This window comes from Schistocerca nitens, chromosome 1 (assembly GCF_023898315.1).
Source record: "Schistocerca nitens isolate TAMUIC-IGC-003100 chromosome 1, iqSchNite1.1, whole genome shotgun sequence".
In the NCBI taxonomy this organism is placed as follows: Eukaryota; Metazoa; Arthropoda; class Insecta; order Orthoptera; family Acrididae; genus Schistocerca; species Schistocerca nitens.
Genome location: NC_064614.1, coordinates 590,826,102 through 590,970,280, shown reverse-complemented (window position 1 = coordinate 590,970,280; position 144,179 = coordinate 590,826,102). Strand labels below are relative to the sequence as shown.

Below are 144,179 nucleotides of genomic sequence, written 5' to 3'. Positions count from 1 at the left end.
GAAAGTTTCGCGTTGTGTGGTATTGTGGATCTTGGTCTCTGATCGGTGAGCAGCTGCGCACCTAGTGTGAACTCTTAACTGTTCGTGTAAATAACGAGGTGGAGTATGGACTTGTTTTCGCGATGAGATTGTGAATGATCAAACTGTGTCAAAAGGATATGCGCTTGAGTGTAACAGTAACTCTAAATACAACCATTTTAGCTATTAGTTTGCTTTCTGAATAAATATTATTCTAACCAAATCGCAACTGTGTGGTGTACATCATTTATGGGTCAATAATTTAGTTGCGAATATTATTATTACCGTTATTATATGTTATATTAACTTTGTATTTCGCAAATTTGCCATCAGCCAGATAATTTAACCGAAGGGTCACAAGTGTCTAATGTAAGGCTTGTAATGCGACATTTGCGTTTCAACCCCTAGGCGAGTTTGAGCCAAGACATTTAGACAAAGAGGAACCTCATGTGAGCCTGAACATCTTTGGGATGTTAGCTCGCAATTGCGGGCTCGTCGGGATAGGAATTTCTAAAGTGTTAGTCGAGGGATAAGAATCTTGCAGAGTGTTGGAACAGGATTGGATTTTGGAAAGTGTTAGTTGCGGAATATGAACTCTGGAAAGTTTTAGATCTGGATTTGAATTCTGCAAAGTGTTGCAAAAGTATTATCTGAACTTCGGTAGGCAGGACCTCTCGCAAACGTTAAATGTGAGATCGGTTCAGGACTGAGTATTATGTGTCCTTAATAGTTGTGAAATTACAATTGTAATCCTCACAGTTAACGACATTCTGTGATCTAGGTCCCATGTCTGTGGCAGGTTAGACAGTTTGCGTGGGGGCTTTGAGCTACGAATTTTGCAACAGTTGTGTGCACCGAGTGTTTAGCAGTGGTTTGGAGTGATAAAAAAGTAACAGGGAAGAAGAGGCGACATCGAAAGCACGTGGTTCCTGCCAGCAGCGGCATCTTCAACGGCGATTCATCGCGCAGCGGCTGTTGCAGTACCACTGCAGAGGCTACGAGATCTTCAGCGTCGGCTTCAACTGAAACATCGGCAGCGATACCATGGCAGAAGGATCCAGCACGACGAAGATAAGTACCTGCGCTGATAGCGAGATTATGTATGATTCTGTAGTTCAATCGCCAATAATAGACGTCGCTAATATTAAGCAGTCGACCAGTAAGTGTGGGTCAAAAAATACTAGCGAGCCGCTTAGCCTGAAGTTGTAGCGAGAGAGCGTTTTATAAGGGGAATGTCTGACGAGGCGAAGATAAAATTCGTGAAAAGACATTTAGAAGGTCCGTCGCAATCGTTGGCAAATACACACAGTGATACGTTCATTACCTACGAAATATTTGAAGACAGTTTCCTGAAGAAGTTCTAGAGTGAAGCGAAGCAAACATGACTCCAAAATGAGTTTCTGAATGGGCCAACATTTAAATACGGGAACGGGTCGATGCGAGAATTTTGTAAACGTGAACTTGCGAGATCAATGCATGTGAAACGTCCATTGGGGGTGCTTACTGAAATTACGACGTTGAAAAGGCGGTTACCGGAAAATTTGCAATGGGATCTAGTGTACAGTCCTAGCACCTCAGTATACAAATATTTGGACTTTGTAGAAAAATCAGAACGGGCGTTGAAATTTAAACCGCAAAGCAAGCAGACAAATAGTTTTCAGAGTGGAGATCATGACTACAGTCCGAGTAATTACTATGAAAGACATCCGGGAAGATATCAACAGAACGCAAACAACAGCTTTGATAAGAGAAACGGTAACAGGAACACATTCAATGATAAATTTTAAAGGGGTAATGGGAACGGATACTTTCGTGACAGGGATCGACACCAAGAACGTAGATTTAAGGGACCGGCACCTGGCGAAATGAACCAGCGTAATGGAAGATCGAGAAACTAAGTCTTGCCGCATCTCAGGTCCGGAGATGGCAAAATAAACTGGTGATGAATAGGACGTGAGTAAACAGAAATGTGACAGGTGTCAATAAATCCGTGGAAAGGCGCCAGAATATTGAAATGAAATTAGTAAAAGATGAGAATGAAATAGGTAAATTTTAAAATCAGATCGTACGTAAAAGGCGTAATCCGAAGATAATGAAAGATAACGATAATGGCGATAACGACGATTTAGGGCTAAATGATCTGTTTTATGAATGTGAGACGAAAGAGTGTTAGAATGTTAATAAAATGAAAGACACTGTGTGCCAAAAGGAGGCTGAGCTGGAGCTGAATTTGGGGGAGTTAGATGGTATAGAAAATTCTAAAGACGTACTAACCAGCAGTAACGATTATAGTGATGAAGGTATGATGTTGCAGGTGATATTGTTACAGCGAAAGTTGTTAAGGAGGTTAATAAGGGCGGCGTAGTGTTAGTCTCTTTAGTTGTTGATGAATTTGTGTGTGTATTGGCGAATATTGGTGAATTTTTTTGAAGGAAAGTAGTAATGGTGTTTTATGTGCTGAAGTTACGAAAGTTGAAGCTGCTGGTATTGATACTTCAGAGGAAGGAATCTGTGCATATCTTTCTACTAATTAAAGGTAACCCCTAAAGTCTAGATGGATCTGTGGGTCTTGAATATTTGTTTGAGAATGAATATGAATCTGTTGTGTGATCTGAAATTAATGTGGCACAGGAGCATGTAGGAGAGGAAAAGGAATTATGCTCAGGTTTAAATAAAAACGCTGCAGAATTTAATGGTACTGTTGATACTATAATTGCACGACGCTGTAGCTACAATTTATGTGATGTAACGGCAGAGGATGGTGAAACTATGAACGGTTCTTGTATTGGTGATTTGTCGACAGAGGTAAGTGAGGGTTTATGTAGCGAGTTGTATGATGTATCAGTGGATGTTGAAAGTGCTGTTTATGAAGGTATTTGTAATGACATGGAAGTAAAAAATAATGATTTATTTCATGATAATGATGTTTTAGCTACTAATGTCCATAATTGTAAGGGAGAATACAGTGAGTTTGATTCTAATACAGAAAGTGAGAGAATGTTATCTTAAGGAGGAATGTGATTTTAAACTCATTGGTGATGGTACTGTAGAGCATTACGATCGTTGTTGCCTCATTTGTGGACTCGAGACAAGTTGAAGATAGCGAGAGGTCTAGAAGGGAGAAAAAATGAAATTGGGGCGAAATAAGCATTTAATGAATTATTTTGGGATGAGTACAATATTGAGGGGTGGATCGAACAGGATATGTGTACTCAAGAGATGGAAGAGAAGGGGAAAGTAGGTTAAGAAATAAGTGTATCTGTGTTTAGATTATAAAATTATCTGGAGTGGTAATTTGCAATGCTTTATTTTAGGATTTATTGTTGTTTTGTCACATAAGCCTTTTTTTTCAGGATTTATTGTTGTTTTGTTTCATAAGCCTTTTTTTTTTGCACGAGGTCTGTGCGATTATAAAGAGATAGTTTAGACACACATTTGGGAGCGAGGAGGTTGGAGAACTCAGTTGTTTGGTGTACAGTATCAGGTCAAAAATCAGTGCACAGTATGCATATAAATTAGGTTTTTGGGGGTATATAATGGATTTATTTTTGTGTATGTATGTGTTAGAATTAAGTTTTGGATGCTTTCATGTTTGTTGTTATTTCCAAATTATAGGTTATGGTCACACCAATCTGGATACGTGGAGGTTGGAGAAATTTGGAAAATGAAAATTAATAATGCTTACCTAGGAAGACAGATGTATGTTTACCTACTTATCTGAGAATATTTTGGGGGAATAATTTATTGTTGTATGGAGTATCGATTATGTATGCACATTCAATGCACGGAATTGATCGAGGTGTCAGATTTGTTGATATTTGTTGTTACTTTAGAGTCAAAGCAAGTTATTTAAATTAAAATAAAATATTAATTTGCCGATGTAGACGATTGGGAATCAGTCACAAGTTGCATGTCTCTAATGGGACTTGAAAAATGTGACAGAATAAGTGAAGAACTTATGAGTGTCTTGTGAAGGCTGTAAATCAATTGTTTACCGTGTAGTTTAGATCTGTTTGTATCAATTCCACTGGGGGAAGCGTTCAGTACAGATCCTGGGTGGTTTCGGAAAGTGTTTGCTTTCTGGTTTCTACACCCGATTCGAATTTCAACGGATTTTTTCCCGAAAAACGTTGGCGATGGAATACAGAGCCATACAGAATTTCGGCGTGGTACTCAGCTCCGAATCTGTGGACGCCATTGGAGACATTGTTGCGACGAAAACGTTCTGTGAAAGTGAGTGAAGTGGCACTGATATTTCTGCAGCATTTCAACACACAGTCGATTTGGTAAATGTATAGTTTTATTTGGCATTTAATTAATATGCCGCAATTCGTAATATATGTTAGATATCAGTTTCTATAAATTGAAAGCATGCTGCATCAAAACCACCACAAATAATTACACTATTGATCTGGCGCTTAGGACATTTTTGTTATTGTTTTATGAATTTGTGTCTTGTAAATTTGGGTGCTACTTCATAACATATATAGCATGCCAACATATTGTGAATTGGAGGTGTGTGATTTAATGAGAATTTTGCTCTCATTTAAATACATGGCCAAAAGAGTCAGCCTTCAGGAACTGTGAAACAAACCCTGTCGTCCAGGAGCATATGCCACAAAGAGGGCAGATTCGCCATGAGATGGGGAAATTCACAGGCATCTATTGTCCTGAATGAGACCAAGGTGCTGTAGTGTATGAGCGAGACAGATGAGACTCTACATCATAGAGAAACCCCATAGAAGCCACCTGTGGCCAAGGAGACGTAGCAGTGTTAAATATGGCGGACCTAAGATACGCCATACAGGGAAACATATATGAAAATTATTTAATTCTGTAGTAATACAGGGAATGAAGCCACAGTCATTTTAATCTACCATCCGTCATAAATGTTCATGGTAATCCCAATAAAAATTGAATATTGTTAATATTTATAACATAAAGTGAAATTAATAAGTTTTGTAACAAAGATTTGAATGTTGAAATTTGAACGCTTTGGTCGACCTTAACGATCGACATTTCATATTGAAGCTCACCATTAAAATGACAAATGTTGTAAATATCAACTCCGTAACTTTATTTGTTTAACAGATCTAGTGAATTTAAATTATCAGAAATTTCAGCTAAGCATCAGATCATCATTTCCTCCACACAAAAGACGTTGAACGACAACAGCCAGACACCTTATTGAATCATTAGGTAATAGAATATTTCTTGTAAATTTTAATGCATAATAGTTACTTTTGTTCTTTATTTATTTATATGAAAGCAAATTGCTACAAGGCTACTGTCCTTGATAATCAAAGTTAAGAAGGAAATTATATTGGTTTTTTGTAGGAGAATTTAACATTTATTGTATAATGCATATTATTTTTAATTTATTTAGAACGTGAAAGTCGTCAAACTTTGATTATTTAAATATGTTAAAATGTATAATAATTTAGAATAAGCTGTAACCAATCAGATGGATGGCTTCAGGAAAGGGAGCTACCTCAGTCAGTTGAGCGACAATGTTCGGCACGCAGGGGATGCGGCCACAGAGGACAGAGGAGCAGTGCTGTTCTAGACACCAAAGCGTACAGTGCTGATGCAGACGCGAAAGCGGACAGTTCTGGTCTAGACACCAAAGGGACAGTTCGTATTGAGACGCAAAAGTGGACAGTCAGTCTTTAGGTAGCTAGGAAGTGAAACGACTTAGAAAATTTCGTGTTGTGTGGTATTGTGGATCTTGCTCTCTGATCGGTGAGCAGCTGCACACCTGGTGTGAACTCTGACTGTTCGTGTAAATAACAAGGAGAGTATTGGGCTTGTGTTTGCGATGAGATTGTGAATGATCCAACTGTGTTGGATGGATATGCGCTCAAGTGTAAGAGTAACTCAAAATACGACTACTTTCGCTATTTGTTTGCTTTCTGAATAAACATTATTCTATTCATATCTCAACTGCATGGCCTACATCATTTATGGGTCGATAATTTAGTTCCCAACTTTATTATGACTGCTATTATAAGTTATATTAACTTTGTATTTCGCAAACTTGCCATCAGTCAGACAATTTAACCAAAGGGTCACAAGTGTCTAATTTAGGGCATGTAATGTGACTCATGCGGTTAAACCCCTAGGCGACTTGAGCCAAGACAGTTCGACAAAGAGGAACCACATGTGAGCCTGATGTTAGCTTGCAGCTGGAATTACTGCCAATCACTAACTTCTATAAACTGTCTCATAACTGATTATAAAATATTACAGCACATGTTAAAAAATAAAGCACAACATATAAGCTTATAAAATTCTGACTTTTTGATGTAAAAACAACAACAACAATAGTAATAATACTCTATTCAATATTCATTGCATATACAATTGTTGATGTGCAATGCAATATAACAAATTTATGAGTACATCATAGATTACCACATTATAAGACTAGAAATAAATGGTTAATTCATATTTATAGCTTTTTTCCAAAAAACTTCTTATTCAGCAGGTAACTTTATACTGTTCTCATGTGTAGAGTGCGTTTTGCAAAAGGAATTTTTAAGGCACACTAAGGCTTCACTGAGGGAACAATCATAACTATACTGGGCACTGCTTTGGCTAATTTGCATCCTGCATAGAGTGCAGTTCTGTGGTTTTTGATGTAACATTTTCCTTAATTTTTAGTGTTGTGCTTGTAGCACATCATTTCTAAAATGAGTGCAAAAGACAGCTGCCTTTCTTTGAAAAGCTATAATTTAAGTATTAAAAATATTCGCCTGATAAGGTACATGTACCAAGTAAGGCCCAGATCCTAATAAGGCCCACCTTCTTTTTCTAGCATAGAAAGTTTTAAAACAGCACTATATGTCTTTGGTAGTGACAGCTTGTGACATCTAGTGGCCAAGGCAACACGTATTTCCGCTCCCACTCTCGTGTCAGCCATTTTACTTTCACTTGTGCTACGTCCTTCAACAAAGGAGGGCTGCTTCCTATTTTCATGGTACGTTTCATCTAATGCAATCGTTTCAGTTATGAAGCATTTTTACTAGTAAATATGTATTTATGAACAGAAAATTGTGCTGTATTGAGATAGTGGCATTATCTTCCTAATAATTAGTTCCTTTTTAAACAATAAACGCACATGCGCTTTAAACTGGTTGTTCCTAATTAGGCCCATCGATAGCGCTCCAAACAAGGCCCGGGTGAGCCTTATTAGGCACCCTGTTTCATAGAGCTGAGCACAGCGACAATGCGTATTTAATTTTAGTGTATCCTAGGAAACCTCATGTAATATATAATTACCATCTCTAAATTATATCTAAATTATTTTATACATTTTTATGAGCTATTAAATTGTCATTGCAAGAAACGTCAAAAGAAAACAGTTTAAATTCCTTCTTGGTAATCTTTGTGACAGGGCCTTCTGCATTTAGGTCAACAATTTTTAGTAGCTATAATTGAAGTATGGTACTTTAAAAAATATATATAATCAGAGTTTTACAGCCCTAACTCAGGGCAGGCCAGTGTGCCCGAGCGGTTCTAGGCGCTACAGTCTGGAACTGCGCGACTGCCACGGTCGCAGGTTCGAATTCTGCCGCAGGCATGGATGTGTGTGATGTCCTTAGGTTAGTCAGGTTTAAGTAGTTCTAAGTTCTAGAGGACTGAAGACCTCAGAAATTAAGTCCCGTAGTGCTCAGAGCCATTTGAACCATTTTTGAACCTAATTCAGGAATGTCAGGATTACTGGAAATGTTTGTTTTTAGACGAAGCCACAGGAAAAATAGCAACATGGGATGCAGATAATTTAAAACGAGTTATGGAAGCTGTTGCTGAAGGTATGCCTGTCAGAGCAGCTTCAAAAAAATACAGGATTCCTCGACGTACGTTACGGAACCACATAAGTTCTGGACTAACAACCGAAAGTTTGGGACGAAAACCTTCTTTGGACGAAGCTCAGGAAAGAGAACTGGGCCAAAGAATTTTTCGACTCGCTGAAGTTGGGTATCGAATTACAGCAATAGTGCTCGAAAATGTATGTATGTATATTGTGAAAAGAATAGTGTTTAGAATCCTTTTAATGAGACGAAGAGAATGGATAGATGCAAGTGGCTCAAGCTCTTCCTACAAAGACATGCAGACTTTGCAAGATGGAAGGCACAACACTTGAATTCAGGAAGAGCTGTAGAGCTAAACAGGATTTTTGTATATGATCGTTTTCAGAAACTGAAAACGGTCTTGTCCGAATTAGAGTTATTCGACAAACCCCCCTTATCTACAATATAGTCGAAAAGGGATGTCGCCTCTCACTCCACGAGTCTCCTGAAGTTTTAGTGAACAAACATGAGAAACGCTTGCACTTTGTTGTCATTGTCTCATGTGGGAATGCAGTTGGACGCCTTATTCCTCCAATGATACTTTTCAAAGGGAAGCGATGCAAGTCAGAATGGGAAGACAGACTATTTGCCACCTGGGATAGTGGTAGAAATGACAGATAAGGGCTCAATGAATACTGTGACATTCATCAAATGGATACATCATTTTGCCAAATACAAGCCTGCAAAAGGTGTTATTTTGATATTTGACGGAGCATCGTGACATTTCGACCCTGAAATTGGCGACATTGCTAAAGAGCACAATATCAGACTTTACTGCTTGCCCAGCAGCACAACATATGAGCTGTAACCTATGTATAAATCCATATTCAAGCTGTTTGGGTCTTACTGGAATGATGAATTTCAGCTGTACTGGTCTACACATGAGAGGAAAGAAAATAGAGCAGTTAATAGACGTGTGTTTGGAAAAATCTTCAGCAAGGTGTCGCCAAAAGCAGCATCCCTAGTAAACGTCATGTCTGGGTTCCATGCAACAGGGATTTATCCTTTTGACCCAGAAGCTATTCCAAACACTACATTTGCTCCCTCTAGTCTATCACAGCGTCCTGACCCAGAAGAGGACATGATAATTGCCCCTGAAAGAGGGAAACTGCCAGAGACTCAATCAGTCCCAAATGCTTCCTGAAAAAGGAGATGCCAGTCCATTGACTCCAGTTCATCAAAAAGCGAAGCATGTTCAGTAAAGGATAGCTCAAGTTCCTTCAGTCTTGAAGATAGTAAAACTACTGAAGATCTCGATTGTTCTTTCACGGAAGTTTTGCAGACCCCCAAGCTGAAGAAAAATTTGTGAATTGAGCTGTTTTCTCTTTCATTTTATGTTCACGATGTTCATGAATAAATTGTTAAAATTCACGTGTAACTCAGTTTCTAAATCATAAGGTCTCTTCTATTTGTTATTTAAAAATTAAAGAATATAAGCCAGGTTGACTGATAAGCTTTGATGATTCTTCATTTCCTCTTACCCTCGAGGATTCCTTTGGGTAAAAATTTCCAAAATCTTCTACATCATCATGCTTTCTAACTGCACAGTCGCTATCTTTATATTCCAATATTTCTGCAATATATTTACCTTTAAACCATTGATTTTTTTATCCATTAAAATGTATGCATACTTACTGTTATATGTAAGTTTGTTGTCGATAAGGTCTATGATTGACTCCATTTAAGTAGAATAAAATACATTAGATAAAGTATTTTAAGCAAATTCTATAGCAGGCTCAGTCAAAATTTCATAATAAAAATTTTTCCTCTTCTCATTGATTTTGTCAACAATGTCATTGGGTTGGTCACATAAGTTCTCAACAAAATAAAGTAGACTGTTGAAGTTCATATTTTATTTACTCTGTTTATACCAAAATAAGTATTAAGTGTATGTTCTATTAATTAATGAACTCTACATCCGTATTTTCTGTCATAAAATATTTTATCCTTTTAAGGCCTTCCAGTGTTACAGCCAGGTAATCCTCCTAAAATATGATTTTTAGACAATACACCACCAACTTTAAAATAATCTTTCTTGGCACACTGCTTAGATGTACCAATATAAATAATTTGTTCTTTCTTCATCTCTACTACATCATCTACTATGTCTTTTAAATATAGGCATACCTTTTCCTTTTCTTGTAGTACTTGATTTAATTGTTGATTTTCTTTACTTTTGATTTTATACTATCTTGCAGTTTACATTCACTGTATTTTCTGATAGGTTTTAAAACTTCTTTTGTTACTCATTTTCCAAATGGTCTGGCTTCTTCTTTTTTATGATAAAATTAAAGAATAGAAAACAGATTCATTTATAAAATAGTATTTTTCATTACCCTTTAAACATGTGAGGCAGATGGGTTTCATATTTTCATAAATAATCTTATTATCTTCATCAATATTTTTTCACATCACTTGATTTATATCTTAATGTTCTAATATTTCAGCAGCATATTCAGCTTAAACCAAGGATTGTTCTCTTTAACAATTATCATAAACACTTGTTTATTATTACATGGAAGCAAGTTGTTATTCTCAGAAATATTCATCATACATACATCTGTAATACAAGCAAATGTACTTCAAGTTGGATCCATTTATTCTATTTTAAATTTTATTAATTAAATTTGAATATTAACTTCAATAGTTCAGATTCATTGATAGATATAGTTCTTTTTACAGCAACCTCAGAACCAGGTCTGGAAATTATCTCATAGTTTATTTAAATAATCTAGTTTTGTAATTTCCTTAAAAGTGTGTCTAATCCTGCTTATAGATCTGAATTTCTTTTTCATGAAATGTATATTCTAATAAAAATCATAAATGAAATAAAAAGCACATAGTTAAAAAGCTAGTGAAGGCATAAAAATAAAAATTTAAATAGTTTATCTTACAGGTGTCTAGTGTGCTGCAACATGAAAGGGAATTCATTTATTTATGAAAATTTTTATTAGATGTGGTGAAAAATGAAGCTACTGCACAAGTTATTTTTAAACTGTCGGAGCTGTCACTCCCATAACATTAACTAAACTATCTAAAAATTGTTTCAATAAGTGGAAACAATTAATTCCAAGAACTGTAGAAGTCAATTGATAACTTTCACTCACAAAAATATATGAAGGATAAAAATAAGAAATCATGTAAGAAGTGTATTACTGTATATAAAATAGTAAACGAATTCTGTATAACATGTTTGTTTGTGTGGTCATCCTCTGCAGCAAGCACAGAAATATTTGTTCCGTAAACAAAACTACATTTTCTTGCAACAACTGTATAGACATCATACTGGATAACAAGGAGAAAAGCTGTCATCTTTGACAATGGTGGCTATCTGAAGGCTAGAGTTGCATTGGACGAAGTAGAGTCAGTGTTGCTAGGTTCTGAAGAAGAGGACTTGATGGATGAAGGTGGTAGCAATAACAATGAAGTCATGGAACCTATTAATTGTATTGATTTTCCACAAACTGTACAAGCTGACGACTGTTTTATAAATAGCAATGTTGTGCAGGGATGCAGTTGCTCAAAGGTAGAGAGTAGTTTCGCTGATGTGCAGCAAACAAGAAAAGAGGATGTCGTCAAGTGCTTGCATTTAAAATTGCTGGACTGGAAGGAGAAGGCAGCTGAGAAGGTAGAGACTGATGACCCCAAGAATCTAAGTGTGAATATACTTGCAACTGAACAAAAGTACTTTAGCTGGCGACAGATTAAAAAGGATTTATTAGAAGACTTTTATGAGGAACCTGTTCAAACTAGAATAACTCACCCTATTATAAAAACTGGCATCTCAGAAATAACACGGTGTTGTCTTGTTGATAGTGGCAGTGAAGCAAGTGCCTTGTCCCAAGTGGTCTTTGATGCTATTCCTAATGGGAATGAACTAGATGATATGAGAGGAAGTGATTTAAGAGTAATAGATGTTACTATAAAAGTTTCTAGACCAGTACAGCACAAGGCTTTGATACCAGTTGGTATAGATAATGTAACAATTGATCAAATTTCTGATAAACAGAGGGGCATTAGTAATAAAGAATGGGAACTGCCTAGTATAGGAATGAGGAAAATAGATATTTGCAGGAGGATACTGAAATCGGCAAGAAGGTGCAACTACAGAGGACAACTATATCCTAAAAGAGTTAGAGGCTAAGGTATGGCAAACAAATCAAATTTCTGATTAAAGGGCTTTGACCAGAAAAAGAAGGCATGATGCAGAAGCTTCCGCCACTAGTTTTAGCATTGATGAACTAGTGTTAGTCAAAACTAACAAAATTTCAGTAGAAACAAAGAAGTTTATGCATATTTATCAAGGACGATTCAAGATAACAAGTATGCCTCATGCAAACACATATATTTTAGAATACCCAAAAAGTAAGAAAGAACTAGGTCCAAGAAATATTGTAGCGCTAAAGAAAGTAAAAAAAGACAGCAACAGATTCTGTAGGGAGTCTGCCACTCTTTGGTGGGTACATGGTTTGGTGTACTGCATGGTCCCAGTTGGAAGGAACTGTAGTTCCTTTCAAGTTTCATTCTCTTCTTCTGTCCTGTCTATACTAGTTTCTGAAGGGTGTCTATTTTTTTTGCAGATATACAGTTTGGCGAACTGTGCAGTCCCAACTAAAACTTTATTTCCCTTCCAAGTTTCATTCCCTTCCTCTGTCCTATCGTGGTAAATAAGGAGTATATAGCTCTATGTTGTACATAAGCTATTAGTTGCAATGTCTTGCTAGTGAATAAGAATAATTCTCGAAAATGGCTATACCCAAGTAATGACTAACAAAAGAATTTGAGAGGTAGTTTGCAACAGTAACTTCTAAATATTAAAATAATAGTGCATAACTTTGAAGCACTAATAACAGAAAAATCATGGCTAAGGTAAATAAATAAAAATTAAGATCCATAAAAAGGGTTAATAACTATGGAATATGGAACACTTTTTATTGAGACAAGTTATTGAAGCTGGAATTGCCGAAAATCTGAAAAAAACTCTGCATAAATTAATAATTTTTAGTTGGGGATAACGTTGTCTGAGGATAAGAATGGGTAATAATATGGTGCCACTAAAGGCAGGTAAAGGCATTTTGATATTAATTAAAGGAGATGTGTGGAAGTGGAGTGAGCACCACACCAAAAGTATAGGTAAATAATGGGGTCAGTAGGCTGATGGAGATAAAACAGAGAAAAATGGATAAGTAAAGCAACATCTAAAGTAATAAAATAAAACGCAAACTACCCCAAAATGTGTCAATTTCAGAACATAAATTGAACTTTAGTGCATAATAGCTATGGTTTAGATACAAAAAAGAGAATGGCAAGGATTGTGATTCAGGCTTAATAATAAAGTAAAATGTCACAATTGTATAATGTAATGTATTGCCAATAATCGTTCTGAAAAGGTGAATAACAGTTTTCCAAATAATAAATTGAAAGGAAAGAGAAAAGAAATTATTTCTGGTAACTTCTCAATTATTTTAATAATAGAAGGAAAATATAGAATGTGTTTTGTCCTGCCTTAGATGTAAGTTGAGAACAGAAGCTTATGTAATGTTAACTCTTTCTCAGGGACACGAGGGCTTCATGAAAGGCAGCCTACAAGCTGAAGTGGAAAAGGAAGTGAGTAGGACACAAGTGACAGTGAATCAACCATTTTCCATTTTGTTATATTAGAAAATACGATAGAATAACTTCCCATCCTGTGCCAGTTTTATAGAAAATGGTTCATAGGACACTCACAATGATGCCTACAATTGTGATTAAATAAGTTAGTATTGAAAGTGAAAATTTTTGCATCTTTGTCTTATGGATAAGGACTGACAAATTTTCTTACTGCTGTAATAATCAAAAATTTTATTTCGTGTTTCTCTGTAATGTATGTACATGATTTGTAAAAGTCCATTATGTCATGGTCTTCTATGAATATTGTTAATTTAGTGAGTGTAGTATTAAGGAAGTTTGCTAAAAACACTTTCATTTAAAAGAGGTCAGCCATAGTAACATCACCGGTTTCTAATATTTCATTTTGTTCGAAAATCAATTTTTTCACACAAATATATAGTGGCTGATGTGGCGAAACAAGCGCTGTATCGTTTGAGAGATACATAGGCAAGAGAGTGTGCCAGAACTTACTCCAGCTCACTGTTACTAGCACCACGTTATCATAATGTGCATCTGTGAGGCATACAAAGTTTTGTGCCATAATCTGAAATTAAAAATTAAAGTAGCTTTTCTTAACTTTGTTAATATATGTTTTGGTATATTGAAGTTCAAATTGTTAGATGTCAGAGTGATCAGATGAATGTATTTCGCTAATTACATGTTCTTGAGCGAAAAACAAGTGGCACTAAATAATAAAGGTAGAAAGCCAGAAATTGTTCAGAATGTGCAAATGTATGTCACAATCAACTGCTACAAGTTTTAACTTGATTAAAAGAATAATTTGGTCAAAATCTGTGTTTTTGAAAAACATTGAAGGCACTAAATATTAGATTGTTATGAAGCATCAGTTTGATATAAAAAATTTAATTATGTGACCCCATTAACTACGCCTAATAGTTTTCGAGTAATTTACCGAAAACTAAATTTGGAACCAAAAATTTCCTAATTTGTAATATATTAGGTATCACTTATATTAATGATAGAAAGTTCTGATTGCAGCACTAGATTAAACCCATCAAATAATAAAGCTATAACAAGCTTCACAACAAGGTCTCTTACGAATGTAATCAGAGGTAATGTTCTTCTATCAGTTTCATTCTAAAAATTGTAGACGGTAAAGTTAAAGTGTAGTCGAACTGAAACTTTTTCTGCAATTAAAGACAACTTAATTCATACTGAAATTACGAAGATTGTAAATTGATTCATAACAGAGTTGTTAAATAATAGATGTCAGAGAAAGCAGTCATTTAGATGTTGCTACTTGAGCATATAGCAGATGATGGCAGGTGTTCTGTTCGGCCGTCTGCTGTGCCCTTATTTAAATATGGTCTGAGAGGCAGTGACACTTCACACCCATCAATCAGCTTGCGCCAGTCAAATGCCGGCTTATGTGCTGCCTCAGATGATGTCACAGCCAGTCTGCTTCTAAATGCAGTTTACAATTAGGAAGCGAACTCCTGAGGACTGTACACCATCCAGGATCGCCAAGATTTCGCGGAAATAACTGTTTATGTTCTGCCTTTAATTTAAATAAAACTGTGTGGCAAGTGGTGATATTATTTTCCACTTTTGTGCCGTGCAAGTCAGGTCGAAAGACTATTAAATGGGAACTTACTGTAGAGGTCACCTCTGAAGTGCTGTTAGTGCTGTTTATGATAGGAACATTATTATTATTATTACCAGGAATATTTGAACAGCCCATAGTGCTGCTTATGACAGAGACACAATTATTAGTATTATTATTATCAGGAATATTACTACGTTTTGTGTGTGACTTTTTCAATATAATTGAATTAGTCAGAACTCTAAACTAATACTTATAATCAGAGTTACTGATCCCGGTGACAATATAGAGAGTTGAAAGATTTCTTTCAGTGAGCACAAGAAGAATGTGGACTTGCAGGCTGGAAACTATGGTCAGCATGATCTCCATCACTTCCAGGTTGATCACGAAAATAGTTTTCAGACTCTCATAAAATTTCTCATATTATTCCATCTGCAGCCCCACACAATCACTAAAGAAGAAGATATGAAAATAATTAGAATATACAGAAAACCAAAGCAGAAAAGAAAACCCTTTTGAATGATCAAGTACACATGCCGAACAGCTCATTGCTTACACTAACAGATAAAATAATAGAATAACACTCCAAAAGATGGACATAATAATAATAATAATAATAATAGTAATACTGCCCAACACCTTTTCACTCACTTGTTCATGAATCCCTCGACAGAACATTTAAACCATAACTCAACTCACCAGATCGCCAAAGATTTCAACCAGCCTCTAGCAGCTATTGCATTCAATTTCAACACTACAACTCAAACCACCAGCCGCCCCCCCACACACAAACACACACACACAAGCATGTAACAAACATATACACACCCTTCTGCTCTCTCTCTCTCTCTCTCTCTTCAACATATACTTTGTGAGGTTTCCAACATGTATACAAACCAAACAGGAGGAAACGCATAATGTACTCAGAGTATTTACATTTTTAAAAGCACAGTTTTCGAATAAACAGCTATAACAAGTGGCAAAAGAGTAATAGTGCGCCACAAACAAGGAGAAACATGATGAACAGTGTGAAACGAAAAGTTCGGAATATAAAATTGTGCTTTTATTTCGAAAATGAAGTGGTGGTGTGACCTCCAGACCAATTGAGGGGATACATAGATGTCAATAAACTGTAAGTACTTATTTAGATAAAAAAACGCAACGTGAACTGTTTGATAATCTAAAAAACAAAACTGTATCGCTCTAGATCCCACTGAAGATGACTTAGAGTAAGAAAATGGCGAAACGAGTCTAGTTTGGTTGTTAGGAAATTAAAGATTTTAGTTGTCTGCACTTAAATACTACATTCAGGGGCAAGCTCTCAAGAACATAAACATCTGTCAACAAGAAACAGACAAGAAAAATTATTTGTAAGCTGTGGAAAAGAAATAATTGAAAAAGTCTCAAAACACTTACTGACAAACAAACATAAAAATAGCTGCAAATGAAATTTAAATATGGCCTACATTTTGCTTTTTTATGAAACTCTAATTTATCAAAAACCCTATAAAATTTTGCCTAGACAAATGGAGCAAACTTTGAGGCAATTCACAGTTGCTCAACTTCATCATTATTGTAGAAGGTTTAATTTCACGGTGTATAGACGATTTAAAAATGGTGTGCATAATTTCATTATTTCACATTATTTACCATCCCCTACAAGACGTTTCAATGATATGAAACAGTAGAGCTTAAAAATGTAACTAAAAATAATGTTATTAAAGGCCACAGCAAATTAAAGAAATCTGAATTAATTAATTCAGTTGTGTTGCCAGGATTTCCATTTCATCCAAAACTATTACAAAAGACTAGATCAGGGCCAAAACGTGCACCTACTAAAAATTATTTTTACAGAATTGATGATGATGTCTTGGAAAAACTCGACCCCCAAGACAAGAAAATCAGTGAAGCTAGATCAAATTTATCAATTCAGTTGTAAATTAGTTGAAAAAAAGCGAGGACAAACACCTAAAAAGGATTTATTTAGTATGAAAATAAATAAAACCAAAATTTAGTGATAAATTTAAAGCTTGGTCCACTGACCATAAAATTATTTTTAACAATGCTAGTATTACTAAACTTGATACCATTATTGACGAAAGAGATTATATAATGAAAGCACTTAATTCCATAGTACAAGTAACTAAGAAGAGAACTAATTTTAGAAAAGGAGTTAAGTTGAATATAATATCTGTAAATCCAAAAATGTTTTATCTGATTCCAATTGGCTATAAGGATCAGACAATACTAAAAAGATGTAGACGTTTTGAGCAATAAAACCAGAAATATATTAACATCTTATCAGTTCACTGCTATAGCAGATATCACACTTAATATTCATATATTAGCGCTAGCTAGAGCTAGTGATGGAAGTAAAAAATAAAAAAATTAGCTGGTGATAAAAAGACGAAAATGTGTATCAAAGGAATTAATAATAATGGCGATCTATGTTGTCCTAGAGCAACAATAGTGGTGTTAACATAGTAAACAAATAATATCTTCGGTAGCGAGCTAACTAAAAATGACACTAAGAAGATTAAAGAAGGAGATAAATACAAATTACAGGAGGAGTTAACCAACATATTATGTAACGAATCAGAAGAAAGCAACGAAGAAGGTTTTAATTTAAATGATATTAAAAATGTTGAGCATCTACTAGATATCCAAATAAATGTTGTATGAGCTAAACCTTTTCAATTCAGTTACCTAGTGTGTCCCTGAGAAAGCAATAAAAATATGTCTGTATAAAAATCGCACCATTTTGATGTAATTAACAGTGTGTCAGCTGTCTTAGCATCATGATATTATTATATTATATGTAATGAACCACTTAACAACAAGAACAAGTGCAACTGTAAAACAAAGAAAAAAATCTGTATACTATGCAATGATGCAGAACACAATACTGAAGTAAACAAGATAAGCTGCTAAATTACAATAAATACTATTATAATGAAGTATGACTAAGAAACCATCAAGCAGTTAGTGATACAGTTTATAAATGTAGAAAATTTAAGTGCATTTGTTTAAGAACCAAAGAACATTTATGTAGTTTTGAACTATGTAGACAGAGTAAACAAATAGTAAAAATTGAAATTCATAAAAGTTGCATGCAATAAAAATTGCAAAATGTTGGTATTTGTGACAGAAAATTTGGTGACGATTTTATAGTCAAACGTTGTCAAAATTGTAGGAAAGATGGTTGTTCTGTAAATGGGAATACTATAAAATAGTTACAGGAAAACAATTTAAATGTTGTGAAATGGGAATACCAAAGAGAATTCCTTGAACATGTACAAAAAATACATCTGGTTTGAAGCTCAACCAGTAACTGGTATACGTATTCCAAAACTAATAATAGTTGACAATTTTAATGGTGACACTGTTTTTAAATTTTAGACAAATTACAAGTATTGTAGGTGGATGATCTCTGAAAAGGCATTAGAATTATACATTTATAGCACATTATGCTAAGAACTTGACTCACAATTCATTCTAAGGTGTTGTTTTGAAAACACAATAATAGCACATACTACCTACACAGGTACTAAATTGATGTTAGTGGAGAGAAAGCGTTTAGGACTAAAAGTTATGGATAGCAGCAACTTAGTAACTTACCAGAAATATTTGATTTGAAAAAACTGAATTAAAGTTGCTTTCCACATTTTCTTCAAAATGCGAGAAAATGAAAATTAGGTAGGACTAATTCCTCATATCAAATACAACTGTGTTGGTACTATGAAATCGAAAGTTAGAGAACCATTTCTCAAATGGCATATTCAAAAAGTTAAAGAAATATATGTATTCATTAAAAAGAGAAATGAATGAGTACAGTAATTCTGATATGGATATATTGAGAAGACGTTGTTTAGAACTAAAAAAACAATTCCTAGAAACAGTTAATACAGATCCATTCTGTTATTTAACAACTGCTGAACTTTGTGTGGCTATATACAGATCTAAATATTTGCCTCAAGGAAGAATTGCTGTATTTCATAAAGAATAGACAGTAAATTATAGTAAAGAATCCATAGCCTGGTTAAGTAGTTCGAACAATAATAATATTCAATGGGCTCTTAATGGTGGTGAAGTAAATATACCTGGGGCTACGATAGATGACTTCAGTAAAGAAACCAATACTGTCCATCAATACCATTGCAATTTTTAGCATGGTTATAAAAAATTATTGAAAGTAATATGACTGACAATAAAAAATTCATTATATAATCGAATCACAAGAAGTATAGAAATACAAAATGCAGCATATAATTTAATGGAGATATGGAAATGTGATTGGCTTAACTCAGTAGACTATAAAAAACTTAAGAAATCGAAAGGGTTACCTGAAGTTGTCAAGCTCTTGAATCAAAGAGATTCATTTTGTTATATTCAAAGAAATATGATAAAATTGGGAGCTAAAGCAAGAGATATTAAGACAAGAATAAGATTTGACAATGTGCGTAGCCTTTATCTGTCTGTACAACATTGTGATTATTACTGTGAGTGACACAAAGCAAAAATATATAATCCAAGATATAACTCTAAAAAAATTATATAGATTTACAAAATATGAGGTGTTCACACATAAAGGATTGTATCATCTGGTTTTACAGGTATGAGTGTAGACCGATAAAGATGAGAAACTATTGTTTCCTTTGTGTGTCAAATGTACAGAAGAAAAAATAAATAAGTGGAATCACAATGATGAGGAAAGAGGTTTTATTGGCACCTGGGTAACTGATGAAGTAAAGAAAGATGTGAAAAAGAATATAAAATTTTGTATGTCTATGAAGTATGGAATTTTAGAAATAAAAGGATCAAGTTGTTTAAAAATTATGTAAAAATATTTATGAAAATAAAATCAGAAACTAGTCTTCGCAATTTTGAAAACAATGAAACATATATCAAAAATATGAATAAAAATTAGATGTTGAGTTAGATCCTGATAAGATAAAAGAAAATCCAGAAAAACGAGCAGTTGCAAAGATATGTCTGAATTCAATATGAGGAAAATTTGGACAGTGGCGAAATATAAGCCAAACTGAGTATGACAGAGTTTCAACAGCTGATGAGACACTACTGGACGATCACTTTGATAATACAGATACGAATTTTATTAATGAGGATATTATACAGATGATGTACAATTTCAAGGATTATTCTGATGGGAATGAACAGCAAAACTTTATTTTTATAGTGTCATTCATCACATCAAATGCAAGCCTTAGGTTGTATGATAGCTTAGATAAGGCAGAAAAAATGTATATGTTTTGATATGGACAGTGTAGTACAAACTGATGATGGTGAAGTCGATGTAGAAAAAGGTTGTATGTTATGTGAATAGACAGATGATTTAGGAGATAGTAAATGCATTAAAAATTTGACTTCGACTGGACCTGAAAGTCGTTATTATGAGAAGAGTGTGAAGAGCACAGTGATGAAGCTAAAAGGCTTCACTTTAAATCCAAAAATATTCAAACATTTAGTGGTGAATTTGTGATAAGATTCACTGACAGTGAAGTGAAAGAAAAAATAAAATTAGAGTATATTCTGCTAACCAGAGATCTTGATGCTAAAAATCTAATCAACAAGCTAGTTAAGTAAGAATTCTAATTTCAGTATGAAAAAAGAATAGTTCTAGAAAATTTTGATACAATCCATTATGCTCATTAAAATTAATTTAATAAATAAAAATTAGATAAGTTTTTTATTTCTTGTAATGTCAAAATAAAATTTATATGATATTCACTATAACTACAGAATAAATTTATTAGTTGTCTTTAGTGTATTCTCTGTTTTCTATATCTCTAGATTTAGATTTTTTGGTTATTAAGTGAGAAAATTTTAAAAATAATATAAAAACTTTAATAGATTTTTTAAATATTTTTGGTAAATTATTATTCCCTTAGTATATTAACACCAGTTCTATAATCATAGATAGTTTAAAATATTCTTTCATATTTAACTTGTTTCTCCCTTGGTTTATTATTTCTCTCAAATAAATGTCAAATTCAAATTTGTCCCACACATATTTAGAAGGTAAATAATTTTTAAACATAATAAAATTTTCATCTATATAAATGAAGGACCTACTTAAGAACCTCAATAATGCAAACAGTTCTAATATGTTTGAAATGATTAGTGAACAGGAAGAAAATGAATGCTATTACATTACAGGACATAAATATTTGAAAACTAGATAGCGTGAAAAAATTTGTATCTTGATAGCAAATTTAAAATTATTTTGCCAAACAGATACTTGAAAATAATTAGTGGTTGCGTTTTTCATTTTTTTGAAGATGCTAGTATTAAATTGAGATATGAGGGGATGAAGCAACTTAAAAATAATGATAATGAATTTCTGTGTCTGGAATTCACTACGTGAATTATTTGAGCTTTTCATAGAAATCTAATCTAGAATTTATGGTTTAATTGAAATTGGTCACTGTTTGATTCATGTTTTTTGTGTTATTAATTACCCATTTACAATATTTTTTGTTCAATACTTGTTGATTTTTATGCAGAGAATATTGCTTGTCCATTAATTTATGTCCTAGTGCACTGAACGAGCCCACTGCTAGTAGCATCCAGTTTATGACAAACCACTCATATGGAAAAACCTTTTAAAGAGCAAAAATACTCAGAGTGGTCATGAGTTTAAGGAATCCACATACCGTATTGAAATCTCTTGTACTCTTGTTGCCTAAGGATTGGGATTGCTTGAATGACTTATGTGATGGAGTTAGTTGCCTCAAATTCTAATGAATGTGGTAGTGTATTTGATGTAATAAAATTGAATTTACCAGGAGTAAGCACTGTCTCATATGTAATGAGACATTTCCTAACATTTGAAATATCATAGTGTTGATTTACCTGTGGACTGATTACTTTGAGGAACAGTGTTCTCTTGTGGTATCCATTTTTTACACTCAAACGACTGCACTGCAGAGAGATTAGAGGACCTGCAAGACAGCTACATTATGTAGTCTGGATACAAATCAGGCATTTTGCAATTCAGGTCATTTGGATACTTTTGTGTATGATATTACATATTTTTTTTATAATGTGGCTTACATTTAGGACGCTATGTTTAGAGGCTACAGACAGTTCTGGCACTTTTTGCTCTTTTGTATGCACGTGAAATTTTGTTTCAATACATCACAGCTCTAGGAACTGAACACTTAATCTGATATTATGTTTTAGTTGGTCTTGTCAGCTGTACAACAGTTTAATGTTATTACAACCTGTCGAATGTTATTGGCAACTGCTGAATGTTTGTTTTATATCTGTTTGTCTGTGTATGTGAGTGTCTGAGTGTTTGTGTGTGTGTGTGTGTGTGTGTGTGTGTGTGTAATTGTATTTGTTTTGTTTTTGTATGATTAAGTGATAATATTTTTCTGTTTCATATTTTTTAATAATAGTGTGTGTGTGTGTGTGTGTGTGTGTGAACTGCTGTTGGTATAATTAGGTGTGGTGCTTTCCCCCCCCCCTCATGCCTGTGTGCATTTATGTCTGTCAGAGAGAGAGAGAGAGAGATAACAGAGAGAGAGGGTTCTAGTGGAAGTCCCCATATCCAACCATACCAAAACTAACAACAGCTCTCTCTCTCTCTCTCTCTCTCTCTCTCTCTCTCTCTCTCACACACACACACACACACACACACACACACACACACACACACACGTGCGTGCACACACACACAGCTATTGAAAAAATAAATAGAATAAATTTAATAAAAATATTTTATCACTTCATCATACCAAATCAAACAAGTCCCATTACACACACACAACACCATTATTTAAAACATAAATAAATAAATGGAATAAATTTAATAAGTAAATATTACCAACTAATCACAAAAACAAAATAAATACCATTGTACACACACGCACACACACAATCACAGGCACAGACAAACATACCATGACAACATACTTAATAGTTCCCAGTAACATTCGACAGCTGATAATAACATTCAACTATTGGCATCACCAACCAGAATTTAACATCAAAACTAGTGTTCAATACCTAGTGCTGTAAACTCTGTAAATAGAGTTACAAATAGAAGAAGCAGTACAGCGATAGCAAAGAAACAAAAATACTACTTATAAATCAACATCCATAAAATATATGAGTAGAACTTTAAATTACTACGGAATCAAAGAAAAGTAAAAAGTGCCACAATTGTTTGTTTGATACCTATGTATACAACATCCTAAATGTAAACTGCAGTATAATGAAAAATATGTACTATTACAGGCGACTAAAGGTGCCTTGCAAATAATGGCGAAACGTGTATGGCATAAACATTATGTTTCATTCAGTTGGAATTAGACAGCACACAAAAAAATTATGAACATATTAAACGCAACTGAGGATGGTAGGAGTACAACAGTTGAAGCATAATAAAAAATTATGTGGTATTGAGTCATGTTTTGTGACTGTAATTTCAGACTTAATGTTTGACAGATACATTGTTGTAGGTAACCAGTTTCAAGCAATAGACATGGATGTAGCCACTGTTCTAAAGTTGTGCAGTTCCTTCGTTGGATTCTTGGAGAAATCAAAATGGGATATGAAGTTTTCAAGAATCTAGGTCATAAAAACTTCAGTCTCTCAATAATAGTGCTAAAATTCAACCAAATGATGTTCAGGATAGGAAATTCAGTAAAAAACCTTTGATAAATATGTTTCATACATTGAGAAACTATTGAATCAGATGAGATGCAGATGTCCTTTCTTTTGATTTTGGATAAATTGATTGAAGAACTGATCAAGATAGTTTCTTCTTACAAAGAATTCTATGATTCATTTATATTCTTGTCAGACCTGAAGAAGCTAAGTACGCTTGAAGTACATAAGCGTCATCCAGACCTCAGCATTTGTACTTGAATGTTTACATTTCATAAGCTACATCTCTAATATAAGGAACAGAAATGTGTCATACTCCCTTCTAGAACTGTGCAAGGTGCAGAAAGATATTAACAAAGAGAATGTTTACCCAGATCTAAACGTAGCTCTTCAGATATATGTACTTCAGTGCCGGTGCAAGCCTTATGGCCATCGTGTGCGAGTTACAAAATTGCCGCCTGCCTGCCCCACCCCATTTTTTTAAAAAAAGTTTGTTTAATATTAAAATCCGTCCATGTATTTGTGGAAACTTTACTGGAAAAGTTAGTCATATGATTTTTATAAAGCTAGTTCTTAAATGTAATTTTAATAAGCCATGGAAATTTACAGTTACCAGAAATAAATATATTTTACAGTTGTGTTCTGATAATGTATTCTGTGGAAAACAAAATACAATTACAACACAATTTAAACTTTACACATTAATTTGCATTGAAATGGTTCAAATAGCTCTGAGCACTATGGGAATTTAACATCTGAGGTCATCAGTCCCCTACAACTTAGAAATACTCAAACCTAACTAACCTAAGGACATCACACACATCCATGCCAAGGGATGATTCGAACCTGCGGCCGCAGCAGCCGCGCGGTACCAGACTGAAGCGACTAGAACCGCTCGTCCACAGCGGCCGGTGCAATTTGCATACAAGAATAATGTGTACATAATAGTTATTTTGCATTGAAAAAAATAAAAAACAACACAGTCAAGCACTTAGCATGTAAACATTAAAAAAAAGTAAACAAATCGAACCTTCCTGGCTTCACTTGTGCAAACTCTTTCTCTCAATCCACGTTATGTAAGTCCTCTGCAAGCTCGTGCTGAATAGATGTTGTTGCAAGCTCACTTAAACGATTTTGGCCCATCATTGATCTGAGATACGCTTTTATTAATATTAGTTTTGAGATACTTCTCTCTCACTCGGATCTGTCACTTGGAGTATTAGAAGACTTTTCGAACAAGGTTAACAGCATGGCAAAAAATATGTCTTCCTATGTACTTCAAAGTCTCTGTTGGACCTATTCCAGGTTTCACCAACGCTGAAAGCACTTTATATTCATCCCTCAACTCCAAGGCATCAACGTCGCTTAACTCGTCATGCAAGAGGTTTTTTCTTGCGAAGCTTCCACTTCTCATCCTGTCTGTCAGGAGATGTATTCTCCAGCTTGCAGATGTACAGAAAATCAAAATGATCGCAATGAGACTTCAGCTGAGGGAATCTCTCACACAAAGATGTGATGATTATGTCTAAAAGATAATAGCACAACTCAATCTAGTAACGTTTCGTTGGATCCACTATTGTCTTGCCTATTCCTTCGTAGGTAAAGTGTCTTGGTTTCTTACTTTGTCGCCGAGACACATTTATCTGCAGTAACGTTAGGTCTGCTGGCTCTAATCCTGAGGTCAGTCCTTTGGAATCTGTCAAGAAAGATACAAACTTTTCATCTGTTATGCAGTTCTCAAAATATGATTCGTACTTTCAAGCATTTCCAAGGTCTCAAAAGCATTTTGTGACTGCTTTGGAGAGTCTTACTGACTATACTAATGTCAAGCAGTATCTCGTGCCAGATTAACAGAGATGCAAATTTTTATTGCATTCGCAAGTGCTGTGACTTTGTGAGCTGTCATACTATCGAATTCCTCTCATATGTTAACAAGCACGTCATAAACTCCTCCAATTTTAAACATCAGGAGGGTAAATTCATCGATGTGGCTTTCCCACCTTGTGTCGCTTAGCGGAATCGGCTCAGGTTAGGCAGATACTTCTTCTTGAATCCCAACGCCGAACGAAGGAAGAGAAGAAATCGTACAAGATCTTCACTGTCGAAAACATGGGAACAGCATATTGGAGATTCATAGCAGAATCGTTTACAACAAGATTCAATGACGCCGACTGTTCGCGAATCTTTCTGTCCTTCGGGAAAAACGTACACTTTTTGGGCAAATTCAGGTGCTCGATAGAGTTTCCATACTTTCGAGACAAAAGGCAAGGTGCCACCAGTCGCTTATACCATTCTTTGCAAATTTGGCTGTAGGTAACTAAGAACGTTCGCAACAATGTCGGAAGACAGCATCCTCGCTCTTTGCGTACATCAACCAATATCTATCTGCTTTTTGTAGAGTCTTTAGAGAATTGCTGTAATGAACAGGGTTCAATCGCAGGTTGTCCGCGTTTTATGACATGCTTCTACTTCTGAAATGCGCTTAGGAGAATCTTACATGAGAAAATTCATTTGAACACAGACGTTAATAATTTTTGCCAATCATCCATGATCTGAATCAATTGTCATCAAGTTTTGGCTCGCCTTCAATCCAATCTGTATTGGTGACTACCGCAGCTGATGTCCTTCCAGTATTTTCCGAATCGGGCCGCCTAATTTCAGTTCAGCCTGATGTATGGCTCTCGGAAGCTTCTCTCATAAACCAGGTCTTCATTCGAGTGGAAGCATCTTGTAGATGGCTCACCATCAGCATTGCTGCTGTCTTCAGTGGTCACAGGGATGTTCTTGTCAGCTTTGTGATGGTATCCTGAAGATAAAGATGTAGTTTCAGTACTTTGACTAGTTCCTTTGGTCTGTGGCTCGCCATCCATCTTCCCACCCTTGAATCTGCTGGGTCGTTCTCGCTTTGCCTTGAAATATCGTTGATGTGTGTACCTTTGTTTCTTATCGTCTTCTTCATTAAGCACCCATCTTTTCCTATACACACTGCTAGATAGTCTTTTTTTCCTGTTGGACATGCCTGTATCTGGTCTGTAAAGAAAAATTACTTGAAACTACCTGTTGTGTTTTCACTTAGTTTTCCTCATCTCTTCTTTGCCCATTCCCTAAACTTAAAAATTAAAGAAAAGTGGGAAGGAAATAAAGCAATGATTTCGGCATTGATCTCATGGAGCTGAGGAATCCTTTTCTTGTCCTGCAATTCCTTGAGATTGTATTGCATTTCATTGAACCTGCAGAATTTTCTTTCCAAATTACTAATTAGGCCTTCTGAATTTTATGTAGATTGGGTTTCTGGCAGTTTTCAGAAATCATTTTTCTGAATGAAAAATCCTTGAACTGATACATCAATAAATCACATAGGACTTCATATTGTGAATTATAGATGATGTAACAAGTCGAAATTTACACAAGGAGTGAGCTGAAGTACAGTCAACTAAATAAATAACTTGTTGCTACAACAATTTAAATTTAAAGTTCTGCTCAAATGGCTAGGCTGTTCACTCTGATTTAAATATTTCGGTTCAAAAAATACAAATGGCTAGACTGTTCATTCTGATTTTTAAATATTTTGGTTCAAAAATACACACAGACACTAAAAGATCTATGTTTTTCAATCAAATACCTTAAAATAAATATTAACACTAACAAGTTATATTCTTGGTTGATTTGAGATAATTGAACCTATGGAATAATTTAATGTTGTAAAGTTTTTAAAGGTAATTCCACAGATATGGCCGGATCATTCAGCATCGTTCATAGCATTTTTTTATCATAATCTATACAAATAAAGATCAAATGTTGCATGTATCAAAAAGTTGCCTGAGAACAGCTTGACCAGTTTGGTTGATTTTTTATTCTTGTGATCGTTATTGTCACGACAAGATTTGTATGAAACAAAATTTTCGGAAAATCCAATGGGTAAATCAGTAAATAACATCAGTTGCTGCATGTAGGAAATATTATCAGTTCAGAACAGCTCAAAATATTTGGTTGAGTTTTGTGTTTGTAATTGTTAGGACGAGATTTGTATGAAAGAAAATTTTTGAAAAATCCACTGGAAAAGTCGAAAATTAAAATCAATTTTGAAAGATCATCACTTGAGAACCGTTCAGCCAATACCGTTGACTTTCTGTTGTTTTCACAGTTGTGGATGGTAGCGGCATTTTTGTATGAAGAAAAGTGAAAAATTTTTTGCACTCACTTTGACAGGTCTACTGTCATGTGTTTTCATATAAAAAAGAATCATATAATCTGCTGATGACATATGCCACCCAGGGATACTAGATGTACTGCTAATGGTATCAGTGTCGTCCTCCAACAGATACTGTCATGGAACAGCTATCAGAGCGCCACCTGTGTCTACTCTTTAGTAGGGAATGCTCACAGCCAGAAAGCTCATTGTAGTGCAAAAGTGTGAAGTAAGAGGCAAACATGGCACAGAGACACTCTCATGCTTCCTGCAGCCAACTGAGTGAGTTTGAAAGAGGTCACATTGTGGTCTTCTGAGGAGCAGTATGGTTGTTTTGGAGATCTGATAATAAAGTTGGACATGCTGCATCAGTTATGCAACGATCTTGGTATCAGTGGTCACATTCTCACACACATAGACTAGGATCTGGAAGTCCATACAGCACAGACACCTGCCGGGACTGTCGTATTGTAAGTGCAGCAGTGGCCAGTCGTGTACCCACCACACTACAAATAACAATGCTTGTCATCCCAGAAGTGTCAACACGAACAGTTGCAACCCTCTAGTCCATCTTCCACCCACACCACATCACCATGCACAGTTCGACTGACACCGCTGAAAGATCACTTGGCAAAACGAATGGCACTCTTGGTCTTCAATAATAAAAGTAGATTCTATCTGCATGCAATTGATGGTAATCTGTGGATGTGACATAGACTGGTGAGCAATCCTCTAGTCCATCTGCCACCCACACCACAAAGTCGCCATGCACAGCTCGATTGGCACCGCAGGAGGACCACTTGGCAAAACGAATGGCACTCTGTGGTTTTCAGTGATAAAAGTAGATTCTATCTGCATGCAATTGATGGTCATCTGTGGGTGCGACATAGACTGGTGAGTACTGTTTTGTAGAGTGCATTCGTCCATGACACACAGGCCACACCACAGACCTTATAGTCTGGGATGCGATACGCTACCATGCTTGTCCATCTTTGGTGTTTCTCGAGGGGGCGGGAGTGGGGGAGGGACGCTACCTAGTGTTTGGTATGTGCAGAATGTCACTAGACAAATTATTTTGTCATTCTCGCACCAGCAAGGTGATGTGTTATGGCAACACGTTTACGCTCGCCCAACCCTGTTCTTGAAACTCAACGTGCTCTGCAAGACATGCAGACTGGCCAGAATGATCTCCGGACTCGTCACCAATCAAGCATGTGTGGGATATGATGGGGCGAGAAGTGACTCGTGCGACTCGTCAACCAATGATTGTTACAGAACTATGTGAACAGGTCGAGCAGGCATGGCAAAACTTACCCGAGAACAGCATTCATCATCTGTCGATTGACTGGATGACAGAGTCAGTGACTGCATTGCTGCCCGTGGAAGCTACACAATGTACTAATATGGATATTTCAGCATGGGTCGATACCTGATTTCTCAGAACCACTTGTGCTATTGATCTATAAATATAATCATTTCATGTAAGCCAAATGTACTGTTGTAGTAATAAATCTTAAGCGAACTGGAAACCTCTAACAGTGTGTACTAATTTTTTTCTGGCAGTGTATGAAGGGAAAACCTTGTTACCGAAAATATCGAAAGTTCTTGACCAATTTACTACAACTTTTTACATGACACTCTAGTGAAAGTTTGGACTGACACAGGCTTTTGTAACACACTTAATAAACACTTCTATATGTAATATATAAAGGGCAAGTGTAGTTACCACAAATCTCGAAAAGTCCTTAACCCATTTAATTCAGATTTTTACACAATTCTCTAACATTCAGATGTTCATAGGCATATGGGGTGTACATTTTTGTAACATATGTGATATATACCACAAATCTCAAAAAGCCCTTGACCGACTGCAAGAGGCATTGAAGTGTATACAAAGCGTAACTTACATTAAAATGAGAAGTGAGAAGAAAACTACTCCCAAAAAAATATGTGAGACAAAAAAACCTACATAAAAGCGTAAGGTGGTGGTATTTTGCACCTTACAACGTTCAATTTACACCCCCGTGTGAAGCGATTAATTGGGAAATTAATGATTCATGATTAATTAGGAAATTACACTCTTTATATGATGCTCTAATGAATATTCAGACAGACACAGATTATATGTCTTTATAATATATTATGTATATAAATATGTAAGTGATATATTAAGGGGAAATTTTGTTATCAAAAAGCTCAAAAAGATCCTGACGGATTTACTTCAAATTTTTACACAATATTTTACTGAACATTCAGACGGAAATGAACATAGAGGAGGTCAGAAGAGGGGGAGAAGGTTATGCACAGAGTGATTTGGGGGAGGGGAGGATGATATGTATGGAGCTACTGAACATTCAGATGGAAATGGACATACAGAGGGGAGAGGAGATAGACAAAGAGAGGTGGGGACAGAAATTTTGTACAGTGAGGGATGAGAGGATGGGCACAGACAGAGGGTAAATTGAATATAGGATGTATGTGCAACTCCCATACATATTTAGCAAATGCAAAGCATTGCTGGGTTCAGTAGTAATTTCTATAAATCTTTGAACTTATGTGTTTCTCAAGAAAATACTGTAGGAGGAATAACCGTTTGAAGTCATCACCCCAACAATCTATTTTCTTGATTGACTGTACATTAAATAAAATTTGATCTTTGCAAACCAATATATTTAATATAATAATGTTAAAATCAACTTAAATCCCTCTCTCTAGTTGCACTTTTGTCTGCCTGTTATAAAATAAATAAATAAAAATAAAATATTAATTATTGTATATGTACAATAGTGATTGGTTGTAATTAATATTTGCTTATCTGGAATGTGGACGTTTAATTATTTGGTATCACACACTTGACAATGGCTTTTTCGTAAATGCAATGTTATTCGTAGTTGACCGTGAAATAAGACTCAAATAATCGGGCTTTGTATTTAAATCGTTTCCAAAGACTGCTACGGTAGGTGCGTACTCAAAATGTCAATATTAGAATAATTTGCCAGCCATGTCAATACGTCGTACAGAGGTGACTGTCTACTAAACATAAAAAAGTTTACACAGTTAGTTAAATCAGATATATTCAACGAATAAGCCTACAGTTAAATAATTCAACTTACTTTCATAAATATAGAATCTTTACAGGGTCGAGTGCCTAGAGAGATTTCAACTCGCACTGTTCTTATATAACATCAAAAATGGCAGTGTGCCAGTTAATAAAATATACGTGCTTCCCGCACCAGCTATTCTACCAGACCTAATTCTTAATGAAACATAAAAGTGTCATAATTGTATTTTGTTTTATCAGCGGCATAGCGCTGCAGTTCTGTGCCATAGGCTTTATTTATTTGTCAGAGATTAATTAGTTAATTAAGATTTCGCGTTTCCGAGGAAACTCACGCATGGCATGCAAATGTGCCTTTATATTGCCCCCTGAATTGCGAGGCGAATGGACACACCTGCAGGCGAGCGATTCACCTAAAGGCACAAGAAAATCTAATTTATCTACAACTATTTACATGACATACATTATACAGTATATTATATACAAAATTTGCATGACGCGCATGCGCCGTAAAAGTTCTTATGTTGGCAAAATAAGAGTGAGCGCATGTGCAGAAGCGTCTATGTGACTCCGGCACTGCCGTTATATCGTAAATTTAGATCACGCGGCACAGTATTGCAGTTCATATTGTTCATGTGCGCGCGCTTTCTTAGTCGTTGCACAAAGAAAATATTCCACCAAGATTACGTATGAAGAGTACATTCTATGACAGGTAACTTAATTTTAAAATTACAATATTTGTTATAATACAATATAACTTTAGATTATTGAATGTTCTTAGTTACATAGTATTGCATTGAAATGCTTCAAAGAAAAACGTCGTTTGTTTCAGATTCGTTGAACTATACACATCGTGTCGTTATTACACTTTATATTCATCTGCTGCACAGTAATGTTTCACAGGTTAGTGTCGTCGTGATAAAGTTTTTTGATCACAGTAACATCGCTGTATAACAACATAATTGATACATAAGCATGCCCATTTACTATTTCCATTATAGTCGTTGTGTTGCAGTTCGTTGTGACAAAAAGCATTGTTTATTACAGATCGGACGTGACCCGTTGAGTAATTGGTGCATATGCAGTTCGTTTTCGATATTCCATGGAAGCTTGGTTGCAGAACCTCGGATGGCACATAGCTGGCGTCGATCCTAGGATAGTCCATGTAAGCGTGTCCATCACATTTCGAGAACATTCCATTTTCTGAAGTTCCAACAAAAATTCTTCCACTCGACGTGTTGTTTTCTGGACAGGCACGTTGTGACCATTTAATTCAGTTAACATCTTGAAGTTGGATACTGTAGTAATGTCACTAGACGATGCACCAATTATGCACTTCACATTTTCAGTTTTTTTTTTTTGTTAAATATAGCTCACCTAAATGTTCGTAGTTATTTATCAAAGAAATCGTTCATCGCGTTTACAAAGGTACGATGCATGATGAATATAATAACAGTTTCTTTCACATACGTTTCTGCGTAGTTGCAGACTTAGTAATGTACGTTAATGTCCGTGAACAGTGGTTCACTATCCAATTTGTTTTTAAAAGTTTTTCACATTTTGGCAATCGTTATCGTTCAAATTTTCACATAGTAACAGTTACATTATACATCATTTCGAAAAAACATAAGTAATCATGCATATACACGTCACATATTTTCTTAGCATAAACATAATACAGTTACACATAAACATGTTTACATCATCATTACATAGCTATAAATTATTACATTATGTCACATTTTATTACATGAATTGTAGATATTTACATTCTCTTTTACGGTTTTACTGGGTTTTTATCGATGTTTTTTGTGATGTCATCTGAAATTAGGATAGGTTAGACACAACATTCATTACATCCGTAGGCAAGACTAGGCGTTTTCACTACTCAGTAAATATTCAAAATAATAAGAGACGGAAAACTGTTAGATTCCTCATATTTTGTGCGTGTGTGTATAGTGTCTGTGTGGCCTTGGCTACTGGTAGATGCTTTTCATGCTGAGAGATGTGCGTCTAATCTATTTCTCGAAATAAAAGATCACTTTACAGATGACATCTGTCGGTTCGTCAGGTGTCATACCAAGTCAGTGGTACCTACAGTCACATATGTTCCGTGAAAAATTAATATATCATTCACTGCTACGTAATCATAAATTTTACCTTAATATTCAATCTTCTCGGTAGTGCCGCGACGTTGAAAGAAAAGTTCTTCTGTCTCCAACTGCGTCACTGGTACAGCTGAAACGAAAATTTCTATACTACTTATCATCTATGTTGTAGCAAATAGAGTTTTGCGAGTTGCTTAGCAATGTTTTTATCGATATGACTTTGACATTATTTAGTATGAAATACTCTAAGATTTCGGTGTGCATATAGCCCAATAATTTTGTTCGTTCTAGGATGTTGTAACAGATATGCACCAGGATGCAGTATGTTAACAATAATATAAGTTCCTTCATATAGCAGACGCCACTTAGCATTGCATCGCTTGAGTGCTATAGATTTATGATGAGTACGAAGTAGTACAAGCATTCCTGCCTTGAATTTTTGTTTTCTTTTTATTATGTTTGTGTGATGTTTGTTTCGTATCTGTACGTGATGTGTCAGTGTAGTCAATACTTCTCTTACTTTCTGTTCAGGTGTGATTTCCTTGTCTGACAACTTAGGTAATGGTTCTATGATTTTGCAGTCTAACATTTGTTTTAGTTCTTGCCACACAGCAGGTCGTTGAGATGACAGTACGTTATATGTCTTGTGGTAGAAGATCTTGTGAGGCTTAACTTCAATCTTGTAGACATATGTGTTGATAACACCTAATCGTTTGGTAAAAACTTGTAAATATTTGTATAACGCTTCCTGTAGTTTCATATGTTCATGTACACTGAGAGCTGTAGCTTCATTTATCTTATGATCAATCAATGTTTTCAAGTCCATTAGCTCTGTGTCAGATGAGTGTGTGTGCATGTCTTGAACATCAATGTCAAGTACCAACTGAACCTTGTACCCTGTACAGTGTTTGTCATGCTTTAGAGTTCTCCTGTCCAAATCAATAATAATTACACTGCCTTTATCATTTAAAATACATTTTCCCTTGGAGAAGTCTATAATACAGTCCTTCTCGCTCATAATATCTAATCCTAATATGCAATTTGTCACAAGGTTTTGTACAACCAGGAATGGCCATTGTACAGTTCCATTACCTATTTTAATGTTTACAAAAACTTGCTTCTTAACCCTACATGACTTATTACCTAGAGCAGTAGTTATTTTACAGTTTTGGGCAAGAAACTCAGGCACAGGCTCCAATTCACATATCTTTTTATAGAAATTAAAAGACAAAACGCTCACAGCTGCACCTGTATCTAAGATAATAGTAGTTGGAATCCCACCTACTACACCAGTAGTAGAGGCTAAAACAATTTCATTTGTGTTTGAACGACATTGTGTACTGTCTTGCAAAAGTTCATCTGATATATTCTCATTGTGGTTGTATCTTATGAATAAAATAGGTAGTTTTTGTTTACAATTATTAGGCATATCAATATTTTGTTGTTCAATGGTGGTGTCAAATAACTGATTAACATTAAAGTCGCCCCCCCCCTAAGAATTCTTCAGCCACAACCTGGGGTATAGAAGTGACTGTTTCTAGTTTGTTGGATTAGCATTTGTATTAGGAACTAACACAGATTGAGGTTGTGTATCAGGTGTCACTTTTATTATATTCACATTCGGATATTGCCTGTTGTGATCTCCAAACTTTTGCGGTTGTTGTTGCTGTTGTGCATTATGACTTACCGGTCGGTCGTAAGGTATGCTCCAATTTTGTCCTGGTGGCTGCTGTGGTATAGCAGTGTTTGGATGAAAGTATTGATCGCTACGAGTCCAGCCTTGATGCTGCCTTGGCTCGTAGTTATTATTGTTTCTATTTCTGTCTGTGTTTTTATTGTTATATTTGTATCTGTTGTTACCGTTGTCTTTGTAGTTATTACCGCGGTGCCTTTTGTATGGATTGCCGCATGAAGTGTTATTACTGTTGTAACTGTTGGTTGTATTGGAATACACGTGTTGATTTTGATTTCCGTATTGAGACAGCATGTGAGTTGGCTGTTTTTGCTGTACCGTGTATCCAACTGTCAGCGCGCCAGAATTGAGATGGCAGGCCTGCATGTTTTGCATACCACTAATATAAATATTGTGGCTGCTGTTTCGCCGCGCGAAGCGCTGATCTTCTAGTAACATGTCAACCGAATCTAAAGCTGTTAAATAATAATCTGGATCGTCATCCGGAATATGTAAGAGTTTTTCTTTAATGTTGAAAGGCAATTTGGCCTTCAACGCACGGAGTATATCACGTGTTGCGACTGGCCGTCCAAAAAATGTCCCATGTTCAAGTATTTTTCAAAATATCTGTGTAAGTTACCATTTTTACTGTTCAAAGTTTCAGGTTCTAAAATTTGCCTTCTGAGTCGCTCCTGAACGGATTGCGACCAGAATTTGTTCAGAAAGGCACGTTCAAACTCACTGTACGTGGTACATACGTCAGCTTGACTGTACACCCAGACAGCTGCATCGCCTTGGATGTCACCGACAATACATGAAATCTTTTTTCGGTCACTCCAAGTGCGTGGAAATGCGTTACTAAAAGATTTAAGAAAAATCACCGGATGAATGGTTCGTTTTTCTGGGATAAAAGTCTGAAATTGCCTGTGTTTTATTAAGCTTTCTTCTTCCTTTGCATTATGATATGGATTTGTTCCACTGTAATTACTGAAATGTTCAGATGGCGAGTAATTACGATAATGTTGCTGTGGTTTATCATGATAATAGCTTGTGTTTGTGTTTGCAAGTCGTGGTATGTGTTGTTGTCGTGGTGTGTTTTGTTCTTGTGTGTTTGCCGTGTGCGGTATGTGTGCGCCATACTCGTATATATATATTGGTTTCTAAACTGTACATTTTGACTATTTTCGTTGCATTCAGACTGTGGTTGATCCGTAAATTGTTTCATTGGTGCAGTGACAGACTGTACTGCGTCACTAATCAGCTGTTTGTTATTAGTGATGTATTCCGCTACGGAGTCGTGCACAATTGTTGGTAAATTTTCACATATGCATCTATCAAAATGTTTGTCTTTGTTCTCTACCCAATCATGAAATTCTTTATTAATATTTGTAAAATGAGCTGTGGCATCAGATTGTAATCTGTCAGTCAGGTGTTGTTCAACATCGTCAAATTTATTCTGCACGTCAGTAATTCGTTTTTCAAGGTTGTCATGTACTGAAGGATATGTTTGAATTTGTCCAGTAAGAGCTTCACACGTGACATTAAGAATTTTTACTTGTGTCTGTAAAAGTGCTACGTCATTTGTAGTCTTTTCTTGTATTGTATTAAGCTTGGAAAATTTCGTACTGAGTTCAGTCATGTTTGGTCAGTGTGGCGTCTATAAGTTCCACACGTTTAGATAAAGTGTCGTTGCATGTCTTGATTGACATGAGATCAGATTTATTTTCGTCATTTTGTGTCTTTAACTGTTCATTTTGTGTCTTTAAGGTTGCCATATTTTCTGCGTTTTGTTTCATAAGCATTTGTAATATGTTGGCAATGTTTACTGTTTGCAAGGTCTCTGCCCCCGCCGCATCATTAGACGTGACGTCATGTATTAACATAGGCTCTGACTGAGACTTTGAAATTTTTGTGGTGGACGGCCTATTGTCAAAATTTCCGTTAACACTTGCGTCAATATTTGATGAATCGTCACTACCGGTTGCTGTCGTAAAGTCATTTTCTAACATTTGTCTCGCGTCCGAGTCGGATTGTGTCTGAATAGTATGTCTTTGCTGTTACATCTTTGCGTATTGTTTTCTAGTTATGACCATGCCATATGTAAGATATGCTTTAAGAAAATAAAGTTTGACACTGGTTTTAAAATAAAATGCAGTTGAACATGAATCGCTCCTAGCAACAATGGCTGTTTGTTAATTTAAAAATGTAAACTGAATATCACATTATATTCTTAATGGCTGCTGGCCATGTTACAACATATCGTACAGAAGTCGGAAATATTGTACACTCGTGTATTGGTATTGTTGCAGAAGTTATTCTTTAAGGAAAAGTACTGAGAATGAAATTTATCACTGAAAACTGCTATGTACGAAAGAAATACTACAGAATCTACTGAAAAGCTAATGCACTGAATTATGCGTCTGGTCAAGCCTGCCAATGCAAAGGTGCTGCATCTTACTTATTTTGCTGGAAGCTTCGTTGCGCTTCCCGCAAAATTTTAGAATTGGAAAATATCTTCAGATTTTTGTTATTTCTCGTATATTCAAGTCCAGGCCCAGAAAGTTGATTTTTCACATGAAACAAAGAGAACAATGTAACAAATGACAAAATAACAAGTCCGAAACGCAATCGCCAATATAAAATAAATAAATAAAAAATAAAATAAAACATTAATTATTGTATATGTATGATAGTGATTGGTTGTAATTAATATTTGCTTATCTGGAACATGGGCGTTTAATTATTTGGTATCAGACGCTTGACAATGGCTTTTTCGTAAATGCAATGTTATTCGTAGTTGACCGTGAAATAAGACTCAAATAATCGGACTTCGTATTTAAATCATTTCCAAAGACTGCTGCGGTAGGTGGGGACTCAAAATGTCAATGTTAGAATAATTTGCCAGCCATGTCAATACGTCGTACAGAGGTGACTGTCTACTAAACATAAAAAAGTTTACACAGTTAGTTAAATCAGATATATTCAACGAATAAGCCTACAGTTAAATAATTCAACTTACTTTCATAAATATAGAATCTTTACAGGGTCGAGTGCCTAGTGAGATTGCAACTCGCAGTGTTCTTATATAACATCAAAAATGGAGGTGTGCCAGTTAATAAAATATACGTGCTTCCCGCACCAGCTATTCTACCAGACCTACTTCTTCTTAATGAAACATAAGAGTGTCATAATTGTATTTTGTTTCATCAGCGGCACAGCGCTGCAGTTCTGTGCCATAGGCTTTATTTATTTCTCATATATTAATTATTTAATTAAGATTTCGCGTTTCCGAGGAAACTCACGCACGGCATGCAAATGTACAGGGAGGTGGGGACAGAAATTTTGTACAGTGAGGGATGAGAGGATGGGCACAGACAGAGGGTAAATTGAATATAGGATGTATGTGCAACTCCCATACATATTTAGCAAATGCAAAGCATTGCTGGGTTCAGTAGTAATTTCTATAAATCTTTGAACTTGTGTGTTTCTCAACAAAATACTGTAGGAGGAATAACCGTTTGAAGTCATCACCCCAACAACCTATTTTCTTGATTGACTGTACATTAAATAAAATTTGATTTTTGCAAACCAATATATTTAATATTATAATGTTAAAATCAACTTAAATCTCTCTCTCTAGTTGCACTTTTGCCTGCCTGTGCAACATAGTCTTTGCCTACCTATTCCTAAGATACAACAGTGAAGTAAGAATTACAGAAAAGTGCAGCCCACTGAGATGGTCTGGCTTCATGCGTCAATAAGGCTTAATTTCATAAATTTTCATCACTTTCTTCTGAGCTCCCTGTTACAGACATAGCGTGTAGTAAAGACTAATGGTTCATAGTAGTATCTATGGAGATAAGAAGAGGCAAGCAAGTGGGATGATGTTCTTTTAATTTTTCATAAATTTTTGCTTTATAATTCTGAAATTAAGAACATAATATAAGGTAAATAGAAAAATATTAATGACTTTCACCAAGGTCACTCATTAGAAAGAATCACCATTGGACATATGTCAACCTTTTCATTCATTAGCTCTTTTGTGTCTGATTATTCAATAAAGGATAAAAAACACTATTCATCACAGATACAGTTAACTTTTCTTCCCGGTTGTTTTTATGCTAGCTATTTGGACAATGCATTTTTATTTGTGGCCCTGTCAATTTTTCAAGTATTAGTTCATAAGGAAACAAATTTTCTATTCTGCAGCCTTGGAGGGGAAAAAGTATAACTTATGTACTAATTCTACTGTGCATGAAAAACGCATACATTTACATTAATGTAAATTATGTAATCACAAGTTACAACAATTGTGATGCACCTATTTTTCTACAGTTAGGAAAAGTAATGAAAGTGTGTCTGATCAGTTTTGACTCTCTCGTCCAACTGCCAAAACGAATTCTATATTTTTCAGTCATAAGCAGTGCAAAATGACTACAATAAATCTTCTAAAAATAAAGATAACAATTGACCAAAATAACTATCATACTCAGCGACCACATAAATATAACAATGGCTACTCTCAAAACAAAACAGGAAAGTAATGAGTAATCACAAAATTCCCCTCCCTTCTCTCCCTTGCCTTGTCCAAAAAGGGGTTGGAAACCTGCAACAGACTAGCTGCCCTGCAGTTGTGCCACCCTGTGCAGCTGCATGTTTCACACGTGCCTTTTGCCAACCCTGACTTTAGCATTCCCACTTCCAACTCCTCAATAAAAGGTCATTTTCTGCTGTAAGATGCATAAACAACTATTAAAGATTGCCACAAAAAAGGGTCATCTTAGTTATCTTTGTGTCCTTGCCACTGAATCAGACTTGACAGTGAAACTGGACTATGAAGAAAACAGGAACTTGTTTGAAAATAACACAAAAAGAGAACAACATATTATTATTTAAATAAACAGTTATTTGCCTCTGATACCTGCATAAATGTAATACGTTTGTATTGTTTCTATTTAGCCTTAATAAAAGCACAGTGACAGTGTTTGCAATTATATTTATTGTATGACACTTTATTAAATTTTCTATTTGTAATTTTTATGAAAGGATGTTTTCAGGTTTACAACTCTTAGTTAAATATTACACAAGACAAAAACATTCTCACATGCTACACAACCTTTAATAGGTGTCGGTATTTCAAATCTTGGAGGGAGAGGAGCAGCAGAAATTTTTTTAGCCAGAGGTGTCAGGAGTCCTAAACACAGGCCAACCTCTGAGTCTCTGTAGAGTGTCATAAAATTCACTGTCTATTTTATTACCCTTTTTTCGTTATGGCCCACTGTCTTCCACTACTTTCTCTCTGTGTACTTCTTCTGATACAATATGAGGCACAAATATGACATTGCTTAATCCTCCACCACTTTTAGAGCTCATGCATCTTCCATCCTCTCCTCGTGTGTGTGAATCAGTTTCTTAAAGACAGTAGTATTACCTAACTTAAGGCACTTCCAAGAACAACTGACGAAGAAATTGGGGATGGAAGTCTGGTTCCAGATAGTTGGCTTTAAGCAACAAAACGTGACTGGTCTTTGTTGACTCTAAAAAGAGAAGTTCAACAGTTTCTTGCCAAACACCATTTTTTAATGTTTTACCCTGTCGATATCTAAGAACCCAGCACATATGGGATCTTTACTCCTCTGTCAACAGAAGTGTACTATCATCCAGTTACTCCATCGCCACAAAAATCACTTCCAATAAACAATAAATAGTTTCTGCATGAAAAACGAATTCTGTGACAAAGCGAGTGCACTCTCTTTATCACACTGTAGTTAGCACCAAAGCGGAGAGGCCTCCTATCATGATTCACTCTAAAACCGACAACCAGAAGATTACATGTGAACACCTGTGAATGCCAGCCACACGCGACCGGAAACCATATGCCTAGCATTTACACCAGAGAGAATTTTCGTTCGCTGTTTTCCGTTTACTTGAGTTTGCTTCGGTGGAAAGAAGGTTAACATGTACTCTGCACTACTTATATGTTGGTGCTCTGTGCCACAAAGCGTCAGATATCAAGTCACCGAACACCGAGGTTTTTTTTCGTCTCCTATCTCGCGCAGCATGCACCATACCACTTAGTGCTCCAGCTCTTACGCGTGGCTAAAATTCAGAAGCTGCAATCGGCATTTAGCATTTGGCTGGTGTTCGCGTCACGTCGCTCACTGTATGGCGAGATCTTTGTCCTGGCCGCCGAATTTACGAAACCATTGTTAACGATTCGACCATAGCTAAATATCTGTGACAAGCAAGAATATAAATGACGCCGGCCGCGGTGGCCGAGCGGTTCTAGGCGCTACAGTCTGGAACCGCACGACCGCTACAGTCGCAGGTTCGAATCCTCCCTCGGGCATGGACGTTTGTGATGTCCTTTGGTAAATTAGTTTTAAGTAGGTCTAAGTTCTAGGGGACTGATGACCTCAGAAGTTAAGTCCCATAGTGTTCAGAGCCATTTGAACCATATAAATGACATTTCCGCTAATTTCATTCACAGCAATTCAAGGTGTGCTCTTAGTTTCCTGCCTAACCACGCTTTCAGAAATTGCGAAATATTCGGAAAAGACAACAAAGTGTTCGTCACAAGCTAAAATATAAATTTCATCACTGCTCGTTTCACTCCCAGCAACAAACCTGCATTCTTAGGTTCCTTGCCTGACCACACCCTTGGATATCGCGACATATTCGGAGAAACGGCGAAATATGTGTGGCAATCGAGAATACAAACATCATTGCTGGTCATTTCACTTGCAGGAGTTTCATCATTCGTTTTTCACTCAGACTGAAGTCACAAAATAGAAGAAACTCTTTCCTGAGGGAGCACACCCTTATATGTAAATAGTATTGAATATTGCAGAACATGCTTCTATTTACATGGCTAAGAAAGAAGCAGCAGCTGTAAAAAACGCGAAGATGAAAACAAAATTAGCTTGTACCACAGCGCAAACCTACTTCCTTCGACTCCATAATCACACAACTCCAACCACAAAACCACTGATCACATACAAATCCATGCATAAGTATCGCTTATCTTAGTATCTGCTAAAGGCTTTTTTGTCGTTAATTGATATTTAACTGCAACAAAGCGCACCAGAAGTGGCGCTTCTGAAATTCTTCAGTGTTCTATCGCCTTCAAAAGACATACTATCATAACAAGCAAGTTATAACACAAAAACAACAAAATTTGATGAAATCCAACACAGATTCCTCAGAGTAGCGAGCAAGGGACATCGTGTGACCAGATCCGAATGTCTATTGTAGCTTCCGTTCACACACGCATCCAATGTGATCCACGGCTTGTGGCTTACTGTGGTGGCATCGTGAGCTACCATTCACACAGGATGTTACAAATTCTACGTAGTTGCACTGCTTTCAATAAGGTGTCAATTGAAATCATATCAGCGGGTAAAAATGTTATAGTGCAAGTGATGGCCTTAGAGCTGTGACAAGAGTTAAATACAAGGAAGACGAAACTCACAGACTGGATCCGAAAATATATTTAGCATAGCCATAAATCAGAGGAAACAAACACACTTATAAAAGACATAGCACTCAGAGACGAAAATGCTGTCTGCAATGGCAAACTAATTTATAGCTGGCATGTAATTATCGTCTGTGCACATGCCGCTCTTCCAAGATTTTACAACCATCTTGTATTCGTTGATATTGGCATTTCGAATAACTAATTTTCAGTCTAATAGCTGCCACATCTCACTCTGGAGGTATTTCCTGCATATGCTCCACAATTTATACAATGCTTGGTCTCACATTCACGAACTTTATGCGACTCGCTGTTTTGGTTTACCTGATTTATTTATTCCTTCGTGGGATATGTTATTGGTTTGCACACACACACACACACACACACACACACACTGCTGCAGAAAATCGAATATAGGCTGTTGTTCTCGTAGCTCTAAAAGCTGCGAAAATGTACCTGCCGACTACTGTTTTCACTCTTTTTTCAGAAATAAAATAAAAACACATTCAAATCGAACGGAGTAGAGCAGCCTTTACTGCACGTTAACTGCGACAGACTGCTCGTGTTTCTAAGTACTGCCGCAAGGTATCAGTGAGTGGCGGAAGTGGCGCTACGAAGTACAACCAAGCTACGCTTTTTGTGGCGTAACAAAAGTTGCGTCTCTTAAGGTGCGCCACTAAAAACTGGGAGTTCACACATGCAACTGCAGTATATCGCTAACTGTGGCGACACTTTCGTTGCTCGAGAGATCGAGCCTGTGGACTGAATGTGGAGCCATAATTGAATTCAGGGGATAGCCACCACAGAGATTCTATGTCTCCAGCGATGTGTTTACTGAAACAAATTCCGAGCGAGCGTATTGTGCTTGGAGTTGCACGTTGTTGATCCGTAAGAAATAATGTTAACGGTAGGCATTGTACGGGTTCAGGTTGTTTTAAATAAATACGCTGTGAAGCCTTTCTGGAAAATCTGAAAAGATTGAAAGTGTCTTAATTAAAAGCTATTGTTGCTTTCCGTAGCGGTGAAAAGGTGCACGAAATTTCTATAATTAAGTTGATTTATGACAATAAACAATACGTTTTTTGTTGGTTTCAGTAGTAAGGTATTTCATGCATGCATGAGGTCTGGATGTTGTATACATCCGTTAACATGGTACAAAATAAACCGTTATTGCGTTGCTTACTGGTTTCAGCAACAAGGTATTTTATGCATGCATTAGGTCTGGATGTTTTATACATCCGGTAGCTGCTTGAGAAAGCTTTTACTGACAGTAATTTTAAGCATTTTTGACAGGTTCTCGTAACTAGAAATTTAGCGGCGATTGTCTGTGGAAATAGTCAACCTGCAACGAAGTTTTGGCATTTGACTTGCAGTTTTACTAATATCGTGGAGAAACGTAATTTTACAGGCAGACGGGGTAAGGCTTTGTTTTCTTTCATTATCATACCCATTCAGTCGTGTATATTGTAGATTATTGGATGTATCTTTGTGATACGTGCTTCTAAGAGAAGTTGCATCAACGTCAGTTATGTGATACAGTAACAAAACCATTATGGTACGTCATGTTACTTGTTGCATTGAAACCTTGCTGGGAATTGTAAATATGGTTGCCTCATCCATATTAAGACTTGTCAGTAAGGATAGACTCATGAGCTTTCTGTAGACAGCAAGTCTCAGAAGCTAAAATAGAAACTAATCAATGCCGGCTTTGGTATCTCAATACCAAATAGGGTAACAGTTACTTAGTGGACCTTTTCCCCACATTTTTCGTAATTTATGTATCTTACATGCATCAAAATAGTTACCCGTTATCTGTTATACGTTTTCTGAATTCACCATGCGGAGAGTTTTTATGTTGAAAAGTGCTTATAAATTTAGCGTCAGTGTAAACATTATGCTGTGTAACAGCTTAACACAACCATAATTTGGCGCTTGCATTCGTTGGCTTCGCCAGCTCACAAACAAATTATCGCCGTATAACATAACATAGAGGCTTTGGGCTATCCTACAGGTAACTGTCACGATACCTATAAGATCTAATGACGGAGGGGATGGGTGGGGTCATTGCTTTCACACACAATCCCTTCAACCCACTAAACTGGAAGTAGTTTTCTTCATTAGATCTTGTACGAGATGAAATGGTCTCCATAGACTGTTGTAGTATGGGGATTAGGAAATAGCTTAATGCTCCAGTCATATAATTCTTTCCTAGTGTTGCAATTCAGTGATATTTTGCTGACTATCTGGTAGCTGTAAACCAAGTTGCTTCAATGTTATAAAAAAGTTTTCATTTATGCCTCATACTGGCTAACCTATGTTGCCAAACACTTTGCAGAAACACATTAAATGACAAAAGTCTCTGTTGGTGGGGTAAGTCGTGTAGCTAAAGAAGGTGCAAGAAACCTAACACCGGAGATGTCTTACCAGGCCGATGTCACTGCTCACAATAAGATTTATGTTCAAACTTATGGCTCACAATTAATAGGCACTCTAATTTTAATGTATATTTCTTAGAAATGGATGTCTGTCTCTTTTTTTAAGAAGTTTTCTATATTGTTCTACTAAGGCACATGATGAATACTTTAGTGTGCATTACGATAATTCAGTGGATTAAGCACTGAATTTTTTTGTTTAAGTGAGATCTTAAACTGTAGAATTGAATCATAATTCTTATGTATATATACAAAATAAATCAGTTAATTCGGTTTGAAATGTGAAAAGCAAATAAGTTTGGTAGTGAGCAAGTCATGACAGCCTTTTTTTTTTCTTGCTGATGGAGCTGTCTAAGCACAACTCACAACCTGTTGTACAACTTCTGTCAGTACTTCTGTCCTAGTTTCCAAACTTGGCAGAAGTTCTCCTGCATGCCTTGTTGGAGTACTACTTGAGTTAGTCAATGGAAATGATACTTGTAACATATATTAAATTTTATGCAATATTGTAACATATATGAAATTTTATGCAATATTTTTTTAACAGTTTTATGACTGAATGTAATTTCTCAAACAAACTTAACTTTGAGTAACCACTAATAAGTGATGACAACTTGCCCTTTGCAGTCATCAGCACTATTGAAACAAAATTTGCTGCCTCAAGCAACAATTATCAGATTCGGAATTTCATCTGGAAATCTCAGAAAATTTTTTGATAGGCTTGAGTCATTGCCTTTTTCTAATACAATCAGTTAGAGTGCTAGAATATCACATTTAGAGGCCAAATGGAGTCATCTTCATATTTGTTTCCCCTCCATCCAACATCTGATTGGGTTGGGTTGGGGTATCAAGGGTACTTCACCACTTTACTCTGTCTTTCCACTATTCTTTTTCCACAATTTGGTTCCATAGCAGGTTTATCCTCCTTAAACTCATCTTTATTGTATCAATCCATCTTGTTCTCAGTCTTACTCTTAGCCTCTTGTCCTCAATCTTGAACTCAGTCATTCTTCTTGGTATTCTTCCCTCTCCCATCCTCTTCACTTGACCAAACCATTTTAATCTATTTTTTTTTTCAATTTTCTGAGTCCACTTCTCCAGTCCAATTTCCTTCCTAATATCTTCATTTGTCTCTCCTTGTCTTCCCTAGTACACTTCTCAGAAACTTAATTTCACTGGATTGTATCCTACCCTCCCGTCTTCTAGTCATAGTCAAAGTCCCTGAACTGTAAATTAGTATGGGTGTGAAGAAAGTCCTGTATAGCACCAGCTTGCACCTCATTGGTACTTCAATTCCCCACACCATGCCCCTCACACACTGGTAAAATGTAATAAACTGTTATTTTCTTTTGCTAATTTCTGTCTCCAAACGAGCACTACCCATTAATACATGTCCCAAATATTTAAAGTTGTCCACTATTTCAATATCCTGTCCCTTAATATGAATTTGTCCCTTGCCCTCTCTATCCACTCTGGTTGCCACCATGGTCTTGCCTTTCTCCACACTAAATTTCATTCCATATTTCACGATCTTATCATTTAGGATGTCTATTTGTTTTTGTACCTCCTTACTGCTTGTTCCCCACACCACAGTATCATCAGCAAATAGTAACAGCTTCATCCCCCTTCCTCTATGGGCTTCTTTTCTCTCTTTGACTATTTCATCCATCACCATTATAAATAGTAGTGGTGATATCACACTTCCTTGTCTTAGTCCCGTAACATTCTTAAACCATCAGTTCTTCCAACTGGTGTCTCCACACAACTAGAGCTTTTTTCATACAGTGCCTGGATGACTTCAAGTGTTTGCTTTCCAACTCCCTTTCTCTTGAATGTTGCCCATACCTTTTCCCTGGGAACACTGTCGTAAGCTTTCACTAGGTCAAGAAATGTCATCACCAGATCTTTCCCTTACTCCCAATGTCGTTCCATCAACTGTCTCATACCAAAGATTGGGTCCACTGTTGATCTACCATGATGAAAGCCATACTGCTCCTCTTCTAACTGCTCTTCCACTGTTTCTCTCACTCTTCTTTCCGGTATCCTCTCCATTAATTTTGCTACTCGGGGTATGAGTATGATCCCTTGATAGTTATCACATACTTTCCTGTCACCCTTCTTGAAAACTGGGATTATTATTCCCTTTCCCCATTCTTCAGGTACACTTTTATGGGTCCAAATGCATCTTAGTAGTCTATATAGCCAATGTAGCCCAACTGGTCCAGCTGCCTTTATCATCTTCACAGCAATTTCATCCATCCCAGGTGCCTTTCCTGTTTTCATTTTCCTCAGAGCTAGTTCCACTTCTAACATCATTATATCCTCCTCTTCTTCCAGACCCCTGCCCTCCTGCCATACTTCTATTTCCTTTCCATTGTCGTTCTTCACATTTAGTAGTTTATCAAAGTACTCTTTCCATCTTTTCCTTATCTCCTCTGGTTGCATTAATAGCTCTCTGCTTTCCCCTTTCACTAGCTTTGTGTATGTTTTTTTCCTTCCTCATACTTTTTGTAATTCCATATATCATCCTTTTACCGCTAGTAACATCTTTTTCCAACTCTTGTGTGAATTTCTCTCAGTTTTTCTCTTTTCTTCTGCTACCATTTTCTCACACTTATTTTTACTATCCTGGTATTTCCTTTTACTTTCAGGTGTTCGGTCTCTGTTCCATTCATGCCGGGCTTTCTTCTTTTCTTTTACTGGCTCCTTCACCCTCTCATTCCACCATGGTGTCTCCTTTTCCATTACCCTTCCAGACAATCTGCCACAAGTCTTCTCAGCAGAGCTTACAAATACTTCTTTGAACTTACCCCATTCCTCTTCCACATTGCCATACTTGGTGTTAGGGATTTTACACTTGAGTAACTCCTTAAACTTTTCTTGTACCATGCCATCCTTTAGTTTCCTCACTTTTATTTTCCTTTCTCTTTCTTTCTTTATGTCTTTCAATTTATCGAATCTCATCTTTGCCACCACCACTCGATGGTCTCCATCTAAAGCCTCTCCTGGGAGTGCAGTTACATCCATCAACTGTCTCCGATTTTTCTTTTCTACCAGAAAGTAATCAGTGACCATCTTCGTCCATCTATCACCCCATCCATATCTCGTAATTTTTGCAATGTCAAAAGAAGGATTCAAGAGGAAAGAGAAGTTACTTTGTGGACCACTAAACAAAGATCTTAGGAAAAGACTTGCCAAATGTTACACCTGGAGCGTTGCACTATATGGTGCGAAGACCTGGACATTGAGGAAGGAAGATGAAAGAAGATCGGAGGCACTAGAGATGTGGATATGGAGAAGAATGGAAAAAGTGAAATGGGAAGACTGAGTAAGGAATGAAGAAGTATTAAGAAGAGTTGCAGATGAAAGAAACATGCTGAAAGTAATCAGAAAGAGAAAACAGAACTGGATTGGACGTTGTTTGAGGAGGGACTGTTTATTGAAGGAAGGAATAGAATGAATGGTGGAGGGAAAAAGGGGAAGAGGAAAAAGAAGATATCAGATGCTGGACAATATTAAAGGAGACAAATATTCAGAAATGAAAAGACTGGCTATGGATAGACAAAAGTGGAAGAGGCTTAACCCATGACAAGACCTGCCATAAGGCATAATACCATACTACTACTACTACTACTACTACTACTTTTACAGAACCATGTGTTGCCCACAATCAGTTTTTTCCTCCCATATCCATATGGGGCAATTATCTCCTCCTTCCGTAGCCTTTCTTTGCCTGCCTGCACATTTACGTCCCCCATTACTATTGCTTCCACATCTGTAATTATACTCTCTAATGCCTCCAGAAAATCCTCTGTTTTCTTCTTTATTTCCTGTTTGTGGTGCATATACTTGGATGAAGTCCTTCACTACATTCCTTGCCCTGAGCTGAATCCTTGTCGCCCTATCACTTGTGTATTCCACTGCTTCCACATATTCCTCTAGGTTTGGTTTTACTGTGATACGTACTCCAGTTTTGGGTTCTTGTCCACCACTCCAGTAGTGTGTGTAGCCTTTCCTCATTTTCCTCCCTTCCATCTAACTTCACTATGTCTCATCAGTTCTTTGTTCTCCTTTACCATGAAGTCTATCAACTCTTCCGCCTTCCCAGTAAGGGTCATCACATTAATGATACTCGCCCACTTCTCACAGTTCCCCCAGCACCCCAAGAACTGTGCATCACCTGCAGGGAATGCACTAACCTTTTCTGAGGCTGGTTTTGAAGTACCATTTCAAATATAGGCTATTATTACAATGTGATCGCCACTCCCAAAGGCATTTTAGAGCTGCTGCCAACATATGTTTAGGCTGCTCCTAACATGGAGAACAGACGCCATTTGTAGCCACACCTCGGGAGTACAGACACTACGGGAAGTAAGATACGAAGACAGTTCTTCCGCTTTTCCACCGTTGGGACTTGGAAAATCCTCTTCCGCTTTCCATCCGTTGTCTGTTTTCACCTGTTACCCTGGTGAGGGGCCCCTTACAGGGTACTACCATCTGGAGCCAGATGGACATAAGTTTTTTGACGAGGTTGTTACTCCTCCCCCACCTCCTTCCCCACCACTTGCAAGGTGAGACTCCGGGCTTGGGACCGGCACTGGCAGAGTTTTATAGACCAAAGGGAGTAACATTACAAATAGTACAGTAATACAAAATATTAATTTTTGTAGGTTTTAAAGAGGCTATTATCTCCCCCACCCCCTCCCCCATTTCCCCTCCCACCTCAATGAACCTCAATGAACAGTAGCATCAACCAACATGTAACAGCTATTCTGGTGCTGCGAACATCTGAAAGCACTCAGAACAACAGCCATTATTTTTCCAGAGGGCATGTAGTTTTACTGTGTGATTAAATGATGATGATATCCTCTTGAGTAAAATGAGGCCTGGTAGGGACAACTCAGGAACATGTTGTCATCGGTAAAAACAAAACTGGCAGTCTACGAATTGGAGTCACAAATGTCAGATCCCTTTATTGAGCAGATAGGTTAGAAAATTTAAAAAGGGAAATTGATAGGGGAAAGTTAGATATAATGGGGACTAGCGAAGTTCAGTGGCAGGATGAACAGGGCTTCTGGTCAGTTGAATACAGAGTTATAAATACCAAATAAAATAGGGATAATGGAGGTGTAGGTCTAATAATGAATAAGAAAATAGGAATGCAGGTAAACTACCATGAATAGCATAATGAATGTATTGTCATAGACATGAAGCCAATGCCCACCACAGTAGCACAAGTTTATATGCCAATTAGATCTGCAGACGGTGAAGAGATAGAAAGAACTTATGATGAGATAAAAGTAATTGTTCAAATAGTTAAGGGATAGGCAAATAAAATTGTGATGGAGAACTGGAATTCAGTAGTAGGAAGAGAATGAAAAATAGTAGAATTAGGTACAGGGGGAAAGGAATGAAAGAGGAAGGTGCCATCTAGAATTTTACACAGAGCATAATTTAATTATGAAAAAAGGTTGATTATTGGAGGAGACCTGGAGACACTAGAAGGTTTCTGATTGATTATATTATGATAAGACAGAGATTTTGGAAGCAGATTTTAAACTGTATGACATTTCCAGGGGCAGATTTGGATTCTGGCCTCAATTTATTGGTTATGAACTGTAAATTAAAATTGAAAAAATTGCAAAAAAGTGGGAAATTAAGAAGTTGAGACCTGGATAAGTTGCAAGAACTAGATGTGGTTGAGAGTTGCAGAGGGAGCAGTAGGCAACGATTGACTGAAAAGGGGAAAGGAATCCAGAAAATGACAAATGAGTAGCTTTGAGAGATGAAACCGTGAAGCCAGCAGAGGATCTAGTAAGTAAAAAGAGAAGACCTAGTGGAAATCCTTGGGTATCACAGGGGATACTGAATTTAATTGATGAAAGGAGAATATATATATATATATATATATATATATATATATATATATATATATATATATATATATATATATATATATATATATATATATACAGTAAATGAAGCTGATAAGAGGGAATACAAACATCTAAAAAATGAGGCTGACAGGAAGTGCAAAATGGCTACATGGAAATGTAAGGATATAGCAGCATATATAACTAGAGGAAAGGTAAATACCCCACCTATTGAAAAGCTGAATAGACATTTAAAGAAAAGAAAAAGCAGATGTGTGAATATCAAGAGCCGAGATGGAAAACCACTACTAAGCAAAGAAGGGAAAGGTGGAAGGAGGGGCTGAACAAGGGAAATAAAGGCAGTTTTATAGAAAGGCAAGAGGACTTAAATCATGAGATAGGAGATTTGATATTGCGAGAAGAATTTGACAGAGCACTAAAAGACCCAAATCAAAACAAGGCTCCTGTAGCAGACAACTTTCCCTCAGAACTACTGAAGTTCTTGGGAGAACAGCCATAACAAAACTATTTCACTTGGTTTGCGAGATGTATGAGACAGGCTTCAAGAAGAATGTAATAATTCCAATTCCAAAGAAATCTGGTGCTGACAGGTGTAAATATTACTGAACTATCAGTTTAATAAGTCATGACTGCAAAATAACAACATTAATTATTTACAGAAGACTGAGAGGACTGGCATGAGCCAATCACGGGAAAGATCAGTTCGTGTTCCCGAAAAGTTCAAAAACACTTGAGGCAATACTAACCCTATGGCTTACCGTAGAAGATAGGTTAATTAAAGGCAAACCTACGTTAATGTCTTTCGTAAACTTGTAGCAAGCTTTTGACATTGTCAAATGGAATATCCTATGTGAAATTCTGAAGGTAGCAGGGGTTTAGTACTGGAAGCGAAAGGCTATTTATTGAAGCCAGAATGCAGTTACAAGAGTGAAAGTATGTGAAAGGGAATGGGATAGGTTTGTAGTCTACGCCCAATGTTATTCAACATTCAACAACCAGTAAAGGAAACCAAAGAAAAATTTGGGAAAGGAATTGAAGTGCAGGGAGAAGAAATGAAAACTTTGAGGTTCACCGATGCCATTGTTATTCTGTTAGAGACAGCAAAAGGCTTGGAACAGTTGAATGGAATGGACAGGGTATGGAAAGGAAGATGTAAGACGGACATTAACTAAACAGGTATAATGGAATGTTGTCAGAGTAAAGAAGGCACTGCTGAGGGAATTGATCAGGAAAGGAGAAGTAGATGAGTTTTGTTATTTGTGTAGCAAATAACTGATGGCCAAAGTGTTGAGGGTATAAAATGTAGGCTGGCAGTGGCAGAAAAAGAGTTTTCATCTGAAGAGGAATAATTACTTAATATGAAATGTAGATTTAAGTGATAGGAAGTCTTTTCTGAAGGTATTGGTCTTGAGTGTAGCCTTTTATTGAAGTTAAACATGAACAATAAACACTTCAGACAAGAAGAGAGTAGAGGCTTTCGAAATATGGTGCTACAGAAGAATGCTGAAGATTAGGCAGGTAGATAACATAACCAATGAGAAGGTACTAAATAGAATTGAGGAGAAAAGAAATTGTGGCATAACTTGATTAAAAGAATGAATTTGTTGATGGACACATTCTGACACATCAGGAGGTGACCAACTTGGATGAAGACCACGACAACATTTATGTCTCCCGATCAAAGCAGCTGTGCAAAGTGTCATCATTTTTCTAAAAGTGACATAGCAAAGTTTGAAGACTATGGAAAAAAAGTCTTCTGATGGAGGTAGCATTACAAGGACAATTTAATCAGTAAATCAAAATAGTCTTATAGCAGTTGATATATGTAAAGCTTGATCGTATAAAATTGTCTGTATATGCTTGGAGTGAAGATGATGCATGCAAGAAATACATAGCACATAAACTATGTTGACTAACAAGGGGACCGCACCTATTTGTCGTCCATGATTTCGTCTAAATTTATTGTATGTACTGCTTCCCTTGTTTTATGATTAATATGACCTCAGCATATGTAAATCATCAACTGTAAAAGAAGAACAGTTTCTAATTTTATTTAAGAACTTCTTGTGTCCACCTTACAATCCCTTCGTAATATATTTGCAGTCCCGACTTTTCCTTTGCCTTTCCTTTTTATGCCTTTTATGGAAATATTTATAAATACAATATATTGAGCATTATTTTGGTTAATTAGCAGTGTAAGTAATGTATATATATATATATATATATATATATATATATATATATATATATATATATATATATATATAAACAGAGGGAAACATTCCACGTGGAAAAAATATATCTAAAAAGAAAGAAAGTGATGAGACTTACCAAACAAAAGCGCTGGCAGGTCGATAGACACACAAACAAACACAAAATTCTAGCTTTCGCAACAAACGGTTGCTTCGTCAGGAAAGAGGGAAGGAGAGGGAAAGATGAAAGGAAGTGGGTTTTAAGGGAGAGGGTAAGGAGTCATTCCAATCCCGGGAGCGGAAAGACTTACCTTAGGGGGAAAAAAGGACGGGTATACACTCGCGCACACACACACATATATATATATATATATATATATATATATATATATATAAACACACACTTCTGTCACTTTCATTTCTGGCCATGCCTTGCATATACTGTAAATTTGAACAAAATCGATGACAACGAGTAGCCGTGATGCTCTTGTAAGCATGGCAGTCTATAAAGAAAACCATAAAGCATCCACATTTCATAAAATTAATGATGAGTCTAAACTATGTGTTTTCTTTTTGATGAAAAACTTTTTTGAGATGAGGAAAGCAGACATCCACATACAATTTGTCAGAGAATATTCTCTCTTATTTCAGCAGACCTAGCTGTAATGTGAATCTAAAAGACTGTTATCTATAAAGTCTATTAAATCACATTCCAGAATCTCTCATGACTTAAGTAAAAAGACAGTGGTCAAATTTTCACTCATACAAACAATGGAATACTGAAAACTACAAAGAGAGCATGTGCACATGTTGGAGGACTTTTGTAAGATTTTTATTCATCATTCCTAAACTTGAAAGTCATACATAAATGTAAGATCACAGAAACAAAGCATTCTACTTTCAGGAATGGCAGGTGCTGCAAAAATTGTAAATCTCGACCATGTTGATACGTGGGATCAGTACTTTAAGAAGAACAGAGACCGACTGAAAGATCATTGTAAGTATTTGTGCAAGATCGTCATTAAATTTCACAGTTCTTCTATTTATAATAGGCTTGATCATTGAACTTGGTATTTGAACAATATTAAATAGTCATTGCACCCTCCAGTTATGCGTACCTGCAAGAATGGAACAGGAAATCTGCCTTGATTAAGAGGGTGCAGTGGACAGTAATAAGCAGAAAGTGGCATAAACATCAGCATCCAGAATTAGAAACCCCCCTTCTGTTCTTTACTGTTATGCATCCCTTAAACAGAAATCCTGAATTCTGTCCTACCTAATCTGAGACTAGTTTCTTCCTATCCTTCTACTCTTTTGTCATGCATCAATTAATGAGGAATCCTGGATACTATTCCTACTTAATACGAGACCAGTTTCTTCTTATCCTTCCACTCTTTTGCCGTAGGATGAAACCTCTTGTTCTGGATGCTAGTTGTATGTGACTGCTCATGTCAGGTGCTGCATGGTAAGTAGAGTTTTTCATCCTTCTCCATCTTTATTTTGATTTATTGTCAGACAGTCTTTTAGTGAGGCATCCTACAAATAGAAATGACCTTCCTGCTGGAAATCAATGCAAAGGAAGTAGCTGTGGTTTCTTTGCTCCAACTGCTGTTGTAGCTCATGAAATGTAACAAGAAATCTGATTGCAGTTTATGTTAAAACTTCCTAACATATTTTGTAATCACTTGTCAGCAGATGTTAACCTTTGTACTACAACTATGACATAATGGGTCGTATTTTATGATAGGATGCAGTCATTTATATGAGTTACAGTTTAAAATTCACTAAACAAAAATCATATAAAGCTTTGTGGTGTGATGACTGGAAGAGGCTTTGCTCTTCAGAAACTGAAATAGCCAGATACATCATACAAAATAAAACCATAATAATAGAAAAGTCTTCAGTTTGTCAGAAGTGTTATGTGGTATGCATTTTCTTTCTTCCATCCTTTGAACTAACATGTTGAGCCTATTACAGGGTGTCTCAGCTTAACTGGGGCTCCAAACCATGGTAAAACTTCACATTTTTGGTGTGAACAGTATCACTAATAGAAGTGATAAAATATAGGAAAAAAGCCTGTGACTGGCTGAGAATTGAACCTTGAACCTTTGTATTTTTAGTTTTAATCATACAACCAGAGCCACACAGGTATAATGCAATAATTTGCTCAGAAAAGTTTTACATAACCCTCATGGCTTGATAGTTTTATTGTTGTAGTAGTTGTTTTTGTTGTTGGAAACTTTAAAAACTTTGTTCTCAATACTCTTTTTGGCCATAGGAAGTCACTGTGGACAATTTTTGTGTGATGGAAGTAAAAGTAAGCCTGCATTCTCGGGTAAGGTCAGCAGAGCATGTTGTGGCTCCAGTCATGAATGGGACAAATATGGCTCTTCTATGCTGTTCAGCCTGCCAACAGTTTTCAGAGCATAAATCAAGCTTAGACCGTGTGCACCGCTATTGCTTTATGTTCCCACCACAATGACATCATTGGAACATTCAGTAGCTATTGTGAGGTCAGAACATATGAGCCTATCAGCACTATAGTGGCCTAACCCACTGCACACTGGTTTGTGGGAATCGCCATTGGAAGATATTGTCGTTTGCAGAATTGATGTGTGAGGTAGTGATTGCGGCATATAGTAATGATTGTCGTATACATAACGTGGTATGGTGTCCGGTGATCGGCTATACATGGAGTTAACAGTAATAGTGTTTTTAGACGGTTTATTGTGTGGGTTAGGCCACTATTGTTTTGGCACACTTGGCCATAATACACGAAATATGTGGGATTGGCTGTTATTGTTTTACACGCTGTAGTTGCCACACAGCTGTGCAGAGGTCTTCAAGTTATGGTAATAGCTATGGTACAATGAGGGTATGAATTGCAGCAAGTTCATTAAATCGGTCTTTTTCAACGTGCTAATAGCGCATCCATTGGGATATAGTACGCCCAGAGTCTCAATTTATCTCAACCCTCGTTTAGTAAAACTGACATCGGCAAACGGGACATCTGGCTCATTGGAGTACTTCCAAAACATGATATGTGGAGAGGATGCTTTATACTGAAGCCACTGAGTATGGAACCATTGCATCCTGGTTATTTTGTGTCGACACTTTACGGTTACATATGTTTCTCTCTAAACATACTGTGGACATGAAATCGTTTCTTGTCATGGGTATAGTGGTGAAGGATTGTTGTTTACGTGCAGTGTTAATGACATTCATCCAGTCAGAGGGTGTGTATATGTTTGGGTGAAATTTCCTGTTCTTTGTGATGATACAGAAGTCCTGGTCACATGGTAGGTATGAATGCCCACTGACCAGGAATTTGTGATGGATTACTTCCGGTGTGAAGTCTGCATGCAGCACTATGAATTGACACAGTAAGGCCATTTTTATATTCTGATATTGCCCGCCACATTGATCCGAGTACATAATCAGTCACTTTGTTTGAACGTTATGTTTAGTGTAATGCATGAGACACAATCCAATTTCTTGCGGTCCTCGGTATGCTTCACCCTCACTCCATACATGGTGCTCTCTTGGTACATAGGTCATGTATACCCAGGCAGTATGTCCACAGTTGTCACTTGTAGTAACAGATACCTGTTGTAAGTACCAGTGTCGGTAAAGTCCTCATCAAATCAAAGGCAATCACGGTCATATCATTGTCCTGATGCCCTCTTCTGCTGCATCGTGATGCATTCCCATCAGCGCACTCTTGGCCTTTCATTGATGTAACTCTCTTTCATGTTCCCATTTACCCTTCCCTTCTGTGGTGTCGGCTGCAGCATGTTTGATGTTATAGAGATCACATTTATGGCAGAAATCACTTACAGGGGGATGAAAGGACAAGATTAAATCTTGTATTAAGTATCTAACCAAACATGTAGTACAAGACCGGATCATCATGCTCGACTTTATATAAATGGTATAACTTCCCCATGCTCAGGTCTGGCGACAAATACTTCCGATCCACTGTTTCATTCATTCATGCATAATGGCTCCGATATGCTGGAAACCGTTTTATGAAGTTCTCTACCTCAACTGTCTTTACTATTGATGTTTTGTTTTTAGCAGGTCATGCACCTCACTTATTGATAGGTGGGGTCTGGTACTGCACTGTGTGTGAAAGAACCCTTGTAATCTTACTATCTGGTATCTGTAAAATGGTGTTAAAGAATGTTTTACACACCTTCACATCTACTCTTCGCTCTGGAAATGGTATAGGTGTGTTGTTACTTGTCTCGACTCTGTAGTACCAGAGAAACACACGCGTGCTGTAGGGACTACCTTCATCATAACAAAAATGTGTGCTGACTGCAACTCGAAACTACCTAATGCATAGAACAAGTCAAATATATGTTGCTGGTGTTCAGGTGAAAAATGTCGACCACATTCCTTCTGACACGCGCATGCTCAGAGGGTGGGACATTTCTTTGGCACATTTCCCTTCACGTTAATGTATTCTTCCCCTTTCGGTCGCTTTTCTTTTTAAGTGTTCTGTGCCCACAGGTGTGCATTCTGGACCAGTTTTCTTCCTCGTTGCGGTGCAATTACAATACCAGTACTACGATCCCTCTCTGATACGTCTGTGGTTGACGTAGTGGGTGTGGTATCCTTTGATGTACCAGGTAGATTGGGCTCTGCTATCATGACATGTAACTCATCTGCTGTACCACTTGCACACTGGCTGAATTGGCCAGGTGCACATTCCACGTCTGAGGCATTGGTACTAGTGTCCGATCCAAATAGGTCTGAAATGGAAATATTCCTTATCTGCACCGGTGTTCGAATCCTGCCTTGGGCATGGATGTGTGTGATGTCCTTAGGTTAGTTAGGTTTAAGTAGTTCTAAGTTCTAGGGGACTGATGACCTTAGAAGTTAAGTCCCATAGTGCTCAGAGCCATTTGAACCATTTTTTTTTGCACCGGTGTTCATATCTGATCATATGAGTCCAACAAGGGAACATAAAACCATAATTACCTCGTAGTGCAGCTTCGACATCTTCACCAGGGCTACTGCACATGTCGTTCTGTAGTACACACACACTAATGACCATTCAGTGATGTGTCGACCACAATATTGTGAGTCTGTACTGCAGCTGTGTCCTCCGCCGGCCGTCACAAGCTGTATGACGTATGGTACACTGTCCCACCAGCCTACTTGCTATGCGTTGTTGTTGTTGTTGTTGTTGTCTTCAGTCCTGAGACTGGCTTGATGCGGCTCTCCATGCTACTCTATCCTGTGCAAGCTTCTTCATCTCCCAGTACTTACTGCAACCTACATCCTTTTGAATCTGCTTAGTGTATTCATCTCTTGGTCTCCCTCTACGATTTTTACCCTCCACACTGCCCTCCAATGCTAAATTTGTGATCCCCTGATGCCTCAGAACATGTCCTACCAACCGGTCCCTTCTTCTTGTCAAGTTGTGCCACAAACTCCTCTTCTCTCCAATTCTATTCAATACCTCCACATTAGTTATGTGATCTACCCATCTAATCTTCAGCATTCTTCTGTAGCACCACATTTCTAAAGCTTCTATTCTCTACCTGTCCAAACTATTTATCGTCCACGTTTCACTTCCATACATGGCTACACTCCATACAAATACTTTCAGAAACGACTTCCTGACACTAAAATCTACACTCGATGTTAACAAATTTCTCTTCTTCAGAAACTCTTTCCTTGCCATTGCCAGTCTACATTTTATATCTCCTCTACTTCGACCATCATCAGTTATTTTGCTCCCCAAATAGCAAAACTCCTTTATTACTTTAAGTGTGTCATTCCCTAATCTAATTCCCTCAGCATCACCCGACTTAATTCGACTACATTCCATTATCTTCGTTTTGCTTTTGTTCATGTTCATCTTATATCCTCCTTTCAAGACACTGTCCATTCCGTTCAACTGCTCTTCCAAGTCCTTTGCTGTCTCTGACAGAATTAAAATGTCATCGGCAAATCTCAAAGTTTTTATTTCTTCACCATGGGTTTTAATACCTACACCAAATTTATCTTTTGTTTCCTTTACTGCTTGCTCAATATACAGATTGAATAACATTGGGGAGAGGCTACAACCCTGTCTTACTCCCTTCCCAACTACTGCTTCCCTGTCATACCTCTCGACTCTTATAACTGCCATCTGGTTTCTGTACAAATTGTAAATAGCCTTTCGCTCCCTGTATTTTACCCCTGCCACCTTCAGAATTTGAAAGAGTATTCCAGTCAACATTGTCAAAAGCTTTCTCTAAGTCTACAAATGCTAGAAACGTAGGTTTGCCTTTCCTTAGTCTTTCTTCTAAGATAAGTCGTAAGGTCAGTATTGCCTCACGTGTTCCAACATTTCTACGGAATCCAAACTGATCTTCCCCGAGGTCGGCTTCTACCAGTTTTTCCATTCGTCTGTAAAGAATTCGAGTTAATAATTTGCAGCTGTGACTTATTAAACTGATAGTTCAGTAATTTTCACATCGCTATGCGTACATAGCGCAATAGTGGCCTATGTGCCATAGGCCACTATTGCGCCCCATTTCGTATGTTACTGCACGGTGCATAAACATCTGACACTACCACATTGTCCATGGTGTCCAAATACATGTCCTACGATTGTAGGATGTAATGGTAGGGCGTAAAGTGATGTACTGTGTGAATATCTCATTTTTTCCAAAAAATGTGTGTTAGGCCACTATTGCGCTGATAGCCTCATATAAGATCTTCCTCAAGTGACCACTCATGATCTAAACCACCAGCTGGTAAATCCATGGCTCATAAGCATCCTAAGGATAATGTAACAGAACTGCACACTACCTTTTTGGGTGAAATTAAGAAGGCTGTGTTGACCCAGACACTACAAAGCCATCTCCATATGATCAATATGGTCTCAAGGTACCCATTATGAACAACAGTGTAAACTACCTAGCACCATGGAACATGCAATAAGTGTGCTAGGAAGTGCCTGTTATGGAACTTTGATAAATGGCATTTGGTTTTCTTCGGATGTGCAAATCTCATGCCTACAGTCCCTAGAGTTCAGCAGACAGGTGGGTCGCTCATGTTTCAGGCTGCTGTTTGCATTCAGACATCTCTTATTGGTATCAAGGGTATTTGGAATACTCTGAAGTATTATGATAAGATTCTCGAACATGTTGTCTGGCCTCACAGTCAGCATTTTGGCAATGGGTTTGTCTTTCAAGACAAAAAGCATAATCACACTGCGGCCACATAATGAATGCCTTCCTACAGACGCCGGCCGCGGTGGTCTAGCGGTTCTAGGCGCTCAGTCCGGAGCTGCGCGACTGCTACGGTCGCAGGTTTGAATCCTGCCTCGGGCATGGATGTGTGTGATGTCCTTAGGTTAGTTAGGTTTAAGTAGTTCTAAGTTCTAGGGGACTGATGACCATAGATGTTAAGTCCCATAGTGCTCAGAGCCATTTGAACCTTCCTACAGGAGGCAGTAAGGAACAGGATGGATGACATACAGTCATCTGCTGACATGAACTCAATTGAATATGTTTTGGACCAGTTGAAACGTGCAATACTTCATTGCATGACCTATCTCACATGCTAGTTGACTTTGAAGGCCATAGTTGTCGAGTGGGTCAGAGAGCAGCAACTTCTCTATCATCTGCATAACATGTTTAGACGTATTTAAGGATGTGGCGGTGCGCAGGTGGGAACAACAAGCTGTTGAATGTTGTGAAGCATCTTGTTAAACAAATTCATCTAAGTAGACAGTAATGTGGGCCTTAGAAACTGAACTGCTTCTAACGATTTTTAATTAGGGACAATAAATTGTGGAATTTTACAGTCTAAAACAAGTTCAGTGGAGTGGAGAAAAGTTAAATAAGATAAAATAGGATATTGTAGGTGAAGCAGAAAAAAATATAATTGAAATTAGATAGCTGATTTCATTTCAGAGGTAAAGAGCAGCTAAGACTTCTTGTGTAGGCTTTATTGTGAATAGGGAAGTTAAGTACAGCATTACAGTTGTTGTTGGAATCTGAGACTTCAAAAGATATTCAATGGAAATCATGATGTACTCGTATTCTGATTATGAGGAAGTATAAAGAATGATATGAAGAAACTGTACCGGAAGTGTCATAAAAAAACTTTCAACTGGCAGTGGTCAAAACTATCCAAGATACTGGCTAAAAATAGATACAGATTGGAAAGATATTCCACCTTATGCAAAACACTGTTTGTTTCTTTTTTGTAAGGCAGAATTGCTCTTCAATTTTTCCTAGCAAGCTCAAAAACAAAGAGTATTAACATCTTAAAACATAATTAATAGATACAAAGCTATAAAGAAGCACTCACCATGCAGGAAATCAGAAATTGAGATCTTGAGAAGCCTTAAGGATAAGAAGATATATAACATATTCAATGAAACAACAAACTCAGCATCTTAGACAAGGATTACACAGATGAAGTTGTACTTATTGAAGACATATGCAAACAGTACAGTATATCGGAATGTCAGTCAGAACAGGGCAGTTAGTGGAACAGAAGATGAGAGATTCAAATATGCAAAAAGAGGAACATGGTATAATTTCCTGAAATGAACAAAAATATTCAGGTAAGTCTTTCACGGTGTCTGAAAATGTACAATAGAAACAATGACAGAAACAAGTATAAACATTAAGAACTGATGAAAATAAAAACAAACTGATGCTGGGTAGACATCACATTTTTTGCTCCTAGATGGAAGGTAACTAATAGCAGATAAGAGATTTCTCTGAAACACAGGTACTTAATAATAAATACTTTTGCATTCCAGATTACAGCTATAAAGCCGTTCGAGGTAAGATTATGTGGGAAAACTCGTTGTAGCTAATTCTTCTTCAGTAAATATAGTTGAAGGCAAAGTGATAGAAAAAGAACTTACAAAAATATTTATAGAATATCTGAGCAGAAAGATGATGCACTGGACGAAATAACACTCATCAGTAAAGTGTTACTCCCGAAGGAAGCTGGGGTGGTACTACGACACACGAATATTAGATCACTTCAATACAACACGAAGAAGATGAAAGACTTTGAAACAATCTATGTCCAAAGGAATGTCATGAGTATTTATTAGTCACAGAACATCAAATATTATATCACTTCAATGCAACATGAAGAAGATGAAAAACTTTGTAACACTCTGTGTCCACAGGAATGTCATGAACATTTATTAGTCACAGAACATTAATGTGTTGCTTGATAACAGAACAAGAAGAAACTTCTCTTTTGTTACAGAATACAGTTGACAGTAAACATTTATGCAGAGTTCTAATACTATATCACATTTTTGGCTTGGTAGAGAGATGATGCTGTCATCTTTGGTAATGGTTGCAGACTGGGCTGAGCATTAGTGTTCTCATACATAAGTATGCCTGCTGAGGCAGTTGTGTATGAAAACTCTTTGGGGGGTGTGTACTCAAATTGCACTCATTTCTTGCTGTGTCTGGCAGCGACTATGCTTACTTATTGTTTCATTGTGAGGTACCAATCGTGCCTTGGCACCTCATTCTTTGGACTGCTCTAATTGTACTACACGATAAGCAGACAAGGCATTAAAAAAAAGAGAGAGAGAGATTTACCATCCTCCCCTCTATAATCAAAAAATATTCTCTAAAATTTCCACCAACTGCATAGAAAAGATGATGAATTTTGTGTGTGTGTGTGTGTGTGTGTGTGTGTGTGTGTGTGTGTGAAGTTTCTATTAGACTTCTATGAATAGTGGGAAATTCAGAATTGGGCAAGGAGATTCCATATTATCAAATAAATTCTTAGCAGCCATTGAGAAACTTTTTGGACCAACAAACTGATAAAACAAAAGGATATTAATGAAACGTGTGGTTCACATTTGTGTTTCTTTCAACATTATACAGTTTGCCTCTAGTGTAGATTAACTTCAACAACTAGTGGAAGAATTTAAAAGAGTGAATTTGACAGAAGACCTGGAAATCAAGTTAAATAAGATTAAAATTTTGTCTGATCAACACACGAAAATGTAAATGGTGCAGATAAACAGTCTCGTAGAACCAGTTTATTTAAAGCATCTGAAGACAATATCAGGATGGACAGTGAAGGAAATAGCATTTCAAAGAGAACAGTCTTTTTGAAATAATTTGTAATGGTTGCTGTACTAGCCAACCAATGTAGTGGAAAAGATTTTACATAAAGAAATAGAAGAGTAAAAATGGTCTGGAGTGTAAACTAAACAGGATTTTCAGAACTATGCTTCCAGTTTTGTCTCTTGGCAATCAGACATCGACTTTTAATCTGTAATGTGAAATCCATTCAAAAACCGGTTGCCCAACAAACAATGAAGAGATGCATTTTAGGAATTATTAGGGGAAACAGGAAAGCAAATAAGTGAGCCAGTGAATGGACAGGGGTGGACAATGTGATTATGAACATAATAAAAGTGATATGGAAGTAGAGAGAACATTTAGCCAGGCAAGTGGATGAGGTGTAAGGTGGTAATGGAAGTACTCTGGTATGTCCCAATAGATGAGTGATGCCCTAATGGAAAAGGGTAGGTAACGAGAGGAAACATGCAAGAGTAGAATGAGTAAGTATTTCTGAAGATTTTAATGCATGACATTTATTAAGAACTGGATGTCAAATGCCTGGTCATTCACAATGAAGACTTGTGAGATAAATATATATTATCTTGATCAGAATTGACATATGCAAATTATGATTTTATTCATGTACTGTAGACGTAAAACTAACTGAGTTTTATGCCAGAGCTTGACAGAACATGACAGTAATATTAGGAAGGAAAAACTTTCCTTGTGCTTTTTACGACATTATTAGGTGAAAACAAAATGTCAAGCTGAAAATGAAATGTCACAAACACAGATAAGACGTGCAACTTATACAGATCAATACATCATGAAACACAGCGTAAAAAGTAATTATTTCCTTTGTAAAATCTTTGTATCTAATAATTTTGTGAATTATCTGGATCAGTAATGTCTGTGTGAGTCACTCATCATTTTATCAGCAGTTGTGATATTCAGCTTCCACCTCGTGATGGCCTAAGAACTTGAAATCCATTTCGTAAACAAATAAATAATAATTTGCAGAATATCATAAAAATAATTTCCTTTATAACAATAGAAGTAAAATATAATTGCCATTTAATTACATTGATTGGATAAATTTTAGTTATTGGCCTCCTGTTTCAGTTGCAAATGCCAAAGTGCAATGTGATCCTGATGCACGCTATTCTCCAAATAATAATCTCAGCAAGAAAGTTTCAATATGGCAAGGAGATATAACGAAGTTGGAAATTGATGCAATTGTAAATGCAGCAAATTCATCCCTTATGGGTGGTGGAGGAGGTAAGTCATTTGAAACTGATAGTTTTGTTTTGAGTTAATATGATGAATACTTTAGTTGAGATGTATAAGTGTGACAGTTTTTCTGTTTGTAATTTTGAACTTTTTCTACTGCAGTGCAACAACAGACCTTAATATGAAATAGATAATGTGGGATAGAACAGGAAATTTAATTTCATTATACTACATAATATGCAATGATCCAGTTTTTTCTAAAATACGTCCTCAAAGTTGCAATTTGTCCTCCATATAAAGAGGAAAATTAGAGCAATGAGCAGTAAAATAACAATAGATTAACAACTTTAAAATTTAATAAGTTTTGTGTTGGTCATTTTTAAGTTTAAAAATGCTTGGAATAGTCAAACAACACACAGTTAAGTCCCCCGCACATCATACAAACAGCTATTCCTTCTGTTCGAAATTCATTCCATTAATGAGCCTGCAAGTCTTTTTACCATAGAGGCTTTTGCTTATTTCAGTTTAGAGGGTTAGATGTGCAGATCCTGTCAAGCCATCTGGAAACACTTTATTTAAGAACTCTTAGTCACCCAACTTTCTTGCTTTTTTCTCTAGGATCTTCAAAGTTTTATAAATATAATACTCTGTGGTTTGTGTGTAAAACCAACTTTTTATTATTCAGCCAAAATAGAATGAATTAATGGTTTACAGAGTGTAGAATGTCAGTAATTGGATGTAACACCATAAATGTTCACCATGAAGAATTTGAATGCAACAAAACAGGCTGTGTGTGCCATAACAGTAAACAAACATGAAAACATTGGCCAAAGTACCCCAACTTGACACCCATATGTAAAACATAGGCACCAATATACAGTTAAACCCCCGCTTTTACACTTTTCAAGGTACTTCCAAAAAGTGGTGTAAAACATGGGAAAATGTAAAATGTGGGAAATAACGTTTTACGCTGTAAAAGTTATGTGTAGGACACACACTTGCACTTTATGTATGGTATATGTACATAACAGGCATCAAAAGACTTGTCAGGGACTTGTTTATTATCTAATGAACGTTTATTACTTAATAAAAATGGCTGATGTAACTGGAACTCATAATTGTCTGGGAAGTAGGAACTTTCGACTCAGTTTCATCTGTCATAATCGATGTTTTTGAAAGCCTGCAGCTGTCATTCATTATTTAAATAATGAAATCTGCACAAGTTAAGTATTTTTTCATGCTTAGCTTGAAGTGTTCTAAAAAATTTTTTCTTGTTGTCAAGCGCAAATACTAAGTAAGTATTTTGTGGTTTTTGAATATGTGTTATTCTGTGTTTCTTGCACTGTAGTCGCTTTTTGAGGTTATCAGGTACTGGGCCTCATCAGTTATGTAGAAAACCACACACAAACAATCACTCACATTGTTTGTGTAACTTCCCAAAAAATACATATATAAATACTGCACTTCGCAACGAGAATAAATTCTCGAAACACGTTTTGCACCATGAATAAAATATGTAACCGGCGCTGTGTTTAAACTGAAAACATTTGAGCAACGCAAAGTGAATGACAGTGTAGCCAGACACCGGAACATGCTAAATATGGTTCGACAAAGGTATCACATGATCACAACAATTACGAGACTGCATCTGCGTAGTAGACACAGTTTGGAAATGGTTGTGATTCATCACGATATCTTCATTTGAATGAACCTAGTTACTCCCATCAGCCACCATGCCAAGTAGAGCTTGGCAGCAGGGGCAGATACAGCACGAATTGTTCCAACTTTTACACATTTATCGGTTCAAATCCGCTGAGTAGAGTGTCCTGGTGTCAAGAAACTTAACCAAGTAATATTTGTAAACACTACTGAATGGCCAACATCATCCCAGTGTCATTTTTTCTCCACAAACATTTTTTTCGTAATGCGTAAATCACAAGAAAATTATAAATACGTTGACGCAAAATCAGGTGCAAATTAACATTGTGGGCATAGGGCATTTGACAGTACCGATAAAAAATGTCGTAAACGGCAGAACGTAAAAGCGGGGTTGTGCTGTAATATGAATTGAATCACCATGTTACTAACAGTACCATTTAAAATATTTGCTCTTAAAATCATGATTGTAAGTGTGCCAGTAAAAATAGATGCCAGTCAGAGTTGAAGTTTGTTCCTATTGAACTCTTATTGAAAGAAAATTTTCAAAACAGTAGCTAACTGGTCACACTACATGCGTAGTGTCCATACCCCTACGAGGTGTAGCTATAAGGTTTTATCGCCTAAAAAAGTGAACTTACGTAATTGAGTTTTTGTTGTCTGCACGTACATGCATGCAGTCCTGGTACACATTGAAATCTACAAAGCAGAGTACCTTAGCCAGCTGCTAAAGGAATCAAAACAAAATGGTGCAGCCCATTGATGTAGTGAAGTAGCATGTGGATAAAGGCGTCATGTGGATTGGCCTGGCACAGCTGCAACATTTCCACAGTTGACAAAACATATAACCACAGGATAATTCACTTTATCAATGGGCTGCCTTGTTGTATTTTGGTTCCTCTAGTAGCATGCTATAGAATTTTGCTTTTATCTGCCTCTACAATTTTTACTGTCCACACTTCTTTCAATTTCCAAACTGACCGTTACTTTATGCCTCAGGATGTTTGTCATGGTGTCCCACCAAGTTCCTTTTTTCCAATTTGCTTCAGTACCATCTCATATGTTATTTGATCAACCCATTCTTCTGTCGCACCACAGTTAAAAACCTTCTATTCTGTTGTTGTATGAACTGCTTATTTCCCGTGTTTGATGTCAAGATAACACTGCACTCTATGCAAATACCTTCAGAAAAGACTTAACAAGTTTGTGTTTCCAAGAAATCTGCATTTTATATCCTCTCTACCTGGGCCATATCAGTTATTTTGCTGCCCCAATAGCAAAACTCATCTGCTAGTTTTAGTGTCTCATTTCCTAACCTGATCTCTTCAGCATTGCCTGATTTAATTAGATAAATCAATCAGTCTTGTTTTAATTTTCTCTATGTTCATCTTATAACTTCTGTTCAAGACATTCTTTTAACTGCTCTTCCAAGTTTTTCGGTGTCTCTGACAAAATTACAAAATCGTCGGCAAACCTTAAAGTTTTTATTTCTTCTCCCTGCACTTTAATTTTCTTTCCAAGTTCCTCTGTGGTTTCAGTCACATCTTGCTCAACATACAGATTCAAGAACTGTGTAGATAGACTACAATCATGTCTCGTGCCCTTCTTAATTACAGTTTCCCTTTCATATCATTTGCCTATCATAATTATAAAGGGGCATTATTGAAATAAATTTGTATCAAGATAATTGTTCCTGTAAATAGATTATTCAAACAAATTAATTTGCATATAAATTATTCATGGATAAAGGAATTATTCCTCTCCCCAAATTCAAATAATTATTTGTTATTCATTGTCTGTTACTTAAATAGAAACAGTGCAGAATACCACCCCATTTTCTTTGTTTACTTCTTGTACAGATGTGTAACTAGTGTTTGCCCCTTACATTGTGGTTATTTTTTGATAAATAAATTATTATTGGTTTTTGTAGCAGTGTCATTCAGTGGCTCAGTTGATTAAGTTCCAGACTGTAAAGATGCATTTAATGGTCCTGTTTTTGCTGGTGTATGGCTTTCATTTGACTGCCCTCATATATTTCCACCTGCAATTTGCTGGATAAGCCAGTCCAAATATCTGAGAAAGCAAGGGCACATCACTTCCAATAGAACAACACCACTGCAGCTTTCAGAAGATTGAGCACAGCTTTATTTACTTTACAGTCAACAAATGCAACATAAAAACATGTTTTAGGCAGGTGGCCTTAGCAGTTGCAATACTGAAATGGCCCAATTCGACTGACTGCACTTGCTGGTACTTTCGCCTTTCCCCTGCCAAGAAGCAGAAGTACTCCGCATGCGCATGAATAGACAAAGATAGTACAGATACCAGATTCTCTTAATCTGCAATACATTCCTCCATTTTTACCAAGATTGCTAACACTTTCGGATATGGCTATTTCATTGAAATAATTGTGCAATTTGTCCAGTTGATAGTACTACAAAATAATGAACAAAGAAAGACATCAGTGGTTGCTAATGACTGACATCAACAGACGTTAAATCTCAAATCTCTTAAAATACCTGAGTAATGCTGTTGGATGCTCAAAGTCATCCAGAAGTGTTTTGGGTCTAAATCAGAGTAAGCTTTCTGTTAGAATGAAATGATAATTAAATGGACACCCTAGCTGCAAACAGGCGCTAATGTACTTCATTGGGGGCATGTTGAAAATGTGTGCCCCGACTGGGTGTCCATTTAATTATCATTTCATTTCTAGCAGAGCTGCATGGTCGTCCACAGTAACTGTTCTTTCGGGAACAGATACTACTGTCATATATAGTTAAAATATGGCTTCCCGGCCATTGACCTTCTAGTGCGAACACACACGCTATGCCCGAACTCGTACGGGACTTGGTAGATTAATCTGCCACGAGTAATGAGTATGATGGGCAAACATCTATTAGGTGTACTACGAATGTAGTGGTGTGGACATGTTGGGAATGTGGATCTCACGGGGAGCGTGCAAGGGATAAGTCCCTGCAGACGCACTATCCTCTGTGCCCACGGTGGCTCAGATGGATAGAGCGTCTGCCATGTAAGCAGGAGATCCCGGGTTCGTGTCCCGGTCGGGGCACACATTTTCAACATGCCCCCAATGAAGTACATTAGCGCCTGTTTGCAGCTAGGGTGTCCATTTAATTATCATTTCATTTCTAGCAGAGCTGCATGGTCGTCCACGGTAACTGTTCTTTCAGGAACAGATACTACCGTCATATATAGTTTCTGTTAGAAGATAGAATAGCTTTTTGATCTGACATGCAAGAATGCAGCTGCACAAAGTCTTTAGATTCAGGAGTTTTGGAACAGAAACTGGGTCTGAGTACTAAAAAGAGTTCATAATATTGCACCACACTGTCAACTTTTTTTTTTTTTTTATCAAGAAAGTGTCAAGAGGCTGTTAAGACTTTTTTTCACTTTCTACACTAATTGCAACTATTTCAGCAATGTTTTACCATTGATTTAAAAACAAATAGTTCACCTATATTGCTGTCCATAACCAAGGGAGGTTTACATTCGCTACAGACATAAAATAGCTAAAGGAAAGTTGAAGAAATTGGGTCATGAGTTTCAAATATGTTACGATGGAAAAGGATATTTTATTTTTAATCTAGCTGACAAACCTGGCAATGCCTGTATATTCCTGTTTGGCAATTTTCTATTAGAAATGAAAACAAATGAACTGTGTTTGTAGCATACTGTTGAAAAAATTTTGTTTTAATGTATTCATGAAAACACCTTTAAAATTATGAAATAGCCATACAAAGAACAATGTACAGATGTATAAGTACAGTTCCAAATTAAGCAGTACTATTACTGTACACTGGCCACATCTGCTTTACATGTTTACAACAAAATTGTGAAACATCTCTATGGCAACACCACTCTATAGACGGCTCTTGTTTTTTACTACAACCATTTTCATTTTGCAGTTGAAAACAGTCAAAAGCATTGCCAGGTATCAGTTATTTCCTTAAGTTGACGTAACTGTAGAAGTATCTTAGTGGTAAAGAATAAATGTATTAAAAGTTCACACATGATGCAACATTTTTTTCACGCACTTCATTGTGTATACATCATATCTCTTTAACTATATGTCATACAATGATATATTTGTGTAGGTACAATCAGTGAAATATTTGTGTAGGTACTTATATACATGTGGATATTGTCTGTGAAATATGTAGTGAATGGAGTTAGTAGCAAAGAAGTAACAAATTTAATGTTGCACACAACGTGGGAGTTTTTCATGCATCTTATTGTTCATGGCATCATGTTGCTTGAACTATGATAGGTAGTTAATTCTTACACCCAAACGATTGTTGCCTGAGAGCAAGTGATGTATGTACCAAGTTTGGTTGAAATTGGTCCAGTGGTTTAGGACGAACTGTGGAACACACACACACACACACACACACACACACACACACACACACACACATTTTATAATACCTCACAGCGGAATTTAGAGCAACATTATATTATCTAGTTTTGTGTTAAACTTGGGGAATCAGCAAGTGTGGCTTTTCAACACAAGTTTTTGCTGACACTGATCAGTTTTGAAAGGCTAAGAACACATTGAAAATGAAAATGAACCTCACTCAGAGAGATCTTAAACTTCAAAAACCGACAAAAATGTTGAATGTGTGCGTACTCTTGTGAGTTTACTGATGTTTCAAAATAAGGATAATGGGTGACCTGTTAAATGTTTATGAAAATGTCACTGAAAGGCTCAGGAAAAGGGTGAATCTAGTGAGACCAGACATTGTAGACAAATGGATGCTGCTTCATGATGACACCCCATGTCACATGGCCACTCCATCACAGAATGTTTGACCTCAGAAGACATTCTTGTTGTTTTACAGCCCCAACTTGATCTGAGTCCTTCTTACACATTATTTTCTCAAAATTGAAAAATGTCTTAAAAGGATATCATTTTGGGACTCTGGAAAACGTTCAGAAGAATGTGACCAACATGTTAAAGGTCCAATCAGTTGAATCCTTTCAGTGCTGCTGCCAAGACTAGGAGCAATGACACCAACGTGTATAGTTGCCAAAGGGAACTGCTTTGAAAGGAACAATATTCATATTTGGAAAAAATAAAATAAAATAAAAACTTTGGTAATAAAAAAAAAAAATCAGTCTCATTACTTTTCTCACAGACCTCATATGTACGGATTTCGAACATCATTTGTGGGTTAAACCTAACGTGGAATCACAACAAAGTCACTTCCCAAATACTGGAGCAGAATTGATGATTTCTAATGTTTTGCTAAGGAAGACTGTGATTTGAGAGTCTGTATCAGTATCCTGTAGTAAAAGTGATTTCAGGAGAAATAAAGAAATAATACTCTGCTATCCACTTTGCATTTGTGAAACAATTTTTCGGTTTTAAGTATGTCACTGTGACAAGTCTACATAAATCAAGTTTCAGATGAGATGCGTGAAAAATGTGTTAGTCTGAAACCTAATTTAAAAGCAATAAATAATATTTGTTTAATAAATGACAAAGAATTGAAGCAATCTGAGCTCTTGATACACAGCTGTTCGTCTTTTCTCCAAAGGTGTCTTTAATTTTTCTACAGGCAGCGTCTACAATTCCCTTAGTTATGTGTGCTTCTACAGCCTTGCAGTGCCCTCTTCCAGCTTAGCCATTTTGCACTTTCTGTTGATCTCATTTATTAGATGTCTGTATTCCCTTTGCCTGCTTCATTTACTGCATTTTTTTTTTATTTTCTCCTTGTATCAATTAAATTCAGTATTTCCTGTGTTACCCAAGAATGTAGCACTGGGGCTTATCTTTTTAGCTTGATCTTCTGCTATATTCTTTATTTCATCTCTCAAAATTATCCATTTTTCTCTTCTTTTGCATTACTTTCCTCTGTTTTAGTCCAACATTGCCCTAATGCTCTCCCTGAGCCTCTCAACAACTGCCAGAGATGGCAGTCATGTGTGCATGAGGTGTGCTTGCATGTGAATGTGCATGTGTACGTTTCTCTTTATTTTTCTGTTGCAGGCTTTGGCTGAAAGCTAACATGTAAGTGTCCTTTGTGTGTGTCTGCAACTTAACATGTCATCATTACAGTAAGCATTGTCAATTAAGGAATCTAACATTCCATGCTCCATCCCAGGAATGCTAGTCTTATTTTTCATGTTGACTACATCCTCCTGAGTAGTTCCTGCCTGGAGATCTGAATGGGAGACTATTTTGCTTCCAGAATATTTTACCAAAGAGGATGCCATCATCATTAAGCTATACACTAAATATTCATACTGCTGGGGAAAAAGACAACAGCTATAGCGTCCCTTGTTTTCAGCCATTCACAGTACCAGCACAGCAAGACCATATTGGCTAGTATTACAAGTCTAGATGAGTCAACCATTCAGACTGTTGTTGCCCCTGCGACTATTGAATACGCTGCTGTTCCTTTTCTGGAACCATGATTAGTCTGCTTTCTTCACGGATACCCTTCCTTTGTAGTTGCTCGTACCGTATGTTATTGTTGAGGGGTGCAAGCCACCCTACCTCGAAAACATCCATGTTTCATGGGGCATTAGATCCCTCATACAGCATACAGTGTGTATACGACCCGGGAGATCAGGGAAAAACCTGGGAATTTTTTCAACCGGGAAAAACGTGGGATATTTTTAGAATTCTGGGAATATATCATTGTCTTAGTTTTCACTTAATTTTTTTTTTAAATTTTGACTGGTAAGAACCAATACTCTAACAAAGGATATTACTGTATCCCGTTACTTCAGAATAATACTTCAGCAATAAAACATAAACTAGAGAAAAAAAGAAAATAACTTAAATTGCAAAGGAAATGCGCTATATACAACAATGGCACGCAGTGCTCATGCAAGCGTCTGCCAATTGAAAATGTGTCAAAGGCTTTAGGAAGACCATGCAGTGCTTCATAACAACAAATTGGCTCGAATGAGCGTGAAGTCACAACTGTTTACATTTGATTTGTTTTAGCAGCTACGCACTGGCTCATACGCATGCGCAGTTGATTCACGTTTGAGTAGTAGATTCTCCCGCTTCTGGTTACAGGAATGTGGCTGTTGGCTGTGCAAGCAGTTGCAGCAAGCAGCTAGATGCTACCAGGAAAAGGGGGTGCCAAATTCATATTCTTGAGGAAAAAAACTTGTTTCACAAAGCGCCTAGCATCCAGTGCACATTTGTCTACATCTACATCTACATTCATACTCCGCAAGCCACCCAACGGTGTGTGGCGGAGGGCACTTTACGTGCCACTGTCATTACCTCCCTTTCCTGTTCCAGTCGCGTATGGTTCGCGGGAAGAACGACTGTCTGAAAGCCTCCGTGCGCGCTCTAATCTCTCTAATTTTACATTCGTGATCTCCTCGGGAGGTATAAGTAGGGGGAAGCAATATACTCGATACCTCATCCAGAAACGCATCCTCTCGAAACCTGGCGAGCAAGCTACACCGCGATGCAGAGCGCCTCTCTTGCAGAGTCTGCCACTTGAGTTTATTAAACATCTCCGTAACGCTATCACGGTTACCAAATAACCCTGTGATGAAACGCGCCGCTCTTCTTTGGATCTTCTCTATCTCCTCCGTCAACCCGATCTGGTACGGATCCCACACTGATGAGCAATACTCAAGTATAGGTCGAATGAGTGTTTTGTAAGCCACCTCCTTTGTTGCTGGACTACATTTTCTAAGCACTCTCCCAATGAATCTCAACCTGGTACCCGCCTTACCAACAATTAATTTTATATGATCATTCCACTTCAAATCGTTCCGCACGCATACTCCCAGATATTTTACAGAAGTAACTGTACCAGTGTTTGTTCCACTATCATATAATCATACAATAAAGGATCCTTCTTTCTATGTATTCGCAATACATTACATTTGTCTATGTTAAGGGACAGTTGCCACTCCCTGCACCAAGTGCCTATCCGCTGCAGATCTTCCTGCATTTCGCTACAATTTTCTAATGCTGCAACTTCTTTGTATACTACAGCATCATCCGCGAAAAGCCGCATGGAACTTCCGACACTATCTACTAGGTCATTTATATATATTGTGAAAAGCAATGGTCCCATAACACTCCCCTGTGGCACGCCCGAGGTTACCTTAACGTCTGTAGACGTCTCTCCATTGATAACAACATGCTGTGTTCTGTTTGCTAAAAAATCTTCAATCCAGCCACACAGCTGGTCTGATATTCCGTAGGCTCTTACTTTGTTTATCAGGCGACAGTGCGGAACTGTATCGAACGCCTTCCGGAAGTCAAGAAAAATAGCATCTACCTGGGAGCCTGTATCTAATATTTTCTGGGTCTCATGAACAAATAACGCGAGTTGGGTCTCACACGATCGCTGTTTCCGGAATCCATGTTGATTCCTACATAGTAGATTCTGGGTTTCCAAAAACGACATGATACTCGAGCAAAAAACATGTTCTAAAATTCTACAACAGATCGACGTCAGAGATATAGGTCTATAGTTTTGCGCATCTGCTCGACGACCCTTCTCGAAGACTGGGACTACCTGTGCTCTTTTCCAATCATTTGGAACCCTCTGTTCCTCTAGAGACTTGCGGTACACGGCTGTTAGAAGGGGGGCAAGTTCTTTCGCGTACTCTGTGTAGAATCGAATTGGTATCCCGTCAGGCCCAGTGGACTTTCCTCTGTTGAGTGATTCCAGTTGCTTTTCTATTCCTTGGACACTTATTTCGATGTCAGCCATTTTTTCATTTGTGCGAGGATTTAGAGAAGGAACTGCAGTGCGGTCTTCCTCTGTGAAACAGCTTTGGAAAAAGGTGTTTAGTATTTCAGCTTTACGCGTGTCATCCTCTGTTTCAATGCCATCATCATCCCGGAGTGTCTGGATATGCTGTTTCGAGCCACTTACTGATTTAACGTAAGACCAGAACTTCCTAGGATTTTCTGTCAAGTCTGTACATAGAATTTTTCTTTCGAATTCACTGAACGCTTCTCGCATAGCCCTCCTTACGCTAACTTTGACATCGCTTAGCTTCTGTTTGTCTGAGAGGTTTTGGCTGCATTTAAACTTGGAATGAAGCTCTCTTTGCTTTCGCAGTAGTTTCCTAACTTTGTTGTTGAACCACGGTGGGTTTTTCCCGTCCCTCACAGTTTTACTCAGCACGTACCTGTCTAAAACGTATTTTACGATTGCCTTGAACTTTTTCCATAAACACTCAACATTGTCAGTGTCGGAACAGAAATTTTCGTTTTGATCTGTTAGGTTGTCTGAAATCTGCCTTCTATTACTCTTGCTAAACAGATAAACCTTCCTCCCTTTTTTTATATTCATATTAACTTCCATATTCAGGGATGCTACAACGGCCTTATGATCACTGATTCCCTGTTCTGCACTTACAGAGTCGAAAAGTTCGGGTCTGTTTGTTATCAGTAGGTCCAAGATGTTATCTCCACGAGTCGGTTCTCTGTTTAATTGCTCGAGGTAATTTTCGGATAGTGCACTCAGTATAATGTCACTCGATGCTCTGTCCCTACCACCCGTCCTAAACTTCTGAGTGTCCCAGTCTATATCTGGTAAATTGAAATCTCCACCTAAGACTATAACATGCTGAGGAAATTTATGCGAAATGTATTCCAAATTTTCTCTCAGTTGTTCTGCCACTAACGCTGCTGAGTCGGGAGGTCGGAAAAGGAGCCAACTATTAACCTAGTTCGGTTGTTGAGTGTAACCTCCACCCATAATAATTCACAGGAACTATCCACTTCTACTTCACTACAGGATAAACTACTACTAACAGCGACAAACACTCCACCACCGATTGCATGCAATCTATCCTTCCTGAACACCGTCTGTACCTCTGTAAAAATTTCGGCAGAATTTATCTCTGGCTTAAGCCAGCTCTCTGTACCTATAACGATTTCAGCTTCAGTGCTTTCTATCAGCGCTTGAAGTTCCGGTACTTTACCAACGCAGCTTCGACAGTTTACAATTACAATACCGATTGCTGCTTGGTCCCCGCATGTCCTGACTTTGCTCCGCACCCTTTGAGGCTGTTGCCCTTTCTGTACTTGCCCGAGGCCATCTAACCTAAAAAACCGCCCAGTCCACGCCACACAACCCCTGCTACCCGTGTAGCCGCTTGCTGCGTGTAGTGGACTCCTGACCTATCCAGCGGAACCCGAAACCCCACCACCCTATGGCGCAAGTCGAGGAATCTGCAGCCCACATGGTCGCAGAACCGTCTCAGCCTCTGATTCAGACCCTCCACTCGGCTCTGTACCAAAGGTCCGCAGTCAGTCCTGTCGACGATGCTGCAGATGGTGAGCTCTGCTTTCATCCCGCTAGCGAGACTGGCAGTCTTCACCAAATCAGATAGCCGTCGGAAGCCAGAGAGGATTTCCTCCGATCCATAGCGACACACATCATTGGTGCCGACATGAGCGACCACCTGCAGATGGGTGCACCCTGTACCCTTCATGGCATCCGGAAGGACCCTTTCCACATCTGGAATGACTCCCCCCGGTATGCACACGGAGTGCACATTGGTTTTCTTCCCCTCTCTTGCTGCCATTTCTCTAAGGGGCCCCATTGCGCGCCTGACGTTGGAGCTTCCAACTACCAGTAAGCCCACCCTCTGCGACCGCCCGGATCTTGCAGACTGAGGGGCAACCTCTGGAACAGGACAAGCAGCCATGTCCGGCCGAAGATCAGTATCAGCCTGAGACAGAACCTGAAACCGGTTCGTCAGACAAACTGGAGAGGCCTTCCGTTCAGCCCTCCGGAATGTCTTTCGCCCCCTGCCACACCTTGAGACTACCTCCCACTCTACCACAGGTGAGGGATCAGCCTCAATGCGGGCAGTATGCCGGGCAACCACATGTGATTTTGAAATGCTTCCCTGTTGGTTTTTGAAAATTTTTGAACACATTTTAAGTTGATTTCTGAATGAATCATTAGTTGACTTTTGAATGCATGCATAGGCACGTTATGTCTCTGTCAGGAGAATCCTAGTCACATCTAGAAATAAACTTTCCGCAGACAAAAGAGGACGGGGCTATACTAGCTGAGGGAGTCAAACCGAACGGATGAATGCCAATCGCTGTCTGATTATGTGGTTAAGTGAGTTTGCGAATGATCAGCGTTGTTGTAATTACTAGCGAAATCCATAGATTCAGACTACCAGAATGGAATTAAACGACTGACAGGAATAACAGGTGAGAAAGATTGTGTATTATCTTCTCGGTTTATCCAAGAAAATGAAATCTTAACAGAAAATTTTTGGCCAGATCGCTACACTAGTAAGGACCAGTAGTACAGTCCACGGCCAGCAGCCGCTTAAGATTCTGTTCTGGAAGTAATTCGGAAAATGTGTTGTTCGAATATGTAATAACGCCTAACCGTAAGCGGGATAACTAAATCTGTGATTCTGGCAGGGTTAGTGAAGTTAATCGGCAAACAAATTTTGACAGTGGCAGGAATAGCTACAGAATTGTTGATGACAAGATTGATTGTTAGAAGAAACGGGGACATCGCACAAATTATGGAAGAATAAGACGATTCCAAATTTATATAAAAATTTCGTAATACTACTTTTCAATCTCAAGCTTGAGAAGCTGGTGCGTATGAATGAAATGTGAAACTATTTCATAACATAAAGCATTTTGCTTGTAGTAGGCCTAATAAGCATTTGATATTGGTAATTCGTGGATTATATTCTGTCGTGTTATAAAAATGGCCATTTGTGCCAAAACAGTCTCATTTATTTGGTGTGTTACAAAATTGCTGCCATATTAGAAAGGCCTAGTTTGTTTTATCTAGAAGACAGTGACAAAATAGACGTAATCAGATCGAGAAACCACACAAGTCTTGGGTATTATTTCTATTAACAGCTTTTTCAGTATTAGATAACGACATGTTGATTTTTCATGCAGCAAAACATTTGACGATCTTTGATGACGTAATAGATTCTTTCACATAAAGGAAAGCACGCCATGTAAAGCTGCAGCAAGATTAGAGAGAAAAAAATGCTATGAGCTAAGGTTTGAAGAAATGTATAATTTCTTGCTTATCTCTTGTCAGTATTGGTTTTATATATCCTATATTTAATTTTATGTCACACAAAACAGCAAGTTACTAACTAATAGACAATAAAGAGTTCAGATTTTCTGAAGAGTTCTTGTTCTCTCGATTACAAATAATCCCATCCGTTATTAATTGCGAGATTTATTTATTTATTTTTTAAGAGGGGCAGGCTGTCAAACCGGCTGACTGGGAGCAAGAGAGGCACCACAGGACATTTCAGTTTCCACTCTCTGAAAATAGTTTGGATGTGCAGTAGAAAAATGCTTTATGAAGAGGTGTGGCACTGCACTTTGGCATACTTAAGACCAAATAATATGTCTTACATTTCCTCGAATACATATGTTTTATGTTTCAGACTTTTCCGAAAGATGTGCGCTACAAGATGAACATATTTTGAAAATCCAATTTTTTTAGTATTGACCTGGTCGCAAACGTCGTAGATCCGGGGCTGATGCGCAGAGCAGTCTGAGTTATAGTGGGTAGACTCCACGTGACCCGTGTTTACATTTAGTGGTTTTGCTGTTTCCCCTTCGTTTACTCTCACGTCAAATGAAAACAAAATGTGTATATGTGGCCGGGAGCTATCAAGTGAATTAAAACACATTAACATAATTACAGAAGGCTTAAATATGTCATTACTTTCAGATGTTATTTTATTTCCACCTTTCTGACAGTCTAATCGCCTTGCGGAACAATGAATTTATTTTTGTCTGTTTGCTAAAGAAATGTGACTTTTGTTAACCTTTTCCACGGAGGCAGTCAATGTATTTGAAACGAAATGTTTGATTTCACAGTACTGGCTAGTTTCAACTTTTCGCTGCATTTCAAGTGCACATTTTCATTTTCTAGCACATATGGCATTATGCCATAATAAAGAACCAAACATGATATAATACAGTACTGGTGCTCCAAGAAAATTTACATCCTGAAAACCACACTGAAAAGCTTAATATCAGGTCGAGGTCTACTTCATTGGTAATCTGGACATACAAATATGCACTTTAAATGTGCACATTTTAATATGGTTCACAAAATTCGGTTGCTCTTGCAGTATCCTCTGATGTCTTGTTTCTTTCATGACATAATGTATGATCTTTCAGTGTTTTACACATAAGTACATATGGGCTTCCTACGTCATGATAGCTACCCGAGCGCAGTGTCGCCTGTTATCTGAGCTCTCTGGCAACTGCTGAAACGAACCTATTTCTAACAGGTCACGGGAAAATATTGTGAATAGTGGTTTGAAAAGCGTTACTTACAAAGTAAATATCCTTTTACGTAAGTTGAACTCTGTGCAAGAATGTACCATGAATTTATTAAATCACAGAGTGTTTGACTCTCGTTAAAAATCATCTCTTTGATGACAAGCCATTTAGAAGAATTTGGAATCCTGAAGATCAGACATTTATGTCATTATTAAAAATTTTACTGGCACATTTGTGTGATGTATCTTAAAGTGTAGCACGCGCAAAAAACATCATCAGTATACGCGAAAGCTTAGCTTCTCTTGCAGCTTGAGACCAATATTATATGTGAAAGCTTTGCTTTTCTTGTAGGAGCACTATGTATATTAATTTAAACTATTAACTTTCCCTGTTTGTGTGTTCGTGCTACTTAACAGTGATGTTGCTGTTGGCTGACTAAATCATGTGTCCTATGCTCTGAATATCCGCTGTCATCGGCTGGTGAGATCACGTGACATGAGCTACGAACGGCTTACAAAAGCGCATCGAAATCTCGATTTCAATGATTCAGAAAGTATCATGTGGTGTTTGGTGGAATTCCAATGTATACTTTCGTAATATGAAAATACGCGCGTACATGTTGCTGCACATCAAAGATTTTTCCAAAATGTGTCTTTTTCCCTGAGTTTCGTTTTCTAAAGTTCCGGGAAATTGTACGCCCGTGTATAAAATCATAACCATTCAAAGGACTGATAAGGGAAAATGTACTGTCACCCGGGAGAAAGTGTATTTTTAACGGGGAAATCCGGGAATCTTTTTTTTTTTCCTTGTCCACGTATACACCCTGGCATATGAAAATTTTATTTTGGAGTTAAATATGAAACACTGTGCAAAATATCTGTACTGTTGGTTTTGCATCAGTGCTACCCAAAAAAGCATGCAAAGAAAAAAAAAACTGGTTGTTACATAGGTGAGTAAAATACATGTTTGTCATCTGCAAGCAGGAGACACAAAAAATCGATCTTTGTTCTTAGTGTATTACTAATATCGTTTCACATTTATACTTCTGCTGAAACTACTTTTCACTTCACCGAATGCTGCACTGGCTAATGTAGCAAAGCATCAGCTCTTGTGGGTAGACAGGTAACTTGCTACTATGTCAGAAGAACTTGGCATATAATGGTATATTGTTGTCTCATCATTAATACAATGTAAAGTTTTATCATCTTTTTGCTCATTACATTTACTTCAGTTGAGGGTCATTTGCCAGGCTTTGCACCACTGATCATTGTTGGGTCTTTCTGCATCTCACTGTGACCCTCAGCAGTGAGGGGTACTTTGCCATGTCAGCTGTACTTGCTCTGGTCAACAAAGTGCAGTGATGCAGTGGCCTTGCATGATAAACAGTCCCCAGTGGTGCTGTGTCAGATGCTGACAGCATGGCCAGCCATGTACTGAACATGCAGGCTGCTAGTGACGGGCACTGGCGGGTGATGCTGTGACACCAGGCAGTAGCATAGGGGTGAGTGAGCACAGTGCCCTGAACCTTGGTGAATGGCGCAGCAGCAACAGCAGGCAGACGCAAGTCTGCAGTGGCAGCGTGCATGTACGCTGGACAGGCAGCGGTTCGGCAACAGTCAGAAATGAGGCATGCTGGTGCACAGGTTACTTCCTGGAGATAACCAAAAGCAGGTTGATGTTGCCAGAAAGGTTGACACAGCTGGGTGGTAGTTATTCAGACCCAGCAGCATTAGGTGTAGGTGCGACCCGTAGACCATTAGCTAGTGGAAGAGGCAGTGGGATATAGTCAAGGCTGGCTGACCTATTTCAGGCCATCTGTGGGTGTGGAATGTGTTTTGACATTGATAACAGTTGAAGACAATATACTACTAGGTCCGAGGTGCAAGCATTTATGATAGATTTGCCAAGATTTGTTATGATCAGGGCCCACTAATGGTCACGTAGGGACTGAGGTGGCATAGCATCAGGCTAAGGTGTGAGGTAATTTAGCTCACTGCTTTGGCAGTCTGAGGTGTTGCACTATGCCGCCTGAGTAATATTGCGGCCTTGGCAGTGGAATTTCACAGGCAGCTAGCTGCACCTTTGGAAGATTTGGTTCACCGAATCTTAGGCTGGTGCTAAATATATTAATTACTTGAATATTACGTAGTACTCTGTACATTTTTTGCATATTTAATTACACCTTTCACACTACGGTCTTTCCTCATAGTAATCCAGATCACATCGCATGGAGATGGGTACAGTGACATCTACTCTAGTCCTGGAGGTGATCCACTCGGTCGTTCTGTAATCGATTGGGAATTCGGGTGGATGGCTTTCTGCCATAGACAGATAAATGCTGTACAAATGAGAATCAGGATTACAATAGTAACTGAAGATGAGATTTCTACCACCATGACTCCGTGATGGTATCTATTACATCAGTGCTGAATATTTTGAAACATTTGTGCCCCGTCTGTACAGATGCAAGCTTGTCCAGAGACCTGATATGTCGGAATCCTAGGTATTGCTCATGAGGGTGATGCTCCTAATAGATATACCGTAAAATCTTTGTCGGGTAGATGCTGCAGTGGGTATATTAGACGCAGAGCCGTAGTCTCTGTTATTGTTGCTAGAAGCCAAAAATTGAGTTCCAGGATGTCACATTCTGTACCATTTAGTAGGAACTCTTTCCCCCATGGCCCTAATCATTCTTTCAATTTAAACCACCCTTGCTCACAGCAATTTGTGATAGCTGTAACTGGAGTATATACGGAGTATACCCACTGAGGTCCTAACCACTGAAAATAAGGTTATGTAACAAGGACATTTTGTGGGGATCCGTCTTTGGACCATTCTGGATGGGCAAATAGTAACTTTCTCTCACTTACATCACTGTAGCTCCTCTGCTATCAGCCTACTTATCGAGTACTGTTTCCTCTGTGCCCTATGATTAAATAAACATGTTTCCGAATCACTGCATACCAAAACAACTCAACTGCCACAGTTTCTTCAATGCTACACTACATGCAACTGCGCATCGCTTCACTCCCCATGTTATACTTAAATCTAAAATCTGAAAATATTCGTAACTATACACCACTTACACTACATAACAAAGTAAACAAACATCATCTCCTGGAACTATCATGTGAACTAAAATGAACCCTCAAATTTCAACCCTAACTAGAAACATAAGCAAGACTCCAAACAAAATACACAAAAACTACATCACCCATACATCATATATTTCTCTATCTGTATGATTTGGAGCTTGGTATAATCTCGTGCAAAAATACAAATTAAAACAAATCCTTTATAAAAACAATTCTCGTAACAAAGCCCCCAAACTTCATAATACACTATCTTTTTTTTCATTGCCATAACTTCCTTTCTTATTTGATACACAAATGTGCACGTAGTTTGCGCGGACTCAGTTTGCTCTACCATGTACGACCGTTGGATGGATAGACAGTTCACTAGTGAGGTCATTTCAGTTACTTGATACAGACCCTGATATGACATGAACAACTGTTTGTCCTCCCTTTTGGAGTATACAGATTTGTCAACATTACCCACTGTCCTACTGAGTACTCAGGTAGCTGTGCATTCCACTACGCTGTCCAGTCCTGTGTTTGAGGTCCTTTGCATTGGCTTTCTGTACCTGCTTCCATACCTTCCACAATGTGCTTGCGAAATTTCACACTGACTCTCCATTCTTCTCCACTTTAGGTTTACCTGTCTTGAACAGTAATACCATTTTCTGACCATATACTACTGTGTTTGGGGCTAGGCCTGTACTTTGGTGTATCTTTGGTAAATTATAAGCTGCAACCACATATGGCAATAGTGTATCCCACTCATCATAATGGCTATTTACATAGTGGCTTAACATTTCTCCCACTATCCAATGCACACACTTTGTTCTTCAGTTTGACTGTGGGTGCTGTGCACTTGTTCTCAACTTCCGAATGCACAATAGATGACACAGCTATTACATCAGCTCCAACATAAAATTGATGCCCAGTCTGTAACTAACATTTTTGGAACACCAAACTTGAACAGCTGTTACCACACCATTTGTTGGCTTTCTGATTCAGGATAGCTACCATTACCGTGTAGCATGAGAAGTGGTGTATGGTTGTCAGTATGTAGCAGTTCCCTACTGGTGTTTGTGAAAAAGAACCTAAGATTCCATAATAATAATAATTTCAAATGGCCTACTACCCTCCAGTAATATTTGCAATGGAATACACAGGTAACTCGATTCAGCATGCTCTGCACATGGAACACATTTCTTCATGTATTGCTCCACATCCTGCTTACTGGAATGCAACCAGGCCTGTAGTTCTATGAACCCCATGTCCTGGTAACACTTTCAGTAGTTCCTCACACATCATAGCTAGAACAACTTGCAGTATGACCTTTGTTTTCTTGCATAGCACATCTTTGTGCATTGCTTTACATTGCAAATAATTTGCAGTCCTTGACAACAACTTGCATTTTCTGCCACTCCGTCACGGAGTGATCTTCTCTCCACAATACACCAATCTTTCTACTGAGGCCATCTATATTCCTATGATTCTTTCCAGGCTTATGAATTATGTCAAAATGGAATTCAATTCTATTCTTAATAGTCTGTGAGCCTGCACTGCTATACAAAACAAAAATATATTACTATCAACATTCTGTATTTTACTTGATACTCAGAAAAGAAAAATTGGAATAAAAGCAGGTGTATGCAGAAGATTATTTACTGTATTTCTTCCCTCACAACATTCATAAAAGGAAATGGAGATGTGAGGGTAGATTGATTCTGGTACACTATATACACACCATATAGTGGCTTGCAGTGAGTACAATTGTGATCGTAGATATCAGTGGGAAAGCATGTGAATAAAATTTGTGCACCACATCTTCGTAGTAACTATTTATTGGAAAATAATCAGGTGTATTACTCTGAACCTGATAAACTGCACATTCATTTTGGAAGTATTTTCCTACTCTACAAGAGTAACTCTGAGCAATCTATATGTCTCTCTTTGCATATACTCGTCATTAAATTCATTGACAAATATTTACCTAAATATTTTCAGTAGATATCCTTTGCATGTCTCTCAGGATGATGTTGCCATGCAGGTGTGTGCGTGTGCGCGTGCGTGCGTGCGTGCGTCTGCTGTATAGTTTTGAAGAAAGAATTGCCATAAAGCTACTTACATTCTCAGTCTTATGTGCCTATTGATTTCTCAGGGCATCAGCTGTCTCTTCCATTATTAATATTCTACCAATGGCCTTCCGTTACCATATTTGAATTTTCCTTTGTAGTTTATAATGAATATTTAATATTTCTTTACTTTGGTATTCCCTTGTTTTCTTGTAGTGGATGGTGCTATTCATCGGGCAGCTGGTCCAGAATTGAAGAATGAGTGCAAAGGACTTGGAGGCTGTGAGGCTGGTGACGCAAAAATTACAAAAGGCTATAAATTACCATCAAAAAGTTAGTAAGTTTTGACTATAGTGTAGTCAGAAATATTAGTTTGCAGTAGTGAAATATTGTCATGTAAAAGTAAAATTTCTGTTTATAAAAGACAAATTAAAGGTATGAGAAATAAACACACACACACATAGAAAATATTTTGGAAATTACAGCCAGAAGTTGACAATAAGTCATATTTTACAAAGTAGGATATTATGTGTTTTTACCCAGTGACAGCACCTGTAGATTGCTTCCTTTCGTGAAATGGCTAACCTGAGTTGTCTGTGCTAATCTCATCACAATGTTCTTCTTTTTACCACCCTTCCTCTTCCTTTTTCCCTTTCTTCCCAGTGAACATCACTTTTTTTTACTTGTCTTTATTAATATTGCTTAAAAAGGAAGCAATCTATGGGTGCTGCCAGTGGGTAAAAACGCATAATATCCTACTTCGTAAAATATGACTTATTGTCAGCTTCTGGCAGTAATTAATAGACAAAAGTTTTTTGGTTAGAGTTTTCAATTACTGAGAACAACTAATCCCATCCAGGAGCTTAAAGTACCAAGTAAATAATTACATGTGTGTTAACAAAGAGGCAAATGGGTTTGGCTAATATTTGCTTTCAGGACGCACAGTTATCAAAACAGCTAGTAAAAATGCATGTTGTTGTTGTTGTTTTAACTTACTCTTTATCAGCTATACTGTGTGTGGCTATTCATGTAGGTATGTACATCTACATCTGCACTCTGCAAACCACTGTGAAGTGCATGGCAGAGGGTATGCACTACCATCCCGTTTAGTAGGGCTTTTTCCCATTCCATTCGTATAGGGAGTACGGGAAAAATGATTGTTTAAATGCCTCTGTGCATGCTGTAATTAATCTAGTCTAATCTTATCCTCATGATCCCTATGGGTGTGATATGTAGATGGATGTAGTATATTCTGAGAATCATCATTTAAAGCCGGTTCTTGAAACTTTGTTAGTAGACTTACTTGGGATGGTTTCTGTCTATTCTCAAGAGTTTGCCATTTCAGTTCTTTCAACATCTCAGTGACACTCTCCCACAGGTTAAACAAAGCTATGACCATTTGTGCTGTTCTTCTCTGCATATATTCAGTATCCCCTGCCAGTCATATCTGGCACAGGTCGCACACACTTGAGCAGTATTCTAGGATGAGTACATGAGCGACATCTAAGCATTCTCCTTCGTAGAATGGTTGTATTTCCCTCTTATTTTAACAATAAACCGAAACCCGCTTTACCTACGACTGAGCTGACGTGATCTTTCCCCTTCCGTGTCCTACCTAAGTATTTGTTTGAGTTTACAGATTCCAGTTATGACTCACTAGTGTTATATTCATAGGATACTACCAGGTGTAGAAGTATGAAACCAGAATTTGGTTGCAATAATTACATATCTGTTGTTTGGAGGGGGGAGGAAAAAAAGAAAAGACAGTTCTTCTCTTGAGGTGAACCAGTCAGTGAGCCATTTTTGTTCCATTTCCTATGAATTGGAACATTGTTCAGCGAGAGCTTGTCCCAGGGGTGCAAATAGATGATAATCAGATGGAGCCAAGTCTGGGGAATAACCTGCATGCTCTAGTATTTCCCAGCTGAATGCCTCAGTTGTTTCCCTGACCTATTTGGCTATGTGGGTAATGGGGCATTATCTTGGACCAATATGACTTTCTGACTCATTTTTATATATTCCGGTCATTTTTCACATAATGCTGGTTTAAATCAATCATTTGCTGTTGGTAGCAATCAGTGTTATCAGTTTCACCAGGTTGTAAGAGCTCATAATAGATTACATCCTTCTGATCCCAGCAAACACAGAGCATTGTCTTTTTTCCAAAGCAATTTGGTCTCGCAGTGGATGCTGATGGTTTGCCTGGATTCATCCGTGATTTACAATGCTTAGGATTCTCAAAATACATCCATTTTTCATCAACTGTCACTATTCAATAGAGAAATGACTTTCTTTTGTATCTGGCGAGCAGCATTTCACAAGTGGTCTTTCGATTTGCTTGCTGTCTTTCATCCAGTTCATGCAGAACGCATTGTCCTACTTTCTGCACCTTTCCCATAGCTTTCAACCAAAGATAAACAGCTTTCTGCATCACATTCAATTGCTCCGCGAGTTCCTGTTGAGTTTGAGTACCATCTTCATCCAATAAGACCTGCAATTGTTGTCTTCAAACTTTTTTTGGTGGGTTCCCACACTCGTCATTTCTAATGTCAAAATCACAACTTTTGAATTTTTTGGACCACTCAAAACACTGTGTTTTCCAAAGAGCGTGTTCACTGAAAGCTTCAACAAGCATTTGATGTGATTCCACAGCATTTTTCTTCAAACGATAAGAGAAAACCAATGCTGTCCACTAATCATAGTTCGTAGGCACAAAACTCGACATTTTTATGGATTTGAAGCAGATACCGATGTACGAAACTTGGGTTACTGTGTGTAGACATTCGTCGTCAGCCATTACAGGAAGCAGATGGCTCTGTAGATGCGGTCTCATGGGCCCTGTAGTGTTTTGAGTATTTCTGCGTAAATTCGAGAACCACTCGGCCTTCCACCTTCTCGAACACACGATATTTCAGATGTGAGTGGGAGAAAGGAACCCTGTCTACTGCACACCACCTTTCTGTGTGTGCAGGTGTGAAATCAGTCGCGAGCAAAAGGTCGATGTGGCGGTTGAACGGCACCGACAAGTACTTGTCAGGTGATCCATGGAAGTCGTAGTGAAAGCACACGGAAGAACCAAGGAACTTCTGTGTTATTCTGTGCTGTTTGTAATTGTGACTATTGTTAGTGACAAAAGAACAATTGAGATTCTGAATTGTGAAAAAACTCTTTATCTTGGGCTTACTGAAGGCAAGATGTATTTTACAATATGTTTGTAGCAGAGACACGGTTGTTAAGCCAACTAGTTTCTAAATGGACTTAACTCTGTTTCTTATGAGAGACGATAAGAGTTACTTACGAGAAGCTGAATGTTATGTGTGAAGTGTGAATTTTGTTCTTTATGCAGCTCATATATATCCATAGCTATTGAAAAGTATTCCCTGAGTACCTTATTATTTCACAAAGAGAGAGAGAGAGAGAGTCTTAAAGGTTCCTGTGACTAGCATCATTCCTTGGAGAAGTTTGTAGAGATTTCAGAAGCCGGCTATCCGGAGGAGAAGATCGGCTGCGTATTCCCAAGTAAGTCAACTCGTGTGAGAGAAGTGGGGAGTTTGCACATACACTTCACATGTTCTTCTAGTCGTCAAAAACGTTAGAACATGGCGACTGTGACAGGACCTGAAAAACAGGAAATTTAAGACCAGAAACGAGAAACATGTATGTTGATGTTGCCATAGCACCCAAACCAAACGTGATCAATATTTTGCTCCGAGACTTCGGAACATGACCGAGTATTCAAAAGTAAAAAAAAATCTAAATTGAGAAAAAGTGAAGAAGATTCCTGTGTGTTTCTTTAAGAAGATATGCGGCGAGATCACTCTGATTCAGATGATCTGGGGTAGGGAATATACAGCTCTCACACGCATCGCAGGGACGCAGACGCAGAAACCAACACCTGACGCTGCCGGCACTAGTTGCTGTTCACCAGTGCTGACCTGCTTCCATTTCCGCTCATCGACACCTACGCGGAAACCAACAACCAACGCCACCGGCACCAGTTGCCGTTCACTGGTGCTGATTACACATCCACTCACCGACGCAGCCCAGATTCTACGGGCCTAACTGGTCTGAGGTAGTAAATGTAATTAAAGCTCAGAATCTTAAGATAGACTCATTACATTCTAACTCAAATGCTCAGAGGGAAGCTTGGAACATCCAGAATCTTAAGTTAGACTCGGTAAATGCTCAATTAAATGAAGCTTTAAATGCTCAGAGTCTGCAGTTAAATTTTAAACTAGATGCACAGAGTGTGACTTTAAGTAGAGAACTAGACTCGGTGAAGTCCCAGCTGAATGCCCAAACAACGAATTTAGGATTGTTAAATGTTAAAGTCGACTCACAGAGCAAAGAATGTGGTAATCTATACAAATACATGGATGCTTCAAAGACTGAATTTGACACCTTGAATAGTAAAGTAGAGGATTTGAAATTAGACTTTAAGAAAGAATTAACCAATTCCTTGGACATTCATGTAAGTCAACTGTTCACTGACTTTAGTCAGAAACAGAATGATCAATTACGAGATTTAGCAAAAAAGTTAGAATTTGATGTTGAGGAAAAATGTAATACTGTAGAATCAGAAATCAATGGAAAGTTAGGATCATTTGAAAATGTATGCAATGTTAAGTTTGATGCTGTAAAGCAGGGATTGCTTACTTTAAAAGATAGTGTTGAAAAGCAAGATAAGTTAATGCCAATAATCCAGTCACATAGTACAGGTATAAGTACACGAGTGAAAGAAGCTTCCAAGAGAAGATAGCAAACTCTGATATAGTAAATATAAGTAGTTTGGAGGAGCAATCTAAAGGGATCATATATCGAAAAGGCACCGAGAGAATGACATCTGGTAATGTGTCGCTCATTGTTTCTTCCGAACGTTCAGATACCCGAAAGGTTATAGATGACTTGTGGAAAGAATTCAGACTTATCCAGGACAAAGTGGAAAAATGGATAACTTCACCTAATGTTATGCTGACAAGTGAAGTAGTTACTGATTTACAATGGGGAGTGAATTTGGGGCTATCGAGACAATTCCCTGAATTCAAGCCCAATGGAGATGTACACCCGACACCTTTCTTGAAAAGGTTTAACCAAGCTCTACCGAAAAATTGGGAAGACTCTAAAAAGATCGAATTTGCTGTGGGTTACCTTCTAGGAGAAGCCTCCGAATGGGGAACCGTAAATGTTGAGAACTTTTCCTCTTGGCGAGATTTTCAAAGGAAGTTTAAAGAGAAGTATTGGTCTGCAAGTGCCCAGGAAAAACTAACATCAGATCTGTGGGACCCGAAATACTACAATAATACTTGGGGTACCATGAGGAAGTATTTCGATTGGCATCTAACGTGGGCGAAGTACTTAGATAAGTCGATGGAAGAAGGGGGGTTAGTGCGAATTTTAATAAGACAATTACCCATTTATGTGAGGAAAGATATATTATGTAGTGGTTGGAAAACAGTAGAAGAGTTGTTGTCCTTTGTGGATGCACTGGGTGCATTAAATAAGGGCCACAATGAAAACTTGCACCGAAGTGATAGCCTGAACTACAAAAGAACAGTGGTAATAATTTTAAAAAACATGAGGCTAACCTAGCTAGAGTACACCAGTGCAACAGGAAAAATAGTAACAACAGTTATCAGAAAAAGCACCCACCTTCGAATTTAGGTCCAGTAACTTCTCAGGAATTTGTACCGAGTAGTAATAGAGTAAAAAGTGGTAACAGTACCTCGCTTCGGTAACCAACCTGTGATTACGGACAATGAGGAAAACATAGGGCGATCTGGATCCAGGGCCGGGGCCCAGGTCGTGGAAATACACTAGGAGGCCTTAGTCCATACAAGTATTGTAATTTTAACCACAAAATACCTACAAAGGAATGGTTGCTACTGGAAGAACCGAGCTTGACTACCAACAATCCACAACCTATAATAGCAGGGATCATAGAAAATTCCAAAGTCAGCATATATATTCAGGGAGTTGAGGTATCACTCATCTCCAATACATTCTTTAATTCATTGCAGACTAAAAATCACTTACCGTTATTACCAGTGACCGGAGTTTACTTAGTTGGAATAACAGGAACAAAAAGTGAAATTGTAAAGTAGGAAACTCAAGTGAACTGCAGCATTGGAAATTGATTATTTCATAAAATGCTGTTAATAGTAGAGAATATCAATAGAGATGTATTGTTTGGTTTAGATTGGCTATTAGAGTTTAAAGTTATCTTGAACTTTCATGAAAATCTTGTATGTTTTGGTAAAGGGGACTGTTTGTGACAGATAACTACATTGGAAAACAAACAACTGAGTGTCAATGTTTGTGATTAATAGCTACAGCACAATTGTCACCAAAGATCGATAATGTAAATCATGTATCATATTGAGCTGATATACATGCCAAAGTTAATGAATTCCAAATATTAACCAAACAACAAAGACGAGGTTTATGTAAAATTCTAATGGAATATGAAATAAGTGTTTTTTGATCGTCCAGGTAATATCAGCTCCTCTCTCTCTCTCTCTCTCTCTCTCTCTCTCTCTCTCTCTCTCTCTCTCTCTCTCTTTTAGCTGTATCTGATACATGTAAGTTTGAAAGAAGCAGTTAGGGATGAAATCAACAAAATGATTGACAATAATATTACAGAGTGGAGTTCTAGAGTCATGAATAATCCATTGGTCGTGGTAAAGAAAGCTGCAGGCAGAGTATGATTAGTATTAGATGCTCATACATTAAATAGACATATAGAGACAGAAAGAGACAGACCAACTAACATCGACAAATTGTTAACCAAATTTGAAAAGGCAAGGTTCTTTAGCACGATGGATTTGACTGCGGGATATTGGCAAATAAAATTAGACCCGGAATCCAAAAAATATACAGCATTTTTGTTTGATGGTAAATCATATCATTTTAATGTATTACCATTTGGACTAAATATCTCAGTGTCTGTATTTATACGTGCACTAGATGAAGCATTAGGGAGAGATCTGCTAAAGGATTTGATAATATATGTAGATGATATCCTAATAATATCAGCTACTTGGGAATATCAGCTACTTGGGAAGAACATTGTCGAACCTTGAGTAAGACTCTGCTAGCTGTAGTCTAAATAAACATGAATTAAATGAATATAATAGAGGGAAACATTCCACGTGGGAAAAATATATAAAAACAAAGACGTGGGTTTTAAGGGAGAGGGTAAGGAGTCATTCCAATCCCGGGAGCGGAAAGACTTACCTTAGGGGGGGAAAAAAGGACAGGTATACAATCGCGAGCGCGCGCGCGCGCGCTCACACACACACACACACACACACACACACACACACACATACAGACACAGGCAGACACAGGCAGACATATAGTTAAAGCCATATCAGCATGGTCTTTTCTGAATATACTTCTGAACAAAAAGCAATCTGGTAGCTGGAGTCCAACCTTTCTGTTAATCATGCCTTTTGCATCCTTGTGGAGGTATTTCTATAGCAACTTTTATCCCCTAACAAATATTTTCTTATATCTGACCAAGAAGTGAGATACCAATTTTCATAAATGTAGCTTTAAATTATTTAATGTAATGAAATATTTTCTTTAAAATTTTCCTCCTCTATTGCATTCGCTTAAGGGTTGAATTTCCAGAAAAACTGAAACTCATATTTTTTTTTATTTCGTACTGAGAAGTCAAATACCAGTTGTCATAGATTTAGGCTTAAAAATCCTTTAGCAATTCTTTAGTAATTATTTACTTACAAAAAGCTTCACCCACTGTTTTACCCCCTTAGTGGTTGAATTTGCAAAAATGCTGAAACACATATTTTTTTTTATTTTCTGACAGAAACCAAATGCCAATTTCTGTAGTTCTAGCTTCAATATTCCCTTAGTAGTGACACACTTTCAAAAAGCCTTTCATCCTCTATTTCATCCCCTTAGGATTGGAATTTCGGACAGCCTTTTCCTAAACAATGCTTTCAGTATAAGATCCACACCCTCTCCAAACTTTCAAGTTTCTGTTCTTAGTGGTTTGGGTTGGGCAGTGATGTGTCAGTGAATCAGTCTCACCTCCTTTCATCCCTTAGGGTGAATTTCCAAAAACAGTTAAACATGTATGTTTTCATCTTTAACCAAGAAGCCAAACATCAATTCTCAAAGATTTAGCTGTAAAAATGCTTTTGCCATGAAATGTTTTCAGAAAATGTTTCGCTCCCTATTTCACCCCCCTGTGGGCTGAATTTCCAAAAACAGTAATGTGCGTATGTTTTATTTCAAATAGAAAAGCCAAATACAAATTTTCATAGATTCAGCTTCAAAGATGCTTGCATGATGAAATATTTCCATAAAAACTTTCGTCTCATTTTATCACGTTGGGGATTGAATTCTTTTATTTCTAACTGAAAAATCAATTTTAAATTTTCATAGTTTTAACTTTAAAAATGTTTTCGTAATAAAATATTTTCATTAAAAAATCTTCACCTATTCCATCCCCTAGGGGTTCAGTTTCCAAAAACACTGAAACATGCCTTTTTTTATTTGTAACCCAGAAGTCAAGCACCATTGTTCATAAGTGGAGCTTTAAAAACACCGTAGAAGCCATTAGTTATGACATATGGTTTTTTTTTTTTTTTAAGAAAAGCTTCCACCTACTACTTCACCCCCTTAGGGTTTAATTTCCAAAAATGCTGAAACACATATTTCTTTATTTTTGACCAAGAAACCAAATACCAATTTTTGTAGGGCTAGCTTCAAAATTGCCATAGTAGTATTATTTTTGTTTTTAAAAGAATCCTTCATTCCATGTTTCACACTATTTGGATTGGAATGTCAAGAAATGTCTTCCTAAATGACATTTGCAGTATAAGATCCACACCTCCAAATTTCAGGTTTCTATCCTTAGAGGTTTGGGCTGAGTGGTGACGTGTCAGTCAGTCGGTCAGTCAGTCAGACATTGCCTTGTATATATATAGATATGTGGCTGTAGCATTTAAGTAATCTACAAGAAGCTAACCATCACTTCCTATTTAGGGAAGCTCAGTGAAGTGCTGTGTGACATAATGGCTTCATGATATTACTGTTAAATCCAGGGGAAGATAACAATCACTAACAAATAATTGTTAGCTTTACCCTCAGTTCCTCTTTGAACAAATAAGCCACACATGTCCATTCTATAATGCAGGTAACTGATAAATAACTTTCATTTTGGGATAATGAAGTAGTATTTCATATTTAGGAACTGGAAACTATTGGTTGTGGCTATGCAGCAAACTTCCCTAAGTAAGCTATGCCACATAAGGGGGCTCCTTCCATCTTGAAAAGTTCATATGCCACTACTAGACTTGATTGCATATTGTACCAATACCGTAATTAATTACCCATTGTAAGCTTTCTTTTTGAGAAATATTTTTGTGTTCAAACCTTTTTGCACTTAGCATTCCATGTGATAGAGAAATAAGTAACGAAAATTAATTTCAAATCTTCACCTGGGCAGGAAAATGAAAGAAACATGCAAACTACTCAAATCTTCATAAAATTCTTCTGGGATGTACACCTGTCCATGTTTTTAAAATTATGCAATAGTGTTTGCAGACTACTGAAAGTGGCCATAGTTAGGATACGTAATGTTACTCATGAAGGCCACTCGTAATAGTAGGGAAACATTGACACATCATTGTACAGCCTGTGAAAGCCTAAAAACTTACTTCAACCACTCACTTCTTCCGACTAATATACAACAAGCAGAATTAGTTCTTTTTTCAGATGACACTAGTATTGTAATCAATCCAAGCATACATATGGTAACAGAAGAAATGGTAAACAGTGTTCTTAAAAGTATCATTGACTGGTTTTCTGTGAATGGTCTCACCCTCAGTTTTAAAAAGACACAAAATGTTTAGTTCTGCACATCTAGAGGTACTGCGCCAGTAATAAGTGTAGTACATGACAAGGAAATAATTACCAAAGTGGAAGCTTCAAAATTCTTGTTTCCTTATTGGTGAGAATTTAAACTGGCAAAAGCAAGTTGGTGAACTCTCAAAAGAATTTAATTCAGCCACAGTTGCACATTCAATAACGTCATAGAGGATAACATTCTGGCATAACTCATCCTTAAAAAGGAAAGTCTTCATCACTCACAAATACGCTGTGAGAACAATATATGTTGCTCACCCATGATCATCTTGTTGACATCTGTTTAAGGAGGTAAGCATTTTGACTACTACTTCACAGTATATTTATTTCTTCATGAAGTTTGTTGTAAATAATCCACTGCAGTTCAAAAGGAACAATGATGTACATAATTTCAGTACCAGAAGAAAAAAGTGATATTCATTATGCCACATTAAGGGTGTCTTCAGCACAAAAAGGGGTGCGCAGTATTGCAACCAAAATTTTTAACACTTGCTCAATGATAATACAAAATGTCTTGCAGACAGCAAAGTAAAATTTGAAAATAAACTGAAAAAGTTTCTCCTTGACAGTGCCTGTATTTCATAGAAGAATTCCTATTACTGTAATGTGTAAAAGGTAGTGGCTAGGAAATAACAACTCACATATGTAAGTCTTTAAAAAACCACTTGTAAATTATCAGTATGTAGGCATATTTACAAAACAATTTTTGCTGTGAATAAAAGAGATAGAATGTACATAGAGAGGCTGTGACTCATTGTTCAAAACTCCTTGCAGTGCCACACTGTACTATTATCAGCCATACTCTCGGAAGTAATTGTTTACGAGTGACTAAAATGAGGAAGTATTGCCGCTTGCAGTTGTTATTCAGAAAATGGTCATCTGGCGTCAGTTGCTTGCTGTGTGGTGCGATCTTTGTCTTGACCACCAAATTTACGAAAGCGTTGTTAAGGATGCCATGGCATCTGAATATCCATGACAAACAAGACTATTAATATGATTGCTGTTTTTGTAGTATTGGTGCACATGTCCCGAACCTATGTTCACAGTTTCAAGTGTACAGCATACTTTGTTTGGTTTTGAAGATAGAAAGGTTTGATGTGTTGTAGTGTGCTCGGCAATTTTTGGTTATTATAAACAATGGAGCAAAGAATTTGCATCAAATTTTGTGTGAAAAATGGAATCAAGTGCCCTAAAACGCTTGAAATGTTGACAGTGGGATACAGTGAGTCTGTTTACAAGTGGTACATGCTCTTCCAAGATGCCTGAGAAGATACTAATGACAAATCTCGCTCTGGATGCCCAGCAAATCAACAACAGATGATAACGTTGAAGCTGTGAAGAAAATTGTTTTGGAAAATCATGGAATTACTGTAACAGAAGTTGCTGAGGATGTTGGCATATCGGTCGGTTCATGTCATGCAATTTTTTCGGATGTGTTGGGCATGAGACGTGTGTCAGCAAAGTTTGTTCCAAAGCTTCTCTATTTTGATCAGAATAACCGTCGCATGAGCATTTGAATGTCAGTGAAGTGATGAGCCTGATTTGCTCAAAAGGGTCATAACTGTTGATGAAACATGGGTTTACGGTTATGACATCGAAACAAAGCCCATTTGTTCCAACGGAAGCATCCCATACAGTCAAGACCGAAAAAAGCATACCAAGTTGACCAAATGTCAAAGTTTTGCTTACAGTCGTGTCCCCCCCCCCTGCCCCACATTAATTTTTGTCTCAAGGTTGTACGGTCAATAAGGAGTATTACCTTGATATTATGTGCAGTTTTCGAGAAGCAGTATGCAAAAAATGTTGAGAATTGTGGAAAAACAGTTCATGGCTTTTGTATCACGATAATGCTCCTGCTCATTCAACGTTGTGTGTGTGAGAGATTTTGGCCAAAAACAACTCTACAGTTGTTTCTCAGCCACCATATTCACCGGATTTTGGTCCCCTGTGACTTTTTCCTGTTCTCAAAACTGAAGAGACCTATGAAAGGACGAAGATTTTCAACGATTGAAGAAATAAAATTTGCATGACTGGAAGTACTCAAGGCTGTACCAAAAAGTGCATATGAGAAGTGCTTTGACATTGGAAAAAATGTTGTCTCCAGTGTATTGCATCTGAGGGGGATTTATTTGAAGGATACACCTCATAAACACACCTCATAAATGTCAGTGCTGCTTGTTTCACTCACAGCAGCAACATCTTTCATTTTTTAATCCAAATGAAGTTGTTAAATTGGAGAAACTCGTTCATGATAGATCATGTTTTTGTATGCAGATAGCATTGAATGTTGCAGAATATAATTCTGTTACATGAATAAGAAAGACACAGATTGTTGTGTTATCATTTGTCTTAGAATGTCCGTAACTGACATTTAATTATAGAAATCCGGATCTAGAGTGATGTGTTTATGATAAATCTTCAATGCGCCACTGCCCTGAAACAGCGTACTGTCATAAAAAGCAAGTTATAATACAGGAACAATGAAATACGATGAATCCTCTCAAAATTAGTGAGTGTGAAATTTCATGTGACTGATTTCTGATTTCAGATAAACATCAGTCAAAAGCGGTTATGCCTCCCTCATTTTAGTCACTCATCATTCTGTGATTGTTTTAAAAGTGCGATAGTACAAGTGCAAACTTGTAAGATGTGCATTTACCAAATTTCATTTTGAAATTATGCCTAAGTTTGCGCAGTGTATAGCTAAATGCACAAAAGCAGTAAAACTACAAATCTATCCCATTTCATGTACCTACTGTTAAAAAATATTATCTGTTGGTGGGTTTGTTCATTTGTGTTATACACCAGTGAAGAAAAAATATTCGAGTGTTTTGCTTTACATGAATATGTGAATTTATTATTTTAAGCTAGGTTTTATAATTTCCTTACATCCCATCATGTTCCATGTCCCCTTTGTTTTAAATTCCAAAAACATGGCAGAGGGTTGTTCACTCTGATCATAGTGTTGCCTCTCTGTGGTATTCTATCTCTTTGATGGGAATATAAAATGACTTATTCCACATCATTACTATTTGAAATTTTAAACATTTTGAATTGACTGTGAGCCAGCAACCATACGCTTTTTATTACAGGATGTATATACAGCTAGATCGGTTGAACAAAATGTGCAAATTTTTGTGCAACCGATGTGGCTGTGTATACATCCTGCAATTCATCACTATTTATTATGTAAATGGGCCATGGAACATAAAACTAACTAACTTACTTCAGTTTCTTGATTTAATGGAATTATAACTGAAAACCATAAATACTTGTAAACTTCATAGTAGAATGATTTTTTGACACACAGCTTCTTCAAGGCTAATGAGATCCCTGTTGGAAAGTATAAATCCTTCCACTCTATGACCATGGTGCAGCATAGAGTGGGAAACACGGTCTAGGTTGCAAAAGCATCATAAGCTTTATTGACATGTTTCGCCTTTTTGAGACATCTTCAGAATTCCCACATGGGAAAAATATAGAAAAGCAGATCATGGTTATGATCATGTCTGACATAAAAAGATGGTAAAAACTTTTTAAATTACTATGATACATCAGACAAGGGAGACTTAAGTACAGAAACTGCAGGTAATGCATTAGTCATAAGTAGTCAAAATTTTGGTGTGCACCTAAAACGAAAAGGCAAAAGGATTTTGAAAAACATTGCCCTAGACTAGCAACAAGGAGCCAAATTGCAAATTTGTGGTGAAACTGTGAAAGAGGAGATGATCCTTACCGTCGGCAGAGGCATGCAGCTGTGCTTAGATAGGGCCACACTTCCAATCTTGACTCAAATATTGGTATATAAGTTGTGGTGCCATGAATATATGACCGCATGTGTGCGCACAACGTAAGAATGGCAGGCAGGACACTGCTGCAGCCGACGGAAGCTCCACTACAGTGCGTTTACATGTTTGAATATACAATAAATCAGGATAAAGTAAAACATATAGTGACAATTAACGTCAATACAAATAAAAAATTGATTTAAAGTAGGTGATAAAAGGAAAACATATCTAAAAACAATTAAAGACAAAATAAAGTTTCTAAAACATGACACTCTATGTTGGCATCACAAGTAAGGACAAGAAATCCACAAGAAATACGTGGACATAACAGCTTGTTTACAAAATGGACAAAATATATAAAAAATTTCCAAATGTTGACTGTAGGATATAAAAATAAATTAACATTTTCGTGAAGAGATTTATGCCAGTGCCCAGTTATACTCTCTGAAAACTTGTAATCATTGACTCATAAAATGTTGACTCTTGGTAATCAGTTGGTCGCTAAGACTTAGGTGTTTAGCTACAAGAGTGTTTCACGATCTCCAACTCCAGTTGGAAATTCCAACCTTATCTTCCCTATTTTAACTTTTACAACCATATTTGTCATTGCAATGTTTCGTCTTCTCTAATAATAGTTTAGTTTTGTTACTGCAGTTATGTGTGCATGTTCAATTTTTTTAAAAGTAGCATTGTACTGTCGCATAAAGTTTTCATTACCAGTAGTTATTTTGTGTGATTGTTTTTCATCTTATTTGTTATGACCATCTCCCCTGATTTTTCTTTTCCTGTTAGAGGACTTGAATCTTCCCCCTTTTTCTTTTCTTGACCTGTTCTGCTCCATGTCTTTGCATGTCTCTTGTAACAGGTGTCATTGGTATGTCTTAAATATTTCAGATAATGCCTTCCCACTGTATTTTACAAATTATTTACTTATTTATTTATTTATTTATTTATTTGCAGATGTTATTCACACTGTTGGTCCTCAAGGAGAAAAGCCAGGCCTTCTTAAATCTTGTTATGATACGTGTTTGAATATACTCGTCAACAATAATCTGCGAACAGTTGTAAGTGAGGCACCTGTTTCATAAGTAAAATTTGTTAGATTTTGAATTCGACTAAGCAATGAAGTTAGTTTAGCACTTATGTAAATATTTTAAAAATCATTGTAATCAGTGATACTTAAGCAATTCATTATATAAATATTTTTAAATTGCTAAATACTTAATAGAAATTTTTGTTTCAGGCCTTTCCCTGCATTTCAACAGGAGTTTATGGTAAGTGGGACTTAAAATGTGTGCCCTAAATACATTAACTGAAATCTCAATGGGCACCCAATGAGTATTATTGCAGGACAAACTCTGCCCCCATCCCCCCTTTCATCTTCCTATCTCCCTTTATTGTAATATTGGTGGTTGTTTTTCCATGAGAGAGACTGGAGATTTTGAAAAACCTACATATTACACAGTGTAACTGTGATTGATCAAATCTCTTTGTAAGTTTTGTTAGCCAAGCACTGTTATTTCCACCAGACATTATGTTGTTGTGTGATAGGAATGAGTCTGTTGCTACAGATTTTCATTTTTCTCTGTTTTCTTATTTTAGTTTGCATTAACCAGTTTCCTGCAGAGTACTCTTAACAGTTTACAATCTTCACAAACAGGAGCCTGCAAGGAAGAAAAGTTTCAGGCTAACATTTGGACCTTTGTTGTATAACATTGACACATCTATTCATCATACATCTACATCAATACTCTGCAAATCACATTTAACTGCCTGGCGGAGGGTTCATCAAACCACCTTCACAATTCTCTATTATTCCAATCTCATGTAGCGCGCAGAAAGGACAAACACCTATATCTTTCCGTATTAGCTCTGATTTCCCTTATTTCATAGTGGTGATTGTTTCTCCCTGTGTAGGTTAGTGTCAACAAAATATTTTCGCATTCAGAGGAGAGAGTTGGTGATTGAAATTTCGTGAGAAGATTCTGTCGCAATGAAACACGCCTTTCTTTTAATGATATCCATCCCAAATCCTGTATCATTTCAGTGACACTGTCTCCCATATTTCGCGATAATATAAAACGTGCTGCCCTTCTTTGAACTTTTTCAGTGTACTCTGTCAGTCCTATCTGGTAAGGATCCCACAGTGCGCAGCAATATTCTAAAAGGGGATGAACAAGTGTAGTGTAGGCAGTCTCCTTAGTAGCTCTGTTACATTTTCTAAGTCTCCTGCCAATAAAATGCAGTCTTTGGTTAGTCTTCCCCACAACATTTTCTGTGTGTTCCTACCAATTTAAGTTGTTCGTAATTGTAATTCCTAGGTGTTTAGTTGAATTTACAGCCTTTAGGTTTGACTGATCTATCATGTAACCAAAGTTTAGTCAATTCCTTTTAGTACTCTTGTGGATGACCTTACACTTTTTGTTATTTAGGGTCAATTGCCAATTTTTGTACCATTCAGATATCTTTTCTAAATTGTTGTGCAATTTGATTTGATCTTCTGATGACTTTATTAGTTGATAAACGACAGCTTCATCTGCAAACAACCGGAGAGGGCTGCTCAGATTGTCTGCCATATCATTTGTAGGGATAAGGAACAGCAGAGGGCTTATAAAACTACCTTGGGAAATGCCAGAAATCACTTCCTTTTACTCGATAACTTTCTGTCAATTACTACGAACTGTGACCTCTGACAGGAAATCACAAATCCAGTCACATAACTGAGAAGATATTCCATAAGCGCGCAATTTCACTACAAGCCAGTTGTGTGGTACAGTGCCAGAAGCCTTTCAGAAATCCAGAAATACAGAATCGGTCCCTTGTCAATAGCACTCAACACTTCATCCAAATAAATAGCTAGTTGTGTTTCACAAGACCAATGTTTTCTAAACCTATGTTGACTGTGTGTCAATAGACCGTTTTCTTCGAGGTAATTCATAATGTTCGAACACAATATATGCTCCAAAATCCTGCTGCATATCGACGTTAATGATATGGGCCTATAATTAAATGGATTACTCCTACTACGTTTCTTGAATATTGGTGTGACCTGTGCAACTTTCCAGTCTTTAGGTACAGATCTTTCGTCGAGTGAATGGTTCTATGTGATAAGTATTGAGCTAATGCATTAGCATACTCTGAAAGGAACCTAATTGGTATGCAGTCTGGACCAGAAAACTTGCTTGTAGAATCTTATAACATATTCTGAGCTTAGATTTAATTATGTACCATTAACAGAATGGCCTTTTCCTCCATGCAAATCACCATGGATTAAAAAAAAAAAACTGTCACATGAAAAGCAACTCGTACTGTTCTTACATTACATCCTGTTAGCTTTGGATAAAAGTAGTCCTGTAGAAGCAGCACTATTTACAGTATTTCTTGACTTCCAAAAACCATTTGACTCATTGCCAGACCAACACTTATAACAAAAACTTCATTATGTGGGGTATCAAACAAAATATGTGAGTAGATTGAGGATTTTTTGAACAGGTACAGAAGTAACTTCCAGTTTGCCCCAGGCAAGTGTTCAGTACCCATGCAGACAATATTAATAGTAATCTCAAGCTTTTTGAAGACAATATGGTTATCTACAGTGAGGCACCATGTGGGAAAAGCTGCACAGATATTGAGCCATGACAATATTTCAAAATGGTGCAAAGATTGATAACTTGCATTAAATGTTCGGAAATTAAAATTTTTACTTAACAAAATGCAGAAACATAGTATCCTGTGGCTACAGTATCATTGAATGACAATTGACTGGAGTCTCTTGAGCCTCCTGGCATCAGTCCAATCTGTTATCAAAATATTTTCTGGTCAGCCATGATGATCCAGCCATTCACCTTAGGACTTTTCATTCAGAAAGAACACACAATGAGAGACGCGGAATGTGTCCTTAGTTCAGCTAGGTTGGGCAGGGGAGTTTGCCTACAAAGAAGTTTCTGTTCTTTTTTTTTTCCAGCAGAAATATGCTATTATAAGAGCTAGTTGACAACAGGTATAAGAAGTGTTGTAATGCATGATACTCAGTGTAGAGTAACATTTCTTCTTCTTCTTCTTCCTTTCTTTTAAACAACATAAATTTTTGTAGTCTACTATAATTTTTAATGTGAAATAAGGAGAATACAAGACGTCCTCTGATCTGTGCATATAGAGCGACATGAGACACAGGCAAGATCTAGGCTCAGAATTAATCACCACCTTGGATCAGTGATCTCTAGCTCATACAGCAGGGACATGCAATATGCAACTGTGGCGTCTAATTAAAAGACTTGCTTCAGGCCATTGGGCCTTACAACATTATCATCATCATCATCATCATCATCCATGAACCATGGTCCTTGCCTATGGTGGGGAGGCTTGTGTGCCTCAACGATACAGATAGTCGTATCGTAGGTGCAACCACAACAGAGTGGTGTCTATTCGGAGGACAGACAAATGTGTGGTTCCTGAAGAGGGGCAGCAGCCTTATCAGTTGCTGCTGTGGCAATAATCTGGATGTTCGACTGATCTGGCCTTATAACACAACCGTAACTGCCTTACTATGCTAGTACTGCAAACAGCTGAAAGCAAGGGGAAACTACAGCCATAATTTTCCCCCGAGGGCATGCGGCTTTACTGTATGGTTGAATGATGATGGCATCCTCTTGGGTAAAATATTCTGGAGGTAAAATAGTCCCCCATTTGAATCTCCGGGCAGGGACTACTCAGGAGGACATCGTTTTCAGGAGAAACAAAACAGATAGGAGTGGGAATGTCAGGTCCCTTAATCGGGCAGGTAGATTAGAAAATTTAAAAAGGAAAATGGATAGGTTAAAGTTAGATATAGTGGAAATTAGTGAAGTTTGGTGGCAGGAGGAACAAGACTTCTGGTCAGGTGAATGCAGGGTTATAAATATAAAATCAAATATGGGTAATGCAGGAGTAGGTTTAATAATATAAAAATAAAATAAAATAAAAACAGGAATGCAGATAAGCTGCTACAAACAGCATAGTGAATGCATTATAGTAGCCAAGATAGACACAAAGCCCACGCCTACCACAGTAGTACAAGTTTATATGCCAACTAGTTCTGCAGATAATGCAGATGTTGAAGAAATGAATGATGCGATAAAGGAGATTATTTGGATAATTAAGGGATACAAAAATTTAATATTCAAGGGGTACTGGAGTTCGATAGTAGGAAAAGGAAGAGAAGGAAAAGCAGTAAGTGAATATGGACTGGGGGTAAGGAATGAAAGAGGAAGCCGCCTGGTAGAATTTTGCACAAGGCACATCATAATCATAGCTAACACTTGGTGTAAGAATCCTGGAAGAAGATTGTATACAGGGAAGAGGCCTGGAGACACAGGAAGGTTTCAGATAGATTATATAATGGTAAAAATCAAGCAATGGAAAATCCAGGATGGTATGTAACAATATTAGAGAAGGAAAGTTGCTACTCACCATATAGCGGAGATGCTGAGTTGCGATAGGCACAACAAAAAGTCACACAATTATAGCTTTTGGTCATTGACGTCAGTAAAACACACACACACACACACACACACACACACACACACACACACACACACACACACACACAAATGCAACTTGCACACATGTGTGCAGTCTCAGATAGCTGAAACCACCATGTTGAGCTCTATCTGCTAGGAAATCCTGAATCAAATTAAATTTTCCGAACCTGTCTTGTACACCTATATTGAATGCCTTTCAGAAGCTATCAAACATGACACCAACTAGGTCACCACTGTTGTTACAGCCCTCTGGTTTCTGTGGACAAACATAACAAACTGAGTTTTGCAAGAGTTCTGTTTACAGGATTAATGTTGATTACTTTGATCCGTAATATGTGAGCATAAAACATGTTCCACAATTCTATAAGAGACTGGCATCAGTGATGTAGGCCTATAATTATGTTCATGTGTCCAGCAATCCTTCTTGAAAATGAACGTGTTCTGTGGTTTTTGCTATTCTGCCTATTGGCTTCTGTCTCGGGTTCTTCGGCCGACGTTCATCTAATGATTTTTCTGACGTTTCGCCAGCACGAGTGGCTGGCATTGTCAAAGCTTCACCCTCCATTGCCGGTGGTGAACTGGAGGCGAGCTCGCGGCCGCAGACTATATGTACCTGGCGCGCCAACGTCCGAGGGCTTCTCCGCGGTCATTTCCGGTGCGGTTCTCCTCTTGCTACCTGCGACGGTCGTTCGCTGCAGTACGGGAAGCCAGGATCCGTTTACCTTAAGGCTTTCCTCTTTCTTGTTGAAACTGTTCGCGTGTTTTTGGATTTCTACAGCTTCTCTGAACAAGCGCGTGTGATAGTGCTTCTCTACAGCCAGAACTTCCGTGTCGGCGAATTTTATTACGTGGTCGGTCTCATTCAGTGCGTGCTCTGCCACGGCCGATTTCTCCACCTGCCCCAACCTGCAATGTCGCTTATGCTCTTTGATCCTGGTGTTAATGGATCGTCCAGTCATTCCGACATAAACTTTTCCGCATGTGCAAGGTATACGGTATATTCCCGACATTGCAAGTGGGTCTCTTTTCTCCTTCGCCGACACAAAGAGTGTCTTAGATCGGCGAAGGAGAAAAGAGACCCACTTGCAATGTCGGGAATATACCGTATACCTTGCACATGCGGAAAAGTTTATGTCGGAATGACTGGACGATCCATTAACACCAGGATCAAAGAGCATAAGCGACATTGCAGGTTGGGGCAGGTGGAGAAATCGGCCGTGGCAGAGCACGCACTGAATGAGACCGACCACGTAATAAAATTCGCCGACACGGAAGTTCTGGCTGTAGAGAAGCACTATCACACGCGCTTGTTCAGAGAAGCTGTAGAAATCCAAAAACACGCGAACAGTTTCAACAAGAAAGAGGAAAGCCTTAAGGTAAACGGATCCTGGCTTCCCGTACTGCAGCGAACGACCGTCGCAGGTAGCAAGAGGAGAACCGCACCGGAAATGACCGCGGAGAAGCCCTCGGACGTTGGCGCGCCAGGTACATATAGTCTGCGGCCGCGAGCTCGCCTCCAGTTCACCACCGGCAATGGAGGGTGAAGCTTTGACAATGCCAGCCACTCGTGCTGGCGAAACGTCAGAAAAATCATTAGATGAACGTCGGCCGAAGAACCCGAGACAGAAGCCAATAGGCAGTTTGTCAACAAGTGGCCACGAAAGCCTTAACAATTTTGTATTTTTGCTATTCACTTGCAATACTTTGTTGCTCCAGCAACCTATGAGAAACTGCTGCTAGAATTGTGGCAAGTACTTTTACATTAACTGTATAGAAACTCGGGATAAATTCTAGTGTCTGATTGCACCCATCATCTTTGACTAGTGACATTGTAGATAACCCAAAGATGCCACAGGAAAGCAATACTTGAAATCAAAACTTATTCTTAAACAAACAAATATAGCAGGAAAAAGTTAATATACATGTACATACCACAAATTACAATCACAGTACACACAATTACCTACTAACCTGTGAATTATATTAAGACAAATTATGATAAAAAAAGACAGACATATATACATATGTGAAGTAAATTATCATCACAGATTAGGTGAGTAAGTAAAAGAACCAAAGGCAGGCTTCAGCTTCCACTACAATACTCTGCATCATAAACTCATGACATTATAGAATCGTGGTAATTTTTATTAATAAAATAATGTTGAATCCAACAGGAATGCTGCAGCAAAGTGTATTGTGGGGACAAATTAAAATTTAACACAACAACTGTAAAATTAAACAGATAGTAACATATACAAAATATGAATATGACAGCAACAGGAAAAAGCAGGAAATCTACACAGAAATCCCCCTAGATACATAACGAAAATTCGGGAAAAGTAACAAAGTGTAGAACTGACTACTGGAATTCACCTATATAGGTTGTTTCAGTTGCTGATTCCAAGGTATGCTATTTTTTGCATTTTCACTGTTGGTGTGTACCATGTTTTCTTGCAGGATTTTCATTTTTGGTGTCACTCTAATTTTCAGTTCCATCTTCTATTATTTTTTGTGAGTTTTATTAGGTGTGAATTGATATTTCATTAAAAATTTAACTTTTTGATAGTGTGTAGAAACATGAAAAATGACAAACCGTGGAATCTACAACTAGAGTTCACTTATACAGGACAATTCTAGTTATTGATTCCAAGGTTTGTTATTTTTCGCAGTAGTATGGAGAACAACACCGAAAATGAATATCCTAAACATACACAGCTGCTCCAAAAATCGAAAAAAAAAAAATATACCTAGCAGTTGATAGATGAATTCTTGTTATCAATTCAAGGTTTGTTGTTTTTTGCATTTCTACAATAGCTGCGTGAAGTGCTTGCTTTTAGGATTTTTAATTTTGGTGTAAGTATATGTTATTAAGCTATACATGTCACTTCTGATTGCCAGTTCAACATTCTGTTATTTTTTGTGGTTTTTATTGGGTTTGAATTGTCATTTCATTAAGGATTTAACTTTTCATCATCACACTCTGTAGTAATGCAAAAATGCAAAAAATAACTATCCTTGGGATCAGTAACTAGAATTTATTTATTTAGATCAATTCTAGTTTGTCATTGTTGAGATTTGTTAGTTTTTACAGTAGTATAGAAAGCAACATGAAGAACGCATTTGTTATAAAATGCACTGCACATACATTCTCCAAATACAAGAAAATAAACTTGAAATCTTCAACTAGAATTGACCTATGTAGGTGATTTCTAGTTATCAATTGTGAAGTTCATTGTTTTTTACATTTTTTCTGTTCCTATATGCAGGGCTTTCTTTTAGAATTTCCATTTTTGTTAACAATATTTGTAATTTAGCTATTTAGATCAATTAGATGTCATGTTGTTTTGTTATTTGTAAATTTTTTGGGTGTGTAGTGTTAAGTTATGAAGGATTTAACTTTCTGGTATTGCTTTTTCTACTACTGGAAAAATGCCATAACTTAGAAACCTTGGCATTGACAACTGGAATTCACCTATACAGATCAGTTGTAGTTTTCTATTCCAAAGTTTGTTATTGTTTGCATTCTTGCAGTAAGAATGTACTCTTGTAGGATTTTCATTTTGCTATTGCTCTTTTGTACAACCACAGAAATGGAATAGATTAACCTTTGAATCATCAACTAGAATTGACCTGCAGCTCACCTACAAAGAGCAACACCAAAAGAAATAAATCCTAAAATAAATAACAACAAAAGAAATAAATCCAAAAGAAATAACAACAAACACTGAATGGAAAACTGTGAATCTGAGATGTAAAATGGAAAGGAACGTCTTGTCGGAAAAGTGAAATTTTCAGTACAAGCAAAATTATCTGATAATGTCTGAAATGTCTAATTGATTTGAATAATATCATTAAAAACAATGTGTGCAAGTCTTCTGAAAAAGGACCTCTTGTCGTTTTGGGGAAATAACATTGGTTCAGCAAGAGGCCCCCTTTTCTAGATCTCGCAGCTGTGTATGCAATGCCTGACAGAATATTATTAGCTTTGTATAAAAGAACATTTTGTGAATACAAGAATGCCAAACAAGACAAGTAATGCCTTTTTGTATGAGAGTTATAATTGCCTACAGATGTTACTAAATTTGCAGTTGGCAGTCCTAAAATGCCAGGTGGCAGACAATGTTACTGTATCAACAAAAACGTGCACCTGCAACACATATTGATTCTGCTGTTACTGCTAGAGATGAACAAGGTGATGTTGCTGTGAATACATATGATTGATTAAATGTTGGAAAATAGTAATCCTAACAAAGTACCTTACATAACTAAATATAATAACTTTGAGTTCAACATCAGCTACAAAGATAGTGTATGTTGCAAAATGGACATTGATGGAAATTAATTTCCGCATTACATCTTTGCTAAAGAAAATAGATCCATTGGGTTTTCTGATGCAGTAATTCCAGCATGAATGACAAAACACGAAAAGGTTATCTTTTTATAAACATCAGGACCTATTGCATAGAGGAATAAAAAGACATTCTGTGTCTTGAAGTAGAACCAGAACCACAAGTCAGTGATAGTGAGGATCATGAGGAGAAACCTTACCAGCCACATATTCCAGAATCAAACAAGAAGAAATGAAAATGCTCTTTGTGAACAATCTTGAAGTCCTTCAGCCACAAGTATTTTAGAAGTTGAAAATTGAATCCTTTGGCCACTATAAAATATGGGATCTCAGGACTCAATTTTTGAGGGTTCTGTGAATTCAGAATTTTAAGCAGCTTTGGGCCTATAATGGCTTGAACATCAAAATTTGGTGTGAAACATGCTATAACTCAGAATAAAATTAAAAATATTTTGCCAAAAAATCTATGCAGGGTACACTAATTGTTCTCAGTGTGGGGCCTGTTTATTTGGCTTTAAATTTTTGTACACTATAATGTGCTATAGGTCTGAAGGGGGCTAACCACTTAATGTGTAATGTTAACTTGAAAAAGGGTTGCCATTTGACAAAGGAAATTTCAAGTGTAATTTATATTCAGAATTTGTTTCTGAACTACATCACATTAAATGCCGGTAATGAACTTTAAAATGCATCATCTCAAAAAACCTGTTTCCCATCAACTATATTCAACATATTATAACTAACTCAAATTTAGAGGTCCCTTTTCACTTTCCGTCTGACAAATAGATTACTACATTTTACATAAACAGCTTAGATAGATAAAACAATAAAAAAAACAAAAAGAAGTACATTACAAACATGTACTGACTTGGCAGAAAATCCTAAGAAATTTTGGTCTTATGTCAAAGCGGTAGGTGGATCAAAACAAAATGTCCAGACACTCTGTGACCAAATTGGTACCGAAACAGAGGATGACAGACTAAAGGCCGAAATACTAAATGTCTTTTTCCAAAGTCGTTTCACAGAGGAAGGCTGCACTGTAGTTTCTTCTCTAGATCGTTGCACAGTTTTTTTTTTTTTTTTTTTTTTTTTTTTTTTTTTTTTTTTTTTTTTTTTTTTTTCCGTGTCAGAAGCACCATGGATACAGGAATATAAAAAAATGAATAGCACACAGAAAAAAAATTAATTACAGGCATATGAAAATATATATAAATATATATACAAATATGTGTGCACAGAAACAAAATGTTATAGGCATTTGGCCCATAAGCGGGCTACGTCGACAGCATTTGGGGTTGCCAGCATCAGATCCTCTAAAGTGCAGTGTGAAGGACATTCAGGGCAGTTATACATGTGATGGGTCGTCTGCACCTCTCCACAGTCACAGAGATTAGATGTAGTAGAATATCCCCACTTCAGAAGGTTATCTCTTGACCGTGCAGTGTTGGTGCATAGCCTGTTTAGTGATCTCCAGACCACCCAGTCCTCATCGTAACCTGGTGCCAATTCTTCCTTTGGTTCCATCCAGTGCCCTTCTCCCGACCGCTTCCATCTCTCCACCCTAGATGCAGGTTAGTCGCTAAAATCTTCGGTTGCTCTGAGAAAACTGCGTCTAGATTTCAAGCGTTTGGTGGCTGGCTGAGTTTTGTGGAGGGGGTGGCTCTCTGCCATCTCAGCCCTCGCTCTTTCACTATAGGCTGCCGCTTCTCTTCGCACTGCAGGAGGTGCAATCCCAGCAAGATGGTAGAGCTTGTCTGTTGGCGTCGGTTTCAGACATCCAGTGACGAGCCTGCAGGTCTCGTTCAGGGCAATGTCGACCTGTTTAGCGTGGGTAGAGTTGTACCAGACACTGCTTGCATATTCGCCTGCTGGGAAGCAAACTGCTAGTGCTGTGGTCCTCACTACCTCTGGCTTTGCGCCCCAGGAGGAGTTCGTTATTTTCCGAAGAACATTATTTCTGCCACTCACCTTCATTTTGGTGTTAATACAGTGCTGTTTATACGTCAGAGCCCTGTCTAGGGTTACTCCTAGATATTTGGGGTTAACGCAGTGTTCGAGGAGTGTGTCCTTCCAGAAGACACGCAGCTTACGGGATGCCTGCTTGTTACGGAGATGGAAGGCGCAAACTTGTGTTTTGCTAGGGTTCGGCTTGAGTTGATTGTCGGCGTAGTACTGACAGAGCATGTCTAGCGCATCCGTGAGCTTTGTCTCAACATCCTCAAAGGAGTCACCCTGTACGGCCATAGCACGGTCATCGGCGTAGATATAGTTTTCCGTACCAGCTGGCAGTGGTTGATCGTTGGTGTATGTGTTAAAAAGTAAGAGTGCCAGTACGCTGCCCTGAGGGAGACCATTTTTCTGGGCCCGCCACCTGCTATGCATCCCTTGGAATTCCACAGAGAACCTACGGTTCTCTAACAGACTTCTAACTGTGGATGTGAATTTAAAGTCCCTGGTAATGGCATACAGCTTCTTCATTAGCAGACGTAAGTTGATGGTGTCATATGCGGCTGTCAAGTCTATAAAGGCGACACCAGTTATTTTCTGGTTCTCATAGCCGTCTTCAATCAGCTGCGTGAGGTTAATTACCTGAGATGTAGTGCTTTTCCCTGGGCGGAAACCTGCTTGTTGGGGGATTAGGTAGGGTTCTATGGCACTGGAGAGGCGATCCTGTAGTATTCTTTCAAAGATTTTAAAGATATGGCAGAGAAGTGATACAGGTCGGAAATTTCTGGGGTCATCAGCATTTTTGCCTGGTTTTAAAATGGCAATAACTTTAGCCTTCCCCCAGATTGTGGGAATCTGACCTGTTTCCATGCAATTGTTAAACAGTTTCAGTAGCCATTGTTTAATGTTGGGACCAAAGTGTTTAATCTGTTCAACAAAAATCCCGTCCAGGCCCGGGGCCTTCCTTAGCTTGCATTTCGCTATGGCTTTGTCCAGATCTGCCATTGTGAGAGGGGTGGCCAGAGTTGAATTTTCTTGGTGTTCAATCCTGTCTATTTTGGTCTCAGACTTCCTGATTTTGGTGTCGGGTTTCCCATTCTTGAGAAGCTGGTGGGCTATTTGGTCGGCTGTGACGGGAGCATGTCCTGGAGAGAAAGTCGGGTCATTGTTGAGACGTTTAAGGAGTGTCCAGGCTTTCTGACTGCTCCTTTTCATGTCCAATTCCTCCATTGTCCTCAGCCATTTCTCTCTCCTGGTTTTAGCTAGTGACTCGGTTAGCTGCTCGCCCACAGTGATAGTTTCCACAGATAGAGGGTTTGCGTCAAACAGTGCCAGGTATTGCTGCAACTGATCCTCTAATTCTGGTGTAAGGCCTTCAACATAATTGCTTCTGCATCCTCTAGGGATCGATTGCTTGGAACATCACTGCACAGCCTTCACGAAATTGTCATAGAATCTTGGTTCAGGTGGTAGGTAGTTTACAGAATCTTCCATGAGGTTTTGAAAGGTTGACCATTCTGCTTTCTTAAAATTGTACCTACGGCGAAAAGGTACGCTATGGGGTTTAACAACAGATGTGATCTGGCACATTATTGGACGGTGCTGGGTGTTTGGTATTGGTGAGCAAACTCCTTTTGAGCATTGGGACGTTACTTGATGGCCAACGAAGATGAGGTCCGGGTTATAACCTCTCCCCCATCTGCCACTGTTGTAGGAAGCAGGCAGTTTATTGTCATGTATCAGTTTTAGGTTGTTTAGGGAGCTGGAAAAGTCCACAGTTGGTGGTTTGTACACTGATGTAACAGTGCAGTCACTAAGTTCAATGGTTAGCACTTCAGTATCATTGATGTCGTTTATACTGCTTGAAAGGATCTGTATGTTTGGCCTGGTAAAGATTGCGCTGCCATACTGTCGGTATGGCCTTTCAGCTACTAGTCGCATGCCGTTTATCTTGGTTCTTTTGAGTGTGCTATCTCTGTGAGTTTCTTGTAGACACAGGACATCACATTTCTCTTTCTGACAGAGGTCTTGTAGCAGACGTTCTTTGTATGCAGACAGGCCTTCAATATTTACAGAGATAATCGTCAGTGCTGGGCCTGATAAGGTCCTTTTCTGTAGGATTGTCATGTTGCTTCTGGAGTGAAAGGATCAGCCGGTATACAACCGCCCAGGGGACGCCCGAGTATGTGTATTGCATTCACATACTCTTCGTGGAGGCTTCTTTCTTGACAGAATGGTAGATATCGAAATAGATGACAGAGGGATAGAGAAACAATTAAAATCGCTCAAAAGAGGAAAGGCTGCTGGACCTGATGGGATACCAGTTCGATTTTACACAGAGTACGCGAAGGAACTTGCCCCCCTTCTTGCAGCGGTGTACCGTAGGTCTCTTAGAAGAGTGTAGCATTCCAAAGGATTGGAAAAGGGCACAGGTCATCCCCATTTTCAAGAAGGGACGTCAAACACATGTGCAGAACTATAGACCTATATCTCTCATGTCGATCAGTTGTAGAATTTTGGAACAAATATTATGTTCGAGTATAATGACTTTTCTGGAAACTAGAAATCTACTCTGTAGGAATCAGCATGGGTTTCGAAAAAGACGATCGTGTGAAACCCGGCTCGCGCTATTCATCCACGAGACTCAGAGGGCCATAGACACGGGTTCCCAGGTAGATGCCGTGTTTCTTGACTTCCGCAAGGCTTTCGATACAGTTCCCCACAGTCGTTTAATGATCAAAGTAAGAGCATATGGACTATCAGACCAATTGTGTGATTGGATTGAAGAGTTCCTAGGTAACAGAACGCAGCATGTCATTCTCAATGGTGAGAAGTCTTCCGAAGTAAGAGTGATTTCAGGTGTGCCGCAGGGGAGTGTCATAGGACCGTTGCTATTCACAATATACATAAATGACCTTGTGGATGACATCGGAAGTTCACTGAGGCTTTTTGTGGATGATGCTGTGGTATATCGAGAGGTTGTAACAATGGAAAATTGTACTGAAATGCAGGAGGATCTGCATCGAATTGACGCATGGCAATTGAATCTCAATGTAGACAAGTTTAATGTGCTGTGAATACATAGAAAGAAAGATCCCTTATCATTTAGCTACAAAATAGCAGGTCAGCAACTGGAAGCAGTTAATTCCATAAATTATCTGGGAGCACGCATTAGGAGAGATTTAAAATGGAATGATGATATAAAGTTGATCGTCGGTAAAGCAGATGCCAAACTGAGATTCATTGGAAGAATCCAAAGGAAATGCAATCCGAAAACAAAGGAAGTAGGTTACAGTACACTTGTTCGCCCACTGCTTCAGTTCTGCTCAGCAGTGTGGGATCCGTACCAGATAGGGTTGATAGAAGAGATAGAGAAGATCCAATGGAGAGCAGCGCGCTTCGTTACAGGATCATTTAGTAATCGCGAAAGCGTTACGGAGATGATAGATAAACTCCAGTGGAAGACTCTGCAGGAGAGACGCTCAGTAGCTCGGTATGGGCTTTTGCTGAAGTTTCGAGAACATACCTTCACCGAAGAGTCAAGCAGTATCTTGCTCCCTCCTACGTATATCTCGCGAAGAGACCGTGAGGATAAAATCAGAGAGATTAGAGCCCCCACAGAGGCATACCAACAATCCGTCTTTCCACGAACAATACGAGACTGGAATAGAAGGGAGAACCGATAGAGGTACTCAAGGTACCCTCCGCCACACACCGTCCGGTGGCTTGCGGAGTATGGATGTAGATGTAGATGTAGATAATGCAAAAATGTGACAACAATAATTGACCTATATATATGTATATAGCTCAGTTACAAAAAAGATGGTAAAAAGAAAATAAATGTTGAAACACTGCAACACATGCCATTTTTAACACAAATTGACAAAATTTACAGCATCAAACACAAAAAAAGACAGCGAAAAAACAATAACTAAAACCACAAAAAATAGATTGAGTACAGAAGTGAAACTTACCAAACATTTAATTCCAAACAAATGTAGAGTCAAGCTGACAAGAACAACACAAAAAGTAAAATGTAAATATGGAAATAAAAATACTACAAATAATAACCCAGTTTACAATTATCAAAATGATGATAAACTTGGGGGAGGGGATGAAATGCTAGGCATGAAACACCTCCCACTCCAACCAAACCACCTCATCTTTTTTACGATAACAACAAACAACATCCTGTACTAACTGAAGCAACCTCCCACACTAACTGTCACAACCAGTGAAACTCCACCCTCCCAACCCAACCCAAGCCAGCCAAAAACATACAATTATGTAGGGAACTAACTGAAGAGACCACCTTCAGTGTTTAATTCTTTTCTCCAGGATCTTCCATTTGGTGCCAGTATGATCACATAATGACTGTATGCATGATTTTTATCCAGTTGTGACTTTTCATAAAACAAAGTTTTCTTTAAATTTTTCATCAGTCACCAAAATTTTATTTTTGCTTAGTGCTGGCTTTGTTTAATCTTGGGCTGATCCTCTCTTTCCCATTCCTCATAGCTGGGTTTGGCTTGTACTTGACCACAACATATTGTACAATACTTTTTAATTGTGTACAATGATACTGCACATCTCTGTCTCCAAAGATGAATGTTAGCTTTGCAGATAATCTGCAATCTGTGCCTTGTTAGTGTCATTTGCTTGGTAGATAAGTGTGTGTGTGTGGGGGGGGGGGGGGGGGGAGGATGGAGAGAATAAAAACATTATAATTGCAATTTGCAGTCTAGTTTGACCCTGGAAAGAAGTTCTTTGCTCACCACAGTGTGTGTACGTGTAATTGTACCAGTGTTATTTTTCACTTACGGATTACTCTGAATATTGTTTTCTTAGTACTGTCTACCATGCTTGCTGTGAAAACTGGCCAAAACGTGACCATTTTTGTCATGTTATATTTTCTTACGTTGTGGCAAAACTGTGTAATTTGTCATTTGTATGTTTTGGTAAACTATTGTAGCAAATATGTGGTCTCTCAGAATACTGCATGGCATGTTTCCCCTTTCTTTTGATTTTTTCCTCTGATATTGTATAAGCTATAAGAAATTGATTTTTGTTTTTCACATGATGATGCTACAGTTTACTTGTGATTTGAAAGATCAAATGTACTGTGCCATTTATGAGGTACAGATGCATTTCTGTAGAACATATGTTGGGAAATGGACGCCAATGACTCACAAGATATTGTTACTATAAGTACATTCATTTTGTGTACTTTCATTTGGTGAGGAATGAGTGACATGTGATAAAAGCAAGAAATGGGTTATGTATAATTTCCTACCTGGCGTTTTTCACCGTTTGTTTAGCATTCAGCTGGGTGATGATGGTTTGGAGGTGTCAAGCATTCATTCCATTTGTTGACTAGAATTTGCCTCAACCCCCCCCCCCCCCTTCTTTGTTCCCCTTCCACAACATTTGATGGAATGTTTAACATCTGACAGTGGCTGAAGTGTATGAAAAGTGACACCATGGTTTAACAGTGTAAATCACAAGAACCTACCATTGTGGGATCAGTAGGTAATTTATTTTGAAACAATGTTGCAGACTACAGTTGCAGGTGTGTCAGACAACAGGTCATGATACTGTCGGTGAAGAAGCAATATTGCATGAGTAGCAAAACATGAATTTTGCAAGAGAGACAAGAAACTGTGTAGAATACCTGATACATTTCATTGGGGCACAATATTTGCGTTGCAGTGCTACAGTGAAATTTTTTATCATATCAAAAAGTGAAACAGTGAAAATACTTTTTGGAAAGCTTAATTACAATAGATACATGGAACATTCTTGGCATTTGTGGTAGAGTATATTACTTCTGTGGTATTTGTCAGTCCCTTGTATAACTTTACACTGTTACATTCATTTTGGTGCTGATAAAGCAAGTAACAATACCCACTTGGAAACCTTAACCAATTTTTATTAAAATCCTTCATGGAAGCACACATATAGTTGTGAAACTGTCACCTCTTTAGGTATCAAGGTGTATGGGCTAGGACCTTCAACTTCACATCCTTCAAGCTTGCGCTAGATGGAACTGTGAACTAAGTCACACTCATTTGAGTATGTCTTTTCTCCAAAACTTTTGCATAATCAAAACTCCAATATCAAATAAAGAGCATTTGATAATAATGTCACGTAAAAGAAGGTGTAATTAGATGAATGACAAACACTAACTTCACTTAACAAAGGTTTATTCAGCACTTGCACATACAAGAGCGTGGAGCGAACTGCCTCCGGACAGAACACATACAGTATATATACAGCTACAGAACATTCCAATACAATAATTCTTGACATTTGTGGATACTTCTAAAACGTACTCAAACCGAATATAGAAATTAAAATTGTACAGCAGTCCAAGTGAGTTTTGAACTCAAGACCCTCCACGCAACAGTTTAGTATCATAACCACTACACCACAGTGCTACTCAGCTTCTTCTGAGACATTGGTCCCTCCTTAAGAGAACAGCATCTCGGTGTTGCGTCCTCCTAGTCCGGGAACGAGTAATTGGCCCTGTGTACTCCGACTTCCGATGACTGATGCTCGCATGGTCGGTGACCTTCTTAGAACTTCTTTTGCTGCTACGCTCTTCATCACCTTTCCGCTTGTTGCCTGTCGCTGGAGCTTTGAATTTACCCTGGGTTTCAGGATCCTTGTAGGGCTTCATTCGAAGGATGTGGATGGTATCTCTCATCTTTCATCATCTTATGTCAGGGTCGAAATCTTCAACTTCATAAGTAACATCAGACAACTGCCTTACAACCTTATAAGGTCCTAAGTAACGCCTGAGGAGCTTCTCAGAGAGACTAATCTTCTGAACAGGAGTGAAGATCCAGATGAGGTTACCAGGCTGGTAGACAGACAACAGGGCGTTGGCTCGCGTCATACCTTCGGTGATCGTTTTCTTGAGCCTGCAGTCTGCGGACTCAAGCTAATTGCCAAGCTTCCTCAGTTCTGGTTAACACCTGGCCGACATAGTCGTCGTCCACGGCATCAGGATGTAACAGAAACACAGTATCCATCGTCGTAGTTGCCTCATGCCCGTGCACCAGGAAAAATGGCGTAAATCCTGTGGTGTCTTGTTTGGCGGTGTTGCAGGCAAATGTCACAAAAGGTTGATAGGATGTTGGCCAAGGCCAAGGCCAGTAAGCCCGTTAGTTTGTGGATGGTAGGCAGTAGTCATGTGATGAGTAATGTAATTAATGACCGAGGAGCACAGTGTTTTAATGCAATGTCTTCCACGATGAATTTGGCTATTTTGGGAGCTTCGGCTGTTTTCACGGCTTTTGTAATGGCATAGCGTGTCAGATAATCAGTGCAAACAATAATCCATCTATTGCCACTAGCAGACGTTGGAAATCATCCGAGGAGGGCAATCCCAACACGCTGGAAAGGCATTTCGGCTAGTGGAATTGGTATGAGTCGGCCAGGTGGTTTCTGAAGAACTGACTTTCTCCACTGGCACCCTCAACAGTGCGACACATAGTGACGGACACTCCTAAATAAACCTAGCTAGAAAAATCTCTTGCAGATTCTATTGTAAGTCTTAATAAATCCTAAGTGTCCGGCCTCAGGTGTGTCATGGAATTTTTGTAGAACATCTAAGCGCATGTGTTTAGGAATCACCGGTAGCCATCTCTTTCCAAACGGATCAAAGTTTTTCTTGCAAAGTAATCCATTAACTACCTTAAATTGTCCTTTCACATCCTCTGACCGATTTAAGGCAAGTGTAATTTGAGATATCTTGGCATCCTTCTTCTGCTCAGCAGAGAGATCATGGAGTGCAGCAAGACAGGTCACTATCTTCATCAAAGTCTCAATTGTCTTGCACAGGGTTTCTTGAGAGACAGTCGGCATCTTGGTGTTTTCTTCCACTTTTGTACGCTATGGTAATGTCATACTCTTGAAGACATTACCACCTGGCTAGTCCTCCTGTTGGATCCTTAAGAACTGTCAACCAACAAAGTGAACGATGGTCTGTAACAACGGTGAATGGCCTTCCATACAGATACTGTCAAAATTTGCACATGGCCCAGATCACAGCAAGACCTTCTCTTTCTGTAGTTGAGTAGCCTCTCTCAGCTTTTGTAAGTGTCCTAGAAGCATAGACTATAACCTTCTCTCTTCCATCCAAAATTTGCACTAGAACAGCACTGATCCCGTACCCACTGGCATCTGTGTGTAGTTCTGTAGGTGTTCTCTCATCATACAGACCAAGTACAGGGTCAGTCGTCAGAGCTTTTCGCAGCACATCGAAAAACTTGTTGTGCACCACCCCAGATAAATTTAGCATCAGCTTTTAATAACTGTTGGAGTGGTCCAGCTTTGATACAAAACTCTGATAAAACGACGGTAACAAGAACATAATCCGAGGAAGCTTCTCACATCTCTAATGCTTTTAGGAATAGGAAATTCCATTATAGATCTTGGTCTGGCCGCACACCTTCATTTGACACAAGGTGTCCAGGTATTTTGATTTCTTTTGTTCCAAAGAGACACTTTCTTGGATTAAGTTTCAGTCTGCCTTGTTGGAGACACTTAAGAACGGCCCTCAGTCTTTTTATATGTTCATCAAATGTCTCTGAGAACACTATAATGTCATCTAAATAACAAAGACACATCGTTTACTTCAGATGACATAGAAGATTATCCATTATCCATTCAAAAGTTGCTGTTGCATTATACAAACCAAACAGCATTACCTTAAACTCATACAGGCTCTCAGGGGTGATGAGTGCAGTTTTCTCATGATCAGCCTCATCTACTTTGATTTGCCAGTATCCTGAGTACATGTCCATGGTTGAGAAAAACTTAGCCCCCTTCAGACAATCTAGAGTCTCGTCAATTTGTAGAAGAGGGTAAATGTCCTTTTTAGTTACCTTATTAAGCTTCCTGTAATCAACACAAAAGCGCCAACTGCCATCCTTCTTCCTGACTAGGACCACTGGTGACGACCATGGGCTCTGCAAAGGCTGAATGATGTCATTCTTCATCATTGTCTCTACCTCGTCGCGAATTGTTCGATGTTCCATCGCTGACACACGGTTTGCTCTCTGGCTCATTGGTTGTTGGTCTCCAGTGCTAATCCAGTGCTTCACCGTCGATTTGCCTAATTTGCTCTTAACCTGCGGATTGAAGCATTCAGAGAACTCTTGTAGAATGGCATGTAGCTTCTTATGTTGTTCCTTAGTGAGATCTGGTGATAGTTGAGCTAGAAGATCTTGTCTCATAGTGGTAGTGCTAATTTTGCCCACAGACTCAGCATGGGAGGTTTCTATGATGCTCAGCTGTTCTTCGATTAACGGCCCAGTGTTTCCTACGCACATGTGTCTTGTAAGGATCTGCAGTTCTCAGCGACAGTTAACTTTCCACAATTTACCGAATCCATTCTTAAACAAGATGACAGAGGCTGGGATGAGCAAGTTATTCTTCAGTGGTATGCTTCGCTTACATTCCACAGGATCAATGGGTTGATGCATGGCATGACATGTGACAATTACCTTTCTAGCACTGACTGCAGGAATGATCTTCATCCAGCACACAGTCTCCACACACTCAGATGCATATCTTCCTATCCACAGTATCTCATCTCATCTAGCATAATCTTCGAGTGACCACACTCTATAATTACCTGAAAAGCTTTCAAAAAGTCCCATCCGAGAATGACGTCATCACTACACTCTTGTAAGACGATGAATTCTAAGGGCTGTGTATGGCCAGTTGTACCCACATGAGTGGTACATCTTCCTGTAGGTTTTACATATTTCCCATTAGCCACCTTCAGCAGAGATGTATTGTTGTTGGTGAATATGGTTTTCTGCAAGTGGCGATGGCACTTCTCCGAAATCACTGAATATGATGCTCCAGAGGCCACAAGAGCTTGGGCTGGTCAGCTGTCCATGAGGATATCGACGTAGTTTTCTATCGTTTTTGTAGTGATCGACGGCAGAGGATTTTTCTCTTTGGCGACCTCACTTCCAAGGAAGATCGCAACCTTTATCTTTCCAGGTTGCGGCGGCTAGGTGATTGGCTGGAGCTTCTAAATGGCGATGGAGACCTTGATCTGCGTGTTGGGGAGTGTCCTCTCCAGCGGCTAGCTTGCGGCAATGGTGACCTACGTCATCTTGCACCCACATCTTCTTGTTCATCTTCGTCGTCCCGGAGTTAGCGTCGGATAAGATCGGTCTGCTTTTTTCTGGCAAGGGCGTCATCAAATATCCGCCAACTTTTTCGACAATAGTGCACCACATGTCCTGGTCATCTGCAGTGGAAACATACTGGTTGGTTATCCTGGGTCCTCCAGATGTCAGTCTTCCTTGGTGCCCAAACAGGTTCTTCATGCGGCAGTGTAGGAATATAACTTCACCTGTGCGTCAACTTTTTCATCATTTTAAAGGGAAATGAAGGACAAGAGATTGGGTTCAATGTCTGTTCCACTTCCTCCCTTATGACCTCTTGAAGTGTCTTGGTTCTTTGCTCGCCATGCAATCCAAGTGCCTTCCTGTCACTATCTGATGAAGAACACTTGTGAAATCAGTTGTCTCCGGTAGATTGTGATCTGTTGACTATGGCTCGAACTCAAGTTTCTGGCCACGTAAACAGCGGCTCTGTCATGGCCTGATGGGGGCCATTGTATCGTCAATAATGTGCGCTATCTCACATTCCAATACTCGGAGCCTCCACCAGAATCCATCACAGACATCGATACGACGTTGGAAGCTGTTCAAACTTCTTGCTTGTAATTATTTTTTGATGCATTGTCTCGATATAGTGGCACCATTTTATGAAGTCGTCTGCTGTCAAAACTTCATTCAGGAGTAGGGTTTGATAGACGTCCTCAGCAACACCCTTCCTGAGATCTGCAGCCTTGTCTTCCTCCTTCATTCTAGGATCCTCTATTTTATACAGCTCCAAGACGTCTGGAATGTAGGATGCTGTAGTTTCTACTGGACACTGTGTCCTGCACTTTAATTTATCTTCAGCCTTGCACTTCTATTGTTGTGTGTCGCCGAAATACTTGCGCAGTTCTGCCTGGAATATTTCCCAGCTTGTGAATTTCTTCTCGTTGTTCTCATACTATTTCTTGGCAGTGCCCTCCAAGTAGAAAAATAAGTTAGCCATACACACGGTGTCATTCCATTTGTTAAATTTGGCTATACGCTCATAACCTTTAGCCACTCGTTAGGATCTTCGCCATCGTCACCACAGAATGTGGAAAGATGTTTCATGTGGTGGCACACAGTTGCTGTCATCATAACGTCTTCTTCTTCTTCTGTCTCTGGTATATTGCGATCTGTTGACTATGGTTCAAACTCGGGTTCCTCGCCATGTAAATGGCGACTCTGTTGTGGCCTGATGGGAGCCACTGTGTCATCTATAATGTGCACTTTCACACATTCCAATACCCTGCACCTCCACCAGAATAATGTCACATAGAAGAAGGTGTAATTAGATTAATGACTAACACTAACTTCACTTAACAAAGTCTTATTCAACATTTGCACATATAAGAGCGCAGAGCGAACTGCCTCCGGCCAGAACACATACAGTGTGTATACAGCTACAGAACATTCCAGTACAGTGAATCTTGACATTTGTGGATACTTCTAGAATGTACTCGAACCGAATATAGAAATTAAAATTGTACAGTCCAGGTGAGTTTTGAACACACAACCTTCCATGCAACAGTGTAGTATCATAACCACTACACCGCTGTGCTACTCAGCTTCTTCTACGACAATATCGTGTTCCTATTCTATCTGCAGCCATCAGAATACAAAATGATTGGACAGAATTTTCCTAAATTGTTCTTGATTGGGTGTCCTATACACATGCAAAACTTGATGCAACCAATTCTCATGTTGTGTTTCATCAAATGGTAACACACTGCATCATTAATTTCTAAATTATGCATTGTAAGTTATGAACAACTAATTTTAAATAATGAAATATGCTGGATGGAATGGAAAATATAATGAAAAGAATATTTGCTACTCACTATGTAGCAGAGATGCTGAGTCACAGATAGGCATAACAAAAAAATCACAGACATGCTCGACAAAAAGACTGTCAGAAAGTGAGCTTTTGGCTAACTAGGCCTTCATCACAAATGACCACACACACACACACACACACACACACACACACACACACGACCACAGAGTCTGGCTACTGAAGCCCAGAGACTGCTGTCGTGTGTGTGTGTGTGTGTGTGTGTGTGTGTGTGTGTGTGTGTGTGTGTGTGTGTGTGTGTGTGTGTGTGTGTGCAGGGAGGGGGGGGGCGGGTATATGTGTGAGAGTTGCATTTGTGTGGGTGTGTCTATTTCTGATAAAGGCCTAGTTGGTCAAAAGCTCACTTTCTGATATATGTGTGTGTGTGTGTGTGTGTGTGTGTGTGTGTTTTTTTTTTTTACTCAGCGCCTCCGCTATATGGTGAGGGACAACTAACTTTGTTTTATAATGAACTGCAATTGCATGTAAATTTTGGAACTACTGTCACAACCTGTAAGTCCATGGTTTTCAATGAGTAGATGTCTGGGTGTCGTTCTTATCTAGATCATTGTGTGTCCTTGTCTGCTCTTTCTGTTCTGTGTGCTTCTTCCTTATGTCTTCACCCACATTTCCAAACCTCTAACTGTAACACAGGTCGCACTGGTATTTCTTTGGGGAAGCTAAGGTAGCACTCTTATAACATAAAGGTGATCCCACTTAATGGTGGAACCTTCTGTGTATTACAATTTTCCTTGTGTTATCCGTACAGCTTTTGCATTGTGAAATAGGCTCAGGGTACAGCTTAAATGGAGATTTCATGCTGTAATGTAATGTCAGTTTTGGAAGGTAGTTCAGGAATTCTTTTGTTAAGGTTGTCTCATCTTTTTCTTTAATTTGTTTTATTTGAGAACATGACAGTTTTGAATCAAGGCTCATTCCACGTGTGGAGTTACCTTACCCAGTTTGTCATTCCATTATTTAATCTTAAGAGTATTGAGAAACGTCTTTTTGCAGGCTTTGTTTTCCCATCTCATTTTTCAAATGATAAATCAGCATCCCATTCTGGATTTGCCAGTGTATTTTCGTGGTTATTTGTTCGGATTTATATCCACAAGACTGATTACGTAAATGTTCCTCTGATTCCATGGCACCATTTCTGAGAATGTATTAAATACTGCCTGCCTATCACCGACAGAAGGTGACACTTCCTTTGAACTGATTTTGACACATCTTTGAAGTCCACATCAACGTAATCATCTTGACCTAATCATCATGCCCCTCTTGGAGTATTTGAATAATTTTGCCATTATTATCTTTTTTATATGCAGTATACACGTGTCCTCACATTCTCAGAATTTTGTTAATGTTTTTCTTCCAGTCTTAGCAGCAAGCTTTAGATTTCCTTTTCCTGTCTCTGCTGAAGTCGCCATAAAATTCTTGGTCTCCAATTTCAGTGTTCTTGCTTCCCTTGTCTTCTGATAAGTTCCCTGATTTTTCTAATTAACAGTGAGCACCATTGTTTACCGATGAATTGAACAAGTACTGTTATCTTCAGTAGCAACTGTGACGGTATCATTATCAGCATTTTTTGATTTGGCCACCACTGTTTCTAGATTAAACATCCACAGTAGCAGATGACTGTTTCCCTGCAATGGTTTCTGATTAGTGGCTGATTTGCACACCTACAAACAAACACTTGTTTGATAGGGCAGCACTATAGCAAAGATGTATTAAAAGTATGTTACAAAATAGTACTTAAATTTAGTGAAGTTTGATGAATGGAACTTGTTGTCCTAAACCTAACACAGCGATGTCTAAATAACGTTGCTGCTCATGGCAGTCTATATATTCTCACTCTAACTGATTGTAAATGATCAAACACTCAATAGTCCAATAACACCATCAATATTGACTAGTAGGTCAGACAGTAGTCTTCAGAGTACTAAACTGAGCTGACTTTAGGCACTGCTAATTGCTGGTTCGTAACTTGCATCCGCCAATGCAAGGTGGGAGCAAAGTAGTGTGCAGTTAACAGCGTTTTATATTGGCTGATGTCCATCTATCAGCAGATGTGCAACTGGGTGAACAACGTGGTGCAGAAACAGGACGAGGTCCGCACCTGTGAGTGCCACCTGGAGGCCGTTGCACAGACGTGAGAGATGCCAGGCATGTGGTTGGACCTGTGTGGTGGCGGGGCCCCTTTCAGTATTTGTTGTGCACCTCTTGTTTGATACACAACATTCTCCCATGAAAAAGTGGGGGGTTGGCTTCATTAGCATCCTGCTACTGGAAACTTGAAATTATTATCACAAAATCACAATGTATTCTCTAATGCTTCTTGTTGTTGTAAACTACTTCTTTAACATTGAAAAAGTAGTATACAAGATCTGTTCAAAAAATTCTGGAACTTTGTCCACAAAATTTTTCTGTGGCCACCTTTTACATATTATGCATGTTTTCCATCAAAATACTCTCCTCCACAATTGATACACCACTCCCAACACTGTTTTCACTTCCGGAAGCAGTCTTGTTATACCTCTATCTGGATAGTGTGAAGCACCATGTGCAAATTTTCTTTTATCCTATATATTGTTGCAAATCTTTGTCCTTTCAATGGGATTTTCAACATCTGCAGGGGTGGCCAGGTCTGAAGAGTACGGAGGATGAGGCAACACAGTGATTTGTTTTTTTTCGTACAGTGGTCACGCACCTAAAGGGTTGAATGTGCAGATGCATTATTGTGATGCGAGAGCCATGAATTGTCTCATAACATTTCCGGCTGTTTCTTTCTCACATTTTCTCGCAGGTGTCGCAACACTTCCTGATAGTACTACCAATTAACAGTTGGCCCTGTCTCACGAATTCATGTTGAACTAATCCTTCAATGTCGAAGAAAACTCTCAGTATGGCTTTGACATTTGACATGACCTGACAAGCTTTTTTTTGGTCCTGGAGAACCTTTCCCAACCCATTGTGAAGGTTAAACCTTGGTCTCACCAACATAACCATAGGCCCATGTCTCATCACCAGTTATGATTCTCTTAACAAACATATCGTTCTCACTTGTGCGATGCAAAAACTCTTCACAGATTGTGAGGCGAAGGTCTTTCTGATCTTGACTCATGAGCCGTGGGATGAACTTGGCGGCAACATGCATTCCAAGATGCTGTGCTAGGATTTCATGACATGATCCAGCTGAAATGTTACATTCTTCTGCTATCTCTCAGTCAGTCAGTCTTTGATTGACAAGCGCAATTTCGGTGGCATTGCTGACACAAGCACCAACGGTACATTTCGAAGGGCATCCTGAACGAGGGTCATCCTTTTAACTTCCCGTCCGGCCAGTTTTAAACCGTGTGAACCATTCCACCAATTACAGTTTAAACATTCATCACCGTAGGCTTCCTACATCATTTGGGGTGTCTCTGTAAGGGTTTTTTTTTTAGTTCCACACAAAATTTAATGCAGACATATTGTTCTTCCAACTCTACCATCACGAAATTTGCAAACTGTGCAACACAAAATTCTACTCAATACAGCACTGAACAATAACAGACATACAAGAGTGAAACTTCCGCCTTTTACATATTAAACACAGGCATGTGCAGGGATGCCAACTGCATTTCACTCCAATATACCATTGGCATGAAATTACCAATGTTCCGGAATGTTTTGAACGGGCCTCTTACAGGTGTATTAGAGTCATAACATCACACTGAATAATGACTTCTCCCATGAGCTAATCCATCTCTGGCGTAAAAGGGGGTGAAATACACCAATACTAAAATATTCAGTCCTCAACTGATCGACTGAACAATTGTAAATGGATGAAAGAAAACCGATTGTAATTTAAACATAAGCAAGGCAACATCCCCAAGACCTTCCTCTCTACTCTTCATTAAAAGTATGTGAAAGTTTTGTTCATGTCTGTGCAACTATTATAATAGTGAAGTTAATGGTACATTGTTAAAGAAGTTTCTCAGTAATTGTTGTTATTGACTGCTAAAAACTTAATTGTCATTACCTATGTGCCGTGTAAAATCTACGCTGACTTGTCCCACATCTAGATGATATAGCCACACCGTGGATCCATAGAATACTTATAAAACAATTAAGTGCTGTATTAAACTTATATCCCTTCGTATGCTTCTTATGTTTATTTATTAGCCATTCAGTATGTTTACCATGCAGTTGGCTTTATCAAAATACATTTTACATATTCATAAAAGTATAGTTGTTACTCATTTTTACATTATACATTATGCATGTATACACATACATCTTTTTATTAGTTAGTATTTTTTCATTTTACACACATCATTTTACATATACACATAAATGCATAAACTTCGCACTAGTGAGAAGCAAACTAAGTTTGCTGATTCCATATCATAGGACAGCAAGCCCATATCATTTTCACTACAACCATATCTGAACATGACATTCTAGAGCTTCCTTTAGATTAATGACATCTTTGTTTGTTCTTTTTGACAATGGAAATCTTGTTTAGGATACCCTCCGAATGCTGCAGCTAACGTTGCTCTTAAAACAGTTCGGAGTTTCCTGGAGAAGCAAGGAGATTCAGTAAGTAACGCATTCTGAAATAAGTAGGCCCTAATGCAGTTAGAAATACAGATATATAATAATTATGTTGCTTTTATTGAATGAATGACCCGAGATATGGATATTTTTCTTTCACAGGTGGACAGAGTGATATTTTGCTTGTTCCTGGAAAATGATGTGAAGATTTATGAATATCTTCTGCAGGCCTACTTCCCAGTAGAATAAACCATTAATAAAATTTGTTTGTATTTGATACAATGTGAGAGACTGGTCCTGATAAATAGAAAGGAATGTGTCATTACTTTGATTTGGATCTTGCACGTACTGTTTTATCAGTAAATAAAAATTTATTTAATTTGAATAAATATTGCCACCATTATGTGGACATAATTGGGATTTAAAATATGTGTACATTTATTTATTACATAATTGTCTTTTTTCACTTGATTTACTACTTGTTGCAATTGACTTATGTAAACGTACATTGAAATAAAATTCTTTGCAACATATAGTATACATTTTGCAGTGTTAACAATTTATTCATTTATAATTAATAGCATTGTCACAGAGAGTCTGTCTCATTATGATTTCACCAAATGGAAAAGCCAGTTTAGAAGTAAACGACCATATTACTTCTTTACATGCTGATTGCTGCAACTTATCTGCTTCTACGTAACAGTGCTTTTGGATTTAAAACTGTCGTACCTTGTTTAAAGATGGATAGGAATAACAAAAGTGGAATATCCAGAGAGAGAGTTTATTTATTTACTTGAGTCAGAAGCCGTACAAAACTCTACATTACATAACTGTGCAATATTGAGAGATACTGCTAAATCAGTATGCAGTTTACTTAGTTTACATAATTGAACAAATGAGGAGAGAACTAAATGTTGTAGTGATACATCCCATTCCTTGAATGAGAGGTATTATGTCCTTAAATAAGTATGTCAGAGAAAAGATGTTCAGGACAGAGTAGTCGATAAGTGATGAGCACCCCAGTATTGGGAGGTGTTATAAATTGTAGGTGCTGATACCAGAGCTAATGATCTAGTGACTGTACGAAAGTTGGTAGAAGTCAGACGACCCTACCTGCTGAGGAAAGAGGCAGGAGTTCCATGGAGCAGGCGGTGTGGAAGAAAAAGCTCAATGAAATCTAAGAACGCAAAATATCAAAGGTAATACGTGTATTGTAATTTATAATGTTCAAAATTAGATCTTTTATGTGTGTAGTACAGAGGTGCAGTATAAGAGTTGGTAACTGCCCTCATTTATCATGTATTGAGTAGTAATTTTGAATATAATATAAGAAGGTGAATTACATCTCACTTCTTATTTATGTGGTGGAGTGAATGAGAACGAGAAGTTAATTTTGAGCAGCTTTATCTGCAGCCTGTGCAGAGGCGAAGTCTGAGCCAAATTGGAATAAGAAGGCACATAGATTCAGGCCGCAGACTAGCTGGATCCTGATTAAAATACTTAACGTTGACCAAATATTCATTAAGCAACATTCATCATATATAAAAGGAATGTCCAGGTGGCAAATTATTTAGGTGTTTGATGATTGAGATAAAATGTAACGAAAAAGACAAATCTCAAGAAAGTTTTCTAAGAAAGCACCAAGAAGAAAATGCATTGCCAAGGGCAACGGGAATAAAACAAGATGTTCTGTACAGTACAAATGCCAAACTGAATCAGAAATGAATAATAAAATTGAGTGAAAAAGGAAGAAGAACTTCGTTGGGGAGAAACAAACCGGTATTCACCCAAGGACAGTACACAATCTACAAGAAGTCACCAAAAGATTGCAGCGCACACACTGTCGTTGGCACACTGTAGCCTACATGCAATTAGTCGGCAACACACAATATAAAGTTAACAGTGAGCTGTGTAAGCGGCAAATTTAAAAAGGTTGTATGTATTGTCAGTGATGCAATAAGACAAGTGTAGAATACAATTAATTTTACAATTAAAATCATTGATATAGACGATAAACATACCGTGATGAGAAATAAAATACTTGTTCATGCCGGCCATCACAAGAAAGATGGCTACCAGTACAAGGGAAAATTTGATGAATTTACTAAGCAGATGCAAAATCAGTTTAAAGACATTGATAATAAAATATAGTCATCCAAGAAGGAGGTACTTACCAGTAACAATGACAGATTTTCTTAATTTGATGTGAGATTTGAGCATTTGGAGGAGCATTTAACGAATACGCTAGATCATAAATTAAACTTTTTTAAAAACGAAATTCATAATATAATGCCACCTTGTATGTAACGAAATTCAAGAACATATTGGGGAAATTCATACTGGAGTAAATAGTTTGCGAAAATTTGCAGTAAATGAGTGTAAACTTGCAAAGGATCATATCTCAGATGCCCAAAATTGTATTGAACTTTTAGAGCAAAGAAGCGAAAATGGAGATTCTGTTTCTGTTTGTACGGCTTTCTGGGGATGAAGTAACTCATCCAAATAATAAATTTAAACAATTGTGGGATGAGCTAGCTAAAACGAGGCACAAAATCCCAGAAGGTCGGTCTACAGTAAATCTTTGGATACAAATACTTTACTAGAACAGCTACAGTTAAGCAGTCGCATGGATCTATACAAGCGTTTACCAAAGTTTAAACCTGACGGAGGTGTACATCCAACACCTCTTCTCAAAAAATAGATTTTGCATTAAGTTATGTAGTAGGGCATCCTGCTGAGTGGGGCAATGTGCAATCGGAAGGATTTTCAAAAGAAAGTTAAGACGTAAATACTGGTCACAAATAATACAATAAAAATTAACCTTAGATTTACTCTGACCAAAGCGCTACACTAGTTCATGGGGAAATTTTAAAAAGAATATTGAGTGGCATTTAACACGATCTAAATATTTAGTTCACTTAGCTAAAATGCTAAGCTGAGTTCATAGTGGCACTGACAACTCTCATCAGTCACCGCTGTCAAAGGTTGCTCGATAACATCAGCCAACAGCTTGGTCACTGTGCATCCGATCTCATTCATCAGTTTTTGACGGGATCGAGGTGGTTAGGTTAGAATCTATTCTATGTGTGAAGTAGGTTAGATTTCGGCATCCAAGGACGGGATGGTTACCACAATACCTCTGTCCTTTGACACGAGTGCTGTTGTGCCGCATATGCTATTAAAAAGATGCCAAATGCAAATAAGCTATAACTCTCTCGAAAAGAACGTGGTGAGTACTGTACACTCTGCCCTCAGTCACTGGTGTTACTGGTCAAGTTTTATGAACGTGCAAAATGAAGGGAATAACACCATGTCAAAAAAGTTAAAAACACTTTAATTTTGTGAGACCTTTTTCCTTCTCTCAACAGCGATTAGTGTCAGAAGGGACCACCACCTTAGAAACTAACAGGTAGTAATTGATGTTTTTCGTATTTATACGTTTGTGTTATGAAAATATGTAGTTTCAAAATGAGGATAATGGAATGTAGTCGAATTAAGTCAGGTGATGCTGAGGGAATTAGATTAGGAAATGAGACACTTAAAGTAGTAAAGGAGTTTTGCTATTTGGGGAGCAAAATAACTGATGACGGTCGAAGTAGAGAGGATATGAAATGTAGACTGGCAATGGCAAGGAAAGCGTTTGTGAATAAGAAAAATTTGTTAACATCGAGTATAGATTTAAATGCCAGGAAGTCATTTCTAAAAGTATTTGTATGGAAGTGAAACGTGGATGATAAATAGTTTAGACAAGAAGAGAATAGAAGCTTTCGAAATGTGGTGCTACAGAAGAATGCTGAAGATTAGATTGGTAGATCACATAACTAATTAGGAGGTATTGAATAGAATTGGGGAGAAGAGGAGCTTGTGGCACAACTTGACTAGAAGAAAGGATCGGTTGGTAGGACATGTTCTGAGACATCGAGGGATCACCAATTTAGTATTGGAGGACAGCGTGGAGGGTAAAAATCGTAGAGGGAGACCAAGAGATGAATACATTAAGCAGATTCAGAAGGATGTAGGCTGCAGTAGGTACTGGGAGATGAAGAAGCTTGCACAGGATAGAGTGGCATGGAGAGCTGCATCAAACCAGTCTCAGGACTGAAGACCACAACAACAACAACAACAACATCATTTGTATTTTGAAAATATGTAGTTTCAGTGGTATAGTACACTAACGATCTCTCCAAAACATGTTGTTCAGAGTGTGGTTTATTATGCTACATTGGCAGTATATGTGACTTTGGAGTATAAATTTTTTGCCAGTGACGTTATGGGCACATAAATGTTTCTATTATGTGATGCGTGGATTTGAGAAAGGAAGTGGCAATATTCCTGGTGGCATTATTATTTCAGATTGAGTGTTGCTTTTAATAAAGAAAATCAAGAACATTTCAGTGTCTTTTAGTATACTTGCACAGCTCCAAAATTCGGTACTGAATAAATTAAAACTTTCGTAGTACAGATATTCCACATGCAACAGTGACAATATTGGATTTGAAATTAGTGTTTGGAGCACCTTAAATAATGTCAAACATATTTGTAATTTTGTAATTTATTTGTGTGAAACATGTAATTACATGTATAGCAATTGGTAGTAGAATACAACAGTATACAATCTGAATTTACTTTATAATAGGAACTTAAGAATGTGGTCCAAATTATTTGACATAATGAGACTTTAGATATTAGTTTCTACAGTAGGCTATAGAAGCACTGCTCAATGAGCCATAATTTTAGATGTTTTTTTGAATGTCTCTACAGTTATTACCTTCAATTCATTTGGCAATGCATTGAAGTATTTTGCTCCATTAATATATGGACTGCTTGCGTTTTGTTTTTGTTTTTTTTTTTTTTTTTTTTTTTTTTTTTTTTTTTTTTTTTTCCCAGTCTTCTGTTTATCGTGTAGAAATTTTGTACTTGTCTAGTATTGTGATCATGAATTTCTGCATTACTACATGTATCTTCCTTATCTTCTACAGTTAATAACACTATTGTTTCGAACATATACATAGAATAGATAGTATTTTAAAATCTATAAACAATCCCTTGCATGATGTTCTAGCATCTTTTTTGCCTAATATTCTCAAGTCTCTTTTCTGGAGTTTAAATACTCGGTCCACATGAGTTTTGGAAGCCTCACCCCACAATGAAAGACCATATGCTAGAAATGGATGTATTAAACCAAAATACTTCGTCCTCATCGTTTGGTTATTGACGTGTGGAGCTACACTTCTGAAAACATATAGGCTAGATGATAGCCTTGCACATATATTGTCAATTTGTTGTGTCTATAGTAGTTTGCTATCTATGTATATACCTAGGAATTTACACTAACCGCAGATTTTCCCTAAAATATTACTATCTTGAGAATCAATACAAGTTTGCAAATCACCAACATTGAAGGGGATTATATTTGTTTTTTGTAAGTTGACTTTTAGAGTGTCATTTTCAAACTTTCCTTTGCAATATCTATAAATATTTTTACCTCTATGTTGAGATTAAGAAAATCATTTCCCCAACAAAGGCCTGAAGTGTCATCTGCATGCATTGTAATGAAGGTATCTGAGCCGTGCTGCGGCTTGTGTTGGTGCTGTTTGTAGGTTTCCGCCCTCTGTTAGAGGGCAAATGGTAACGTTTAGTTGGCATAGTTGCAGTTGTTTGTTTTCTTCTGGTGTTGACTGGCACCACACAGTTTCGCAAGTGTTGCGAGTCCACTAGTAGCAGCAGCAGTTATCGATATGTAGTAACTGTTGCCCTATCTTTGGGGTGACATCGTCGTTTTTCCGGGTCGTGTGAGTGGGCCACTTCGGTTGGGGACTCAGTAGTAGCCAGGTCCACGCTGTGCCAGAACACGCCGGGACTGCTGGTGGCACGCATGGACTGCCGGATGGAAGGGCTGTGGTCATGAGGGTGCACGACCTCATTGTAAACCAGATCCAGCAAGCTTTAACATGAGTGCATTTCAGTCCAAGTAGATAAACTTCCACCATTGTGGCGTCTCGTGATTCTCCAGCAACTTGGGTTCATGTTGCTGCTCGTAGTGTTGCTGAGGCGAAGAGTAGCGAGTGGAGTGCTTGGGGAAGGCAGATCTGATTTGGCCGCTAACACCCCAGTTACCTGCCCTGTGGGCGGAGGGAGGAGGGGGGTCGCTTAGTGTATGTAATGGCAGTGTACATTTCTTGATTGTAGGCCGGTTGGTGATTCTTCTATTCTGGTGGTAGTGGTTCCTTTCTCATTCCGGGTGCTCTAAACATAGTATTCTGGGGACGTAGTGCAGACCGTCAGTTCCAGCTTTGGCATATTGTTCTATCGTTGCATTTGTTTTATCTGACATCAGGTAGCTTCAGCAAGATTATCATTAGTCATTTGTTAGACTGCCACTAGTCTGAGTTACTATCCCGTGAAGTGAATGCAACTCTTGGCTGCCTATCTCATTGCTTGTGAAAGTGTTTGTTGCCGAACCTTCTCAGAGGTCGATTCCTGGAGCACCTGTGGCCCCTTAGTTCTTGTAAGACATGTGTGTTCTAAAAGGGGGTCTGATGGCCAGAAGTTCAGTGTAACACTCCTTCAGCCCACGCCTTCTGCGGGTATAATCTGCCTCAGTAACTCGTGTACTGGTACTTGTGTTTTATTATTCTATTATTTATTACAATACCTTGTAATGCCTACATTAAAGGTTGTATATATCTAGTTAATAGTTCTGGTCGCCTTCTGAAATAAATCTAGCAGTGTAGTGTTCTGTGGATGTTAAGGGTTGTGTTACAAAGCTTACCATCATCTTATTTCGCCCATTTGTTGATCAGTTGCTTGTTTATTTAATTAACCGTTGCTATTGTATTTGCTGTTTTACAGCAGGTTTCTAAATTTTTTATATTATTGCCGTTCCTGGTGTGTATGGCCCTCAGCCGTGATTGTGGTTAATTGCCTTAAAATTCTAATTTGTTATCTGTATCTTAGCAGTAAGCCTTAAAACCTCATTTACTGCCATTCCTGGTGTTTTCTGCTGTGTTTGTGGCAACTTACCTTTAATATTTCAATATCTTACGTTGTAAATTGCAGCAAGTTGTTAAACAATTCTTAATTTATTGCCATTCTTGATGTGTAAGGCCTTCAGCCATGGTTGTGGTCACTTGGCTTAAAATTATAATTTGGTATTTGTATTTACGCAGTAAGCCTTTAATCCTTATTTACTGCCATTCCTGGCGTCTGATGCCTTCTACTGTGTTTGTAGCAACTTGCCTTTAATATTTCAATACGTGTAATTTTTAAGTTGCAGGGAGTTTTAAACAATTCTTAATTTATTGCCATTTCTGGCGTGTAAGGCCTTCTGCCCAGATCACAGTGGCTTGGTTTTAAAACATTATCTGCTGTATCTGTATTTAATAATTTTCTAAATTGTAACTCACTGAAAACACTATTATTTACACAGTTGTTTATTCCTTCATTAATAATGTGTGGTATTTTTATTTATTGTTGAGTCTCGAATTACTGGTTTAAAATAAATTGTGTGTAACTGTAAAAGGCAACCAATAGTAACTGATTACAGCCCTGCCCACAATTGTAACCAAATCCTGGCTTCCCTTGACTTCCAGGCTTCAGTATCATTTTTTATTATCCTTCGGTACTCAATTAACGTAACATATAAAAAGGAAGGGACCAATTATCGATCTCTGAAGCACACCAAATTTAATATTTCTGTCCCTTGATGTATAACTTTTTAATGTTTCTCCATTGTTGTGTGAGATTGAGGTACACTGTCTTCTGTTTTTTAAATATGATGTGATGAGGTGCAATAGTTTTCCACTTCCGCCATCTCTGGCCAATTTTGACAGAAGTACCTTATGATCAACCCTATCAAAAGCCGTTGATAAGTCTAGGAAGACTGAAGCTACTTGCATGTCTTGATCAATTTTGTCAAGAGCTTTCAGCATAAATTGAAGTATTGCAGTCATGGTGCTACGACCACTTCTTGAAGCCATGCTGAAAATCTCCCAGTATGTTGTGCTTATTATAATGCTCTAACATATATTTCAGAATTATTTTTTCAATTAACTTGCTAAAAACGGAAGTTAAAGCAAGTGGTCTGTAATTTTCTACTAGTAGTTTCTCACCTTTTTTGTAGAGAGGTTTAACAATGTCTGATTTTATTATGTCAGAGAACACTCCTTCTTTTAAGACACTATTTATTAGATGCACCAAAGGATATGCTAGATTATTTTCGCACTGCTTAAGTAAAAATGGAGGACAATTCTGAAGCTAATCAACTCCATGAACTTGAAATCAAGGATATTTTGCAGCTCATCAGAGAATGTAAAAACAAAAAATCGCTGGCTGGGATGAAATTTCTCCATTTTTTACTTAAACTAGCGTATCCTTTGGTGCATCTAATAAATAGTGTCTTAAAAGAATGAGTGTTCACTGACATACTAAAACCAGCCATTGTTAAACCTCTCTACAAAAAAGGTGATAAACTACTAGTAGAAAATTTCAACCCACTTTCTTTATCTTCCGTTTTTAGCAAGTTAATTGAAAAAGTAATTCTGAAAAATATGTTAGAGCATTATAATAAGCACAACATCCTGGGAGATTTTCAGCATGGTGTCAGAAGTGGTCGTAGCACCATGACTGCAACACTTCAATTTATACTGAAAGCTCTTGACAAAATTGATGAAGGCATGCAAGTAGCTGGAGTTTTCCTAGACCTATCAAAGGCTTTTGATAGGGTTGATCATAAGGTACTTCTGTCAAAACTGGCCAGCGATGGCATAAATAGAAAATTATTGCACCTCATCACATCATATTTAAAAAACAGAAGACAGTGTACCTCAGTCTCACACAATAGTGGAGAAATAGTAAAAAGTTATACTTCAAGGGGCAGGTGAATTAAATTTGGTGTGCCTCAGGGATCGATAATTGGTCTCTTCCTTTTTATATGTTACATCAATGACTTCCCGTAGATAGTAAAAAATGATACCTTCATTACAATGTATGCAGATGACACTTCAGGCCTTTGTTGGGGAAATGATATTCTTAATCTCAGCATAGAGGTAAAAAAATTTATAGATATTGCAAAGGAAAAGTTTGAAAATGACAATCTAAAAGTCAACTTACAAAAAACAAATATAATCCTCTTCGGTGTTGGTGATTTGCAAACTTGTATTGATTCTCAAGATAGTAATATTTTATGGAAAATCTGCAGTTAGTGTAAATTCCTAGCTATATGCATAGATAGCAAATTACTATGGACGCAACAAATTGACAACATATGTGCAAGGCTATCATCTAGCCTGTATGTGTTAAGAAGAATGTCAATACCCTAACAATGAGGATGACATTTCTAGCATATGGTCTTGTAATGTGGGGTGGGGCTTCCAAAACTCATGTAGACCGAGTATTTAAACTCCAGAAAAGAGCCTTGAGAATATTAGGCAAAAAAGATGCTAGAACATCATGTAAGGAATTGTTTATAGAATTTAAAATTGTGACTATCTATTCAATGTATATGTTTGAAACAATAGTATTAACTGTAGAAGTTAAGAAATATACCTGTTGTAATGCAGAAATTCCTGATCACAATACTAGACAAGTACAAAATTACCATATGATACACAGAATACTGAAAAAAACTGCAAACAGTTCATATATTAATGGAGCAAAATACTGCAATGCACTGGAGAGACATTCAAAAAACATCTAAAATCGTGGCTCATTGAGGAGTGCTTCTATAGCCTTCTGTAGAAACTAAAATCTAAAGTATTATTATGTCAAATAATTTGGACTAAATTCTTAAGTTCCTATTATAAAGTAAAATTAGATTGTATACTGTTGTATTGCACTACCAATTGCTATGCATGTAATTACATGTTTCACGCAAATAAATTACAAATCTAAAGTACCTCCAGGTTTCAGCCACACTTGAAGCTGGTCACATCTATCTGTCCAAAGTTGTTCTCTGGCAGTGCGTAGTGAGATTTTACTGATGCAGAACTGAGGAAACTTCTGGATTTCTACCTAGATTTTTGTGGTTGATGGCTGTGTAGTTGGGTATAAATGATTTAGTTGAATCTTTTTCCTTCCAACATCTGCAGCTATTTTACAATGAATATCACATGAGGTAATACCTGTCAAGCAATAAACCTTGTGTGTGGGTGTCGGTTTTAGACATCCAGTAGTTAGTCATGCAGCTTCATTCACTGTGATGTCTATTTGCTTTGAATGGGCAGAGCTATACCATACAGTGTACCACATTCCCCTTCACAGAAACAGAGTGCTATGGCAGAGGTTCTGCTCTCTGGTTACTGGTAGTGAATTTCTGAATGATGTTATTTCAGGCTGACACTTTCAGCTTGGTGCTGAGACAGAGTTTTCATTATTTCAAAGACCTGTCTAAAGTGATGCCAAGGTATTTAAGCATAAAGGAATGCTACAACTTGCTGTTGTCCTAATTTTAGTTTTTTATCTGCCTGTCTGTTTTGGAGGTGGAAAGCACAGACATCCATTGCCTGAGTATTAGGTTTCAGTTGGTTATTACTGTACAATTCAGTGAAAGGTCCCAGTGCTTTTGTAAGAATTTGCTCAACTTCCTCAAACTTGTTTGCCCGGATTACTAAAGCAAGATTGTGTGCATATATGAAGTTTTTGCACATGTTAGCTCTTGATTGGTCGTTATTGTATATATTAAGGGGGGGGGAGGGGGAACACTTCCTATGAGCAAGCCATTATTTTGGTTTCTTCGATGACTTCTTCTTTCTTGAAACGCTACAAAACTTTCAGGTGTGCAATAAAGTGTCAATTATTTCCATGAAGCCACAATCGCCTATAACGCTGTAAATCTTATGGTGAAATATGTGCTGCTTAATGGTGTAGCAGTCTGAAGACAGATTACTAAAAATGACTCCATGGATGTCTCGTCTTTCAAATCCATCATCCACATATTGTGTTAAGTTGGTGGCTTGAGCCGTCAGCGTGTATACGACCCGGGAGATCTGGGAAAAACCCGGGAATTTTTATCGCAGAAAACTGGGAAAGACCTGGGAATCTTTTAGAATTCCTGAAATTTTTCGCTATTTTAGTTTTCAGTTATATTTTTGTAATTTTGACTGGTAACAAACAATACTCTAACAAAGAATATTTCTGTATTTCGCTACAGCAATAAAACAAGTACAAAAGGAAAAAAAAAGAAAAAAAAAACGAAAATAAAACTTAAGGGGAGTTGGAATGCCGGAAAATGGAAAAAATTCACATTTTCAGTTTTTAACCTTATAACTTAATTTGAAATTTTCTGCTTAAAATGGTGCAAAATTTGTTAAGAAATTCCAATTGGAAGTATTTTTATTTAATTTTTCAAAATTACATGTGCGCCCAGCAAAGTTACCCATCTTGTGATTTGTACACATTTAAATCTTCGCATTTCCGAAAACATTACATATAGAAGGCTGTGGATTTCACTCTTCAGTTGTAGAATCTTTGATCCTTCCATAGGTACCATTGTTTTTACGACTAGCTGTGTTTATTGTTCAGTTTTTGATCTGTGAGTGTTTGTTTTGAGCCTCGAGTTTAGTTTGTCGCTCATTTGGAGTTTGTTATCTGTCTTGTTTTGACTTTCAGTGGTGAGTGCGTAGTTTCTACGATGCCTAGGAGTGCATCATTATTTAAAAAGCGAAAGTTTCGCGGTAATAGATTTACAAATAACGTTTGTTCAAGTGATTCTGCTTCAGCACCTGTTGATGCTGGTGAAAGTTCTGACGTTTGTACAGCTGAGATGTGTGAAGGAGACACGCCCACCAGTGCATCAAAAAAGAAGTTATCAAACTGTGCAAGTGAAATTACAGATGAAGCTTCTAATGAACAATATGTTTTAGTCGACTTTCCTGTTTTTACTGAGTTTATGAAGAAATGTTTGTGTTGTAATCTTTGTGGAGGTTCTTTTGATATGAACATAACAAAATCTATAGGACTTTCCTGCAAAATTGCTATAGTTTGTGCCAGTTGTGAAAATGAGACCTGTTTTTGGAGCTCTAAAACATGCAGTAGCAATTTGTTTGAGAGTAATATCAGGCTAATGTATGCAATGAGAGCAATTGGTAAAGGACATACTGCTGCTCAAACATTTTGTGCCATAATGAATCTTCCACCTCCACCTGCTAAAATTGACAATTACACTGAAGTGATAGGAGATGCTGTTCAGTCTGTAGCAGATTTATCAATGAAAGCTGCTGCCAGTGAAGCAAAATATATAAATGAAGGAAACCCAGATATCCCTGTTGCTTTTGATGGAACCTGGCAGAAAAGGGGTCACACATCCAAAAATGCTGTTGCTACTGTTACTAGTGTGGACAGCGGTAAAGTTTTGGACTATGAAGTGCTCACTAAACATTGTTACCATTGTGCATCTGGTAAGATAGAAGCAGCTCACATATGTAGCAAGAATTATGAAGGTACGAGTGGAGGCATGGAGGCTGCCGCTGCTGTGAAAATGTTTAGCAGATCAGAAAAAGAACGGGGAGTATTTTACACAAAATTCCTTGGAGATGGGGACTCCAAGGCATACAAAAGTGTTACAGAATCCATGCCATATGTCAATAAGACAATAACTAAACTAGAATGTGTCGGTCATGTTCAGAAACGAATGGGCACTCGTCTAAGGAAACTGAAACAGAATCTGAAGGACAAAATTTTGTCAGATGGTAAAACCATTAGAGGTCGCCTGTCAGATAAAATTATAAATGAATTACAACAATACTATGGTATGGCAATAAGAAATAATGCAAATAATTTGCAGGAAATGAGACAAGCTGTATGGGCCACATATTTACATCGATCATCAACTGATGATAATCCTCAACATTTTGCTTGTCCAGATGGTCCTCAGTCATGGTGCAATTATAGAAAATCTCAAGCTACTGGGGATCCTTATCACCATAAAAATTATATTCCATTGGCTGTTATGGAAGTAATTAAACCAATATATAGAGACTTGGGGCATCCTGATCTTCTGCGAAAATGTCTTCATGGTTGTACCCAGAATCAAAACGAGTCGTTCAACAACCTCATTTGGACTCGTGTACCTAAGAATGTATTTGTTGGGATAAAAACATTGAAATGGGGAGTCAGTGATGCTGTTATTTCATTCAATGATGGTCATATGGGTAGGCTAAAGGTCATGGCAAGGCTCGGCATTGCTCCTGGTATCAACACCATCAGAGGTCTTCAGCTTCTGGACAGCGTGCGAGTAAGGAAGGCTCAGTATGCAGCTGAATTTAATACAAAAAAAGCAAGGGCAGCAAGGAGAAGAAAGCTTCTAGGTGAAGAAGAAGAACTAGAAGATGACCCTGATTACTCTGCTGGACACTTTTGATAATAGAATAAAAGGTATTTGTGAATTTTCATAATAAATTACTTTAATCGCATTTTCTGGCATTTGACATTTTTAGTGTTACATGTACCTTTATCTCATAAACCACTCAACCAACAACATTCAAATTTTCAGAAATGCTGCAAAACAGTTCAAAGAGGCCACTGAACTAGAATCATGACAAGAACTGGCTTATTCTCTGAACTAGGGAAGTTTATGTTATACTTTTTCCAATAAAAAATGGCTTAATGGTAAAAAATTCATAAATACTATACCAACAAAAAGAAAACATTGGTTCTAGTTCAGTGGGCTCACAATATATGCTGAAAACCTCTGCCAGAATTTCAAAGTTCTGAAGATAATAGTTCCAAAGAAAAAGGTACACAAAGTTAGCAAATTTAACATTGGCGAGATAGGGCATTCCAACTCCCCTTAAGTTGCAAAGGAAATGCACCATATACAACAACAAAACACGGTGGTCATACAAGCGTCTGCCAACAGCAAAATGTGTCAAACGCTTGAGGAAGACTGTGCAATGTTTCATTACAACAAATTGCCTCCGATGAGCTTGACGTCACAACTGTTTATACTAGATTCGTTTGAGCGGTTGCGACCGAGCTCATGCGCAGTTGGGTCACGTATGAGTAGTACCTTCTCCCACTTCTGGCTACAGAAGTGTGGTAATTAGCTGTATAAGCAACAGCAGCAAGTAGCCAGATGCTATCCGGAAAAATTTTATTGGTGGGACTAAGCTGCCAGATTCACGTGTGCAACAGGCCCGGAACTAGGGGGCGGGGGCAAACTGGGGTATCTGCCCTGGGTGGCAGTTTCAGGGGCAGGGGGCGCCAAGTCCATATTATTGAGCAAAAAGACCGTGTTTCACAAAGCGCCTAGCATCCAGCGCATGTTGTCTATCCATTACTCATATGATTTTGAACGCACCCCTGTTGGTTTTTGAACATTTTTGAATGTATCATAAGTTGATTTTTGAATGCGCACATAGTGCACGTTGATGCCTCTGCCAGGGGAATCCCCGTCACATCTAGAAATAAACTTTCCTGCAGACAAAAGGGCACGGGGCTGTACGAGCTGATCGGAATAAAGCTGAATGGGTTAATGCCAATCGCTGTTTATGTGGTTAACTGGGTTTGCAAATGATCAGCATTGTTATAACTACTAGAGAATTCCATAGATTCAGACTACCAGAGTGGAAATAAACGACTAACAGGAATAACAGGCAACAAAGATTACGTATTGCCTTCTCTGTGTATCCAAGAAAATGAAATTTTGACAGAAAATTTTTGGCCAGACCGCTACACTATAAAGGTGACTGTGGCAGTGTTAGTAAAGTTAATCAGAGGATAAGTTTTGACACTGTCAGAAATAGTTACAGAATTAGTGATGACAATATTGTTTGTTAGAACGAAGAAGGAGAAGAAACGGGGCCTCACACAAATCACGGAAAAATATGAAAATTCCAAATTTATATAAAAATTTCGTACTACTGCTTTTCGATCTCTTGCTAGAGAGTATGAATGAAATGTGAAACTATCTCGTAAAATAAAACTTTTTGCTTGTAGTAGGCCTAATAGGCATTTGATATTGGTACTTTGTGAATTATGTTCTGTCGTGTTATGAAAATGACCATTTGTGCCAAAACAGTCTCATTTATTTGGTGTGTGTAACAATTGCTGTAATATTAGGCAGGCCTATTTCATTTTATCTAGCAGACAGTGACAAAATACACGTAATCAGATCAAGAAACCACACTAGTCTTGGGTACTATTTTACTAACAGTTTTTCTAGTATTAGACGACGACATTTCGCATTTCCATGTAGCAAAACGATGACGAACTTTGGTGAGGTAATAGATTCTTTGCCAGAAAGGAAAGTATGCCGTATAAAGCTGTGGCAAGATTAGAGAGGAAAGAAAAGCTAGGGCATAAGGATTGAAGAAATGTGTACTGTCTTGCTTGTCTCTCGTCTTTGCTCATTTTATGTATCCTATATTTAACGTAACTTTAGCGACAGCCCCAGACTGTGCACAAGTACCGCCCAATCACCCCCCTCCATAACAATCCATATCCTAAGCTCCGCCCATGATCTGCCCCATGTTCCAACATCAAAGTTGTTTGTATCACAGGTATGCCAGTCATAACAAGGGAGAAAATCAGTAGTTAGTGCGAAATACAGTTTTTCCGGTACCATTGTGAAAAGAATTAGAAATATGTTCATTGAATATGCGAGTTGAAAAATCATCAATAAGAAAGAAAAATAAAAATGGTATCCACACTGTCTTTTTTATTTCATGAGCTTTCATCTGCACTATATCAAAAAATCTGATATTTGTTAACTGCAGTGAGCGCAAATTTCTGTCACATTGCGTAGTGTAAGAAAATTTGGGAAATATTAATTGGTAGTATCGCCAAGGATGCTGTCCATTATCTCAATTGTCTAAAGTCAATGTTGTGCATAAACAAGGCAAAGTCAATGTCTTGGTTTGTTTCTGATTACCTCATTAAGACTAAAGAATATAAGAGCGGGATAATGTAGAAATGCGTAATGCAAGCAGTCAGATATTTATACAGTGACATTCTTCATTAATATTTGCCTGTGTAATGGGTGAATTTTTACTTGTGAACTCTTATGACTGCTTGCTTATAGCAGACACGAAGTTACTTTGAGTTCTTCTTCAGTGTTTGAGAGCTTTAGAGCTGCCTATTGTTAAACATATGTACACAATTTCGTCAGTGTCATTCCAACATATCTTATCGTACTTTAATGTCTGTTAGGTATCAGTTTTGACAGCAGTTGGCCACAACAGTCAAGATTAGGTACCTTGTGTATGATAACTTTATTGAGAGTGCATATCTATGTTTCATTTTGACAGTATTACACAAACTGCTAAGAAGTACTAACAGCACAACAGTGCTAGTATGAACAAAAAACGACGAACAAAAACACGACAGCGACGAGGACTACCAAAGATCATATTTATGCGCTCTTGGTTGGTGTGGCGGGGGGTTAGTGTGGAGGGGGGTAAATGGGCGGGGCTTGTGCAAATGTCCGGGGCTGTCGCTATCGTTTCCTTATATTTATGTCACACAAAACAGCAAGTTATTAGCTGATAGGCAGTAAAGACTGCAAATTTTCTGAAGAGATCTTCTGCCGGTTTCCACAGAGCGAAATACAGAGACATGCGATGGAAGAATGCTGTTGTGTGAAGAGGTGTGGCACTCCACTTTGGCACACTTAAGACCAAATAACATGTCTTACATTCCCTCAAACACACGTTTTATGTATCAGTCTCTTCAGAAAGAAGTGCGCTACAAAATGAAGATATTTTTGAAAAGTCAATTTTTTGTATATTTTTGGCGTCCTACGTCAAACGCTCGACGGAAGGGGAGTGCCAATATCTAATATTTCCCAGGTTCGGAAATATCGTAGATTCAGACCTGATGCACATAGCAGTCTGAGTTGTAGTCGGGAGGTGGTATTCTCCACATGACCCATGTTACTGTTAAGTGGTTTTGCTGTTTCCTCTTTGTTTATTGCTCTCACGTCAAATGAAAACAAAATGGATTTCTGTGGCCGGGAGCTATCAAGTGAATTAAAATACATTCACATAATTACGGAAAGCTAAAATATGTTATTAGTTTCAGATTTTATTTTGTTTCCACCTTGCAGAACAATGAAGTTATTGTTGTCGGTTTGTTAAAGAAATTTTGCTTTTATTAATCTTTTCTGCTGATTCAGTCAATTTATTTGAAATGAAGTGTTTAATTCCACATGATTGGCTAGCTTCAACTGTTTGCTGCAATTCAAGTTCACGTTTTCATCTTCTAGCACGTATGGCATTATGCCATAATAAAGAACCAAACATGATATAATACAGTACTGGTACTGCAAGAAAATTTACATCTGAATCTGGACATACGAATGTGCATTTTAAGCCGAATTATGCATTTTAGTATGCTTCACAAAATTCCCGTGCTCTTGGAATATCCTCTAATGTCTTGTTTCTTTTATGACATAATGTAAGATCTTTTAATGTTTTACACGTACGACTTAAACAGGCTTCCTGCGTCATCGTAGCTGCGTAAGCGCGGCGACACCTGTCATCTGGTGCAACTGCCGAAACGAATTTATTTCTAACAGGTCGCGGGAAAATATTCCGAATGGTTGTTTGAAAAGCATTACTTTCAAAGTAAATTTCCTTTTAAGCAAAACGAACTCTGTTCGCAAATGTCCGATGAATTTCTTAAATCACTGAGCGTTTGACTCTCATTCAAAAATCATATCTTTGAGGATGACCATTTACAATATTTTTGAGCCCAAAAGATCAGACATTAATGTCGTTGGTAAAAATTTTAGTGGCACATTTGTGTGAAAAGCTTAGCTTTTCTTGCAGCTTATTGATCTTAGAGACCAATATTATACGTGAAAGCGTTTCTTTTCTTGTAGCAACACTGTGTATATTAATTTAAACCATTACCTTTACCTATTTGTGTGTTCACGCTGCTTAACAATGTTGTTGATATTGGCTGACTGTCACATGTCCTATGCTCCGAATATCCACTGTCATCGGCTGGTGCTATCACTTGACCTGAGCTATGACTGGCTTACAAAACCGCATCACAATTTCGATTTCAGTCCTTCGGAAAGTAACATGCAGTGTTTGCTAACGTGTTTT

The 144,179-nt window shown here is 37.9% G+C and overlaps 2 protein-coding genes across 6 annotated transcripts; both read left to right on the top strand.

Annotated features, from left to right (window-relative positions):
* Nucleotides 1–42,981: 42,981 nt before the first annotated feature.
* LOC126255843 (ADP-ribose glycohydrolase MACROD2-like) lies at nucleotides 42,982–126,559 on the top strand. Of its 5 annotated transcripts, none has more exons than XM_049955432.1 (9): nucleotides 43,004–43,126; nucleotides 43,513–43,636; nucleotides 53,642–53,734; nucleotides 63,924–64,079; nucleotides 84,311–84,427; nucleotides 98,737–98,840; nucleotides 99,020–99,050; nucleotides 126,104–126,177; nucleotides 126,295–126,559. In XM_049955432.1, exons 1-9 carry the CDS (start codon nucleotides 43,118–43,120, stop codon nucleotides 126,379–126,381), a joined length of 795 nt encoding a protein of 264 aa, XP_049811389.1. In that variant the 5' UTR covers nucleotides 43,004–43,117; the 3' UTR covers nucleotides 126,382–126,559. The 5 variants fall into 5 exon arrangements, with proteins under 5 accessions (XP_049811392.1, XP_049811389.1, XP_049811390.1 ...); XM_049955433.1 differs by having other exon boundaries at nucleotides 43,048–43,248; XM_049955435.1 differs by lacking the exon at nucleotides 43,513–43,636 and having other exon boundaries at nucleotides 42,982–43,126.
* A 7,810-nt stretch (nucleotides 126,560–134,369) lies between these two features.
* LOC126261899 (uncharacterized) lies at nucleotides 134,370–135,829 on the top strand. Its single transcript, XM_049958581.1, has 3 exons — nucleotides 134,370–134,442; nucleotides 134,569–134,805; nucleotides 135,651–135,829. Exons 1-3 carry the CDS (start codon nucleotides 134,370–134,372, stop codon nucleotides 135,827–135,829), a joined length of 489 nt encoding a protein of 162 aa, XP_049814538.1.
* The last annotated feature ends 8,350 nt before the right edge of the window (nucleotides 135,830–144,179 follow it).

Coding starts and splice junctions, on each gene's coding strand:
- LOC126261899 (XM_049958581.1), top strand. CDS start 134,370: ATGGAGGACAATTCTGAAGCTAATCAACTCCATGAACTTGAAATCAAG. Junction 134,443..134,568: donor TTTGCAGCTCATCAGAGAAT/GTAAAAACAAAA, acceptor TACTAAAACCAG/CCATTGTTAAACCTCTCTAC. Junction 134,806..135,650: donor TCTTGACAAAATTGATGAAG/GCATGCAAGTAG, acceptor TTGAAACAATAG/TATTAACTGTAGAAGTTAAG.
- LOC126255843 (XM_049955432.1), top strand. Junction 84,428..98,736: donor CTATAAATTACCATCAAAAA/GTTAGTAAGTTT, acceptor ATTTATTTGCAG/ATGTTATTCACACTGTTGGT. Junction 98,841..99,019: donor ACAATAATCTGCGAACAGTT/GTAAGTGAGGCA, acceptor TTTTTGTTTCAG/GCCTTTCCCTGCATTTCAAC.